Source organism: Trifolium pratense, linkage group LG7, assembly GCF_020283565.1.
Source record: "Trifolium pratense cultivar HEN17-A07 linkage group LG7, ARS_RC_1.1, whole genome shotgun sequence".
NCBI classification, from domain to species: domain Eukaryota; kingdom Viridiplantae; phylum Streptophyta; class Magnoliopsida; order Fabales; family Fabaceae; genus Trifolium; species Trifolium pratense.
Window position 1 is genome coordinate 37,838,168 of NC_060065.1, and position 144,179 is coordinate 37,982,346.

Genomic DNA, 144,179 nt, shown 5'->3' on the forward strand with positions numbered 1-144,179 from the left:
TTGTTAATATATTTCATTGACACTTAAAAAAAAATTAAAAGCAATGACAGAGATGATTAATTGATGATGGTTCTCATGATAATAGTGTAATTCACTAATTCATAATCGTTTTTTATTATTATATATTTGTCAAAAAAATATTATTATTATATAGTAACTTACTAATTCATAATGTTTTTTATTTTATTTTTTCTCTTAGAATTTTTTTTTAATTTTTAAGACATATTTATTGAAATAGAAAAAAAAAACTAATGACATGTATAATGTTTTGGCCAAGTGTATAATGTCACATCATTAACTACCTTGACATGTCATCAAAGTTGACCATATAATTTAGTGGGGGACCAAAACTCAAGAAAAATTAAAATAGGGGGACCAAAAAATTGATTTTTAAAATAGGGGTATCAAAACTTCAAGAAATTGAAAATAGGGGGACCAAAACTGCATTAAAGCCTAAAAGAAATATAGTATGGTGTTTTTGGGGATATCCGTTACCTATAGACTAACGGATATGAGTATTCTGATAAATTCGTAGGGCGCGAGAAAATGAGTAAGGTAAAAAAAATTCTCCTAAAATTAAGGCTATAGTGGGGTTACTGTTTTTTTTTCTTCCTCCTTTTATTTGGAAACAAAGCATAGTGATATGTAAAAGAATATAATGAAACTGTTCGGCGGTTGAGGTGAAAAAGTTAAAAATTAAAATAATAAAAGTAATTTTGGATTCGATTTTCATTCAAATTAACATTTTAATAAATTAACATTCAAATTCTTAGAATTTAAATTCAATCCTACAAATGAAGATTTTGAAGAGATAATGCATAAATATAAACAGTAGGTGGCCGGATAGCAAAAACCTGATAACAGATGGTCCAACAAATTTTGAATGATACTCTGATATCAACTTAGAATATGGTTTGGCCTAGCTCAACTTATAAACTTTTTTTTTTTTTTTAAAACGTGGTATGTGGCCTTAGGACCGACTAATCCAAGGGGACCAATCCCACCACCCACTCGCGGATGCTTCATTTAAAGCCAAAGTTTTTTGCTCTGTATAGACTTAACCCACCGAAATTGACACAAATGTGAATTGAACCTGAGACCTTGAGAGGAACATACTCCAAGAACTCAAACCAACACCACTAGACCAACCCCAAGTGAGTTACTCAACTTATAAACTTATGTGCAGGTCATCTCACGTCTTATGTAAATTTCTTAAGACAAAATAGAACAGTGACAACTGGAACCGAATAAAAAAACTTGTCACATTCATCATTTAAGTATTTTATGGTGGTGTTAGAAGAATTAATAAATTAAAGGGTAAATAGCTTCTTTTTTATTCTTCTTTAAAATGATCAATGAAGTTATTATTATTAACTTCTTTGATTTTTTATTTAAAAACAAAAAACAAAAACTTCTTCGATTTTTAGAATTTTTTAAAATTTTGTTTTACACCTATTAACGGACATGACATAAATAACTAAAAAATAAATAAATTCCATGTATGCATGCCATGTCAAGATTTTGTCCATGTCATATGTCTTGTTGTGCAATCAGGGGATCGCAAAAAATAATATTACAGTGCCTAAACATCAAAACTCACCTACTGTGGTAAAAAGCTATTTACCCAAAATTAAATGAAATTGAGTTAATAAATCTTTCGAATGGATGCTACCCATCTCCAATACATTCCAGCATCACTTTATAAAAAATCTAAATTGTATATATGATAATCATATTCTATTTCATTTTCTCTATTCTATTGCATACCACTAATCCAAACATGTCATTAGAACCTCAGGCAAATGGAAATCAGACAACCAAAGGCAATTTAAGGAATATTGTCCAAAAAACACCATCCACCCAAAATTGAAGTATCAAAGTTAATCATTACAGTATCATCTAGTAGAAATTGAGGTTCATTTAGGTAGTACTAGCTACTAGGTATTGCTATGTAATGTAAGTATAGATCAGCTAATCAGAATTCAGAACACAACTCAGACCAAAATATATATATTTGAAGGCTCTTCCACGTTACACAGTACAGCAACACTCAAATGATATAGAACAGATCATTAGAACTGTACTTAGACCCAACCCAACAGCGTATTTTAAGGCCCTTCCATGTTACACATCAACACTTAAATGGTACAATCACTCGACAATCTCATCCCCTAACTACAGCCATGGTGGCAAGAAATAATAAACCGCGAATGAAATGTTTCAGTGGAAAAAAATCCACTTCAGCAATACAGACATGACATAAATGAGAGCTGAATTCTACAATGATTTTATTCACTAAGAGAGGAATTTGGTTTAAGAGAAACCAAGGACCATCATACAGAGAGTGGATGAGGGGGAAAAGAAATGCATGATATTTGTGCATTCCATCAATTTATTGTATTTTTTGGCTATAACACTAAAACTAGCTAGTTGGAGTTCCCCAAAAAAGAAGGGAAAAACAGAAGAAGAAGAATCGTCGGTGTAGATTTACACTTGATAAGACGATCAATGATGATACAACTTCAATATTCTTTTAGTACACTATATACCTGCAGTAGAATATCAGAACAGATAATATTAGTTCACACGCAAAAGAAGGCTTTTCTCAAAATAGAGTATATGTTACTAATAAAAGTGACAGTAGTGGAGTTGCTCATTATTCCACAAGGCATTGGTGTGATGACTTCAGCAGCAAATATAAAATAGCCATAGTTGCTAAACCAAATAAATTGTTATATATATAATATAACACAACGACACATACTAATATGCATATTCTGTTATGATATCTACTAGAACCGGTTGTGGTCTACTCCCCTTCTCCAACCCAATTTGTTTTTAACAAAAAGCCAAAAAGGTTCAATGGTTTGTTTCACCAAACAATGAAGCAGAAAATTTACAATCATTTCTAACATTGCGGGTGTTAAGTTTTGGCGATTTTGTACCATGCAACAATTATTGAGCAATCTAACATTTTTGCTTGAATAAAATGCATATGATCCACTACAAAATGATGATAACAAGGAGTTTTGACATGTATAATAAATATGCAAGCTATGATAACTGATAAGTCATAACACTACAAATATATTCAAGAAAAACTAGTCAGCCACACATGCTTCAATCAATATTTTCCATTTCTCCTCAACTTTGTTTCCTATGAAATTCACTCTTAAGCCACAAACCCAAAGATACTACTTAGTTCACTGAGTACTAGAAAGAGAACTTTCCATAACAGTCCATTTGGTTCAAACAAGTGGGAGGGATTTATTGCAGTTTAATTTGAAATGTCTTTTTTCTCCCTCCCTGTATCAACTTTCAACACAAAGTAAATTTTTCTTGGACTATAAAAAATTATTGGAATCCAAAATGGTGGCATGACATAGAGGCACAAAGGGGTAGCTGATTCCTTTTATTAAAGGTAAAAGTAGAGAAATTAAAATACACCACACATATATAATGGAGAATCAATACAAGTTCAAAGCTACACATAAGAGTAGAGAATCCATTTCAAAACCAAGAGTCAAATATCCTTCTAACTCGGGCAAATAGTTTTGACCACTCTCACTATCATTTTATTTTTACTAATGTGTAACCAAGCACGTACTAAGTATATAAACATCTTCTATCCCTCAATCTAAAATTAACTAAAGAGGGATTTGCTTCCCTCCCCTCCTCATCAAAATATTGAACTAAACAAAACAGACCCTATATTTAAAGGGGTTGTCCTGTATTCAAGAGAAAGTGGAAGCAAGAAATTCAAAAATTACACTCAAATCTCAAGTTCAAAGAGAAGCACAGAATAACCTCACATTAAAACTTCACCAGCCAGCCATTCATGAATCTACCCTGCCTAAACATCAACATAAAATTTCACCAGACATTCATGAATCTACCCTGCCTAAACATCAACAACATGAACTAACAAAACAAATAAACATCAAAATCTACTATCTTATAGTTACAAAGTATCCATCGCCGTTGACGATTGACTATTTTCTGTCTGAAAATCCATATTTTCTGTCTGAAAATCCATTGTCACACGAAGTGAGTTCTCTCCTGCCAAACAAATTTTCTTCATACAAAAAAATAAGGCATCAAACTCTTGACCACTTCTTAAGAGTGCTCGCGTCTTAGTTCACCTGCGGATTTTTTCCTATGAAATTCATTCTGAAGCCAATGCAAGGAAAATACTAGATATAAAGAAATTTCATCAACTATCGATCTAAGAAATAGTTAACGAATCAATCTTCTCAAATTAATATATAAGATAACTCCATCACACACATATACAAACATAAATGCAATTAACAGTCTTCAAAAATTGAAAATTGTAGATCAGAAATCACCGTTGAAAATAATGTTGTATGATTCCACAAACTCAACTTGCACATGAAAATCAGTAACATAAACATACCGCAAAGAATTTCAGCATCAAGATTCACCATCTACACCACCAGCACTAAGTTCACTATCTGCATCCAGATTCTGAGCAGCACCAGAAGCATTAGAATGAAGCAGAGCATGCCTCGAAGCAATGTGATCAAGAGTAATTCTCAATCCATAAAAATCATCCTCAGACAACTCCGACAACCGCAAAACCATCTGCCTCATCATGACATCATCATCTTCATCATTCTCATCCACTTCGTGCTCCGTGATTCGGAACCGACAGAGAGGACAAGAAGATCGAAGAAGAAGCCACGGAGTAATACAATCGTTATGATAAAGATGATCACAAGGAAGCTGTTTCGCTTCTTCATCGACATAAATCGCTTCTTTACAAACTGCACATAAAACGACACCGTTTGGATCGAGAAGAGTAAGAAGAGTTTGCGTGACGGTTATTATAGGGATTAGTATTTCATTGCGTTGTTTGGTTGAAGGAGGTGTGAGTAGTAAAAGTGCGTCTTGGAAATCGAATAAGGAAGTAGTTGATTCGGCGTCGTTTTGGGAGAAAGGTGAGTCCATGAGTTCGAGGAAGTGAGTGTGACAATGAGGACAGAGGAGAGGTGAAGGAGTTGAGGAAGAAGTTAGAGAGACGCTCATGTCGCATTCGTGGCACCAGTATGTTTTTAGGTCGGGTTCCGCCGCCGTGATAGCCGTCGTCGTCATGGTGGTGGAGTTAGTTGGACGACTTGAATTGAATTGATTGTATGTATGTGTGTTTGTTAGGCGTCGGTGAATGACGAGAGGAAAGTGGGGGGGTCGTTAAGAGAGGGAGATAAAATAGGGCCCACGCGCACCGAACTGGGTTGGTTGTTTTTGTGTCGTTTTTTTTGTTTCGATTCGTTTGGTACTTTCCTGCAACACTGCAACTGCAACGAGAGAGAGAGATAGAGAGAGATTAATTAACTTCTTAATTTAACTTCTTAATGATAGTACCATTTCTTTTGTAGTTTATAATTACTATTGAATGTGAAAGAAGAACATCAACGTCGCTTTGGCCGAGTGGTTAAGGCGTGTGCCTGCTAAGTACATGGGGTTTCCCCGCGAGAGTTCGAATCTCTCAGGCGACGTAACTTACGTTTTTTTCATTTCTTTTGTATTTTAGTTTCTGACGCCTTAATGATTAGTTTATGGATTTAATTTGAATTAATGAAGACAAAAAAAGAACAAAACGAATATACTGTAAAAAAAGAATATATTCCAAGAGAACGGATTTGTTTCTTTTTCCTGTGTTATTTTTCTTTTAAAATTTAAAACTGGTGATTTTTTTTTAATTAAGGTATTTTTATGGACTACAAAAGCTTTTTTTTTTTTTGTAAGCATGGACTACAAAAGCTTGTCAATGCTTTTCTTAATGTTCAAACCTTATTTAAATATTATATGACTTATGCAGAAAAGTCAGGCATATAATACATTAAGGGGGGTGTATTGGATTGGGATTTCATGAGACAATTTTGGCAAAAAAAGTCTTGATGATTTTATGAGATTTTGTTGGACTATATTGATTTTGTGAGATTTTAAAGACTTTTTTACAGAGACTTTTTTACAATCAAGATTTTTAACACATGATTTGAATGGATTTTGAGAGATTTTTTTCAAAAAACATTTTACAATCAAGATTTCATAATACTTTATATATTAAGAAACTTTTGTATATTAGGCAAATTTTAAAAGAATCAATAAATTTTAATAAAAGAAATTATATTTTTTTGGGAATCCAAATTTTTAAACAAAAAAAAAGCCTTACATTTTTTTCACGTATATGTTTCTAATCACAAATAAAAACCATTATCACCATTGATGGGAAAAGAAGCAGATGAAGGTAACAAAAAAAAATTTGCCGTAAAAGGTTGTATTGAATCAAAAGTTTGTAAAAAAGATGTAGAATTTGTTAAAATATTTGTTTACAAAAAAACATATTTGATAGAAGAAGAAGAAGAAGAAGAAGAAGAAGAACTGATATAATGATGATGAAAGTAAAAAATCTTGGAGAGTTTGAAAAAGTCTCAAGTCTTTTGGTGAGATTCTTGAACAAGTGAACAAAGAAAAGAAGAAGGAGTGCAGTGATGATGAACTATGAAAAAATAAAGAAAAAAAAATTTGATACAGTGATGATGAAAATAAAAAGTCTTGGAGATTTCAAAAAAGTCTCAAGGCTTTTGGTGAGATTGTTGAAAAAGTCTATCAAGTGTATTTTCAACTAAAAAGTCTTTCAAAATCCATTCCATAGAAGAATCCATCAAAATCGGTAGACTTTTGAATACCAGTAGACATTTTAAAAGTAGTACCAAATCTCAATTGAATACCAACGGATTTAATTGCCCTGAAAAAAAAATCATGTTTGTCTTAATTGAATACCACAAGATTTATTTAACTTTTGTAAAAGTCTTGATTGAATACCTCAAGATTTTTTTGTCATAAAAAAGTCTTTTAAAATCCCATGAAATCTCAATCCAATACACCCTCCTAAATCAAATGAACAAAAATTAATAGGTTCATTGCACGCATTAGAGTGTTTATTTTCAGGCTTGACAAATTTGTCTTCATAGAATATATGTATTATTTTATTTTAGTTAATTATTAAATGTTTTTTGAAGCAATAAAAAGTTACTTTGGTTTATGTATTATTTTAGCTTAATGTTTTTTGAAGCAATATAAAGTTACTTTTTTTTGAAGCAATAAAATAAACTCGTTGAAGTTTGAGTTTGAATGTTACTTTGGTTAAATTAGAAGAGTTTATGGTAGTTTAAAAAAAAAAGAGTTTGTGTTTTTTTTTTTTTGATAAGCAAAGAGTTTGTGTAATGTGCTTCAAGTGTGTGTAAAATTTGAGAGAAATATGGATAATAAATAGGATCATGATTCTTTGTCAAAATAAAAAAAAAAAATCATGATTCAAGTCATATACCCATTTATGAATCTAATCACAAAGCAAAGAACCACAAGTGAATCAATTCAACAGAAAATTATGTCTTAGACGAGGACAACATAAAAGCCGTTAGCCCTAGAGGCGAGAATGAAGTTCATCAGGCCCATTCCAAATGGTGACTTTAATAAAGAACAGTTGGACGACAATCAGGTTGAATCAACGTGTGAACTATACGCCAAAAGCAATTGGATAGAGGAGCTACACCACGTACGTTGGGCGTACAAGACAACCCCACACTCCACGACATGAGAAACCCTGTTTAGACTCACCTACGGCTCCAAAGCAGCGATTCCCGTTGATCTAAACGAACTTGGCGGGAGAACGGAGTACTCCCTCCACGAGGCCGAAAACTCTCAGGCTATACGTGAGGAACTCAAGTTTTTAAACGAGAAAATAAGCTTCGCGCACTCGCAGATGGCAACCACAGGACATATGACAATGCTGTTCTCGAACGCATAAACGACACATTAGCATCCATAGTGAAAGAAGGGAGAAGGGGGTGCCGCCCTCCAATTTATTTGATCTTAATTAAATTCACATTCTGAGCTCTCTTGTATACAATAGATGAGCCAAATAGCTCAAAGATCAAACCATGACAATTGTTGCCGATTTTTTTATGACACAATGTTGCAATATTTTATGACACGATAATAAAAAATAAAAACATTTTTCTAAGACTGAGTTATCTTCTTATTTTTGAAGACTAAGTTATCTGATGTGTTAATTAAACAAATCTTGTTGATAGCAAAAGAGGATGATGGCATAACAACATCCAACAAAAAGACACACAATCAACCCAACTTCCCAACATTCCATTAGAAAATAAAACCAAACCAACCACTTTCTTATCATGTACCCATCACTGGTCACTATGCCACTTTCCCCTTGTCTGGATCTTACTTCCCACTACTACCGTCCAACCACACACCACAACTTGGTGCCAATCATTTCACTGTTGAACTCTCATGTTTATTGCAAGCAAAATCAGAAAATGATTGATTTCATGTCACTAGTAAATTTTGTTACTTTGTGTTGGGATAACAGCAAACTTGAAAATTAAGATTTATACTAGTAATTTTTTACTCGGTCCAATATGTGCATGATCACCTACAATACTTTCATTCAAAAGAGACAAAAAAAAATTATAAGAACTTTTCTACTCACAACCCAAAAAAATCTAGTTACACCCAAATTTCATCAAAATTTAATCATAATACTGAAATTGCCCTTCTTTATCTAAATTTTTTAAAAGCAGTTTCTCATCTTTTATTCTAATTGAAAGGTACAATTTTTCTTTTACAAGTTATTACCTATCAATTTTCAATTCATTGTTCACCCATTTTTGTTAGTAAATACAATGATATAGGTGAAATTAATCAAGCTGACATCAATTGGGAGGACTTCGATTTAATCTAACTCCAACAAATTACATGCATAATCAAGTTAACTTGAACAGAAGAAAAATTGAATAATTTGAACGGTGTGTAAGCTTAATTCACCTATTGTTTACATCGATTTTTGGTAATGTAAACAACCGCTATCCATAAATATTTTGGGACCGGATAGAAGTCCTTTTATAGTATTCGTTCAAGTCTCGCGGTTTATGATATCACTTCATGCGTCTTTAAGAACAAAATCATTGTTCTTTTTAGTGTTAGAATCACATCCAACAACTTTTAATAACAAGTTGTCTCACGACAACATAATAGAAAAAATACTCAAGTGAGTATTGAAAAGGAAGAAAAATAAAGAAGATGAAAAGGAATGCATAATTGCAAAAGAAAAAGGAAAATAAAGCAAGAACAAAGCAATATATTAAATTGCATGAAATGTAAATGGTGGTTGGAATCCATCTATGTCCGCCCCTGAACCCGTTTGCCTCCGCGGCGTGGGTGTTGCAAGACTTTCATAAAATGGGATTCCACCCTTAATACATAGAAGTTACAAATATTTATAGAGAATAAAAAATAACTTCCTACATCTAAGATTTTGACAAGTGTCTTTTGAATAACTTCTAGTATCATAGCCTTACACTTGGCATAGTTACAAGACAAATAAAAATAACTTCCACTTGCTTGATGTGTTGTTCCACGTGTTGCTTCCTGCTTGTTGCCATATTGATAAATGCTATATATTTTGATCTTTTCAACCAAAGCCAATCAAAATAATTAACCAAACTTAATCAACATGATTCGACCAACATACATAAAAGTTGAGACTTGCATCTTCGACTAAAATATAGTTGGCATCTTCGACCAGTTTCTTCATTTTCCAATTAAATTGGTAGAATCTACTCTAATTAATATTCGAATAAACTGTCGAAATGAGTTTTTTCCTCTATTCAAATTATAACACCAAGTCGAAATGAAAATTACCAATATTATAATTTTGGTGTCAACACCTATATACTTAAAGCAAAATCAGTCTACATAGGTACACAAACAAACTCAGTTTATGTCTATACGTGAAATGAATTCACGTTAACCAACGAATCAAAACACAAATCAAAACTGAGAGATGGAACTAAAATCAACACTGTCAAACTCAAATAAATAGCAGAATCATGAATTGGTAACTGGAAAACTTACCTTTCAAATTTAGCTTCAGAAGCGTGGATGGAGATGAACACGCCGGTAACCGCGGTTTTTGCTGTGAATTAACGAGAAAGGAGATGGAAACAGAACGCGCAAGGTTTTTGGATTTCATTGGGAATTTAATTTATTTTAAGGGTATTTTGGTCATTTCAGAGTGTAACAAGGTTTTTTTGGGGTGTGAGTAGAAAAATTCAAATTATAACGTTCATATCTCACATATCAAATGACCAACGAGGCCTTATTTTATTCCTATGACATAGTAGTTGAAGTGATATCATCGACTATAATTTTAAAATGCAGTCTGCATGTGCAATTGAGGCTGTAATATTATTGATGTAGTAAGCACCGTAATTGTAGTGTGACTTTTAGAAACTACATTAGACAATTTCTATTATGTTCGTTCAAATCTTTTCATCAAAAATTAAAATTTATAAACTTCAAATTTGAATTTGCGCCAAATCAAATAAAAAATCAACTATAATTAAACGTGATTGCGCAAGAATGAGGTTTGTTTTACTATTAACAAGTTTTTTCTTTTTTGTTACAACTTCTCAAGTCTCTTTATTTTTTATTTTTTCGACTAAAATAAAATATTCATTCATTTAAATTGATAGATACATCGGATACAAGCACAAATTCAATGTCGCAAAAAACATAAAGGATGAATCTGCGAACAAACTCACAACATCTAAGTTAATAGCATAAAACAGCATGCTTAAGCCTACAAATAATGTGACAAAATAAAAGTAACTGAAATACTCATGTCTTCGGATCTTCATCGTTGATGACCTTGTCATTGATTGAATCGGTAGATGATCAAAGTTGATCTGTCAATCTGAACCAAACAAACGCCACAAAAAACAGGAAAGCAAACAAGCACTGCACGAAGACAAAGATCAAACAAACACCGCACGAAGACGGGACGCACTAAGGCAAATAAATCACAAAATAAAAACAGGAACACTATAATCTATGTGAAATTTCACTTATTTAAACAGGAACACTCTTTATTATTAATTGGCTTAAATGCAGTTTTACTCTCCTATTTTGAATAAATCAAAATTTTACCTCCCTTATTTTAAAATTCGGAATTTTACCCCCTATTGTATAATTCTTTGGATAAGGAGTGAAATTGCTCTTTTTTGACTCGGCACAAGTTCATGTTCATCAATTCATCGGGTTGCATGTTCGATTTTTAAAGTTTAAAGATAAGCTTTTCAAATTGGATGATTTAGATAAATGCCCAATAATGTTTGGGTGGATCAAGGAACAAAAGTTACAAAACCACCTCACTCTATGATGATATTACTTTTGTAGACTTGGGTTTGATGTGTTTTTGGTATAGTATGTGGTAAGATTACATGTAAGAGTTGATGTTCTAAATTTCGGACACTCTACATATTTACATGTGAAGTTCTAGACACTAAAGAAAAAAAAGATAGTTTTGTGATAAAAAAAATAAAATGAGTGGATCATGCATTGAAGAATAATTAGTTGCAATGTACCATACGGAGCACACAAAACTAGATGAATCAAACAATGCACTAATATGCTTTACATAAAAATAATACTACTAGTCTTGTAACAAAAAAAATATATTAAGCCTAAAACACTAAACCCACAACTTATAACATAGCTACATTGAATTTCCCTCTAAAAATACAAATCATCTTCCAGAGTCAGATTTGGTCAATGATCTCAACCTTACAAAAAATTTAACCTTCTTATCTAGATTACTTGTTCCATGTTGTTGCTCTTTCCTCTTCTTTCCACTCAAAGAGTCCCAATTTTCCGGCGACCCCATTAAAAGAACACTCTCTGGTGACCTCACCGCGACCACCCCCACCTCCTCATTATCCGTATGATCGGCAGCAGTAACAACATCCATCTTACCTTGCATAACAGACAACACCTCCCTCATTGCTACATCAGGATTCTTCCTATTCCTCAATAATATCTCTCCAACATGCGCCGGTGTAAGAGACCCACCCGAACGAATACACCCTTCAACTGCCTCAAACATGACGTGTGACTCTACCCCAAGGTAGTTCTTTGCCAACTCCCTAAACGCATGGACCCCGCACGTGCTTAAACTCACGTGCACGTCCATGCGTCCACACCGAACTAAAGCAGGATCAACACTATCTCTATAGTTAGTTGTAAAAACAACCAACCTCTCTTCTCCACAACATGACCATAACCCGTCCGTGAAATTCAAGAGCCCCGAAAGCGTGACCCGAGTATTCTCATCACAACCTGAACCCGAAAACGATGTCGTTTTATGTTTCTTAGATTTAGACGATAATTTTGCACCATTTTTCTTCATAGTTCTATCTGCTGTTAAATCCACGGAGCAATCAATGTCTTCAATAACAATAATAGAACGATTCGTCGTTTGGATCAAAAGCGAACGAAGCTCAGAATTATCAGAAACTTTTGTAAGCTCCAAATCATAAACATCATAACATAAAAAATTCGCCATTGCTGCAATGAGACTTGACTTACCAGACCCGGGTGGACCATGAAGCAAGTATCCACGCTTCCAAGCCCGCCCGACCCGGTGATAAAACTCTTTACCCGAAGCAAAAGCGGTTAAATCATCTTTAATTTGTTTCTTCAACTCGGGTTCCAATGCTAGCGTTTCAAATGTTGAAGGGTGACGAAACGGAACCGAAACCCAACCCGATTCAAACGAACCGGTTCCGTTATTATTAGTGAAGAGTCTCCGTTCACGTGAAACACGCTCGAACTCCTCGGCGCGTGAAGTAACATGACCGAGATAAGCAGAGAGAAGCGCGTGACGATGACGCTTCGGGAAACGGAGAGTGAAACTACGTTTCTCCTCGAGTGAATCCTGTACGGCGTCGACGTGGTGTGTCCATGAGAGACGGTGGTTGTTGAAGGTGTCGTGGACGGTGTGATTCGGCGCCACGGCGAATGAAATTCGGTTGGAGGAAGGGGAGCGTGAGAGTGTGAGACGACGGCATGCGGCGGCGGGGGAGTGATTGACGGCGTTGAGGTAAAGATGAACGTGACGGTAGAGATCGTTGAGTTCAACTCCACAGTAACCGTTAAATTCAGGAATTTCAAAATATGAATATGGAGAAAGCAAATCTTGAAGAGATTCATATAGTGAATGAAGAACAGAGAGAAGCTGTGATGGAAGAACATTTTGTAACACTGTGAGTAACCCTAACAATGACCACATTTGTGATAATATCTCCATTTTTTGTATGAGATTTTCTTTGTGTTGTTTTAGTTCTGAATAATTGAATAGAATGTAATTGCATTGTTTTGTGTTGGGTTGTGAATGAAAAAGAAGGATTAAATAATTATGAAATTGCATTGAGGAGGGTAAAGTTAAAGGTAAAGATGATTAAACCGACCACTTTACTTTTTTTGCTTTTACTTTGTTGGTTTGTAGATATGGTTGATTTTCTTTGTTCATGGATGGACTTAGTATAGAATTATTTGCATGGTTACTCTATAGAATCGTGTGTTACACTTAAGACATGCTTTGTCTTAGTGTATAGAATCTTTGAAAATGAAAATTTATGTTTGCCAAAGGTTCTTTCTTCCATTTTGTTGCTCTTTTTTATTTTTTCACCAAAAATATCAATTGCATCAATGGTACATTACTACATTTCTATCTTTGTTGCCTAGAAACCAAAACCAAGAAAAATGCTTGTTTTTGCCAATGGTTCAGTTGCAACCTTCATCCATTGTAGTTTTTTTTTTTTTTTTTTTTTAAATAAATAACCATTTTGGTTGCTAGATGTGTGAGGCGTTGTCACTATAGGGTCATTTTGATTCGTAAAAAGTAAATACGGGATATAACAATACAAGACAAATATTTAAGTTATTGAACAAATTTTTATTTAAGTGTTTTAAATACCATGTGCAAAGGACAAAAAGTTGTCCTCTGGTTTAGTGAGGGAAAAATTTCAGTTTTTTCCGGTCTCTTGTCCCCCAATTTGTCTAGTCTTAGAAATGGTTTTAAAATCAAAACAGTACAACTAAAGTTGTTGTTCAATCCCTTATATTTTAGTAGATCAAACGCAAATCTTTTTTTTTTTGTGGATAAACAACCATTTTGGTGGTCTTTGAATGTGAGACGTCACTATAGTATCTGAGTGTATTGAAATTACAAATAAATCTCTAAGTGTCTCTTTTGTTAGTAATTTTATTTATGAACTAAATTGACCAACAAAAATACATTCGAGTACTAAACTAACTGACTAAAGACACATTTAAGGACCAAAATGAGTAACAAAAGACTCGTTTATGTATTTTTGTTTTTAATTTTGATACATTCAAATACCATTGTGACAACACATCACAAATTTAAGAATCAAAATCATTGTTTACTCTTTTCTTTCTTTCCCCTGTTTTCTTGGATTGTTTTCTGCATATTGTATGTTGTTTGGTGTATTTATTTGTTCTGGTTAGGATTAATTTTATGGTTATTCATAACGTGTTAGCAACACACCTTCTAACACATTCTTCCAAACGCACACACTCTGATTGGTCGAAATTCAAACAAGTCTCACTAAATTGTGTAGGTCCGACATAAGTTTTGATCTATATGAATTTAGACAACCAACAACCAAGCCTTATTCCACTAAATCTGGTATTCTAACTACTTCGGCCATGTCCTTTGTTCTATATGAATTTAGACCCTTAATATTAAACGGTGTATATTGCTAACATTTCGCTTTCTCAAATTCAATCTAGTTTTACAAGCATCTTTGGTCTTGTGTGAGTTGTAAATAATACCCATTAGGCCATATAATTTCACAATGCACACGTAGTAACTTGCTTTAGTAAAAGGTTTTCAAGGGATAATAGCAGCATCAATGCCAACACATGGTGTAAGTAAGAGTATGGTATGGTGGGCATGCAGGGGATCTGCTTTTACACTTTCTTGACAAATCACACTTTATTCTTTACCTTATTTGTTCTTGTAATTTGCGCATTCATATGTCAGAGAATGTTCTTTTGTATTATTATAACTCATCAGTCACTCATCATGAGTACTAAGTGGGAGATGATAATGAGGGGATGATTATTATGATGATTATGTACTATTGATTACTTTCATGTTTTACTGAGCCATGTTGGTTCAAATTGGTACATATGAATGAACCCATTTGATACTTTTATATTCTTTGTATATCTATTCATGTTATTTGTTTCCTTTTATCTTTGTACTTTAGGGGCTATTGCTGCATCTTCTAATTATAAGGTTAGATTTCAATGCACAAGTATGTAATAATTGATTGCAATTTGTTAAAAAAAAAATGCCTATATACAAACATTGTGCTGATTTGGTTTGGCAATTTCATATATGCATCAAACTTTTTCAATTCATTATTTTAGGCTTTTACTTATTGGTAAGCAAAGTGGTGGGAAATGGCCTATGAGATTTTGGTACATAGATATATTAAAGTTATGCATAAGCATATGCATGGTGGTATTCTTTCTTGTGCATTACATTTCTTTGATATCTTTACATGCTTATGCTTTTGAAGCAAAGTTTAATTTATGCTTCTTTACAGAAATTTGTCTAAATCTCCTTTTAATAAAGCAATGCTATTTGCACCATCAGATTATAATCCTGTGGTGTTGAGATATCATTCTTATCTAATCTTTCTTGCCTCTTCAATGGTTTTAGGTATCCACTCATAAAAAGGGTTGATATTTTGAGAAAGGGAACATGTAAAAGAGAAAATAAAAGGGGGGATAAAAAGAAAAAGAGGCATGTGTATAAGCATTAAAAGCCACGAATATGTTGGATGGGCAAAAAATTCAGTGTAGGTCAGCCTTGAGAGAAAGCTAAGGTTAAATGAAGGGTATCAAGAATAAAGCCATAAAAAGTGTTCTCATATGGAATGTCAATGATCAAAGGGATCATATTCCATCTAAGAAATATGTTAATATTGCAAGATTGATTCATCAAGAGAACAGAAGAGCCTTAAGCAGAGGAGTGTTATTTGTAGCAGAAGTTCTAAATCAAGCTGCAGTTAATATGTACTAGAATGAAAGATTTCACTTCAACTATCTATATACTATAAGTCAATTAGTTAATTAGATCTTGACTAACTATTAGATTGTAATGTAATTATGTATAATATTAAAGTGTAGGGTTAGACTTCTGCTTTAATTGAGGCATCATGCATCACGCACTATTTGACTTTTTTAATAATTGTTTGAGCTGCCTCGGTGTGCATGCATAGAGTGAATGAGTTGCGTTGTCGTATTTTTGTCAGCAAAATTTGATGTTTGAATAACATACCTCTAAACATATATGGTGTCAGATATAATGTTTGTATAAATAATAAAATTATACCATTGTGTAAATTTTTTCTCTTAGCAACATTATTGCGAAGGAGCATGGTACGAGCCGTTTCTTAAATTTATAATTTCTTATGTAATGATATATTCAAACACTTCAGTTAAATAAGTAGTTTTTAGTGTACTTTTAGTGTACATATCCAAACGTAAAAAACTTATCGAGTATAAGAACTTTTGTGTTATAAGCTCTAATGCTACAAGGATTTGTATATAAGTTGTTTATCCATAAGCGATTTATTTCGGTTAACTAAATCCGAAACACAAGAAGGATAAAATCCCACCAAAGAAATGAAAAAGGCAAAGGAAAGCTATTGCTTGGAGAGGGATCATCCTTACGAAATTGTTCTCCAATAATTGAACTTACTTTCATGAAAGCATCATCATTTAGAGAAACTCAACAAAATGTTGGGAGAAAAGAGAGTTCAACTTCAAAATCAAAAGGGAGATGAGGTAACATTTAGAAAATAAAATTGATCCCAAGAGTTTTCACCTTGATCATTATTGGTCATACTAGTTTCCTGAGAGTCTCTGACATTAACATCTTGTTCCTACACATATTCAAATAAACAAATGATATCTACATATTTGGAAATTGTAATATTTGTATGATAAACTCCGAGTCTGAATTCATTATAGAAAGAATAAAAATAGAAAACAAAAGAATCAACGTTAGAAAGCAAAAGAACTGTGTTTGAAAGCTTAGTTACATGATAAAAACTCATACCTGTGATGAGTCGGCGATGTTATTGTCTTGGCATTAGTAAATTTAGCGCCACCTTCAACACCCTGCATAAGATTAAAATGACGTTTTAGTTGGAAATGAGAGGAATAATGCATTTTGTTTAGGACCAACTAATTTGTACATGTGGCTCATTCATTGTTTCTGAAATGGAAGACAAATTTGCTGCTACATTTTTTCTGATGTAGTTGAATCCTCCAACTTATTGCATAACATGAAAACGTAAATAAATTGTAGTACATCTGTAAGAACTTGAAATAAAACTTGTTTAATTTCATATTTCTTTGTAAGGTGGGGATTCTTAACAGGATCAATCTCTCAATATTTACCAAAATATATTTAAGATAGTCGATCCTGACTTCTCACTATAGAAATAATATGAATTGAAAATTAGATTATTTTAAATTCAATTTCATGGTCATGGAAATTAATGAATAAAAAACATTAAAATATGAAGGAAATGTTTTAAAGTTTGGTTCCATAAGGAATAAACTCACCTGTGAATATGTTTTATGATAAAAAGTAACGAATGGCCCTGATGGTGAAGTATTTGGTTCAGAATGAGTTGGTGATGTTATTGTCTTGGTATTAGGCATTAATGTAGTTATATCTTCAACACTTAACTTGATTCCCTGCACAAAATGAAAAAGATATTTAAGTGGGTAATATAATTCAGAAACAAAGAGTTTTCACCTGAGATGGTTATGTGGTACCTGAGATGGGTAATATAAAAAACATTAAAACATTGTTGACTCCTTGATTGTTCATTCAACAATTTCTGTAATAAGAAGAACATAAGCATTAGTTATATTGAGCTATTAATTATATCGATTACTAATACTAAGGTCGTCATGGAAATTACTTCTGAATTTTCTAAACCAGAAACATTTTCAACAAATTCAACAAAAGACAATGTTAATTTGAAGTCTTGACGTTGTTACATATAATAAACTCACACGTGAAGATGTTATTGTCTTGGCATTACTAGTTGATGTAGTTCCTTCTTCAACACTTTTTTTTTGAAGAAGCTAAATTAGCCCACCCAAATTGGCGCCAGAGATAATCGAACCTCAGACCTCAAGAGGAGCACACTCCCAGGTCCAAAGTCAATACCAATGCACCAACCCAAGTGGGTTTCCTTCTTCAACACTTATCTCGATACCCTGCTTAAAATTAGAAGGATGTTTAAGATGGTGATATAATTCACCTCCAGCATTTGGAAAAAAGTAAAAACAAAATACAAGCAAGAATAGATAGAATGGTATTGACCTGTGAAGAAGTCAACATGTGTCTTTATGTTGTTTGAACTTCAATTTCAGCTCCAAAATCTTCAGCTGTTTCTAAACTTGGATTTTCACTACCGATATTGTGGTGTTTGGGTTCTTCTTGTAATTGTTTGAATAGACACCGTAAATTCCAGTGCAAGTCAAAATCTATATCAAAATATTATATAGATCACTAAATAGCAACTCATAAGCATACAAATAAAATTGAAATGTCTACTTTCAATTAGATAGGTCAATCCATGAGCTCTAGCATTTAGAAATACTTACGCATGAATTCTTCAAATATTACAACATTCAGATTTGGAATCTCAACTTTCTGATCACCTTCAGTTCCAAATACTTCTTGTAGCTCATTTGCTTCATTTATCCATAGAACATTTAGCTTAGGAGGAAGCTCTTTGCATGTGGAGACCTGAAAGATACATTTCAACATTTTGCACTTTTTTACAACCAAGTATTTCTAGCTTTGTAAAGAGTGGTTTTGAAGATATAAAGTTTGACATTTCTTTATTCTCTGAATCATCTTCAATCATATGCTTCAACTCTTTACATTCTTCAATTCTTATACGACGCAACTGTGGTAAACACCTTATTTCAGAAGTGGAGAAAACAATTTCCAATTTTTCACATCGCATGATTTTTAATCTTTGTAAGGTTTTGGAGGGCAAAAGATTTTTTGGGACCAACAAAAGGGCTGGTAATCATAGGCATATCATTCAACTGAATGGCTTTCAAACCTAAATTCATTTGCTGTTCATTTACTTCATTGAGACAAACATGGCCCATGTTCCCACTTAATTCCTACAATAAATGAATGATAAATAAGAACATGCATAAAATAAGAATAAATTAACATTTAATTTAACATCTAAAATTAGATATGAAAAAAGAGGAATTGCGACAAGCAGCTCTCAAATACTTGGGTACCCTCCTTTAAATGCTAGCTAGTTTTTTTTTTTTAACATCTAAAATTAGACATTGTCATTGCCCCCACCACTGACATCTCCAATGTCTACTACTATGTGCTTCAATTCATGACAATTTTCAATAGTCAAGCTTTCTAACAACATTTTTGGTGCAATAGACAACACAAACACTGATTTTATCTTTGAAAGTTTCACCAGTTTTATCACTTTAATATTGCATAGCAGGATATGTGATAATGTTGATCTTGAAAGACATTTAGCACGTTCCCATAAGTGAAGATGACTTGAATTCGATGCCTATATTGTAATCACAAATAATAACAAACTTAAATCAAACCAAACAATCCCTTACAATTAAAAATGATCTTAGAGTTTTTTTTTTTTTTTTGAGTCTGCAATGAGCTTAAAGTTTTATAATTGTCATATCTATGAGGAAATTTGAACTCAAATCCCTTTAAATAGTTACAATGTCAAATTTACTACACCTTATTAACAAACATATAATATTAAACACAAGCTACCTTGCCATAAACACATAATTGATTTCATGCAATCAAAACTTTTTTTTTACTCATTAAAAACTGTATTTTAATCTAAGCCATTTATTTAGATCTAAGGGTCAATAATTATTCTTTTCATTATTCTCACATAAGAAACATATATATTCTCACTAGATATGACCTATATATAAATTAAAAAGAGAAATTATCAATAGTTAACATGAAAATATGAGAGGGTTACCATGGAGATTGAGCAGTCTTGCGGTTGATCTTTAGTACTTGTTGTGCTGCCCTTCAATTTGTATTCATAACAACAAATATGACTCCAAGAAAATATATTGGATTTGATAGGCTCCAATTGTGTTTGTGGCTTGGAAATAGAATCAGATGACCCTGCCTTTAGTGTAATGATAAGATTCTGGAAATATGTCAATGAAATTTGGCAAATCATTTAGATGCAATTCTTTTAGTGAAGCGAGTTCCACATCTTGGTATTGGCCAAATATGTGTTTCAGATTATAACAACATGCTATTCTGATAATTTCCAATAACAAAAGGTCTTTACCAGAAAGAAGTGGAAATATAAGTTGTAATTGGGGACAATCCTCAATATTGACAACTTTCAGCTTCGGAAACAATGAGCTGCAGCTCTTGTTATTATCATTATCACCATCAACTAATATTTCTTCAATCGCGTCATCCACTCTCCATTCATATGTAAATTTTCAATTCTTCCAACAGCGGCAAGTTTCCAGAAGTTGACAGATGAAAAACAGAAACCAATGTTGCGCATGATCTTAGTTTCACGGTCTTTAGATTGCAAACATTTAGGCTGCATTTAAACAAGCTTCTCAAATTTCCACAGTACTTGATAGTTAGCTTCTCTAAATTGCTCGTAAAGTCAATGGAGATGGGACCATTGCATAATTCTTCAAAAGAATTCATTTTCTTGAGCTTTAGTACAACCAAGGTGGAGAAGATATTTGGTACTTGAGAATCAATATGTTTAGTGTCTACGAGGCACTGTAGTTGTGAATAACCTTTCAAACGAAGCTCAATTAGATTATTCATACCTTTATTTATAGGAACAATTTCAGGCATCATATTTCTCCATCCCTTCTCAATTATTTCCAACTTAAGAAGCTCTGCTGTTTGCATCACATGCTTAAATGTTGCTTCTGACAAATAATCATGTAGAAGAAACACACATTTTGATAGTGAAAGGTTCTTTTTACCGAAATCATCATTGAGATGATACCTTTGCAATGTAGGTAAGGATATTTCCTGACAAATATCATTGAAACTACACCAGAAGTACAACTCCTCAAGTGATGGGCATATTTGGATAACTTCAAATGGATTACTACTTCTAATGTTACATTTGTCCAAGTTCAACAATCTAAGTTTCTTCAATTTTGCAATTTCTTGAGGAAGTTCGTCAATTGTACAACGAGTCAAATCAAGAGTCTCAAGACTTTGCAGCCTTCCCAAAACAGAGATGTCACCTAAATCGGCACTTTCAACTAATAGAGAACGAATATTCGTCAATGACCGAATTGATTGTGGTAATGATATATTTTGTTGACATATTAAATTCAAAACACGAAGCCCTGCAATATTTTCAAAAAATGAAACAGGAACATCCACAAAACAACCCATGTCCACGATCAAAATCAGAATCTTAAGTTCAGAACCATCAAACCTAGAGGAAAATAAATCCATTGGATTGCCATCAAATAACAAATATTTGATATTATTATCCCTTCCCACCAATGACTTTTGATTTTGGTTAGAAAAATTTACTACCAGAATCTCATTGTTTGCTATCCAATGGGCTACTTCACGAACCAAGTCATGCATTTTTACATCTCCACCATATATCTTTAACAGTAAACATGAATCGAGGAGTTTATATTTGGCTACAACTACTAGATTTCGAGCATCGTTGTATTTGTCATAACCTTCCCCAAAGAGGCCGAGTCTGGTTAGAATTTCAGTAGAGATTTCTTCATCTTCTTGGAATACAGAACATAAGAGGAACAATTCCTTGGCTTTTTTGTCCTTGAGATAATCTGTTGGAACAAAGTTCACATTGGTGTTCACATTGGTGTGTAAATTGAAAATAAATTTGAGTCCCATATTGGGTACCAGAACATACTAGTGTGTTGTAGCATACTAGTGTGTAATTTGAGAAAATAAATAAAATTAAATCTCACATTTATTTATTTAATTGTGATTTATTTTCCTTCATTTTGTAACTGATAATTTAAGGGAGAATAACTCTAATTGATAGCTACACTAAGATAAGAAAATATATGCATATACATCGCAGCGTTTAATATATAGTGACGGCAAGCTTCTCAAAGAAGATGATGCATGCATATCATATTTCAATGAAAAAGAAATTCATTGTTCGTTATGCTGTTAGCATTTCAAGTTATTGAGAATATCATCACAAAATTGAGAATTTGCACTATGTATTGGAAGTTTTGTCTTCATCCTTTGTATGAAAAAAATTCATTTCGTATTGTTGGTATGCACAAAGGTCCTTGAATAGATTTTTCCAACTAGTTTTGGTAAGGCTTACATATTGTATAGTTGGAATTCTCTAGCACCTTAGTTTTCATATACCTGCCCTACTGCAATTCATCGCAGGATCATTTTGAGGTTAATTAATATCTTTTATGTGCCTCTTGTTATGTTGAGATGCTATCTCATGAAATTATAGATAAAAGCTGTTCTTTTGAATTCGATGAAATCATCATGGTTTAGGTTTTTTATACTATGTTAGAACCATTTTTTCTTGAGAAAGATTACTTAAGGTGATTAGAAAGTTATTTTTCGAAAGATGATTTAGAAAGTTATTTTTCGGTAAAGATGATTAAAAAAGGTTATTTGATTATAAATTATGTTTTGATTATAAACATGAATTTTCTTTGGAGATTTTAAGTTTGATATGTCTATATTGAACCTATTCTATTGTGTTGTTAGACTTTTAATTCTAACAAAATTACTTTATGCATATTAGAGTATTTCATAAGTTGAAGCTTTGAATAAAAGAATAAACCTTATTACTCTTAATTTGGTTTATATTATGAGTGATCAAAGTATCACTAGTTCCTTCAAATAAAGAATGGTCTTATTACCATTATCCCTTTGATTTGAGAATGGTCTTAGTACCATATTGGAATGGCCTCAGTGTCATTATATTAATTGATATTGTAGTATCATCAATACATGTGGTATTGTAGTATCACATGTGGTATCGTAGTACCGTTGATTCATAGATTGAGGTTGTAGCATCAATCTGAGTGATATTGTAGTATCACTGAATCACCGATGAAACATAGAATGATGTCGTAGCATCAATTCAAGTGGTATTGTAGTACCATTCAAGAGTGTGTATTCTTTGACCGATTTCTATCGTGCAGTAGCATATCGGTATACAGTTGAAATTGGGCTGTTTTATCTTGGGGACGGCGTGGTTGATAGTCTGCTTGCACAATTTTGGGCAGTGCCACGAAACGTCTTAAAGAGAGCGACCTAGTCCGCGACTCAACCCAGTAATCTCTGGCTAAAAATTATTTTTAAAAGGTTTTTTAAAATCCGAAAACAACATAATCATAGCTAAACTTCAAACATTTATAAATGCCAACCAAATCATCATCAACACCGCCCATGGACATATGTTTCTGCAGGGAATTTAAGGCCACGTCCCACTCTTCCTGATGTTCTTCTCCCTTCAAACTACTGGCGATAGCAGCAATTGCAATCGGTAACCTTTTGCATTCATCTGCAATTTTACGACCCTTGTTGAGCAAATTTTTAGTTGAATTTTCGCCTAGACCAGCATACCTTTTGAACATGATCCACGCATCTTCTTTCGATAAATGTTCCAGTTGGATTTTCTTACCGCATCCTAATCTGTTGCACACCAACATATTGCGTGTGGTCACAAGAATTCTACAGCCTTTGTAATTGTCACTGTATATGGAATCCCTATTTCATCAAAATCGATATCTCCCCACGTATCATCCAATATTAGGAGAATCTTCTCACCATTGGTTAATCGCTCCATAGTTTTTTGGGTCTATCTGATTCATTACAGTCATCAAATTTCAATCCCAAGGGGCCAGCAATATCATCTTGAATCTTTTTAATATCAGGAGAAAATGACACTGTAGTATCGATGATTTGAGAAAATTGTTGAGACGGCTTAAATGACACACATTATGGTGGATCTTGCAAATGAGCTTGATTTTCTTTTAGCTTGGCCAAAAGGGAAGGAGGTAAATGTGTGTTCATGGAGCTCTTTGATTGATAGAAATGATTGGCTGACAACTATTTTGGGTGAGACATTGGCGCAATTTTGGAACACATTGATGGGGAGTTTAGAAGAAATGAAGACCGGGTTTTCTTTTGACATGTTGTCATTGCGTGCATTCCAACAATGGGACCTAGGAGAACTAAATTTTCCTATGGCAACTGGAACTTGTGATTGCTGCTGGAATTATTTGATTATCTTTTATGGATGGTTCAACTTTGTATTTGATAGAGACAAGTTTGATGGATGTAAAATAAGTTCAACCTTGAGGACAAAGTTGTTTGAAGGGGTGGGTATTGATAAAGACTTGAATCATGAAGTGAGCCTTGACTTTGGCCCAAACCTAAGGTGTGGAAAGGAAGAGGGAAAGGAATGAAAGAATGATGAGGTGGCAAAGAATGCATGAGGAGTGCATGTGCTGCATCAGGAATTGGTTATATATATAGTGCTTAGTAGAAAGAGAATATTCATTCACGTATTTGGTTTGTGTCGATCACTTTCATAGTGATTTGGGGAGCACTATGTGCTTTTGGGATTAGTAGTTCCACTACCAATTTGTTACTTGTTTTCGTTACTTCATTCTACTGTAATTTGAACCCATTTCAATACAATTGCAAGTTTCCTTTATAATTTTTGTTATCATTATCACCGTTTCATTCATAAATTCATTAAGATACCTATCATGGGTCATGGTCCACCAATCCACATATGCCTATACAATGTAACGAGCTCAAATTAATCAAAGCTCGATGAATCAAATTATCTTTAGTTGTTAACCTGTTTAGGAACAACCTCTAAGCAAAGATAAAGACTTTCAAAGGAAAAAATTTAGTCCATATAAATCTCTATGCTCTGCAGGCCATCTCCTAGTGTCATTGATGTGTGCCTGCAAAATTGATTATCGAAAAGTAACGGTGTATGTGGGCCGGTTTGAGTTGGGTTTAACCAAAACCCGGACGACATAGGGTACTCCGGATTGGATCTAGTAAAATAACCACTCGTTACAACATTTGGTTGGGTTGGGTAAATCTACTATGTTTTGGGTTGGGTCGTGGGTTACCCAAATTATTTTTTTATTTTTTTAATATTAGATATCTCAATGAAGAATCATCATATTTTTTCATAAAAATAACCACCCATTGTATTTTCTTGAAAAATAGCGTAAATTTAGTTCACTATTAAAAATAGTTCAATTAATTATCATTTTTATTTATAAAAATTATTCAATCTTTTTATTTTTTTAAAAATAGTGCGATGAATTATCATATTTGCTTATAAAAATTATTCAATCTTTTTATTTTCTTAAAAAATAGTATAACTTATTTCACTATAAAAATATTTAACGATCAAATGACAAAACCTTTAGTATTTTTGTTAAAAATATTTAAAAAAACCATAACACTAGTGGGTCAGTGGATTTTTTGGGTTGGGTCCGATTTTACCCGAAATCCGATTTTTTTTTTTAGTTTTTCACTTTTGAATCCAACCAATTGTCCGACCCATCCCAATTTTTTGGGTTGGATTAGGTGGGTTTGACCGAGTTGACCGGATTTACTCGATCCATGTACACCTCTATCGAAAAGCATAAAACACTCCACAACCTACTCCTCCTCCAAGCAAACAACCTTTGTCGCCACCTCCTTCAGCACCCCACCTCATCTTAAACATCTCTACTATCTAAATGTTTGTATTACGAGATTCTCCTTCGAAGAGCTGCCTAGCTTCATGGACATTTTAGAAAGTCTTTATAAGTATATTTTTTATGATTACAATTAAAAAAAGGCATAAATGGTCTTTTGGCCCCTGTAAGTTAGCGTGTTTTTGTTTTTAGACCACGTATCTTTGTTTTTTAGCAATTCATCCATGTATGTTAAAATATTTTGGTTTTAGTCCCTAAAGCTAAAATTCGTAGGAAAATCCACAGGAAAACTTGCGGATTTTCCTTCGGATTTAAAATCTACATGTTTCATGCAAATTTTAGCTTTAGGGACTAAAAGCAAAAACACGTCAACTTACAAGGATGAATTCCTAAAAAAAAAATACAAAGACTAAAAGCAAAAAACGCCAACTTACAGGGCCAAAATATTATTTAAACCATTAAAAAAAACAACTTTCACATTTTAGGTGTGTCTAAATTAGCAAATCCAATATATATATATATATATAGAGAGAGAGAGAGAGATCAAATTACACCGGTGTAACATTTGAGTAATGTTACACCGCTTAACGCTTTGACGAATACAAATTTTACAAAATCCAACGTTGAATTGAAAGTTTATATCGTAAAGATCATCCATGTTAACGCTTTGAGTAATGATTTATGCGTTTTTATTGAATGTCGTTAATCTTAATCTATCATAATACAAAGTACTGTATCTACTTAGATTCATCAAGTCCTTATAAATACACCTTAGATGGAAAAACAAAAAATACAAAGCCTTAAAAAATTACAAAAAACTAAGAAACATAAAAACATTAATTAAAACAAGTCAAATCTCATTTCACAAAAAAACCAAGAGAACTCACTTGCTTATATAGTAACTATAATTACAAAGTTTCATATCACTTCTTAATTATTTCACCTGCTGAGGAGAGGAAACCAACGTTCTTGAAAGGAAGATTGATAAGAAATCATGAAAAGAAGAACAACAAGAAACAAACCAACACCCCAAGGAGTTCCACCAGCTCTATGAAGAGACTCTTTTTCAGGCAAAGGAATCATAGAAGAGAAAATTCCATCACCATAGTTTGAAAGAAAGTGAACAACAAAAAGAAGCAAAAGTGGTGAAATCATTAGAAACATCTTCACTTGATCCATTATGCTCTCTATGATTGATTCATAGTTTGAGTACCATGAGAAACCAAGGAAGATTAGAAGGGTAAGTAAGAAGAAACAAAGGTGTAAAGGGAGAGTTGATTGAGAGTTTTGAGTTGTGGCCATTTTTTGTTTTGGTTTGGATCCTTAAAACAATTATGGGATGAAAAGGTTATTGTTTGTGGGAAATGATGCATAATAGGAGGTTTTATATAGTGGTCATAGTGTCGTGTAATGTGCTAACTTTTTTTGTTTAATGAAAGGTAACCAATTGCTCATAGAACAAGTGTTTATTGTATGTAAATGTACTATAAAATATTGAGCTTAATTGACTTATTGTTATGTGATGATCCACTTTAATATTTTATAAAGAATTGTAACATATTTGTAAATATAAAAAATTGGAGATAAAAGCTTTTCTACGTATAAAAGCTTGTACATTAAGTTAAAAGAGTTGAAATCGAACAACATATAAGTGAGATGATTTGTAAACCTAAAATCACATGTTTAGTATAAAAAAATCACTTGTTTAGTACTCGCTCAAGACTCAATGTGTCGGTCCAATCCAATGAGACTCCCTACTTTATTCCCAACAAAGCTCAATACACACGCCACTAAAAAATTTGGGAAAACACACCACTTAAAACTCATAATTTTGAGATTTCGAGTTTAAGTTTAAATAATAGTGTTCAACATAACTAGCGACATTATCGGTTGAATGGACCTTACAAACTAATTTATTGAGTACGTTTTTATATAGACTTCCAAACAAAATTTCATAAATCATAGTTCAACTGACAAAAATGTTAAAATTAGGTTAGATATGTTGTGATTAGAGTTCGAACTTCAACTTCCCCTCTATAAGTGTGAGCTTTTAATAACTATATTATCATTTCATCTATTTTTTAAAAAAATAAATACTTACCTTTTATATGTGTAATTTAACTCATCTTTATAAAATTAACTTGTAATGTAAAGTGAGAAGTACTGCTCGAACTTATCTCATCCTATCCTAACTCTTAACATATCTGTTTTATGTTCTATGAAAATTTGGAAGGTGAGCCATATCAATGTCATTATAAGGTATGATCAATTAGATTTTGAATAGACATATATTCATGCCAACTTAAACATCAATATTCAAGATGAAGAATGTCTTAATTCATAAACATATATATTTTCAGGTCTATGTCATTTAATAACAAGACTAAAGGTAGCTCCAAAAGTAATGAAATTTATTTCGTGACTTTTTTAGCTTTGTTCATGGCCAAAGGTTTCACCTTTCTCAAAACCCAACACATGCTTTTGCATATAAATAATGTAAAAGTCGGTGTGGTTTAGTTTATGGTAGAGATTTATTGTAACGAATTAACAAATAATATATTGCCACGTACTACCGACCAGATTCCACTAACGTATGAGAGGGCTGGCTAGCTTTCTTTTCTTAGTAAACAAGATTCTTTTTTCTATATAATGAGAAAAGGAAAAATGAAAAAACAACAAAAATCTGACTCAGACAAGATTTCACTACATAAGCAAACCTTCTTTGATAGTAATGGATGCCTAACAATGAAAATCAATATCCCTATCAATCTCAATAATAGTATGTGTCTTAAATGTCTTGGCATGCAAAAGTTTGATTCTGAAACACTTTTGTGTACGGAGAAAATTCAGTTAAAAAGTATTAAATATATTTAGATCTTAACTTTAAAAGTTAGTTTATAAATTCAAGTTACTTTTACATATGGAAAATGCTAAATAGTGCCCCCGGGGCACTGTTTAAGGAAGCAAATATAGTAATATGACATTGAACTTTGTGTAGTCAACACCTCGAAAGTCTAAAAAATATTATTTTCAATTTAAAAATTTCCTTTTTTGGTTTCCTTAACCAGTGCCCCGGGGGCACCGGTTAGCATAACCCTTTACATATTTATCATTTAACAACCGAAAAACTTAACTAATGTATAACTTCAAACAAATACCAACAACGCAACTACATGTTTAACAAAAAGGTGTGTTTGAACTTTTTTGTTGGAGAATAGTTATCACTTAATTAATAGTGAAAATTTCGTATCAAATATAATGATAAAAAAATTGAAAAAACAAAACTTCCCCTAGTGTATCATTTATGTCTAATTACATTTAATATTAACTTTTTATATTTCAATGTAAATTGGTAATAATAATATGACATATATTTGGAAAATGAGCAAATGCATATAGAAATTTGTAGAGAGTCTTATATTTATTTAGAGAAAAACAAATCATCTACGGAAAAACTGAATACTATTTAAATATAGGAAAATACTAATGATTGTCTTAAAAAAATGAAGACTTCTTATGAATTTTAAATAGTAAATTCTTATAAAAATATGTGGAGTCGAAAATTAAAATACTCACCTTTTTTAATAAATAATTTCATTAAAGAGTGTTTCAGAGACATTTGTTAATAAGAACTTGAAATATGTGTTTTTTATTTAAAAAATGGAGATGAGATTGAACCCATAACTTCTAACAAAGTATTCAAATCTTTCATCACTTGAGTAAACTTAGTGGTGTAATAGTTGTGTTTTCTACCTAACCTATATATATATATATATATATGTCAAAGGTTTTTTTTACAGGTGAGAACATAATTGTTTGTTTATCAGGGAGAAGTTGAAAGGGTCGTTAAAAATCGACCCTTGCTTTGGCTTTATATAACCTCTCAATTCAGCAAGCTTGGTGAGGGAAGATATTCTTGTTTCTCACATGAAATAAAAAGCTTGCCTCTTTTAACTACATTTGCAAAAGACAAACGGGTTTCTTCAAAAAAAGTGAGCTCCCACTAAAATATACACATGTGACAATGTCAATGATCTTTTGGGCTACAGCGCAGCCCACAGATGACTTTCTGTTTTTAAATTACAGTTTGGTCCCTATTTTCATCATTTTGCACACGTTTGGTCTCTCTATTTAAAAATGTGACAATTTTGGTCCGTTATTATAATTTTTAACTATAAATTGACGATGTGATATGTTTTAAATGACGTGGCATATGGTCTGATGATCGGAAAATATCAACGTCGATGGAACTATAAGAAAAATCCTTCATAAAAACATGTTGTATCACCATATTTTAGACAAAATATTTGTTAGGGGGACTAATACTATCGAATTTTAAAATAGGGGATCACTTTTGCAAAATAGTAAAAATAGAATGACCAAAACTGCAATTAAACTTTTTTTATATAGTAACAAAATTTAACTTATTTTATTCATTAAAATATTTTTTATATAATATGAAATATAGGATAAGTTTGAATTGACTTATTTTTTTAGTTTATTCAAAATAATCTAGACAAATAAATAAGCTTTTATGTATGAGTGCAATGGAGATGCACGGTCGTAGTAAAGCGTGGTTTACACAAATATCCAATTATATTTCACTTAACTGTCATGTCAAATTTTATTATTTTTAAAAATGTGTAAAAGAAAATTATAAAAATTGTTCTGCTTCCACATTCTCTGATATACAACTCCCACCACTCCAACCTTTTCCTCTTTACACATGTCTCATCCTCTTCCATTGCAATTAAGCACAACCTTTTTTCTTTCCACCATCATTGAAGTCATGCTTAAAAAAATCATCTTTTGTCAAACAAAAAAAAAAGGGATAGATGCACACTAGGTTAACAAATTTGGATAGAGGAACCAACCACCATTAATGGGGTGGGATATTGAAAATAGTGGGAGGGAATTAAGATGAAAGAAGAAGGTTGAAGAAGTAGAAGAAGAAGAAGAAGAAGATGTGTAAAAATTAAGGGATATGATATTTAATAGAAAAATGGACACTAATAGAGACAATTGCTTGAGTAGCAATTAAGGCAACAACTAGTTTTCACATTTAGGGACTAGGGTCAATAAGTTCATTCAACATTTTACTCTATGGTCATTGAGGCATCTATGATCCATCCGTCAAAAAAAAAAATTAAGACAAAGTATATTCATCGATTCCAACTTTCACATTTCCTTACAAAACTTATGAAACATTAGGGACATTAAGTTCATAATGCAAAATCACTTCTAATTGCATTTGCATAATTGAATACAAGGTCCAGGGTCATCAAAGCACAATAGAAAACATTTGTGCCTTATATTATGAATAAAATTTTATATTAAAATTGCATTTAAGGTAACAACTAGCTTTCGCATTAAGGCATCATCCAACATTTTTGGGTTAGCAACACAATCCCTTACAAAAATCATGGAAAAAAGTAAAACCATCTTATTATCGAATTTGGAGTTAGTTGGTTCATGTATACCATGCCACCCTTTATAGATAATGAAAAGAAAAAGAAAAATCATCTCAGTGACATTTTCACAATTAGGGTCATACACATTTTGAATAAAAGTTCATATTCAAATTTCTTCCATCCAACTTTTCCTTTATGAATAAAGAGTTCGTAATGCATTTTACTCTAAGATCATTGAAGCATTCATCCCTTACAAAACTTATGAAACATTAGGATTTAGGAACTAGGGTGATTAAGTTCATAATGCAAAATCGCTTTTAAATGCAGTTGTAGAATTGAATTTCGGAACTAAAGGTCATCAAAGCAAAATATATACCCATTGATGCATTATTATGAATAAAAATTCATAATTTTTTTAATAGATAAGCGGACACCAATAAGAACAATTACTTGAGTAGCAATTAAGACAACAACTAGCTTTCACATTCAAGGACTAGGGTTATTAAGTTCATCCAACATTTTACTCTATAGTCATTGAGGCATCTATGATCCATGTGTTACAAAATTTATAAAACATAGTATATTCATCGATTCCAATGGTCAAATTTAGGGTTACTATGGCAATATACTCCACCCCTTTTTCAGATAATGAAAAAAGATTCCGGCACACAATGAATGTTCATTGTTTCAATTTATTAGATAAATCAAACACAATTTTTTCAAGAATTATCGAGTGATGCAGATATGACTTCTCCTTCTGCCATGTTTCCGGGTGGTATGAAAACAATTTTCTTTTTGCATCCAAGATATACCGAATTGGCTGAAAGCCAATCCATACCTAATATGACATCCATACTCTTCAAATGTACACAAATCAAGTCCACTAAAAAGGTTCGATCGGAAACTGTAATGGGACAATTTTCATATACCCATCCAGTCTATATTCTACCGTCAGTTGCAGCTGTTACTACCATTGGAGTAGGTAAAGGGTCTAATTCTAAATTAAGCCTTTTAACCCATTTTGAGGAAATGAAGTAATGTGATGTACTATAAACAACAGAAAAAGAAGTTCTCGATTTAAATATATAACACATACCGGTAATGTGATCATTGTTCCCCTTCGACTTCTTAGCATCCAAAGCGTACTCTTTTGCTGACATTGTGGTTTCTGCTTCATTTGTTCCTTTATTTCTAAATAAGGGCTACACCTTCATGTAGCTTGGCTATTTACTTTCACAATTAGGGTAAAAAAAATAGACACCACCCACATTTTGAATAAACTTTCATATTAAATTTCTTTCCTTTGAAAGTCACAATCCAACTTTTCCATTATGAATAAAGAATTCATAAGGCACTTTTCTCAAAGGTCATTGAGGCATCCATCCCTTACAAAACTTATGAAACATTTGGGACAAGGGCCATTATGTTCATAATGCAAAATCACTTCTAATTGCAGTTGTAGAATTGAATTTAGGGACTAAGGGTCATCAAAGCAGACTATATACCCATTCATGCATAATTATGAATAAAAATTCATATTTTTTTAATAGAAAAGCGGACACTCGATAGAGACAATTGTTTGAGTAGCAATTAAGGCAACAACTAGCTTTTGCATTCAGGGACTAAGGTCATTAAGTAATTTATCCAGCATGTTTTGGGCATCAAGAATCCAATCACTTTTTATCGAAGCAGAAGATTAAAAGTTTTTATCGAAGTCCGTCATCATTCCCAACACGAATTGAATATAAACCAGATAGGGCAAATATGTTGGAATGAAAATTCCAAAAACTGTTGTTTTAAAATATTGGTACCAAACATGATCTTGCGACAGAACACTTTAATTAAGGTTCTTTTTGTTCTTCAATGATCCAGAACGAAAAAAATGGGTAAAGTTGTACCTCTTTTTCAAGCAGAAGATTGAATGTTCTTGACAAAATAAAAAATGAAAAAAATGGGTTTTGTAATGTTCTTGAGGCCAGAAAAACAGTTCATTACCTTCCAGGAGGCATCATGAAGGACATTGTAATGTTCGGCAACCTTCTTCTGAAACTCAAGCTTTTCATATCTTTCATCATCATACCCTCCTCTTTCTGCAGCTTTCTGATGTGAATGTGCAAAGAATATAAATTAGCAAAACAGGGAAACATGCATGAACCAAGCTCAAACAAGTAACCCATCAATAGTGAAAAAAAGTCAGAAGTTCAAGGTGGATGAACTTTAGAAGCAAGAAAGCTGAAATCATTTAGGTATTAGGACTTGAACCACCCTCCTGAAAAAAAGTAACACATCTAACTATTTAATTCAAAATTTTATATCCCAACCCAACAACATGGAACAGAGAAAAGGGAGCAGATAAACATTATAGAAAATAAGCATGGTTTTGCAGAATAAAAACCTTTTCCGGCATGAAAATAAGCAACAATGAAATCATGTCGCAACCTAACCCAACAAACCACTATTTATTGGCCACATAGCAAGTGTTGCTTACATCTGGTGAGATGTCAAGGTATGCTACAAGATCTGGAGAAAGCACTCCAATTTCTGGGGCCTGCAAAATTTAAAATTCACCATTTACTAACAGAGAGAGAACATAAGCAATTATGTGAATTCTAGACTGAGCTAAAATAGAAGACCTCCTCGAAATTTTGTCCCTTAGCAGATGAGAAGGCCACCCCAGCATAAGAATAACTGTCAACAATGAGTATTATTCCACTTTTCAATTTTGTTTCCATCAATGACCTCCACCAACAATACAACTTAATCAAAGAAATCTTGGAATTTCACTTGTCATGAGCAAGTACCAGCAAAAATATCCAAATGGTTCTATTGCTATAAAACTTGCACGCAACATTAGCAAATAAGAACAACATTCTAGGATATAACCATATTAACATAGTATCAAGAGCCATGTATCAAGCTTATTGAATTATACTTCCCTCAGAGTCAGATACCATGCCAGCTATACAACACGGTCATCACAACTTGCTTCTGCAAATTACATCAAGGCTAAGGAAACTAGAGGTTTTAAATGCCTAAGCTGTCTATGGTTACCATTTCTTCCTTTATATCCCCACTCTTTGAATACTTTATCCCCTTTCTAGCTAGACAATGGTCCATGGCCATATATTAAACTTGCAAGTGATGAATAAAAAAAATTGTTGTTCTTTCCATGCTATTTTTTACAAACAAACCTCCCAAGCCCCCAACAAGACCGTCCTCCTAGAAGCTACAAGCTTTCAGAAAACTACAAGTGAAATTAAGACATAATCACTGTTCACATGACAAAAACTTCACAAACTAAACCCAAAAAGCTGCTCATGACAAATAATAACATAACTGATAGGAAAATCAAAACAAAAGCATAGAAACCGTTTTTGCCAGTGATTAGCACTGAGGAGAAGATGAATAGTATGATCATCTAACTGTGATGCATTATTTGTAAGATAAGCAGATACCTCCAAATTGTTCTTGAATTGTTTTTCTGGGATAAAAAATGAAAGTTCCAAAATTTACCTTACAAAGGAAAAAGTATATAAACAAAGTATATTCATCGATTCCAACGGTCAAATTTAGGGTTACTAGGGCAATATACTCCCCACCCCTTTTTCAGATAATGAAAAAAGATTCCGTCACACAATCATTCAGTCTTATATAGGGTTTTTATACCCTTTAAAATTGGAAAGCCAACATCATTCCCAACATGTATCGATTATAAACCAGATGGTGCAAATATCTTCGAGTGAAAATTCCAAAAACGAGTGAAACTCCCTTATCGCGACAAACAAAAAACTGTCTTTTAAGGTTTTGTTGGGACAGAACAGAAGACCTTTTGCACAATTAAAGTTCTTTTGTTTTTCTCAAGCAGAAGATTGAATGTTCTTGAATGATCAAGAAAGAGAAAAATGTGTAAAGTTGTACCTTTGCACAATTAAGGTTTTTTCTTCCCTTAAGCAGAAATTGTACCTTTTTTCAAGCAGATGATTGAATTTGGGGACTACGGATCATCAAAGCATAACATATATCCATTCATGCATTATTATGAATAAAATTCATAACTTTTTTTAATAGAAAAGCGGACACCGATAGAGACAATTGCTTGAGTAGCAATTAAGGCAACAACAAGCTTTCACATTTAGGGACTAGGGTCATTATGTTCATCCAACATTTTACATTATGTTCATCCAACATTTTACTCCATTATGAATAAAGAATTCATAATGCATTTTTCTCAAAGATTATTGAGGCATCCATCCCTTACAAAACTTATGAAACATTTGGGACAAGGGTCATTATGTTCATAATGCAAAATCACTTCTAATTGCAGTTGCATAATTGAATTTAGGGACTAAGGGTCATCAAAGCAGACTATATACTCATTCATGCATTATTATGAATAAAAATTCATAATTTTTTTAATAGAAAAACGGACACCGATAGAGAAAATTGCTTGAGTAGCAATTAAGGCAACAACTAGCTTTCGCATCCAGGGACTAGGGTCATTAAGTAATTTATCCAAAAAAAAATTAGGCATCAAGACATCCAATTACTTTTTATCGAAGCCCACCATCATTCCCAACAAGTATTGATTGCAAAGCAGATGGGCCAAGTATGTTGGAATGAAAATTCCAAAAACATGTGAAACTACGTAACAAACAAAAAACTGTTTTTTTTTTTAAAATATTGGTACCAAACATGATCTTAGGACAGAACACTTTTTGCACAATTAAGGTTCTTTTTGTTTTTCTCATCAGAAGATTGGATTTTCTTCAATGATCAAGAACCAGAAAAATGGGTAAAGTTGTACCTCTTTTTCAAGCAGAAGATTGAATGTTCTTGACAAAATAAAAAATGAAAAAATGGGTATCTCAACATATATGATTTATGAATGCAAATATATTGAAATGAAAGTTCCAAAATTTACCGTACCAAAAGAAAAGGTTAATCTTTCAAAAATTGGTGACAAACAAAGAAAAGGGTCATGGGACAAAAAGAACACTTTTGCTCAATTAAGGTTCTTTTGTTTTATTTTTATGAAGCAGAAGATTGAATGTTGTTCATAATGCAATCACTTCTAATTGCAGTTGCAGAATCAAATTTAGGGACTAAAGGGTCGTCAAAGCTGAATATACACCCATTCATGCATTATGAATAAAAATTCATAATTTTTTTTAATAGAAAAGCGGACAACGATAGAGACAATTGCATGAGTAGCAATTAAGGCAACAATTAGATTCACATTGAGGGACTAGGGTCATTGAGGCATCTTGATCCATCCGTTACAAAATTTATATAACAAAGTGTGTATGTATATATATATATATATATATATATATATATATATATATATATATATATATATATATATATATATATATATATATATATCATCGATTCAAACGATCAAATAGGCAACAACTAGATTTCACATTCAGGGACTAGGGTCATTGAGGCCTCTATGATGCATCCGTTACAAAATTTATATAACAAAGTATATATATTCATCGATTCCAAAGGTCAAATAGGCAACAACTAGATTTCGCACTCAGAGACTAGGGTCATTGAGGCATCTATGATCCATCTGTTACAAAATTTATATAACAAAGTATGTATATTCATCGATTCTGACGGTCAAATTTAGGGTTACTTGGGCAATATACTCCACCCCTTTTTCAGATAATGAAAACTGATTCCTTCGCACAATGAAAATTTAGGGTTACAGGAAACCCACCATTGTTCCCAACAAGTATCGATTATAAACCAAATGGGGAAAATATGTTAGAATGAAAATTCCAAACACGAGTAAAACGAAACTCCAAAAAAAAACTGTCTTTTAAGGTTTTTTTGGGACATAACAGAACAACTTTTGCACAATTAAGGTTCTTTTGTTTTTCTCAAGCAGAAGATTGAATTTTCTTGAATGATCAAGAATGAGAAAGAAAATGGGTAAAGTTGTACCTTTTTTCAAGCAGAAAATTGAATGTTGTTTGTTGATGTTGCAAATAATAAAGATGATTGAGCGAACCACCGAACATCCACACACAGAGGATTTTGTTTCATTCGATTCTTGAAGAACAAAGATTAGATGTGTCGCTCGCACTCCACAATGTGTGCGCTTTTGTTTCATTCGTTTCTTGAATTTTGAAGAAGAAAGAAAGAATGAGTTTTTATATTATTTTCATTTTCACATCACAAATTAGCATAAAATTGAAAAGCACACACATATTTAATCCCTTTCCTGTTTCATTTTGATTTTTTTTAATAGTAATTAATTTTTATACTGTATTGTTTTTTTTTTCTCACCAATATTGTATTGTTTTTTTAAAAATTTCTTATGGTTAAATATATTTTGTTGTCCTTATAATGAATAAAATATTCATGTTTAGTGTATTTTTTTAAGTCTCTTTTCACATGCTAAGTGAACTCATAATCTTATCATCATTTTGTTTCAGGCTTTCAGCAATATGATAACTTTATTCGAGCACAATGATAGTGATTTTTTTTTGGTAATATTTTGGTATGAAGATTAAATCTTTGTTTAACATATATATTGGTTTTCGCTAACCATCGTTTTAATAATGTTGTGACTTTAATTTGAAATATACTTAACCCTATAAAATACTATTTACAAAGGAATGACAAAGATGTTTCGAAAACTCTTTGAATATTTAATCTAATCTAATATATTTAATTCTAATATAAAAAGTCTCTTTGAAGTATAAAAAATTTATTCCTTTTAAAAGAATTTAGAATTAATTAAATTAAATTGTCATCTTATCTTATTCTTATAAAGGTCAAGACAAGTATTTACCGTTTTTTCATATAATAAAACAATAACAAGAAGATTGGAGTATATTTAAGATAAAGATAAAGAAAAAATTGAGAGATAAGAATGATAGATATGTAAAGAATATATTAAAATAATTTACATTTTTGTTCATAAAAACTAAAAATATACATTAAAACAAAAATTACACTAATTTAAAGAAATATAAATCAAACCCGAAAAAAATATTAATAAAACAATTTTTTAATTAATATAATACACTAATCAGCTGCACTTCTACTGATATCTATATATACCTGAATGATACATTGTCCATGTTAAAAGCAAGTTTTATCTATCTATCTATCTACATTATAGATTCACTTGACGAGAAAAAAATTAAAAAATATTTTAAAAGTCATTTTTATAATAAAAAATAATTCAACACATCTACCAAAAATTATTATTTTCAATACAACTTATTACAAAACACAATTTTTTTAAAACATTCTAATGTTGAACGGGTTGAATACCTAATTCATCTTAAATGAAGTGGTAATCCACTAAAATTTAACTCACATATAATTGTGAGATCCCGGATTCGAACCCAGGTCACGACGTCCGGCCTAACAATTTCGACATTTTTGTCAGTTGAGTTAGTACTTATGGGACCTAGTTCATCTTGAAACAGAGATTCTGTTTAGTGTAGTTATAAATGCAATAGTTGTTCACATTTATTCATTAAGGATAATATTTTATTTGTCTTTTTTTTCCCGCATAATAGCTTTTTTCATGAAACAACCATGTTATCTTTTATATTATAAGTTTGTATACACAAGCAAACTCTAAACCCTAATTTGTTTTCCCTGTTTTCCCTCCATTTTATCTTGCAATTTTTATTAAAAAATAATACAATTTTGTCTTTACTATGATTCGAACTCGCAATCCTTCAATGCAAGGCAATATTTCCAACCACTATGGCAAGTATATAAATTGTGATTAAAATTATGTGCAATAATTGATAAGCACCATCAATTTTAAAAGTATATCATATCAAAATTATTGTTGACTATATTATTCATCACGAAATATTTTTATGTCTTTCCTGATCAATGATTTTTTTTCTACCGGATCATAAATTTAGAGAACAATTATCATGTGAAATTTGGAAAGTTATTATCACGTGTAATTTGGAAAGTTATTATCAAACTCAATTCTGCTAAATCAATTTTTTTTTGCAATACAATCAAACACAACTATAGTCATCTCATTAATCACATTCATTATTTTGATTTTAACATTGCATATTTAATATTAACCGATGATCAATTGATACAATATGCACTAGCAGACCAATTGTGATTTAAATTATGTCCACAAAGTGTTAAGCTTCATCAACTTTCATAGGAAAGATTTCATACGACAATTAAGCACCATCAATTTTTATTGCACAATTTAAACAATTAAAAACCGATAATCTCTTATATTATAAGCTTGCTAACATAAGCTAACCCTAAACCAAATTTTTCCCCTCTCATTTTCTCTTTCTTTTTATTGCAGCTTTATATTAAAAAAATACAGATTTGTCATCGAACCTGCATCCCTTACTTACAATAAAAACCTTTCAACCGCTAAAACATATGCTTCAATTATGAAAGAATTTAGGAATCCTAATATGTTAACCCTGTCTTCAATAAATTTGAACGGCGGAATTAATCACAATTTTTATTTATTTATGGATGTCTACTTAAGTTTATATTCTTAATTATGTCTTTAATTTTTTTTAACCTTTAATTATCATCAATTTTTTAACCTTTAGTTATCAGCAATTTTTTTTTAATAAGTAAACAAAACAATGGGGTTCCAAAATTATTTAAAAAAATATATAAAATATAAAATAAACACATAAACAAATATAGAATAATTAGTCCATGAAATTCCCTATACTACTCTTATTGAAAATGCTCTTAGAATTTTTGTATTTTATTTTTTATTGTTACATATTACACCTAATTAGACTCATGCACCGCATGAGTCAAAGTTCTAGTTCAAAGTAAAGTTAGTACACATTCATATTTATAATCAGTGTATATATAAAGGATAATTTGATAAATAATATTTTAAAAGTCACTTTTATAATAAAAAATAATTCAACACATCTACCAAAAATTATTATTTTCAATACAACTTATTACAAAACACAATTTTTTTAAAACATTCTAATGTTGAACGGGTTGAATACCTAGTTCATCTTAAATGAAGTGGTAATCTACTAAAATTAAACTCATTATAATTGTGAAATCTCAGGTTCGAACTTCGGTCACGACGTCCGGCCTAACAATTTCGACATTTTTGTCAGTTGAGTTAGTACTTATGTTTAGTGTAGATATAAATGCAATAGTTGTTCACATTTATTCATTAAGGATAATATTTTATTTGTCTTTTTTTTCCCACATAATAGCTTTTCATTAAACAACCATGTTATTCAAATTAAAGTTAGTACACATTCATATTTATAATCAGTGTATATATAAATGATAATTTGATAAATAACATATACCATACATCATGTGGGGAAGAAAACTTTACTCAATTACCAATATTAGTATGATAGTATCAAATTTCAATGGTAATATCCCCATCATATAACTTTTATAATGGTGCCATTCAAAATCATTCAGCAAGGCAAGATACAAAATTTGCCTACGGAAAAGTATTTTTCATGCATTTAATCTAAGCTACAAAGCCTCAGACTCCAATAAAGAATAAGTTGATCTAAGCCATGAGTAATAAAGCTAACAAAGTCAATGCTGTTATGTATACTCCTATGACTTCATGGAGATAGCAGTTGCTGCAGTAAATAGTGCCTCTTTTCCGATCGACAGTATCTCCATATCACTACATTATGAGAGAATAAATTTGAAAATTGTCAATAAACTAAACAAAATAAGAATTCACATTTCAGTTCAATTCTTTTTTTTTTCTTTCTTTTCTTTCACGTGTTAATATATATGGTTGTTTCGTCCTTTAATGATTTTAGTGATGTACTCTCCCAAAAGTTATATATGAAAATTCCGGATTTTCAGAAACTGTTCAAACTTCTAAGTCTTGACACACATTGTTTAAGTATCAATTTTAATCATTCTTTGTAAGTAGATATCATCAGTAGCCATAATATCCAAAGTATAGTAAAGATACATGCAAAACCATGCAAGCAATGCAAAAGTTAAAATGCTGAGAAATGGGTTTCTTGCCTATCTGTGCTTCTCAAACTATCGAAAGCAGATATAAACGTCTGGCACAAATCTACAAGAGCACCGGCCCCTTCTTCGCTGTCTCCACCAATGTTATTTGCATTTCTTTCTGACAATATTGACAATTGAGCCTGAAAACCAGTAAAAATCCATTCTAGTTTCTAAAAAAAGAACTAATTTTAGAAGCTCCCTATACACTTTATGATGACCAGTAATAACATAAAAATAACAAAGGATAGAAATGGAAATTCACTGTAATAATGTAGATCGCGCAGACCTATGTCAAGGTGATTACTGATTACAGTGTCTGAATGTAGAAAAAGTGGAAATAAAGGAATACGGAGCAAGAGAAAGTATCCTCGGCAGTTATTGAGTTTCTTGTCGCTCCCATAAGTTTATGTATGTCATTCAAATCAATATATATTGTGCATTGATTTGTTGAATACAGACAGTTACCTGAAAACCATGAGCCAAAAGCAACTGGACTACATCTGCACCAATTTTTTTTATTATGCTCTTAGTGCCGGTGTTAGTTGAAAAGCATTTCAAAGCCCCTTCAAATGTTGTATCTTCGGTAAAACCATTTGATCGACGAGTGCGAGTAGAAGGCTGCAATTTTGCATTAAAAAAAGGTCAAGAGGTTATTAAAAGCTACTTGCCTAGTACAAAGAGAGTGTCCCTTTTCACAAGGAAGAAAATAGTAGTATATTGTTGAAGAAAGTATGACAAATTTCAAACAGTCAAGTTGTCGATTACCTTAGTTATGTATTTCCAAAGATACTGCACAACTATTTCCAGCTTCCATTTAGGCTCACTGAAGATCTACATCAGTTCTCATAAAATGCAGAAGAAACTGTTAGCAAAAATATTGCAATTTGGAAAGTTGACTAGTAACAACATAGGTAAAATGTATGAAATCATCCAACATTATACGCCATGCAGATATTGGTAAAACATCATATCATTAAAGGGAGATTGGTTTGTTTCACATTTTGATCAGAAAGAAAGGGTTTTTAAAGAAAGGGTGGAGAGACAGTTTTCAGGAGCCACCTTAAGAAAATGAGGGACATTATCTTTGCTGTAAGCCAGATCATCCAGAATTATGTCCACCAAAGGTGTTCTGTACCAAATGCACCAAAATACAAGATTTCCTACTTCAATCAGAAAACATTGCATATAAAGATGCAAGAAAATTAAACTGAAAAGGAACAACAATGTAGATTAAATTTTTAAAAAACAAACTACCTTGGACCATCTGCTCTTGATGTATGGCCTTCGATATCTGCTTTCTTCCTAGACATATCAAGGGTCATGATCTAAAATCATCCGTATAATGTAAGCAAACAGAGAAGAGTTTATTGAAGTTTCCTTAAATATAACAAATACAATTTTTCAGGAACTTACCATCACCAAAAGTTTCTCCACGGATACACGCGTGTTCTTTAATACTTCAAGTAAAGCAAAAGATAGTGCGGTATGGCAATTTTTGGATAACTGAGATTCAGAATTCTTTTCAACCTCTAGATTTTTGCTAAGATCATTTTCAAGAAGTTGGCATAATAGACAGATAACTTCCATACAATCTTTCATCAAACTTTTGTAGTTTATTTTCCTAGAACCCTGTAAAAACTAGATCAGATATGTATTTCTGAAACAACAAAAGGTGGAATCAAGATGCAGAAGATCTCAACATAACATGTGGAAAGAAGAGTATTAGCATTCACATAAAACTGATCAACATGGTTAATTGTTGATTAGTTATTCACACAAAATCGTATACGGAGTAGTGAGCCAATTACCAGTAACATGTTGAGCAAAGACTCCCTCTGCAAGCTCCAGTTCATAGTGGCTGCAACAGAACAGTTACTTAGAATTCACAAGTGGTTTAAGGAATGGCAATGGCAGAAATTTCATTCAACTTTATACACACCATTACGAGGTAGAAAATCGCTTCCAAGCACAATGACGAGATATTGAAAGAGTAACAAGTTCTGCAGAGGCTGCAAAAAATTACACAGAAATCAGCCATATAGAAGACTGTTAAAAAACTGCACTTATTTTGTAACTTTATGAACCAAAGCTTAACATAAATACATAGCCACATGGGAAAGCTTGAAGCTTGGAATCTAAAACATGTAATTGGAGAATATAGCTAAAAGTATGCGGCATTAATATACTATGGACTTCAGTCAGAATTTTATTCCTTATCCTTTGTGAAATCACTAGTGTATCAATTCTCAGACTCGTGTGAAACAAGTATCCACAAATAGTAACAAAAAAAAATCCACAAAATGCAAGAAAATAATGTACAAAATGTTCATTGGCGGACTAACCTTCATGCTTGTAGCTTGAATGTTGGACTCAGATAAAGTTTCAGCAAGCTCTTCAACCAGGAGATGAAAGCTCTAAGGTAGATGGAGAAAATAAAGAGTGAAAATGAGTTCAAAAACTCAATATCAAAATGCAATTTGAGAGAAAGACAGTTAAAAGAATCTTGCAAAAGTGAAAATATTATAAGAATTTTTCTAGTCACACCCCAAAAATATCCAGTTAAACCCAAATTTAATTATAATACCGAAATTACCCTTGTTCATATAATTGTTCCAAAAACTCTTTTCATCTCTCACTCTAAATATTCACATCCTCCTCATTTCTCTTTCACAAATATCCATGGATATGTGACCAAGCACACAATGAAAGATTAAAAATTGTCACAAGGTCACATTACAACTCTTTTCATAGGAAAATGAATTTCTGAATTTTTAGGGATTATCTCCTTGATTTTCCATTTTTTTTGTTTCTGCGTCTATGCGTCTGCGAATCTATGTGAACTCAGTTCACATAAGAATATGTAAATTAAGGTTACTTATGTTAAGGAAATCAAGGTTACGGAACCAAGATTAAATTAAATCAATGTTAAGTTAACGCATTCCTTATTTTACAAAATATATACATAAACTAAAATGATATCCTACCTATGCAAAGTAAGTTGACATGCACTAAAGTTAACTTAGATAGGGACAAGTTTTTATGAATTGATTTCTTGTTGAGTTGTTTTATGTTATCTTGTGACAACTTTTTTGGCTTAATGATGCTAAGGATTAATGATGTACTCTTCATTCCATGTTCCCATTCATCTTGTTAAATAGTTTGTGTGTATGCAGGAATGTGCTCAAATGATAATCCGATATGTCTAGAATTCCAATATCTTGCTTGCTCATAGAGAAAGGAGAAATCTTATTGTGAAATGTGCAAGAGGAACAATTTTTGAAGAGGAGAGAATAAAGAGAATGGGTTTCTGGGTGAGAGAGAGGGGGGGGGGGGAGGGGGGGGGGGGGGGGGGGGTGGGTGAAATTCGAAATTAAATTTCATTTAAAGTGTATTTTACTCATTCTGAGGTCTAACCAGATTTAAATGGGTGCTTTATTTAGTCATGAACAATCCTAACAGGATTACAGGAACCGACTAAGGCCAGTACCGTGGAAGAATTAGATAACTTTATTTGCTTGCCTAGTGCCAATACACTATTCAAAACTAGTGTGAAATAAAACATGTGAAACAAAGGGCATATGCAATTTTCTGTATCGGTAGTAGATGAATTTCACCATCTGCGATATCATAGAACTGATATTTTGAAAAATAATTTGGAATTTTATAAGCAAAGAAACAAATTGTTTGTCGTAAGCTAATGAAAGCTATGTTGTTCATTTAAAGTAACTATATGAGCACATTCAGAAGATTTTCATTGATTTAGTGGTAAAAAGGAACGTGAAGGTAGTACGATCAGGCCAAAAACAGAGAGAGAGAGAGAGAGAGAGAGAGAGAGAGGGAGAGAGAGAGAGAGAGAGAGAGAGAGAGAGAGAGAGAGAATGTTAAGGAAAAAGAACCAGTAGTTTTGAATTGAATTTTGAAATTGATAAGAGCAACTAATTTGCCAAAAAATACTTCAGAATGACACATTCTTTTGGCTCAGCTAAGAATAGGTAAAAAGTGAACATAACAGCAAATGGCGTTTAATATAAATTAAAACTAAAAATGGTATAGGCTAACAAAGTTGAGTGGTGAAGAAACTCACAGAAGGGTCTAGAGGTCCACCGCACTGTTTGTCGCCAGCTTCACTGACAGCAGTGGCATTATCCAAGCCAACAATAAGGGGAGACCATGCCTATACGAAGTTCAATCAGCAATCTCATATTTACCAATTGATATACCGAATGCAGAACAGGACGAAAAAGAAAGAAAAAAAAAAACAGGTTGAGATGAGTGATTCATTCATACCTCTTCAGCCACAACCAATTTTGGTGGAGAGTTAGACGACAATAGGCAATCATCTACACCGGATAGATATGCACGAGGGAAATGCTAAACCCAAAAGGAATTCACACATTTAGAACCTAGGAATATGAAGAGTGAAAGTAAAGCCTTGAACATCACAATCACTGTCACATACCTTTTCTAAATCAACCAGAAGCATATAACTTGCCACAATCAACTGTATAGAATTCCCAGTCCTCAGCATATGGAATATTGCCCCAAATATTTCTCTACAGAATTTAAAATATATATGTATACTCAACTCAGAACACAAAAATGTGAACAAAATTCAATTTTTCTAACAAATACTATACAACCTGCTTTTATAGTTTAAATTAACCGGATAATTCTAATATGAATCACCTCTACAAGTGGTCATCGTGGACGGCTACTTAGAAATACTTTAAAAAAACAAAACAAAAAAATAAAAAATTAACCCTCTGGTTCCCAGGGAAAGGGGTCCCGGTAATCGAATCGAACTCAGATTCTCCTGACGATTCAGCTTATTAACCATTTAAGCCCAATCTCTTGGTTAAAATACTTGAAATTTTAACACAACATAAGATGTGGTTTGGAAGTATAAGTTAATGGTTATTTTACCATTGAAATACTAACTTAATTGATACCAGTTTGATTAAAACAACAAAAAATAAAGATATAACTCGTATTAAACTAATATCAATCATGTCATTATTTTAACTGCAACGATGAGGAGTAGTGATTTTTTACTTATTGTCGTCGATAGTTAGAATTTGAGGTAATTTTAAGCACTGGTCGACGGTAAACAACTTATGAAGGTAGCACTCAGTCGGTTAAATTAAGCACATAAATTAAAAAATGAAATGGGGGCATAATCAAATCAGAGTTGAAAGTGAGACTTACGAAGTTGGTGGTTTTCCATTTTGAAGCCCAATTGAAGAAGCACGAACAGCATCCAGAAAAGCAATACCTGCATAGATATGAATTCATAAATAAAGTTTGAATTTTTCAAATTATTACGCACACAAGTCAAAAAAAAATGAATTCATAAGATGTGTACGTTCGTCGAGGGCATCTTGATTAGAATCAGAAGAAGAATCAAGCATGGTGAGAAGCATGTTGTCTTCGATCGCTGCTTTGTTGCTGCTGCTGCTGCTAGGGTTTTCCATTTTGGTTCACACTTTTTCTGTCTTATTTCTGCTGCTGAGAAATATAATAAATAAATAAATAAATAAATAAATAAAATTAACCGAAATAAATGAGGAGTTTACATATTCTTCCCGCCAAAAGTTGGGAAACATAAAAGGTCAAATTATGGGAATTTAGGTGTATCTTTATCTTGGATCTTGGACAAGTTGATTTGTCAATAAGTGTTTAAGTTAAACGTTCTTGAGAGGATATAACGCTTAAACTTTTTTTTTTAAAAAAGCAAAAATAATTTTATTAATATCTTGTGTAGCATAAGAAGTGTCAAACATAAGAACGTCAAGTGTTTACAATAGCAAAAACACTATGCTCAGACACACAAATGGGCTCGACCACCACCCAAATGTTACACACCTACAATAGTTGCAAAAAAGAACGGCGACCACGGGGGCCTCCTACAAAGTGCGCGTAAACTGAACAAAATTGTTTTATATGAGGAGTGGATCAGTCAATGAGATACCCTCAAGTTCTAATCAAGCTCCACATGGGAGCAAAAATACTGGACAAGAGAAGAACAAATGTTGCGCAGTTTCTACTCCCTCGCAGTCAGTCATGCAAAACTGGGTGTCATGTGTGATGATGATGTGTCGTCGTACCAAGTTGTCTTTAGTCGGCAACCTGTTTCGAAGTAACCGTCAAGTCACCACAGACACCATTGTGATTGTTTGAGTAGATTTAGAAAAGAGAGAAATATCAGAGAGAAAAATAACATAGAAATAGATCATTTCTATAATTTGGGAGAGACGATAGAAATAAATTTTGTGACATGGATGCCACAAAAAAAAAAAAAAGTTCTCTCCTCAACTGGCGAGATTTTGGTTTTGAGGGATCCGTATTTTGGTTTTGCCAATTATACTCATGTATCAACTGCTATCTCTTAGAATTTTTTTTTCTTTGACGTCTTGTTGACATGTTGTTGTTATGCGTCCGCACGGGAGTCACGGCGTTGCCGCTCCTCACTTGATAACATAAAATAGTAATTTATTGGGTAGTTGATTAAAAAATTAAAAACTATCACAAAAAAACCTTTATGTCTCTGTATTAATATTTGAATATAATATATGAGTAAAAACATAGGCTACCTTATTAATATATTAGTAAAAACATAGGCATTGTAAAAACCACCAAAAAATTATGTCCTTGTATTAAATATATGAGTATAAATATATCCTTTTAAAATTATTAAAAAATAGGTAACCTTGTTAATATGTTAGTGAAAATATAGGTCTCACAAAAATAATCAAAATAATTAGGTCACCGTATTAAATAAGAGTATAATCCGTAAAATTGTAAAACAAAATAGACAACTTAATTAATATATAAATAAAAGTATAAGTCCCGTATAAATCACAAAAAAAAAGTTTTCATATTAATATATGAGTATTTTATAGGTTCCGTAGATGTTATAAAAGAACGGACAAACGTATTAATATGAGTAAAAAACATAGGTCCCGCATAAACTACACAAAAGATCAGGTTATCGTATATTAATATATGAGTATAAATATAAATTCACAAAAAATAGTTAAAAACTGGAAATTTTATTAATAAGAGTAAAAACATAGGCCCCGGCCCTGCGTACGTGTATGATATAAACTGTTGTTGTTTTGTTTGGCACACCTTGTGCCAATCAGGACTCATTATTAATAATAAAATTCATTTTAGTTTGTTTTATATATTTTTTTATTTAAATAAGTGATTTTCACACATTCTTATGTTTCATTTGAGTTTTCTTTTGTTGTTCTTGTCTGATGTTGTTTTAATCCCGTCTTAGTGCAGAGTTTTTTGTTTGAGTTCGCGTCTTGGTACGGTGTTCGGTTTAATTCCGTTGTAGTACGATGTTTGTTTTGTTCAGATTTGCAGATTTGCTCCGATTCAGATTCAGTGTAGATTGACACGTACTCTACTTACTTGAATAAATGAATATTGTTTGTTGTTAGTCTAAAAAAAAGAGGAAAAACATAGATCCCGTAGAATTCACAAGAAATATTATGTCCTATATTAATATATGACTATAACTCGTAAAATTGTAAAAAAAAAATAAACAACTTTACTAATATATAAGTAAAAATATAAGACCCGTGGATATATCCAAAAAAAAAAATAGGTTGAACTACAAATTGAAAATATAAACAACTTTATAAATATATGAGTAAAAATATAAGACCCGTGGATATATCTCACCGTATTCTTGTATTAAATTAATTAAATTTATTGAGTTGAACTACAAATTGAAAATTAACTTAATTAAATATTGGGTTGAAGTCCATAAATCAAGTTGAGTGAATCTAAAATAACAAAACATAAACAATAAATGATAAAATTACACTGAAGAAAGGGTTGAACTCAAATAAAATATCATAAATAAATGGAAACAACACCATATACCTCTATATTGTAAAAAAAAAAAAACCATACATTTGTTGTCTTATTTGGTATAATGCACTTATGACATTGAAATAAATAATTCCATTGAATCTCTCATTTTATTTGTACATGAATTTTACTGTCTTATTATAAAAAAGAAAAAAAAATAAACACTTCTCCTTTGGTTCCAAAAATATAACAAATTAATTCATATGGCTTAATGATAAATGTAATAAAAAGTGTAACTAAAAGATTAAGGGTTTGAATCCTACTAAGAAATTTTTTAACATTTTTCTACTAATTTTTTTTTTAATAAAGACACAAAATAACCCTGAATTGATTATGTGTCAAAAAATGAAAAAAGGGCAAATTGGGAATTTCACATGTATTTTCTTTTCTTATATAGTAGATATTATAGTTATCAATTTTTATTCCCTTTAAAAAAATTCTAATAAAGCAAACATACAACTGGATAATTAATTATTATAAAAAAATTGGATAATAAGTTTTCAACAAAAAAAGTTGATTGATTAATTTATTTCAAATTTAATTTTTCTAATTTAATAATTTTATACAATTAATATTTTTTTAAATTATAAATAAAAACAAAAATAGTATTTATACCATTTAATCAGTAATATTTTGAAATATAAAACATAAAAGGATAAATTTGTCATTTGCTATTTTTGTTTTTTAAACTTATTAAAAAAGTAAAAATTAATTTTGGCACTTTTGTATTTCTATTCATCCAAACAACCTGTAATTTCTACTCTATTTCTTTGTTATTTCTCTCTTTTATATTTCTATCTTTTAAGGAAACCTGTTTGTGCCAGATTAAATCTATCGTGGCATCCACATCACGGTCTTCCCTAAAAGTGAGCAAGTCATACACGCTTTGCACAAAATAGCCACCACCTGGGTTGGGCCGCCACAAGCCCACAACCACTTATCTACAACGTTAAGGCTGCAAGACTAAGTTTTTCTTTCTTTTTTTCTTTTTTGTTGAGAAGTTTTTCTGTCTTTGCCTTTTTAGGCATGATTTTCTTTTCTATTTATGACCCATATCTTTTTTTTTGTTGGTATATTGACCCATATCTTTCTTTTTCTTAACCATTCTTTATTTCATAAAAAAAATAAAAAATTATTTCATAGAGCGTAAATTGAATTTTTATTTTTTGTTTTTGTGAATTTACTAAAATTCACATTTTATATAGTATTTGTTATAGATTTATTTCACGGGAAAAGTCATTTTGGTGATTTCATTAAAAAAAAATCATCATGTTTTTAATTAAAAAAAAAGAAGTTGTTACGTGTATTTGATATTTATGTATCTTTACGTTAACAATTATTATAACTTTAAATGAATTATTTATAAAAAATTAACATTAAATATATTATTTATTGTCTTATTTATTTAGTATCTGGTTTCAACCGGTTCATTAATTTTTACATTTTCGGTCATATTTTTTAAACATTGAAATATACTATATTAGGAATCTACAAATAAATTGATTTATTTTTTACAAGGCAAATAAAATTTGACTACAAATTTGTCAAAAAAGAATAAAAAAAAATTGACTACAAATTATTTCTATAAAAAAATCTCAGATTCTTTTATTGATAATAATTCAAACGAGAAAAATAAAAAAGTGAAAGAATTTACAAATCAAGTCCAAAATATAAAAATTAATGAATGCATTGACAATTAGCTCACGGAATCCAGGCACATGTCATGATAATCACAACGTGTCTATTTGAATGACACACGACGAATGAAGGAAAATCATGCCAATATATAGGGGACATTTTTGTCATTCCTTAAATTTAGGAATCCCACCAAAACGAAATTGGTCACAGTCAAACAAACACATATACATACATACATACATACATACATTGCACCCTTCGACTGCACACAACCGCTTGCAATAGCCTACGGAAATTGTGATGATCATGTGAATCTATCTAACTGTAATATTATTTTATATTATTACTTTTTTTTTTCTAAAGTTATAAGGTATGGAATAAGGATATGGTGTGGTTGTTTTTGGATTGTAGATGTAGTATCTTAGAATATTATATTTTTATTTTTATTTTATCTTCTTTTTGAATATTGTGTCCATTGATTTTCAAAAGTAATATTCTATGTTCCTTTCTTTTGCTGGTTGGACCCTTTTTGATGCGTTTCATTTTCAACATGTAATGAAATGATGTCTTTGATGAGATATTTTCTTTGAGTAACATTCACGCATTGTATGTGATCAAAATACCCATTTTATGAACTTTCCTGTTTTGTAGTTTTTTAGTTTTTTATTTTTTGCTTTTTTTGGTTTGCATGTGTTGAATTCTGAGTGTCTAAGGATGTTTGTGATTCTGGGTGTTGAAAAAGTTTGGATTTTTATGTTTTTTTGGCTGCTGTTTGTTGGTAGTGATTACAACTTCAGTTTTTTATGCTGGAATCATGGTTCTGTGATTGGATTTTATAGTGTTTTTCAATGCTTATGCAATGTGTTTGTGTAGTGTAGTTGCACTCTTTTCTCTCCTATTTTTTAGGTTTTTATTTTCTTCTCAGTATAGGTTGTTGATTGTAGGGTTCTAAATTATGGTTGCATTTGCTGTTATGATCTTTGATATTGCAATTGCATGGCCCCCAATTGCAGTTGCAGAGGCCTTAAACCTAGAAATTTCGGATACGACCTCAATTTAGAACTATGTTTGTGTAATTTAGTCAACTTTCTATGTATATAAAATGTTGCTTTAATGTGATATAATTCTTTATGTGATCTGTGATAGCCTTATTATGTATGGCAACAATAATTTTATTGATGGAGTCAATTTAGGGGAAAGTGTGGTATGCTAGATTATGATTTGTTTTAGTCAAAAAAAATAAATAAATTATGATTTGATTCTGTTCCTTTATAATTTTACTTTTTTCCTATTTGTTTGACCAATTGGCTTCATGATTGTTTCCCGTATTAAACCCCTGATTCCTAGAGGGTCAAGGGAAGGGAACCCTGGTAATCTAGAGTTCGGCTAAGCAAAGTCTACCAAGAATTGTTCCCATCAGGAATCGAACTCGGGTTCTCCCAAACGATTCGTCCTAGGGAAGCTCATTAACCATTTGAGCCTAATGACTTGGTTTGTCTTCAAAGTTAGTTAAAAACTACAAAGTTAATTGATACAGTTTGGCATTAATATCAGTGTTGGTACCCTTAACACTTGCTAATCCCAACCATTCCTTGTTTTCTTTCTTTGTTTGAGTCAGAGAGCCCTATCCAATTTTGATATATCTTGGTGAAATTTATACTGTATTGCTTGCCACAAAATCAGTGTACATTGTTGATATGTTTGAAGCTCTTCGATTGATTTCTTGTAGGTTTGTTTTTGCTTTCAACTAAAGGGTACTGATGAGTACTATCGTTGAAGAAGATGTCGCATTCACCAAAGCCTTAGGAAGAGGGCCTATCTTTTATTATGGCATGGGACATATGCTCAATGACATAACTGCTGCTTGTTGGTTCACATATCTACTATTGTTCTTGATGGATATCGGTTTTTCACCAAGGTATACTTTGTAATCAACTTTTTCTATTTATCATTTTACATTTGTTGCAAACTAGTGTTGTTAACTTTTGTGCAATTGCTTGTTAATTGATGTACAAAATATTGAAACGGAAGATTTGAGAAAAAGTTTCCTGCTGTTTGTTGCTTCGAAATAGAAATTTTACATTTCTTTATTTGTTTTCCCCGTTTCACAGGAATGCAGCTATTGTGATGCTTTCAGGTCAAGTGGCTGATGGATTCGCAACCGTATTTGTCGGGGAACTGGTATTTAAACAATTTTTCCCCCTTTTCACACTAGAGAAAAATAATACTTCATATACTTCTGTCACTAAGAACCCTCATCTGTCTGTTCCTAATATTTTCGTCGTGGTTGCCATGTATGACTAATAATGCCATGTGTATATATAAATACCCTTGTGAATTTCCACATTTAGTTTGGATGTAACACGATCGGAAAATCCTTTAATTGACCTCATGCTAATCTAGTTGCTTGTTTTTTATGATATTATGAAACTGTAATCTTTCGTTACCTTATCTATTTTTATGGTGCCGCTCTTTTCCTTTGTATTATTTTGTGTTTTTCAGACTTTATTTGGATAGAAATGCTTATTTCTGTTATCTCGCTTGATAGATAGACCGATTTGGACATTTCAAGATATGGCATGGTGCTGGATCTATATTGGTGGCTATTTCATTTTCTTCTGTTTTTGGTGGTTGTCTACCATGCACAATTTTTACTTCTGATTCAGTTACTTTCGAAACCGTGAGTTACAGCGTGTTTGCAGCAATTTTCAACCTGGGCTGGGCTGCTACTCAGGTCTCACACATGTAATAACTTTGTCGAATTTATCTTTATCTTTCGGAAGTTCAATATGAATTAAAGAAATACTCGTTCTTAGGGATGTCTGATTTGAAAGTGATTAAATGAAAAGCATAGTTCATTAGCGTCTTCTTTGAATTGTTTCATGAAGGTCCATGGTGAGTTGCATCACGCTGAACTCAACAAGCAGAGTTGCATTGGCTAGCTGTCGCAATGCGTTTACGATGGTACACTTTTTTCTAGTTAAACTTCTTTACAGAAAAATCATATAGCGTAATCATATAATAAATTACTAATGCATATATTTATATTTTCAAAGGTTGCCAACCTGAGTTTATATGGAATTGCTTTGTTAGTATTCAGCGTTGTCAATGGAAAAACATTTGCTAATGTTGAGAATCAGGTACGTATATTGTGGTAATTTTATGGATCTATCAAATGACCGGACATTTTTTAGCATACTAACTTTGCTCCGCTTTCAAATGAGCAGTACCGCTGGATTGCATGTGTGTCAATTTTTATAGGATGTTGCTTTGTCGGCATATTTCATCTTGCAACTAAAGAGCCCAGGTGTGTTTTTAGGCTTACTGCTATAAAAAAAATTATGCCGTCCTAGCGCATAAAGTTTTGAAAGCAAATCTAATCTTGGTTTGAGTTAGAGGTTATATTGTAAAACTTTAACTAAACGAAGCTGTAGTAATCATTGTTATTATGTATAAAGTTGGTTGCTTTGGCACTTTTAGCTATTGTTGTTGAAACTGATAACGTTTTTTTTGTTTTCTTAGATTGCAGATGGACGTACACGGAAGGGCCCGTGGAAGAATTTCATGGGCTTACTGGTTCAAGAGAGTTTTATATTACCAAGTTGCTCTTATTTATCTTCTCACAAGATTAATTGTAAACGTTTCACAGGTTAGCATATTTCTTCTTTTCTTTCTTATTTGTGTTTAATCAACTTGGAAGATGAGAGAGGCTTAATAGTTAATACGTTTCACAAGTTGGATATCATGTTTGAGGAAGACACTTGTAGGAGCATAATTTATTTTATTTTTTTACATTCAATTCAAGATAATTTACACATGAATGAAAGGCCAGCAGACAACAAGCTGCGACGCTAACCCTTTATGGATGGCAAAACCTATGAGATACAACATTTATATGCATGACCCTTTGAACTTTTTTCAGAAGATCCACAGTCTCTGGTGCTAAGAAGCCAAAAGTGTCAAACGCAAATGGTATAAAGCTTTGGAAACCGAAACTAAATTTTCAACCAAATTAGGAAACTGAACATGCCTGCATTAAATTTCGAATCAAATTTAACAATAGTATACTTTGTCATGTATGGACACTTGATGCCAAAATGGGTTATTTTTCAGGCGTACCTTGCTTTCTATGTGATCAATGATCTACAAATGGATCAATCAGCCAAAGCTTTGGTACACAGACAAATTTTGTCCATTAATTTCATTTCAATTTTTTAATCAATATATATAGTCTGAAGTTTGAACTATGATGAAGCTGATAACACTGTTTGATGATTGAATAGGTTCCTGCTATCATATATATCAGCTGTTTCATTGTATCTATTGCATTACAGGTTTGCGTGTTAAATATATATCCTTAATGGATTAATAGATGCTTTTCTCCACTTTTAAATTTGTTTATAATCTTTGTAGGAGATTGCATGGAATAGCAAACTTCTTAAGGCTTACTTTTCTACTGGATGCGTTCTTTGGATTTTTTGTGGTGCAGTGATCATGCTTTTAACTAAGCATATGAGTTATGCCATGTACATAGTTTCCGTATTTATCGGCATAGCAAATGCCCTCATGATGGTATGATGTGATTCTTAAGAAGAAGAAAAAAATCTACTATCTTTTTTATTTTAAGGTTGTTTTGAAGTTCATTTATCGATATACAGTTGTAACAATTACTTTGCTTGGTCGTCAAAGATGAGAACGTTAGTCAATAAAAGGATACTTTGCGTGCTCAAACTTTGATGCTGAATTCGTCTTTTAAGTTTGAATGTATCCTGTTTTTTAATTGTATTGGTTTTTATAATAGGTAACTGGAGTAAGCATGCAAAATTTCCTCATCGGAGAGAATCTTAATGGATGCGCTTTTGTTGTTGGATCATTGAGCTTTCTAGACAAAATGTCGTGCGGGATTGCTTTATATATTCTTCAGTCGTATCAAAGTAAGTTTCTTAAATTCCTTTTATTTGATGCTAATGTTGAATTGCCTAGAGTTTTCATGCAGACAATATGTCTTTCTTTGTAGTATTGGTTACATGCATCAAAATGATTTCTTAATGTCCTATTATGAATTTTAGGATTGTGAAGTAATATCAACCATTGATGAATAAACCAATGGTTAATATATAATACATTCATTCATATGCATAACAAATCACGAATGTGTTGAAATGCATAACAAAATCAGGAATGTGTTGAAATATGAACCCTTGATTTTCTCATTAATGGTTGAGATGGTTTTACAGTTTACTCATTTTAGAGGAGCATTATCACATGAATTTAGTTTTCTGTGTAATGGCTTCTTATCTTTAGCTTTGCTTAGAAAGGCTTTCATTGACTAGTTTGTGAGTTGTGACTATTGTAAGAATGTGAAATAATTTTGTCGAAAATTGTATCCAATGTGCCTAATATATCCTAGTCAATAGTTGTCGTAGAAATTGCTATAGCCGTGTTGCATAGCAGCGTCTGCTCTAGCAAAGCTCCATATATGAAACACTGACGCTCTTGAGTTTAGGCATGTCTACACATCCAACATTTGTTGGATATCAACACTAGACCATCAGATTTCAAATCGGCAGCCTAGATTGTTTTATTGTGTGAAACCATCAACCATGTTTCGAATCTGAAACGTCTGATCTCAATGTTGTCATATATGAGAAACACTGACACTCTTGAGTTTAGGCATGTCTACGCGTCCAACATTTGTTGTATACCAACACTAGACCATCCGTTTTCATATCGGCGGCCAAGATTGTTTTAATGTGTGAAACCATGTTTGTAATCTGAACTGTCTGATCTCAAATAAACGGCTGGGATTTCCTACAGCAAGAAACTGTGTCAAATTTCTACGGCAGGGAATATGGATCCTTCTAGTTTGCATTATTTGATTGTTCTGCAAGTAATGACATTGTAAAATTATAATTATCTTTTAAATCATCTCATACAATTTCAAATTATGAATGCAGATCTTTCTCCACAGCTCCTGGTAAATCATCATCAGTTCCCTCCTTCAATTACAAGGGTAGGGTTGGGTCTAGTTCCTGCAATATGTGCATTACTTGGTGTGATAGTAACTTTGACAATGGATTTCCACCATCCTTCAAACTCTTTGACAGCACCACTATTGGTATAGTTCTTTAGATGATGATCAACAAAATCATTATTCCAACATAGAAATTTTTCAGATGTTTTCACCCATCCAACATAGTAATGAAAAGTATTCAACGTTTTATTGCCAATTTGTGTGTATTAATTATTCAATGTCGTTGATTATTACTAGTTACTAGTATATAACATGTAGTCAAATGTATATAAAGTCCTAACTCTATATTTTGATTGAAATCAAATGTATAGCATCATCAAAAAATAAACATATAACAATATGTATCAGTTCAATTCTTAATTGAAGTTCTGAATCACTCACTGATCACATACTACATTCGAGGAAGTAAGACATAAAGATATAGAAAGAAAAGAAAATATGAAGTGAAAAAAATTCGATATAGAAAGAAAAGATATAGAAAGTAAGACATAAAGATATAGAAAGAAAAGAAAATATGAAGTGAAAAAAATTCGATTGGGAGAGGAAAATTTACTTTGTGTGTCTTGTAGGATTTTTGACGAAAATTAATTATCGTTAACAGCGGTGGAAACTTCCTATTAATATCATGGTAAAAAAAAGATATTGGCATGAAGTTGCTTTAAAACGACATATTCATGTAACCCCTTTAGTGAAATTATATGATCCATTAGACTAACAAAATTTAAGGTATGATTTAGTGTCAAATTAAAATTTGTCATCGGTGCCAATTGATCATATGCATATATATATATATATATATATATATATATATATATATATATATATATATATATATATATATTATTTTTTTCTTTTTTTTCCAACGTCAGTATATGGCGCATTGTCTAATCTGTTTTGGGGGTCACTTCTAGGACCAAGTGGTTCCAACTCCCTTCCGTTCGCAGTTGCTGGGATTGAACCGTGATTCTTCCTATCAAATTCAGTGTTAATTATCGCTGAACCAATTAACGATTAATTTTTTTTTTTTACGAAGAAAGTAGCAACATAGACTATTCACAATTAAGCACATACACTAATGAACCGAGATTTGTTAAGACCACTTACCTACATAGCTACAGTATCAAATCCATCCTTTGTGGGGAAACTAACGTCACTTTCGCTGCGTGACTTACTCATGCATTATTAAACTTTCTCTAGGCTATAAGTAAATGGTAGCTCAAATGGCCATTTAATCCCTTATTGGTGGTTGAAACTACTAATCAAAATTTCTTAGTTTCTAATTTTTAAGTTAAACAAAAATACTAAGTAAACCATTGAATTGATCTCTGTTTTTATTTTTGTAAGTCATTCTTAAATAAGTTTCTGATTTGTACCCAAAAAAAAAAATCATGACTTTAATATTTTAAATTAGTTTTTGTCTCTATCAAAAGTTTTTCAATTTGGTCCTTCTTATTGTCAAATAAGTTTTTGTCTTCATCCACTTTCTATTAAAATAGTCCTTGATATTTTTAACTTATCGTCAAATTAGTCTATGTTTTTATCATTCTTTTTATCAAATAGTCATTGTTTTAAATTGACCGTTGACTACGTGCCACTTAAAACGGGGGGGACCAAATTGAGAAGCAAGAGTTGGTGGCCTATTTGAGAGTATACAGACACCAATTTAATAGTTTATCCCAAAAATACCTCATTGTGACTATTTATTCTAGTCATCATATCATCCTAATAACCATTTTTTGCTACTATATGTGCAGTGTTTCCACCGTCATTAATGATGAATAATTTTCGTTGGAAAGTTTGTTGAGAACACATGATGAGTTCTTCACTATTAACCAATTTTTTTTATACATAAGAGTGGGATATCGAATCTCTTACTACTTATTTAAGAACCCTAAATCTCTTACCACCTAAACCAATTTATTATTGGTATCATCCAATAACCATTAAGCTTACAAATCTTGAAATTGAAACAAAAAATTCAATCCAATTAGATAAACAAATTGAAATCTCTAGAAAAATTGGCACCTCAAGAACTTGTAAGCAAAATTCTATGAAAAAAACAAACATCTCTAAAAAAACAATTTTGTATAACTTTGAAAATGTTTTTCTCTGCCTTGAAAAACATATCCAAAAAGAAGATTAATCACAAACAAACTAAATGAAGAGGAATAAAATTGTTAATATGAAGGTATTAGCATTAGAAGAAGCTATCACATTAAGAACATATTTGAGTGATACAATTACAAATGCATAAACATAATGTCACATATATGCATAATGCATGAATAAGTAGTATTCACAAATGATACAAAGTTAAGGCATTTTTGCTGACCAAAATATAACCTTAGTACATAGATAAACATAGAAAATTATAGATCAACCAAATCATAAGCTGGAAAAATAATCAAAATTATTTATTTTTCCTAAGCTGATAACTTGAAAACAGGTTTTTTTCCAGCATCACCTAAATGAGGATCACGTTTAGCCTTCATTAAATGCCCCAAAACTTTAGCATAACGACGGACCAATTTCTTAAACTTCAAACCTTGAAGATTGTCTTTTTGTTGCATAGTAACAAGTTGAAGTTGTTTCTCTTCTTCACTAAAATGTTCACCAAGTGAGTTTCTTCCTTTGCTTTCACCTTCATCATTATTACACTTCTTTGTTGTTTCTTTTGCTTCTCCTCCAATCAATTGCTTCAAGCTTTTGTGATCATCATTACCTTCTTTCAACTCTTGAAGAGTAGTTTCAAGAGACACAACATCTTTTGTTGTTGAGACATCCTTTGTGGTTGGTTTTTCATTTTGTTTCCTTGTTCTTCTTGACATGGTTATGTCATAGCCGCGTTTCACCGCGGAAGATTGAACCTCCATTTGTTATGTGTCAATGAAATTTGTTCTTTTTTTGCTTTGTTTTGTGTAAATATCAAATAGAAGTCATGGTTGTAACTATTAGAGAGCAAGAAAAATGATCACTTTCTTAAAGAGCAAACCAAAGGAAGTTAGTTTAGAGGGTTTTCAAAAAGGTGAAATGTCTGTTTTGTGATTGTGAAAATTATGATAATTGAAAGATTAACCCTCCAATTGTAATGAAGTTGAAGGAAATGAATTGGAGGGAAGTGGCACCAAACTCTAGGCAATTTCATAATAATGGGCTTGTGGTAGACTCATGCAGGAATAGACTATGTATGGTCCATTTTGGGCCCAAGGCCAACCTCTATGTTTGATTACCCTCTTTTACCTATAGTTGATTTATTTGCCTTGTTTCTAGATTTGGATATTTCTTGCTATAAGAATTTTCTTTTGTTAGAGCAATTAGTCTATTTGAAACAATGTTTTTGGAAAAAATTAGACCGAACCAGATGACTCGATTAGTCTAGTTGGCTAGTTGATTTGATTTCGATTACTTTGCATTCTAGTTGAACTAGTTCATCTGCGGTTGATTCAATTGGTTCATTAGTTTAAATCAATTGAACAACGATCCTTGATTTAGAGGTCACACCAGTTCAATTTCTATTCAAATTTTTAAAACATTGATATTAAACTATTGGATATAAATTAAACGGTTCACATCATAAATTTGACAAATCCCTAGTTTGAAATTTCAATAGTTCGATCATGATCAACAAATAAGATAATTGAATTAATGTAGTAACTTAGAAAATCCATTTTCAACAACCCTTCATTGAAAAATTAGAGGGGACTAAGATCTAAACTCGTGCTGAGTAGGTGGTTGTATTGCTTTTAGAAGAAGTGGGAGCTAAGGACCATTCAATCTGCATCTATTTATCATTTTTTCACCCAATTTTTTCTATTTCCCCAAGCATATGGTAAGTGTGACAGGGAGTAGAAAAACTAAAATTGGGATTATGGTCCAATAATAATGCACAATGTATTAAATTAAATGAACATTTCTTTATGTATGCCTATGGTTATGATTTTGGGGATTATAATTTTTGTGGTAGGTTAGTAAGAAGTCAACATTTTTCTAATTTTGGGTAGGTTTGTTATCTTTTAGCTTAGATTGGTGACACACCTCTTTATATGAAAAAAATAGTTATGTTTCTTTCATTCCCATGTGTCATTGAAAGAAAGTGTACTTTTTTTTTTAATTTTTTTATAAGGGAGGTAATTCCCAATTTGAAATTCTTGATAATCTCCTCTCTCCATAATATTATGGTAATGGTAATATCTTGTTGTCATCAGTAGGGGTGTACGTGGGCCGGATTGGGTTGGGTTTGGCCAAAACCAAAACCCAAACCACATATGGTACTCCGGGTTGAGTTTAGTAAAATAACCACCCGTTATAACATTGGGCCGGGTTGGGTAAATCTACTAATTTCCGGGTTGGATTTGGTTGGGTTGTGGGTTACCCAAATTGTTTTTCTATTTTTTTATATTAAATATCTAAATGTTGAATCATAATATTTTTTCATAAAAAATAACTCAATCAATATATTTTCTTGAAAAATAGGGTAACTTTTTTTCAATATAAAAAATAATCATCAATTTTTGTGTGTAAATCTACTAATTTACGGGTTGGATAGCGTGTTATCCAAATGATTTTTTTGTTTTTTTTAATATCAAATGACTAAACCATGAATCACTATATTTGTTTATGAAAATTATTCAATTTTTTAAAATTTTAAAAAAATAATGCGAAAAATTATTATATTTGTTCATAAAAATTATTCAATCTTTTTATATTTTCGTAAAAAATAGTATAACTTATTTTCAATATAAAAATATTTAATAATCAAATGAAAAAATCTTTAGTATTTTCATAAAAAAATTTCAAAAAACATAGCACTAGTGGGTTAGTGCGTTTTTTGGGTTGGGTCCGGTTTTACCCGAAACCCGATTTTTTTAATGGGTTTTTCATTTTTGAAATCCATATTCACCCACTTGCCCGACCCAACCCACTTTTTTGGGTTGGATTAGGTGGGTTTGACCGGGTCGACCGGGTTTGCCAAACCCATGTACACCTCTAGTCATGAGAAGAGGAAGAAATTATGAATTTACAAAAAAAATAAAATTACTAGTCTTGCACAAGAGTAATTTTGAGTGTTCTACCTCAAAATATTTATCACCATCTTTCCTTTTTTTTTTTGTCGAAGATGAAATACATTATCATCATCTTTTCTATAAACAAAGGAAATCATTTTTATCTATGATAGGTTAGAATATGTACACACAGGTTCAAATGTCTAAGGTCCACTTAGAGGAAAGAGAGATAGTTACACGAGAGAAAGTGGAGCCTATTATATAATGAAAATCATTCTTTAGAATTATCACAATTTTCACAATCACAAAACAGATATTTCACCTTTTTGAAAACCCTCTAAACTAACTTCCTTTGGTTTGCTGTTTAAGAAAGTGATCATTTTTCTTGCTCTCTAATAGCTAATAGCTACAACCATGCCTTCTCTTTGATATTTACACAAAACAAAGCAAAAAAAGAACAGATTTTATTCACACATAACAAATGGAGGTTCAATCTTCCACAGCGAAACGCACGCGGTCATGACATAACCATGTCAACATAACCCCATAAGATACACCATCATATAGATTTCAAACATCAAAAGTTTGAGTTCTTGACTTCTAAACCTTATTCTAACTTAATCCATTGATTTTCATCGAACCGATGTTAGATGTATCATTTTTTCTTAACCCCAACAAATTGGTGCTAACTTCATCTGAAGATGTATTACCGTTTCTTTGATACCAAATGAGTGTAGAAAGTCTTTAGAAATGAATGAATGAATGAATGAATGAATGGTGATTTGAGACTCAAATTTCGTCAAAAAGTTTGAACTTTGGAGAGAATAGAGGTTGGGTGTTGAAGAAGTGATAGTACAACAGCTACAATCTGACATATTAGAACGGATCAAAACATATCTTCCAAAGTTCCAAAAGATACCAAACAAAAGATAATTTTAAAATTTATTGGAACGTAACTTACGATATATACATAAAGGGAAATTTTGAAAATTTGGGGGGGCCTGTGACCATTTTTAGTGACCGACTTAGCAACAAATTTATAGACCAATTTAGCCACCGAATAGAGACCGTTTCGGTGAATGTCAATTTTTATAGACCAACTATTTTGACAGGTTTTGCTTCTTAAATTAACCCAGTTAGTAAAATTGCTGTTTGGATAAACATATTTACATATATTTGTATTGTTCTATGGATAATTACACAATCAAGAACAAATAATTTATGCTTTAATCAACTAAGGATGTGAATGCAACACTTCACGGTCTTAATAATAAGAACATGACTTGGCATACAAGTTACAACCCCTTTGCTGGTGTGGATTCACATGAGTATATGTATATGGACTAACCGAATTTGGCATCAAACCTGCAAATTAAATTGTAACAACCAGATCCTGCAGCTTCACCCACCCAAAGGCACAACGGCCCCTGATCTTTTGTACTGTTGATGCAGCAAGATTAACTATTGGCCTAATTTTGATCAACTCCTTCTCTATCGGTATCCTAGACTTTGCCTCCATCTGGAGTAATAAAAACATGAACCATAATCACTTTATCATTATTCATTTATTTGACTTAGAAATCATGATTAACAGATTCTCTTTAAAAAGTGTTTTCTTAAAAATCTGTCCTCACATCTAGTGACATACCTTTTCTATACAACAAACAGTATCAAACACATGACAAAAATATGAGAGCTGCTTGTACAAGTCGGCTTCAGTGTACTGAAAAATAAAAGAAATATTATGTTAATTCAAAAATCCAAAGCATTAAAACTTAGTTATTATAAATCACATATATGAAAAAGCTGTTCAAATTCAACAGGTGCATGGAGTGAAACCTTTCTATTAAGATGCCCGTTGCAGCGAGGATAATTTGGACAAACAGTTCCTCGCTCAGAATCACCAACCAAACGAAAGCTGACACTTCGCGTTGTATGCTTACACATTTCATCATCACACTGGATACAAAACCAGATGAGCAGAGACATCTAATTTTACAGGCTATTAATATTCAAAATATGCTTTAGAGTGGTGACTTACCATTAGTAAACCTCTATAATACATTAAAACAAACTTCTCTGCTTGTCGTTTGACCTAACATGAAGCAATAAGCAGATGCTCAGGAAAAATATTATATGCCAAATCAAAACAATCATGTTATTAAGTATCATTGTGATATCCATGATCTGAAATCAACATAAAAACCCTCCTAGCTGAAATGGCAGCTGAATAATACATTTTTAGAAAAGAATTAATCTTGTACTAATGATACCTGATTAGCTAGCATTGCAGGAGAAATTCTACCACCACCATTTTCAAAGCATTTGGGACAGCACAGCTTGCGCCAGAAATTGTAGTCAGATTCCTCCGTACCTAAGCTGGCTGGCTTTTCATTTCCCAGCACACAAATAGATTTGAACACAGGTTGGCAGTCAAATGTACCAGAGCAGCTGGGGCATGACAAGACCAATGACTCACATCCCCGATACCTGCATTTAATTTTATCACATCCAATCCATTAATAACTACTGTAACTTGTATGTCTGAAAAAACATGCTAAACAGAAACGGTTAAGTGTTGACAAAAAGAAAGCTGTCCCGTCTCAAATTAACATCACAACAATTAACTTATACTTTAGAAACAAGTTATACCTCTCCTCATCATCACCAGCAAATAAGAGTGAGCTTGTAGGATCGTCACTTACAGCTTCACTTGATTTATGTTGAAACTGTAAACGTCAATGCAAAAGAACAGTTGATATCAAAAATAATTAAAATAAATCACCTGCCTCCGAATGCTGAGACAAACCAAAAAGTTTTACCTTTGATGTGTCAAGCCCTAAACAGTCAGCCAGCCTTTCAGGGCTTGTGCCCTGAATTGATGCACAAAGGCGTGATACCACGGGATGAATCTGCACGGAGAAAGAAAATACTTAATCAGATCAGTTCAGAACTCAGTAACCATTGCTATTTATGAAATTAGGTACTAAACTGCAAGGCACCTGTTGTGACAAATAGTAATCAATATCAATTAGCCATGTCCCCTGTTCTTGTTTTAGCTCATCAGGATGTCTGGCACGTTGAGCAATTCCCGTCGCACTGCCTGAACTACCACCCTACTCAAAAAAGAAAATAATATTAATAAAATACAAAGAAGTAAACCTGTGCATGACAAAACTTCAAATACCCAATGTAAACATATTTCAAGGTTATTTCAGTGGGCCTTTGATTGAGAGCATTAAAATAACAAACCTGTTCACAGCAAATTATATAAGGGATTGTATCACCAACAGAGCAACCAGAGGTGTAACCTTGTTGCTTCAATCTTTGTGCCACCTGTATGTTGATCAAGAAAGTTATCCTCGGAATTGAGTAGATCAAACATAGACTGGATCATTTTAAGTAAAGGAAATTAAAAAATAGTTTGTACTCACAAGAACATGTGGCTGGTTTTTGGCATCAGGATATGCTTCGGGTGGTTTAGTCAATGTCTTTGTAATGACATATTTTTCCAGTGCTACTTGTCCGTTCCTCATTTCTTCTTGTGCCTGTATAAATACCAACATTCAATGGTTGGCTGGAAAAATAAACCTCATACTTCAATTTTATCAAAAGTTCAAAGGTAGGGAATAATCCAATAAAAAGAAGTGTCATCCAATAAACTCTGTAGAAAATAATAAGTGAATACTGTTATGTGTTATTCCTCAGCTCAAGGCTGGTTTAAATAGGAAGAGTACAAACATAAAAGGAAATAATAGATAGGCTTAGAATCTCCTAGAAATAACAAACTAGGAAACTAAATATTTTCCAACACCCCACCTCAAGTTGGTGCATAGATATCTATCATGCCCAACTTGCCGATCAAATGCTCAAAGGTGGGTCTTGCTAAGCTTTTGGTCAAGATATTTGCAGTTTGCTGACTCGAAGTTACAAAAGGTAGACATATGATTCCGGCATCTAACTTCTCTTTTATGAAATGCTGATCGATCTCAATATGCTTGGTTCTGTCATGTTGAACTGGGTTATGAGCTATGCTAATAGCGGCTTTACTGTCAGAGTATAATTTCAATGGAAGCTCAATTTTCATTTTCATCTTAAGCTCTTCTAGGACTTTGTGGATCCATAATCCTTCACAAATACCTTGAGCCATAGCTCTAAACGCAGCTTCTGCACTACTTCTTGCTACAACTCCTTGTTTCTTGCTCCTCCATGTCACAAGATTACCCCAAACATAGGTACAATATCCGGAGGTTGATCTTCTGTCAGTGACTGAACCTGCCCAATCAGCATCGGTAAAGATAGACACATTTCTTTCATTAGTCTTCTTAAAAAATAATCTCTTTCCAGGATTTGCTTTCAAATATCGCAGTATCCTATAGACTGCCTCAAGATGTTCCTCAAAAGGAGAATGCATAAACTGACTTACTACACTAACCGAGAAAGCAATGTCAGGTCTAGTGTGTGCCAAATAAATCAGTTTCCCAACCAATCTCTGGTACCTTTCAGTATCAACAGGAACACTACCTTCTTCCCAAAGTTTTGCATTAGGATCCATGGGAGTATCTGCTGGTCGACATCCACTCATTCATGTTTCTTTCAATAAATCTAGAATGTATTTTTGCTGGGAAACTACAATACCATCTTTTGATCGAGCAACCTCCATACCAAGAAAATATCTCATGGATCCCAAGTCCTTGATTTCAAAGTCTAATGCTAATTTCTCTTTTACTCTTGTCATTTCAACTATATCATCTCCAGTAAGGACGATATCATCAACATAAACAATTAGGACAGCAATTTTTCCATCTTGGGAGAACTTTGTGAACAAGGTGTGGTCAGCTTGTCCTTGAATGTACCCTTGTTTCTTCATGGAATAAGTGAACTTTTCAAACCAAGCTCTAGGAGACTGCTTTAATCCATACAAAGACTTATTTAGTTTGCATACATTTGATCCAAACTTGTCTTCAAAGCCAGGAGGAATGTCCATATATACTTCTTCTTCTAAATCACCATTGAGAAAAGCATTCTTAACATCCAACTGATGTAGGGGTCAATCTAAGTTAGCAGCAAGAGACAAGAGAATTCTGACAGTGTTCAATTTTGCAACAGGAGCAAAAGTCTCTGAGTAGTCTATACCATAGGTTTGGGTAAAACCCTTAGCCACCAATCGAGCCTTGTACCTTTTGATTGACCCATCTGAATTATACTTCACAGTAAACACCCATTTGCATCCAACCGTCTTCTTGCCATCCGGTAGTGTCATAACACTCCAGGTTTTGTTCTTTTCAAGAGCTTTCATCTCCTCAAGTACAGCTTCCCTCCACTTTGGAACTTCTAGAGCAACCTGTACATTTTTTGAAATCTCTACACTAGATAATTTTGAGGTAAAGGCAGAAAAAGACAAAGACAAATTTGAATATGATATAAAATTGGACAATGGGTATTTAGTGCAAGATCTAACAGGTTTTCTAATAGCCACAGGATCATCGATATCGGGATACAAAATACGACTCTCAGAAACAGAGATAGACTTACCTTTTCTTTTTTTAGGAAGTTGATCATCCCCCGGTTCAGATTCATGACAGTGTTGAGATGTGGACTCATCACTTTCTTTGTGATTCTTTCTCAAAAAAACCTTTCCTTTCCAAGTCTTGTTTCCTGCTTCAAACCTATTATCTTTATATGACTCATTATTTTGTGGCATTTCAATTAGATCATCATTATCATTGTTTTCAAGATTCTCATTGTTTTCTTCATGAGAAAATGTAGGCTCGGATTCACCAAGCTCACTACTCATAACAGGAGTAGGATTAGATAAAGAATCATGGCCATTTTTCGTTGGTGCAGAAGTATAAGTCTTAGAACTTTGTGATACCGGCAAAGATAAATTATTAAAAAAACTCATGTCCTCAGTTTGAAACGAGTTAAAAAAACTCATGTCCTCAGTTTGAGACGAATCTTCATTTAAATTTCCCCCCTGAAGATGCGGTTCAAGTTTGCTAATATTCTTATGTTCATGAACAAATGCAGTGCAACCAAAGATTTTTAAGGTCAAATCGTTTGAAACACGATCATTAGGAAAACATTCTTTGAAAATATGAATTGGAGTTTTAAAATTAAGAACTTTGGAGGGCACTCTGTTAATTAAGTATGCAGCAGTTAAAACTGCTTCACCCCACAAATAATTTGGTACTTTACTTGCGAAAAGTAAAGCTCTAGCCACCTCCAACAAGTGCCTATTTTTTCTTTCTGCAACTCCATTTTGTTGGGAAGTGTTAGGGCATGAACTTTGATGCACAATTCCATTTTCACGAAAAAAATCACTCAACATTGTGTTAAAATATTCTTTGCCGTTATCACTTCTAAATACTTGAATATTTGTTTGAAATTGATTTTGCACCATTTTAACAAAATCTTTTACGGCCTGACAAACGTCAGATTTCCCCTTTAACAAGTACACCCAACAAACTCTTGAGTGATCATCTATAAATGTGATAAACCATTTTTTATGAGAAAGTGTACTCGTTCGGTTAGGGCCCCAAACATCACTGTGAATAACAGAAAAAAGTTTTGATGGTTTGTAGGGCTGTAATGAAAAATGAGAACGATCATGTTTTGCAAATTCACATGCTTCACATTTAAACAAAGATAAATCCTTATTACGAAATAACTCAGGAAATAAGTGTTTTAAATAAGGAAAACTAGGATGACCTAATCGTGAATGCCATAACATAACATCATCATTATTATTATTCAGAACTAAAAAAGATTCAAAGCATGAACTTATTGGTTTGGAAGGTAGTTGTGATTCAGGTTCAATGTCGAAGTAGTAGAGTCCTCCACTCTCCTTAGCACTACCAATCATCTTCCCCGAGTTCAAATCCTGAAAAACACAATGAGTACGAAAAAAATTAGTTTGACAATTTCTATCTTGGGCTAATTTACTGACAGACATGAGACTACAAGATAGATTTGGGACATGAAGAACATCTTTAAGGGTTAGACTTGGAGACAACACAACCGAACCTTTACCCGCAATGGCTGAAAAGGATCCATCCGCAATTTTTATTTTATGGTTACCTGCACATGGACTATAAGAAGAAAACAGAGTAGAATCACCTGTCATGTGATCACTTGCACCCGAATCTACTATCCAAGCACGACTGGGACTGACACTAAAAAGGGCAGAAGTACCTTTGGGGGCAACAGAGCCAGAAAGAGTGTTAGATTCAAGAATTTTGTACAGTCTGTCTAGTTGTTCCATCGTGAATGAAAGCTAAATTGAAGAAGACTGATGCTCTTGATCAGAATTACTGGCTTTGAATGTATGACTCTCACCTCCACCTTTGTTCTTCTGATTTGAAGGTCGCGGAAGACCATGTAATTTCCAACATTGAAAAATAGTATGTCCCAAACGATGACAATATTTGCATTCACGACGGTATTTGAAAGTGGAATATCGTCGTCGAGAATAAAAAAACGTCATAATTAATAATCTTAGCCAAGTAGTACCGGAAGCAGCAAAGAAAAATTAACACCGGTGAACAGTACTCGTGAACAGCAACCACGTGAACAGTACGCGTGAACAGTACCAGCAAATGAACAGTGTATATGAACAGTATCACGGGTGAACAGTGCCGCACACAAAATCAGTTGTCGTGGTCAGATTGTAAACACGACGGCGGCTAGGGTTTTGCGGAAGCGAGACCCCCAAAATCGGGAGCTCTCGATACCATGTAGAAAATAATAAGTGAATAATGTTATGTGTTATTCATCAACTCAAGGCTGGTTTAAATAGGAAGAGTACAAACATAAAAGGAAATAATAGATAGGCTTAGAATCTCCTAGAAATAACAAACTAGGAAACTAAATATTTTCCAACAAACTCCAATGCCTTCTCCTATGATTAAAAATTAATTAGACCAATAAAAACAAGTGTCATCCACTAATGATAAATCCAATCAAATTTGGATGTGTATCATGGCATCTGGGCGACAAACCACCATGCAATAGCATTTGACTCTTCGGCAAGGTGTAGACTGTAAAGACCCCAATGACCCAAGAAGCGTCTTCCTTTTAAATTCTCCAATCACATGATTGGTTATTAAAAGCAAATGTTTGATACTACAAGACATCACAGTTTACCTTCATGAGAGAGTTGTGAATTAATTCGACGACATCTTCGCATGACCTGTAAGCATGGAAGCCATAATATTAAGTTGCCAGATAAATGAGTAAATATTGCATCTGGGATAGCCGGATTGTGCAATAGTAACATACCCTCCCGACAAAATTTGAGTCAGGCAAAAATCTCCTAAATCTTTCGCTAATAAGCTCCAGTCACGGCGGACAATATCAAGACCTTTGCGTTCAATAACCTGCACCATACATTAATCCCACTGGCATGGCATGTTCTTCTAAGATGTTAGATAATGCAAAATAATAAGATAAGCATACCTCATATGGGGTGCCATCTTTAAACTGCACCTTAACAGCTGCATATTTCTTTTTCTTGAGAAGTAGCATCCTCTTATACAAACCATCAAGATCAATTTCTAAGCACCTATATTTCTTATTTACCTAATGACAAATTAAAGGAGAAATCACCGCTCAGAGGATCATTAGATCAAAATCGAAAAATATGAAGGAAAAACACCATATATTCTTCAAACATGCAAACATGCCAAAATCATCTGTAATAGCAAATAGTGCAAAATAATAAGGTAAGACCTCATTGCAGCAGTTCAAAGTTTACATAGCAAACTCGCCGATGGCAAGAAACAAGAAATACAAACATTTTAAACTTTAAATGCGCTTTAAAATTTCAAGTCTAGAAAAAATCACTAAATATATTCCATTTCCATTTCACGGGGGAATAAAAGGCTATAAAACTTTGCCTCTAACATACCATGCGGCAGAAGTTAAGCAGAAAGGTGAGGTAAAAATCAACCCAATTACCACAAGTTCATCATATACGTTCAAAGGAACTTCACAAAGCAAATAGTCGAATCTTACCTCTTGAATGACTTTCTTTGATATTGAAGTTGCTTTTGCAATATCATCTAGCCCACTGTAAACCATTATTGAATCAGTATCACCATAGATCACCTATAAGACAGTACAATAATTAAGAGCTAATACCACAACCAATCAAATCAAATATTTCATATGCATAATAAAATCAAACAATACTTCAAGAAGCAGTGCAGTAGAAATAACCTCTAAATTCAAGTTATTTTGAACAAGATCAACAGTACTTTGTAGAATCTCCCTTCCCTGTATGACATCAAACATGTAAATGAAAATGCACATGTCTGGGACTATATTTGAGTGTATGGTAATCACTGGTTTTGCAGAACAAGCCAACATATTCTTCTTACTTGTAGGGTTATGAGCTCAGCCAGCGGCTTTGCATAAAATCTTGAATTGGAAAATCCCAGGCATCCATACATACTGCGTAAAAAAAAAAAAATATTGTTGCAGAAGGAAGAACAAAACATCAATTTTGGGCACTCGGAACTAGATGCTAGGAAAAACCAAGTTAAAAACCTGTTTGCAGTAAGCTTCAGTGCTTGCTGCTGAATGTCCAGTTGCTGACGTTTAAGACCAGATGCAGTTTTCATCCATGTCTTTACATCTCGCCTCCACTTAACAAGCTTTTTCAGCAACTAGCACAACAAATAAAAAAAAAATAAACACATGCATCTAATGCGGTCTCCAGGAGAGAAGGGGGGGGGGGTTAAATTGCATTGATAAAACAAGTGAAAAACAGACATGCTAATTTGACCAATGTAAATCCTTGCCAATAAATATTCAAACACTACAGAAGTGCATTCTGACAGAATTGTAAATCAGCATTTTCTAGAGAATTTAAATTGTTTATCATAAATAGCTCTGTTTGAGAAGTGAAAAGAACAATTTTTAAACCTGTCACTCATTTCTCCAACTCTAACTAACCAGGACGGCCATGGCATTACCTTACTTATATGCTATACCCAGAAGTGACTTTATTTCCATCTGGCTCAATCACATTCCCCATTTGGAATAGTGAGGTAATAATCATATAAAAGATGGTCACATACTATTTTGATGCTAAAAAAATCCACCATGGTACTAGAAAATAGTAAAATAGAGATGTCATTGTAAATATTGTTTTTCTCTGGGGAATTTTTCACCACCTTCAACGGAATATTTCATCATAACAATCATGACAACTAGATTGTGAATCCTTTCCAAATTTTATGGTATTTCAAACACTGAAAATTCTGCAAATCCTCGCTAAAAAGCTGGAAACAAACAAGATGGGGACAACTCAATAAAATCTAATTTCACATAAAAATATCCAAACAACAAAATTGTAAATCTCAAAATATCATCTCCATTTTCCAAACAAGAAACAGAAGATATTTTAGCATAAATGCAACATTAACTCAAATGAAATTGGACCTCGTTAACAAATACAACTTCCATGCACCCAAAAAAAGACAACTGAGTTGTGAAAGCTGCAATATAGTAAACTACGATAGCATTGTAGACACATCAAACCTGAAGTTCAAAAGAATCTAACAAGTCCTATAATCCTGGAAAAATTATTTTAAAGATAATCTGTTTGTATCCGTGCAGTTTTACCTCTGGCAAGACTCCAGTTGTTTTACTGGATGGCAGACAAGGAAAAGATCCATCGGTGGATCTTTCAACAGTTGTGAAGCAGATATTATATTCCTGCAATGCAGTTCAGTAAGTTGCAAACAGAAGAAACTGCCATAAATTATACCATTAGAGACAAAGCAGACAAGTAAATAAAATAGACAAAAATGCCAATGGAGAGTGAAAGTGTTGTCAAAACCAGAAGCATATTTTGAAGAGAATATTATCAACCTGAATGATAGAAGGGTATAGACTGTTGAAATCCAGAAGTAATATATATTTGTCGTATAGAGTATAGACCCTTCTTAGGCTCTAAAACCAGTCCTCCAGCATATGAAGCAGCCTTTTTGTTTTTCTTGTAATCACTTTCAGAAGCCTCATTATGATAGTTTGCATCGTTAATATCTGCATCATCAAGGTTGCCACCGTCGACGCCATGAGTTACTCTGCGTTTTGTCAACTTTGTTTCTTTTGCGTTATTAGAAAACTTGTCTGGAACAATATATTTCTTTTTATGGAACTCATGCAACAAAAGATACTCCACCCTCTGTGCCCGGGCACCCTGAAATAGAAAACAATAGACGTGGGTTCTGACTGCTACATCATGTACAATACCAAATTAAGCCAGCAAATAAATGCGACAGGGGCTCACCTGAAGAGTTTTCCCCCACAGATTGCCACTTATATTAGTCAACTGGCGTGTGAGCGGAAGGACACTCAAATAAAACATGAGTTCCATGGACAACCATGCATCCGTTTCACCATATTCAATCTGACCAAATCAAGAATACTATGACAACCAGGATAGAAGTATGTAATATAATTATCATGTTTGATTGATCAATATGCCAGATGGAAGTCGTAAGTTGCTAGACCCACACCAATTTCTCAAAATAATTAGTTAAGATGCCTTAACTTAATCAACATAGATTCTGCATTATTCATTATGGTCATTAGATACTCTGCAGTACGACTACAAACTACTTCCAGCACTTATCATTTTGACGTGTCAACAACTCAAATAGTAGGCCAGAAGCATTATCAAGTTCAAGCTAGTGCTAATATCAATAATAGTACAATGCAAAGCAAGAGAAAATAAAGGTCTAACATCAACAACCATGACAACTACCATATGTCATTATCTATGAGTGCAGCCAATCGCATAATGTATCTAGATTTTTTGTGATGCAGAAAATCAGAAATAAAAAAAGATCCATAGCTATGAAATGCTAATCATTGGAAAAATTAACTCATGTTTAACCCGCACAATGAGTGCCTCAAGTAGCTCATCACCAATTTTTTTTATAAAAAAAGGAAGAAAGAACTGTTCAGGGACAGTGGCACCTACTAGCTCCATCAGGGATTTTGCAGTTTGAAACATTTTTGGAACGTCATGTGGAGCAACTTCCTTCCGAGACTGGCTCAGCTGTGTTTTTGCAAGATGGGTTAAAGAATAACTAACCTGGAAGAACCAATGAAAGTAGTTAGTAAGAAATAAAAAGAAAAACCAAAATTCCTGCTTGGTAAGATTTCTCGACAAATACTTTACCTCCTTTAATAGATCACGGGAACACAAATATGTATCACAAAGAAGCCGACCGGCAACACAAGACATGATAGCAGGATCAGCTCCAAAACCAAATGTTTTGCCTCTTCTATCAAGCTTAGGCATCGTAGAACGGTTAAGACGACCCAGTTTAGACCACATGCTGCTTGGTACTCTGCAAGCCTGCAAAAGTTTTTCTTTGTATTTAAGGTGCCGCATCTTCTTTGTAGTGTAAAATGCAAGTTGATGTATGATGAAAAGAAAATGAGCAATTGTATTGGGAATAGGAAATTCAAAAGAAAGCTTGAAGTTGCAGTGCTTAGAAAGTCAGACACAAATTCAGTCCTCGATATGAAATGCAATACTTCATTTAATTTAATAATTATCCAAAGTTGCATCATAATCAACTCTGAAAACAAAACTTTGGTCTTACATGATTCTCATACTACTTTCCGCCAAGTCCAAACAATTTGAACCAACTCTTTATCATCAAAGATATCATACATTTGAAAACAAAGAATAATGAAAAAGGATATAAACTGAAAGAAACAATTCAGTTAATTTCTATTCAATGTGAAAACATTTCAGAGAAGCAGCCAAATTCACACCTGAGATCTGTGGAGAAGAACATCTAGATCGAATCCAGAAATATTATGTCCAACAAGAACGTCGCTATCCATTTTGTGTAATTGCAACATTAGACGATTTAACAAAGCTCTTTCACTGAAAACAAATTAATTAAATGTCAGACCTGGAAGGATTCATATGATATTCAAGCAAAATCTTGCTATTTCCCATTACATTAGCATAATATTTGAACTCTAAGGACGACATTTGGTTGTGCATAGAAGTAAAATGCTCAAACTATTAACAAGTCTTTTAAAGTTTCCACCTGCTTTCAACACAAAGAACATGTGACCCCGCTTTTAGGTTTCTGTCTGTGACCTCTTTATTGAATCCCATTGGAAATATATTCCCATCAAGTTTGCGAATAACAGTAAAATGGGTCAGCATTCCAGGTCTTTTCCACTCTGAAGCCAGCATGGGAGTGTCAATCTAAAAAGCCAAACACAAAAGGTTGCTGTTGATCATATTTCTACCTTAACAACAACTTATATAGTATAGAAAAACTAGTAGATATTCGTAAAGCTGATAATAATATTCAAGCTGTCAATGAGGATATGCACAGATATATTCACACACAAAACCTTTACAAGTATTAAGTTCAAGCTTCAATTTGCTTTAAGCTTCATGAAATACAAAGAAAATTCAGCCTAATGCCTATTGTAACAGCTCAGATGATTATCCACAAGCACAGTCAAACCAATTATCGGATTTTGTAAGCAGAAGTGTGCTAGATTATTAAGAATTTAGTATATATGCAATCATCATAAGTTCCAACATATTGTGAAAGGTTCAAAAGAAATAATTAAATTTGTATTCTTCTGGTTTGTTGAATATTGAACATTACCTTACAACAAACAATATTACATTGGTCTAAATATTTAAACACGTGAAACTGAGTATAATTGCCTGAAGCTTAAAGCTCTGTATTGGCACAAGTCCATGTTACAACAAGAGAACATGAGATCAAATTGAGTCGTAGTTACCCATTCTGAACACCCATATAAATCAATACCCACATTAACTGAATAAAAGATTGTGGGTTTTAATAAATTAAATCCATTTGTAAAAAGTTGTCAGTGACCACAGGTTTAGTAGTTCATTCACCACGTATGCATCATTACCATTCAAAATATACAAAATCTATTAAAACCTGAGTTTGAAATGTATGTAGCTATCAGTATTCTTATCAGGTGAAAAGAAATATCTAACATATATAACTGACAAAGCAATGATAACTATCCCAACCATAATAAACTCAACAAGCATATTGACAGAAATCAAGCCTTCCTGGAAAATAATAAATTGGCATATGAAATTATGCATTCACAGGTGCTGGTAGGCATGCACATATCATTGCACTTTGACCTCATGAGAAAAGATAACCTGTGTTATATGTAACAAAATCAAAGTGATGGCAATAAATCTAAACACTGTTGAAAGAACTGAAAACAACCTTAACCATATTGCAACTAACAACAGATGCAGATACAATTTCATTTGTGTTCTGTTTTTCATTTATCGTGGTTTTCAAGTTTATCGCCGTGACAACCACAGGCGGAATCACGAGAGTGATTTTTGAGGAAGATGAAGAAGAAACCCTGATGTCTTTAGGAGAGTCAACGGTCACTTCAAATTTGCACCAGCTAACCTGTAAGCACAAACAAGCTGCTAAGATTTAAAAAAGAAAAGGAGGCCTGTGTATAGAGGGGGAAAACATATCATATATGTTACTTATTAGAGTTCATAACAAAATCTCACCCTTTGGGAAGCTGAGCAGGTAGTGAAGTTTGAAACTTGCAGCCATGAAGGCCCCTTAATCTTTCTTTTAATCAGAAATAGCTCAAGTGCACTGCAGGTGGGGTACAGTCAGTTCATCTGTTTTACTGACAGAATTTGTTGTTTAATTTAAGGACACTTTTTGACACAGGTTCGGGAATTTTAGCACTGACAAATCATTTTGGAAAGCTTGGAATTACTGAACATAAATGTTTCAGTGGAACAGATTTTTTAAGTACCATGACAGACAAAATAAACACATCCAAAAATAATGTGTTCCCAAATTTCAGAAAGGCTAATTCAATAATATCCCTTCGAGAGTGCATACTTCAATTATAAGCAAAACATCACAGCATGACAATACCTGCTTCGAGCTCCAAGAAGAGCACAGAAACTTTCTCCTTTGAGGTCTACTGGAAGTGCTTTATCCTGCAATGGTTACAATATTTGTAGTAAACATTGAAACGAATTACACGCATACAAACTCGTGAGGAAATAATGAAGAAGTACTTTGAAATTTTCAAATTTAAATTGAGAATGTAAATACTATGTACCTTGAAGGGATAATTTATTTTCACCACATAATTTTCACCTGCAGGAATGTCAGATCGTTCAAATGCATATTTCCTCTGCAAAAATGAGCATGGAGTTAAAATAGAAAGACAAGCAAAAATATTATATACAAAGGCATCACATAACTCATTTAAGCATTTGAGGCATCCAAAATTTATTAATCAGCAAACCTTAACAGGTGCCATGCTAAAGGTAGAAACGCCCAGATCCACCAGATGTTTTGCTACCTCGTTCTTTGTATCAGATACTGCATCCTGCAACAGAAATTAGGTAAGAAATTCAAACTTACATAAAATAAGAACAAAAATTATATAAATTTATGCAAGATGTCGACAAAGTAAACACTTACTTGAAGCTTTTTACGGAAATCTGCAGGAGAAATTCGAGACTCTTGGACATCTTTCTCAAGCTTTATCATCTCATCAATGGAATGCAAAGGGTGACTTGGAATTGCATAGACACATCTTTGCATGTTCTTCACAACAACACAGCAACTCTGATACAAATTCCCTGCTTTGACCTAATTATCAACAAGAATATTAATAGTCAAAATCATTTTCCTTATTCAAGTTAGAGTAATTGGCAAAAATGAGTAACTGACTGTTTCCTGCAACCCAGCTTTCTGTTGGCCAAGTCCCAAAAACAAAGCTAAAAAAATCAACTTCACAATGACTCGACAACTAGCCATGTTGGTAGACATTGGCACCAGAAAACTAACATCTTACATGTGAATAAAAACATGTGCGGTGGCATGCATCATTTAAATTTTTTATGACTCAGTAACTGCCCAAGGATCGACTAATTTGAGAGACACCAAAAAGGTACTTCAGAAAGATTTGTTCTCATCTCACATGAGTAATTCAAAGGATAAAAATTTATATTTGATAGGATTAAGGATGAGTATTAGGGTACCATGATAGTTGAAAACATATGAATGGGAAAAAAAATATCTTGTACACTTTAGAGCGAACAACTAAGAACTATCAATCAATGGCTTCGGCAACCTATTTACAGTAGTCAAGGCACAAGAACATGAAATAGTAAGGGAATTCACAAATAGTAAGGGAATTCATAAAATGTCACAATCTTCTCAAAGGAATCAACAAAAATTATAATGATATGAGAACTTAAAAAGCAAAATTGCTAGTTAAAAACAGAAAACTTAAATAGTAACAAGGGAAATACATCAATTCAATTCAAAACCACTAAATTACCTTCCCAAACAAATAAAGAGTACCCATATTGGCTCCATAATACTCCTCATAAGCATCAAGTATGTAGAAAGGCAGTGATCCCTCCATCTCCAAATTGAACTCCGAATGTTGTTGATTATTCGAATCAGCAACATTTATCTCCCCACCTCCACCAGCACCACTCCTCGCTGCCTGCCAACCAACAGTAGCACACAACTTTGGGTCCACCGCTTCTTGATTAACTTTCGCATTCAAAGTGAAACCCTCCTTTTTAATAACAGGTTTTGCTTCCATCTCATCCTTTTTCGCCTTCACCGGTTTCTCTTCAACTAAATTCCCATTACTTGAAGGGCAATCATTAGGTTGTTCCACCACCATTTTCTCCTCATCATCATTTTCCGAACATCGATTCACTTGTACTTCACATTTTTGCTCTAACCCTAACCTAGATCCATTATCCTTATCCTTATTAACATTAACAGATTCAGTGTCAACATTAGCAATTACAAAATTATTTCGTTGCGAAGAAGAAACTCTTACAGCTTCACTAGAGGGATTAATCCGAGTAGCATCATTGACAATAGAAGACGAATTCGATTGAAGTTTTCTCCGGCTAAGTTTATCCGTCTCGTCCGGCGCAAACTCCTTGAGAACCTCGTCAACGAGGCTCTCACAAGCCTTATCATCTCTGCTCTTCTTGAAAACAGCAGAAGTGAACATAGACGACACTCTCTGTCCACCCATCATGGCAGCAGCGGCAGAGAGTTTAGCAGCAACAGAAGAAGAAGAAGTGCGTTTAGTTTGAGAAGCTTCTTTCTTCCGTTTAGGTTTCTCCGATTCACCTTCGGATTCATCATCGGTGAGGGAGAAACCGGCTTTAGACCAATCCTCTTCTTCGCCTTCATCGCCGTAACCGATTCCTTGATCGTCGACGATGAAGGAGCGAGCTTGATCGCGGCGGCTAGCGACTAGTGCATTGTATTCATCTTCGGGGATTGTGTCGTAAATAGGGTTTTCTAACCTGATTTGAGGGAGGGCGGCGTCGGATCGGGGACCGCCAGATCGGCGGGATCTGAGAAGCTCTAATGCTTGGCTCCGGGCGGTGGCGTCAGGTCCTCTTGTTGGCCTTCGTTTCCTGCTTGATGAGCCATCTTCGTCCGCCATCTCTCTCTCTCTCTCTAAACTCGGTGAACTGTGGTGGTTTCAGAAATGAATGAGAATTTTACTGTTTAAGAACAACGCGGGAAATCGTATCGCTTTTGGCGCGCTTAAAAAACAAAAATATTTGTGATTTTCACCTTAAAATGCTGAATTGCATTTTTGACTCATAATAAATATTGCAATAGTACCATTTTGGCTCTCTTTGTTTTTTCGTGACTTTTGGATTTTTAATGGTTGCCCGTTTGTTTGTGATATCATTATATGGTCTTCTCTTTCATTCAAATGTTACGTGAGTTTATTTATTGATTTAGCATCTAATACTTGTAACTAACTAGCGTGATATACAATTGAGAGTGAATGAAATTTATAAATAAAGTTTCAATTTTCTAGTGTAGTATTATGAAATTTTCTACATTTTTTTTTAAGTAGTTTAATAACCAAAATTTTACCTCTTAAAATAAATATATGGGGAATCTTTTACAGGCGAAAGGTGGAACCCAACCAAGTAGGGGTGCAAGATGAATATTCAGATGTAGGACTAACAAGTTCAAACAGGGCAGCTATATGCTTAGAGCATAATTATTTGTCGTCTCTTATCTGACTATGAACGTTACTTGTCAGGACCATATGAATAATTGGCAATGAAAGTCATTCTCAAACTTGAAACCGTTTCTTACTGCATGAACGACCATTACCTTGCTTTTGCTCCATTAAAAACAATATAATATTAAAACATTAAAACTACATACTTTTAACCATATGAATGTTATTTATGTGGGGTCTAATGAGATCCATTTTAGAATTTTTGATGGGTTATATGGATATTTGAAAAAATGGAGTTGGGTTTTAAATATTTGGAAAGTGTGAAATAATATAAAAAAATATGTGGGACTCATTTAAAGAATGCAAATAGGTTGTATGGATAATGATGCTCGTACAAACCCAATTCATAAATTCTAAATCCTTGAAGGTGGGGAATTTATTTTGGTGCTCCCCACCCTTCTCCTATGTACGCCCTACTCCTCTTTCGTTATCTAAATAAATAATAAATATTATAAAAATGAGAAATTTCAAAAATCATCATCTGTTACTTAACTAGCAGACTAGTCGATAGTCAATTTTGTGGCCATAATTAAAGACCTGTCAAGTGGCCAATTTTGATTGGCCACTTTTGCTGCCATAATATTGTGTTGGCCAATCAAAAGCCTTAAAACAACTCTTCTCCACTTCTCTCCTGTCGTTCACACATCTCCACTTCTCATCTCGTATATTTTATTCTTCTATTTATTTTTTCATTTTTAGTTTGTTTAATTTTTGTTAGTTTTTGTGATTTCTTGTGTAAACAATCGCATGGTCGTCATTGGTTAGTCATAACAGTCTCATCGATGTTCTATAAAGATGATGATGGGGATCGTTATGTGATGTGGACGGAGTTGCTTCCACCTACAATAAAGGATCTCACCAAGTGATTCTTGAATCGAAGTGACAAATAAAATGAGAAAAGATAGAAACAAAGATGGATTTGGGAAAGGAGATGGTAGAAGAAGGCGTCACAATCATGAAGGTTGATAAGCCATTAGGATTCGCTATTTTATAGAGGTCAAAAACATATGTAATCCATATTATATATACTGAAAATGAAAGACAAAAAAAATAAATCAAAACTTGTTGATTTTCATTGTAAATGTATTGCATTAACAATATGATTTTTTATCTTAAGTATAATTTAATTCACAGCTTATTTTATATTTGGCCACACCAGTATACAATGTTTGAACCCGTCCATGATGGCCGGATCGGTATACCCTTTGTAGTGACTTGTTATTTTGTTTTGAGAGATAGCTACCATAGATAACTGTTGAGGAACCCTCCCCCGCCAAAACGTGAATACTACGGACCAGCAGGATGTTGTAAGAGCATCAAATCCAATCTTGAATACTACCATAACAAAAAACGTGGTTTCCAATTTGAACCCCCCAACTACGATTGGGAAGGAGCTGAAATTAGGCATGACAATGGGTCGGAGACAGGTTTTGCCCTCCCCAAACCCAAACCCATAAAGTTCGGGTTTCCCCAAACCCATCCCAAATTCGAGCGGGGATAAAAATGATAACCCCAAACCCATACCCAACGGGGATCGGGTATCCCCATCGGATTTCGGGTATCCCCATTGCGCCTCTTTCCACATGAATTTAGATTATATTTGTTGGTGTTTTGATTGGCTACATTTTTGCAAAAGCCAACCAGCCAGATGCTGGACTGAGGTGCTGTAGCATCATAGTACAGCATACTGATGCTCTGTTTTCGTGCAGAATTTTTATTTCAAATCTCAGTCAAGATTTGCTTCAATTATATATTCAAGCACGTGCGCTTGGGCAAAACGAGCCTTGCTCAGCAAGTTTTATTGAAGTCGGCCGAAGGAATGTTATTTAAAACAAAAATATAATATTTTTGGCGTTTTTTTTTGTTTGGTACAACATGAAACAAACAAATTATATTTTTGAAATTAATTTAGGGTTGGGCCGCAATTCCTACAGCTGTACATGTCTGAAGACCTAACTTGGACATCAAGACAATTGAAGACTATAAATATGTGAAGCCTCAAGCCTTTACAACTCATGTATTCTAAACCGTGTTTTTTACAAAGTGTGAGTTTTTAAGGTTTAGAGTTTGTGTCTTTTGTCAGCCTTTCTTGTGTCACTTTGATGCAAGTTTAGGACTGTGTTTTTATTGTTAATTGTAAGCTACTCCTAAGCTTTGAAGCACGGAGTTAGTGTGTGTGATTCACTCATAAGCTTTTAAGCAAGAGTGTGGTCTAGTTTCTAGGAGAGTGTCTCCATCCTGATTATTATTATTGACAGCAACATAGTATGTGTTGTTAGAAGGAATTTGGGACGGGGTCTCATTATCTAAGAGGTTCTTAGGTAGGATTGCACGGGTAGTGTCTAGGTGATAAGTCAAGTACCGGGTGTTGGTCGAGGGCTTTGAACTAGAGCTATTATAGTGGATTCATTCCTGGATTGGTATCCCCAGAGTAGGTGACGTTGCACTGAACTGGGTTAACAACTATCTGTCTTATTTATTATTCTGCAATTTATTTATTTATTTCCTGTGTTCTGCGACTGTCTTGCTGCAACGTATGCTATAGCATCTTGTGCAGCATTGTGTTCACTGCGTGCCAGATTTCAATATTTTATTGAAAAAAAAGTTAAATGTCCAAAATTATTTTCTCTCAACAATATTTTTTTATATAAAGAAAAAAATTTAGAGAAAATGGTTTGTTTAATACTCAAATTAAAATAAAAAATAAATATATGAACGTAATTTAAAAGATTGTTTAAGCGTTTCTAATTTAAAAGAGGTGAAATCTAATTTTTACTATAAGCGGGGCGGGTTCGGGATGAGTATCAATGTACCAATTACCCGCCCCAAACCCATCTTTTGAAATCGGGGAAAACCCAAACCCGAACCAAAACCCAGTCAACTCGGATTTTCCCCATCAAAGCAGATATGATTTGGGTGGGTACCCGCATGTATGAGTTTTATTGTCATGCCTAGCTGAAATTACTTTATATCAAAACTGACCAAAAATCAGATTAAACTTGTGGCGAAAAAAAAGAAAAAAGAAGAAGGTGGTTTCGTGTGATTTGTGACCTCACGCATTCACACCAGAACAGTGGTTGAGTTGAGCTAAGCTTGGGTTGTGGGGACCCGTAAAAGTTAAGCCAAACAAAACCCTTGTGCACATTGAATTCTCTTCTTGTTCACGCAACAAACACACAAAAACATTAAATATTTTATGATCTTGGTAGCATGGGTAGATCTTGTCGTTATTAGCTTTGTGAGGATTAATCTAGGAACCTGAGCTCTCCCTAAACCCTCTGCTGGTCCACACCGGACCGGACCACTATTGTATATTCCTAACCTAACTAATCTTTTTTATATGTACACAATCACCATATTCTTTGAAAAATGAAAATGACATCTCTGTTTGCCATCTGTATTCTTCACGCCATGCCCGCAGCTTCCCCTATGTCACTTTGAGATTCGATTCGGCTGACACCTTTCCTCCCATTTTGAGATTTTAAACATTTATAAGAGTAGTATAATCATATTGGTTATAATATTATTCGTGACTTGTAAACTATATACTACATGAGTAGCTTGTGCATGTTAGACTTGACCGTAGTATAGTAATAGTACTTTGATTACTTAAGATAAGAAGCTTAATTCTTTCATTGTCCTTTTTTTATAACACTCGTTTTAATTTTTTAAAGGCATTAATTTTTTTTATCAACATGTTTTAAGTAAATAGGTTATTTTTCCTTCTAAAATCTCTAATAAACAATAGTATTAGCTATCTCATTATCTCTTTTGAAAGATAAAATTATAAAAATAATACTCTCTAATTTTTATTATAAGAAAAGTTTACTTTTTAGGTACATAGAATGTACATCAAACATTCTACTTTGCATTGAAATACGTAAAGTTAACTAAAAATACATCTTTTCATAAAAGGACAATATAATAATTGTAATAGGTAAAAAATACATATTTATTATACTACAAACTTTTTTTAATAAGGCGTGAAAATTTACTAAGAGAGCTCATATCAAGGGACGGAGTGAGCATGTGCCAAGAAATATAAAATTACTCAATTCAAATAATACTAGTACAACATTACTTTTGAGTTAATAGTCAAGTCATCAAATGAAATGTGATATGAGATATACTTTTTCCAGTTGCTCTTATAACCTAATAATGTTTACATTTTAAGTTTATTAGAAAATTGATTAATTTACTCTATATTACAGATTAGAAAATTTATTAATTTACTCTATAATACATACACCTATTTTTCTATAAGTCTAAAAAATAATTGTTTACTTATAATAATAACCGGATAAATATTAATCTAATAGTCAGACTTGTTAAATCAACATAACTTATTAATCCAATATTAAAAACTTCATAATAAAAAGTTCTAACTTCAAACTACTATTATTATAAGAAAAAATTATCTATTTTAAACTAATTAATACTACTTTCCTAATATACTCTTATTTAATTCTATTTTATTTTAGACATTTATTTGATTTTTACACTTTTCAAAATAGATAATCTAGTAAACTTAACATATATTTTACATTAAATCAAGAAACACCGTGTAAACAATTTTTTTTGTTGTTTTTTTTTACTTATATTTGTGTGCGGAGGAGGGAGCATCAAATTTTGAAACATTGATGTGAAAAAATAAAAAATGTAAGGAAACAAGACAAATTGTGTCTGGATATTAACAATAATAACAAAAAAAGCAGAGCTACTGTATTTTTCTAGTTCGAAGTTTGAAGCAGAAACAGAACGCTACATTACATTACTATTCCTTCTGATTTCACACACACACGACTATCAAGAATCAACCATGGCATCTCTAACTCCCGGCGTACTCGCAAAGCTTCTACAAAACGCCGGAAACAGAGTAACAAACGAACACCGTCAACCACTTCTTCAAGTAACAGAAATCATTCCTCGTCTCCTTTCCGAAGACACGTGGCAACCCAACACTGGCTACTTTCTCAAACTCTCTGACTCTCTCCATTCCGCTTACGTCTCCGTCTCCGATTCCGACTCCGAGTTAATCCGTTCAAACAAACTTCAACTCGGTCAGTTCGTTTACGTAACTCGCTTTGACTCCGACGATTCTTCTTCTGTTCCACTTGTTTCTGGTTTGAACCCTCTTCCTAAAAGAAGAGCATGTGTTGTTGGTAACCCTATTGATTTGGTTTCTACTGATTGTTTACATGTTCATACTCCTTCAAAACCAAACAACAATGTTAAGATTAACAAGAACAAGAACAAGAAGAAAGAGAATAATGGGTCACATTCTAATGTGAACAAGAACAATGACAAGGACAAGAACAAGAACATGAATGTGAACAACAACAATGTTGTTGTTGAAATGAGGAGGTTCAGTTTGGATTCTGCTACAAGAAGGGTTTGGGATCATCGTTCTGTTGTTTCTAAAACTAAACCTTCTTCACCATCTTCAACTTCTAGATTCAACTTCAATAAATCTACCCCTACTTCACCCAATGTATTTTTCTCCTCTTTTTTATTTTTCAATTTTTTTTCAATTGGGTGGTGTTTTTATAGATTAAAAATGAAATATTTGTTTTGGATAATGCTATTTCATGTTAATGATGTTGAATTATGAGGGCCCTATCACTTTTTAAAATGCTCTTTTATGTCTGTTCAATTGGACCCATCCACCAGTGTTGTTTTTTTCTTCAAGCTTATAAAAACCCTTTCAATTGGTAAATATTTTGGTTAGTGTAGGATTCTGCATAATTTACAATCTGCAGTATATAGATTTTTTTTTTTTTTTTTAAATATTTTTTTGATGATATTTATATTTTTGCTGGTAAAAAATATTAACTTTTTAGTATTTATTTTTAATTTATTTTCTTTAATTATTTAATGTGGTACATTGATGATGAACCTTTGTTGGTGTAGGTCATAGACAGGAAGGTTTCTTTGAAAACTAATTCTCCTTCTCCATTGAAGTCTCCAACAACTTCAATTATCTCACCATTGAAGAACAAAGATGAGAACTTGTGTCCCAAAATGACAGGCACACCTCCTAGGAAAAGTACTATTATTACTCCTAAGTCACCATGTGTTGGCAATGACACTGTTCCAAGCAAACTTGTTAAGGTACCAATACCATTGAATTTCAAAACATGGTATGACAAGTCTGGATCTTGGGATAATCTTCCACCACCCATTTGTAATCTGGGGAAGGTGTGTATATTACTAACTTCATTCTTTTATGTTAGCTTTGGAAATTTGATTGAGTCATTTTATTCTAAATTTTTGTAACCCTTTTTTTCAGCAAGTTGTAACTCATAGGAATGTTGCTTTTTTGGCTGCTGTGAGATCTCTTGAAGAAGCATCTGCTGCAGATACTGTGCTTCAATGCATGTGGTACTTATTTTGTCTCAATTTTATTGCCCTTCCTTTCTTACATACCGTATTATAAAGATTCCTTATGGTACTTCATATCCTTGGCTACAAATTTTTATGCCATTTTAACCTAGGAAGCACGGACACTAACACGTCGATACCGATAATAATTTGAGGAAATGACACTGATGCGTGTCTGTCACTGGAATACACCTAATCCGAGGAGTGTCTGTGCTTCATGGATTTTAACCCTTAGGTTTCTTTCACATTAGATAATACATGCTTCTTGACCCAAAAGAATATTTTGTATACTTACCTTTGGCCCTTCTAATTTAACCTCTCTAAGCGTGTGTTTGGTTCTGCGGCGGAGAGAATTAATTTTGGCAGAATTGATTCTGTAAAATTGATTCTGGCCAAAATTGATTTTAAGCTGAAGTGGTTTATGTTTGGATATATTCATGAAAAAGTGAGTTGAACAAAAAAATTGAGTGTAAAAATCAATTCTAGAATCAGAAGCTACGATTTCTAGCTTCAAGTAGAATCAATTCTGGAGGCAGAATCAATTCTACTTTTAAGAAACCAAACAAGTCAGAATCAATTCTACACGTTCAGAATCAATTCTGGATACTCCAGAATTGAAACCAAACATACACTAAATTGAGGAACCAAGGCATCTCTTTAACAAGATATCATATACTTACCTAGGTTATATCGGCGCTGTAAAGTAGCAGAATTTGAACAAATTGTTATTGTTCGATAAGCTTATGAGCTATGTAATACAAAGTGCCATCAAATGGTGGCTATAACACTGTAGCTGCTTTTAGCATAGTAGAATTTGAACACCGTTATTTTCTGCGATTGACAACAATAATGATTTATCTTCTTATTTCTAGTCTCCCAAAGGATAGATATGCCAATCAAAGCTGAGAAAACACAAATAAAATAGAAATAGTTTTGGAATGCTGTGTGCTGTTTATTTATCTAGTTTGTGGCTGTGATTCCTATTTTGGACTGCTTAAGTTTGTTGCTTTTTCTTTAATTTATGCGTAGTTAGATTATAGCATATTTCCCCTTAAATAATGATGTAATGAATTCTTACAATCAGAATTATTTAATGTATTGTTCTCTCAACATCTGAATTTTGATTAGTTTGTTAGTGTGCTACAATACAAGAAACTAGAAAGTTGCAACATTTTAGTGACTATAGGGCATAGGCTATAGCAGTACTACTTGAACAAATATAGCAGTACTACTTTGTTTAATAGTGACTATAGCAGCGGCACTATAACACTGCAGTATAACAGAATTTGAACAAACCACTATTTTTCATGATCCACAATTGACAACACTGATTTCAACTGTAATTTTTTTTTCAAGCTAGTAAAGTTGAAGTCATCGATCAGTTGATCACATTACACCATTGTCAATTGTAGATATTGGAACTAGAATTTGAAGGAAATTTCTCCGTTTGCTACTAATGTTATCATTTATTTTCTCTCGTACAAATGTGAAGTTGTTTCTGTGACCCATAATTGCATTGACTAAGATAATAACAAAATATCCTCTTTTCAGCTTGTTTTCCGAACTCTGCGAGTCTCGCCAGACACTTCCAGCTGGATTACTTGTGAAGCAGTTTCTGGAACTTCATCTGAGTTTGCAGAGAGTAACAATGGTATTTGATTCCTTACTTTCCGCACTTCCTGAAACAAAGCCAAGCAGCCACACTACTATACAGTCTCTAGTGGAAGACACATGCAAAGTTCCAACTCGCAAGAATGCTACATTTTGGGTTCAAGCTGCCTTAGATACCGATCTTTCTAAATTCAATCTATACAAAACACAAGAAAAAAGCGAGGCTTTGAATGGTGAGAGGTGTCATTATGTTGTCATCGAGAATTCTCACAAGGAAATGAATACCGAAGAATCCACTGTTCCAAACAAACAAAGTCGCGTAACACAAGCACATCCCTTACAAAATTCAACTGGTAAAAAAATTTCTTCTTCGAAGCGGAATCTCTTGGTAGCCAAGAGTAAGGATGCAGAGAAGCAGGATCAATCAAAAGAAAGTGAACAAAAAGCGGCTGCAAATCTGGCAGAAAAACTGCTCGTGGCTTCACGTGAATGGTTCCTGAAATACTTGGAGGAATCTATAAGTAACGAATTTGGTTTGAAAAATGAAGAGAACAGTGAAGTTGCATGTCTTCTTGGTCAGCTCAGAAAGGTGAATCATTGGTTAGATAATTTGGTTGATGTAGGTAAAGTTGATCATAGGGTAGAGAAGTTGAGGAAAAGTTTGTACCGGTTTCTACTTGAGCATGTTAATTCTGCAGTTGCGTCTAGTTAGTGAATATAGTGCTACAAGAACTAACAGTATGGAAAAAAATGGAGCATACTATTCTGAACTGACTCTGCTTTGGATAGCTAACAATATCTGAATTTTGAACAGCTCCTGTTGGTTTTGTTTGGTATAACCGACCACTTAGGAGTAAATATCACACCTTTTGTCAATAATCTAACTTTGTCAATCAATGAAGTTATGCTCAATATTAGGCAATTTTAACCTGTATTCTGTCTGTCAACTCTATATATTGTTATTTATTGCCTTGTTGGTATATAATCTGTCGGTGTTTTCTGAACCTTGAGGTGTCTGCCTGACCCTAATGAGTCTCGGAACCAAACTCACCTAAACTTTTGTTTATAAAAAAAATTTGGATTAGTGTTCTGGTCATTTGCTTCCAAACAATGTCTGGCATCCATTAGAACAAATTCACTTTCTTTACATCATATGGCTATCTATATTGCCTAGGTACGAGTACCCCGATATGAGATATTTTAAAAATCTAAGGTACAGGTAAAGAATATCAAAATAATTAGTATTTTGTAGTGAATTTTTTCATTGTCTTCACTATTTTCATGAAAAGTGAGAAATAATTAAAATATAATTAAAAATTAAAACATTTCATGCTATTTTTTCATTACCTGCACATTTTGGTCGTATCCACCACCGATCCAACCCGAATCAACTAAATAAAAATATATACATATTACCCAACAAGGACGGTAAGCGTATCCGGTACTAGTGTGTATCCAGATCCGGAACAAGTACTTCATCATTTTAGGAGTAATCATAATTCGTCGGCAGTAAATTATTTTTTCACATCAAAGACTTAAAAAAGAAACAAAGTGAGACAAACTGAATATTTATAAAGTTCAAGAAACAAAGTGAGAAGCTACATCAAGACTTAAAAACAAAATGCTTCTTCTAATGCGAAATCAAAAGGAATCATCATCCACATTTATTAATTTTGCAAAAGGTAATCTTTACATGATGAAGTTGATCTTTGAAGCTTTGTTGATTCCTCAGCAATAGTTGAAGTTCCCATGCTTTTCATTCCTTTACAAGATTTCATGTGTTTGTGCATTTTCTCTGGCTTGAATGATTTCCCACATTGCCTGCATGCATCATCAACTTCTATTTATGGTCTTATCTTTCATAATCACAATTAATTACACAAAATTTAATGTGTAATTATAAATATGGGCCTATAAAGTTGCAAGATATATTTAGCTATTAAGTAATATTAATATACTAGCCCATGCAGCCAATAGTTGGTAAACATCATAATCTAGCAATCAATGTCAACTTATAGTTTATATTTCTTTTAGAGAAAAAACATTATTTTAATTTTTGACAATATATAATAGTCACGCTAGTAGAATCTTGACCCTATTGGCTTTTCTAGTTGAAACTTTGCCAGTTGTAGACTTGTAGTTTTAGGACATAAGTCATATATTTTTAATTTTGTGTTACTTACCAAACCTACTTACCAAACATACTAGTCAACACCTATGTAGCTTCAATGTTTTAGATTAAGGAGTGTTCGATAAGTGTCTCTGTCCGATATATGTTTATGTCTGAAATAGACATAGACACGATACGTCTATTTACATGTTTTGGATTATGTGCAGTCACCGACTGCATGCAGTCGTGTAGTCACGACTCTCTGATTGTCCGACCGAGTTAAATCTTGATTGGACAGTCTAAAATTTTATCACTGAAACTTTACATTTTATAAAATCTAAATATTCTTTATTATGGACTGTCTGATCAAGGTCAGAAATCCATGACCGCACGATTGCACGCAGTCAGTGATTGCACATAATCCAAATACCTATTTTATTTACATTAAATTACTTTCATTTTCTCAAATTAATATTGGTGTCTGCATGTCATAGTGTCGTGTATCATGTATGATGTCTATATCAATGTTTGGTAGATCAACATTATTGATATTCAACTTGTGTGCTATAAAATATATTTCATGTTGTTTTCTCATTAGATATTGTTGAAATGCTAACAATTGATATTATAGTACTAAAGTTTCATGTTCAATGACTTACGAGCAAAATGGTCCACCAAATGGTTTATAAGAAGTTTGACTCATTAACTCACTTAGCTTTTTCCTCCCCCTGTGTATTTCCTCTCCATCACAGCTTTTTCTGTAAAAAGAAACAGGAAATTAAATCAACAAAAGCACCAACCAAATAATGTTTTCATTTAAATTGGTCATGGTTATGTCATTGCATTTAATTTTGCTAATAATCATAGTAATATATGGCTAATGTAACCAAAATCATGGTAGCATTGGATTCTCAAAGACCCTTTTAGGCATGCTTAGGGTCTGTGACTGCTATTATGGCCACAATATCATAGTCACACGTTGCTAATGCAACCAAATCACGGTAGCATTGGATTGACAAAGACGTCAATATTGTGGCCGTAATCGCAGTCACAAACCCTTTTTAAAAATGCTTAAAAGGGTCTTGATTATGAGTATTCTAAGCTTAATTTATGATACAATTTCTCACCTGGCTCCAAAATGTTCATTTTGATCATGATAATTCCAAGGAGTCCCAAAACACCTAGCTGACCCTCCCAATTTATCCCCCTTACAAATCTCACCCCTTTTTTCTGTCACATTGTTAGTCTCCTTAGACAGAGTTTTTTGAGCAAGATTCATAGAGAGAAAAGCAGCATCATTTGTTGCAACATTTCCACAACCAATCCAATTTCTGAACACACTAGTAACTCTTGTAGAATTGCTTCTTATTTTAGTAAAAGAAGATTGAGATTGTGATGAAGTTGATGATGTCGGAGTAGAAAACCTCGAATCAGGAGGCGTAGTATCGGTTTTGTTATTATGTCCAACTTTTTTACCTTTCTTGCTCATCAAGTTATGATACAAAGAAGGAAGTGAGAAAGCTTCAAACTTCTCATGATTCTTTTCAATCAAACCTTCTTTTCCATTACCTAAAAGCTTCTCTTCTTCAACTTTAGAACAAGAATCATCATCGGTCACCGATGATCTATCCGAGCTGAAAACCAATGAATCTTGACTTACTTCTGATGACCCTTGATTTAGATTATTCTTTTTTGTATCAGTTTCTTTCTGAATTTCAGTTTTTTCGTCTGATAAAGACGGTTTGTTTTGCCGCTTTTGTTCGTCCTCTTCAACTTTTACTTTCTCAGCAAGTATATCAGTATCATTTTTCTTTTCATTAACTGAATTAATTGAATGAGTTTCTGCAATAGCCAAAAAAAAGTGTACAACTTAATGATTCTTGATTAACATTCTAAGCAAAAATTACATAATAAGGTAAAAATGTACATAGGCATAGAAATTAGTGATGGATTATATAATCATATATTTAATGTATGATTATGTTAAAGTACATACCAAAAGGGGTAGTGTGGATTTGTGATCCTTTGAGGACATATTCATTATCAGAAATGGGGGTTATAAGGTCATCATCCATTAAATCTTGCCACACATATCCACTCTTGTACCTCCTACACTTCAATAATAATTGTTAGTTACAAAAATTGATTATGGATATACATATATAGTTAAAGGTTAAAAAAATGAGGTGGAGAAAAATGTACTAAAGTAAGAAAGTAAAGATTAAGAAGGGTATGTATGATTCAACAACCTTTTGTAGGACCAAGCATAGGATTCAGGCAAGTCTTTTCCTCTCAATTCACCTAGCCATCTCTTAATATCTTTTCAAGAAAGAAAAAAAAAAGTGTCATTTTAGACTCATAAGTAATTGACAGAATGTAATAACATTACACGTTTGTGTACTACCACGGTGCAACTATAGGCCTCTAGCGCGCACTACCTATAGCTGCTATTTGACGACTCTGTACTAAATTGCGTATCACAGAACAATAACAGTTTGTTAAAATTCAACTACACTATACTGTCTCTGGTCTCGTCTCGTGTATAAGCAAACATTATTTTTTCAGGTTCATTAATTAACTGATACATCAGTTAATCAATGAACCTGAAAAAAGAATATTTGCTTATATATGAGACTGGAGGGAGTATCTACTATTTGACAACTCTTTATACTAACTTGTATATCGCAAAACAATAACAGTGTGTTAAAATTCCACTACGCTATATCGGCTATTTGATAACACTATGAATGACATTATGAGAGAAGATGTGAAAACAAGATGTACTAAAGTCAGAGCCAGAACAGAAAGAACAGAAAAAACAAGTAATTGCGACATCATAGTTCTAAATTGCAGCTGCTGTCGCATTTGCAGTTACAACTTTGAACCTTGATATAAAGGCAAAATGCAGGCAAATGCGGCCATAATTATGATAATGATATCGTTGCAGATACCTCTAAAACCTTTTTATTGCGGCTGTGGACCGCAGTTCAGAACTATGTGTAACAGACTAATAATCATAACACATTAATAAATAACATTATGACTTATGAGTAACAGAAAAAAACCAGCTGTACTAAAAATCAGAGCCAGAACATAACAACAAATTGAATGAATTTTGCACCTCTAAGATAAACACCATTTCGAGTAAGATGAAGAACACGAATAAGATGAGGATGTTCTGCATGACCACCTAAGTGACTAAGAAAGTAGATTATATGAAGCCTTCTAACTTCTCCACCTTTTGCTTCCATACTTGTTTCTGATCTTGTTCTGTTGTTGTTCTTATCTTTGCTGCAAAAAACACCAACAAAACAAACTCAACACAAAGACACCAAAAACTCCAAACAATTGACTCTTCTTTTGTAGCACAAAATTAACAATCAAATTACTATGATTCAAATTACTATATAATAATACTACTACTAAGAAAAAACAACTAACATGGGAAAACTCAAAAGAGATCTTTGTCTCTCTGCCGGCATGCTGCAAAAAGAACTGTTACCAAAACATATAAACTTTTACAACATTATAACATAACATATAAAATATTAATTTATCAATCATATCATATAATATAATGTAATTATGTAAAGCAGGCCTAGAGCTACATAACATAACAACTAACAAGAACTTTATTGTAAAAAAAAAACGTACATATAAAATTAAAGAATGAGAATCATTGAGAGTAGAGAAATGTAAGAAAGTGATTGGTTTGTGTAGTAAGTAGTTACCTATTTTGTAGCAAAGAATGATGCAGAGAGAGAAAGAAAAATGTGATTGAGAAAATTGACCTGGTTTGCAGCTATATTATATAAACACTTGGTTACAAGCTTCAAAGGATTATCTAATTTCTCGTGATTTAACAAATATATACAATTAATGTGTAGTAACCACCTTTTGACTCATAATTATTTTTTTTATTTTTTTTATTTTGGTACATTGACTAAATATTATTATTCCTAAAAAGTTCATTTCTGTTTTCTTCTTTTTGTGTTTTTTCTTTTATAAGCTTCCTTGTGTTATTTTTATTGAAAGGAACCTTAGTATTGTTTTTATTATTATTATTATTACTATTTTTTTTTATTATTAACTCTCCGGTTTTCGAGTTAAGAAAATTTCGTATACAAAGTAAGAAAAATCTGACCAAAAATTATTTTCAAGTAGAAAAGGAAGAACAACCGTTTGACTTTGACACTCAAGGTGACGGGTTTGGCCGGGTAACATAATGGAAATGTATTGTTGGACTTGTATTCATTTTTCGTTTTGCTTAATACTACTCAGCTTTTGACTCAAATATTATTATTTCCAAAAAGTTCGTTATTGTTTTCCTCTTTTTGTATTTTTCCTTTTATAAGATTTCTTTTCTGTTATTATTTCCTTATAATTTTTTTTTTCAAAGGAATTTATAATGTTTTTTTGAAAGGAATTTATAATGTTTTTTTTTTGGGTAGAAATCACACATTTTTAATATGTTCAAATTATTTTTTAATTTATTATTATCTTTTGAGAAATTAATAATTGTTTTATTTTATCCTCCAAAACAATATTGTACTGCTGCTGCATATTGTTTTTTTTTATCCTTTTATCAAATAAACATACGAGTTTTTTTTTTTGGTTTTCGTAGCAAGTGGGTTGGCCCATTGAACCGTCTTACTATCAAGTATTTAGTATTTGGTTCACTGAACCGTCTAATTTGTTCAAGAATGCATCATTGATTAAAAAAAATCACCCACCTTAATTTAGATCTAAAAATTCATGATACATACAAGTGTTAGATGAAATTACCAGTTACATATATAAAATGAAAAGAAATGGATATAAAACCCACATATTCATATATTCTGCTAACACAAAGATGCACCAAACATGCAAACCAAAGTAAAAGAAAAATATTGAACAAAAACAAATTTGACTTTTTTCAGGATAATTATTATACAAAACAATGATAGAAAATTCTTGAAAGAAAAACTTCAAACATAATAATCCAGAAAAGCAAAACATATTGACCTTTTCATGATGTCGAGATCCTCCTCCTTTGTATGGTGTGTGTGGCTTTGTTGTAATTCCATTGCAATTGGATCGTTAACAAACAAGGCTTGTCTTAACCCTTTTGTCCTTCTCATTCAACATGATAGTGCAATTTTCATTGGAAAAGATGGGACTTATAAATTAGTAGTTGAAGGAAGTGTACACACTAGGAAGGTCATAATTCTCCAAAAACAAATCAATTTGAGATTTGATACCATCAAAATAAAAAATAACTTTTTTGTTTATCATGTAAAAGTAGAAGTGCTGTGATACAAGTGATAGATAGTTTTGAGTCCTTAAATATTTGTTTTAGGGTTCGATCTTTGACAGATGTTATGAAAAATTATTTGTTTAAATGTTCAGTTGTGATTGACGCTGAACTTGGTAGGAAAGAACTATGGTTTGATCCCAACAACTGCGATCGGAGGAGCTGAAACCACTTGATGCCAGAACTAACCCCGAACCAGATTAAACTGGTGGGAAAAACCAAAAATTAGGTTAACTCTTTAAATAAATATCAATTATTTGTAAAATTTAGTCTTTACACTTATATATGTGATGATATTTTTTTGGATTACTGCATGAAGATCTTACGAGAAAAAATATATAGATAGAAATTTCTATAGCGGTTTAATATGATGACTACTGATCACCATTAAAATATGTCACAAAATGTCTTCACGATCTTTACCAAACAAATAAAAAATCTTCATGATTATGCATTAAATGGAAGTTAATTTCTTAATTACATGTTTTTTCTAATCAAACTCTTAACTGCACGTTAAGTCAAATAAATTGAATAATAATTACTTATTTATACTCAAAACAGTAAAATTAGAAAAATGATCTACGTATGTGTTTGGTTCTGCGGTAGACAGAATTGATTTTAACGGAATTGAGTTTGACAGAATTGATTTTGATAAAATTGAGTTTGATATAATTGATTTATGTTTGGATATATTCATACAAAAGTGAGTTAAACAAATAATTTGAGTGTAAAAATCAATTCTAGAATGAGAAGCTACAATTTATAGCTTCAAGCAGAATCCATTCTGAAGGCAGAATCAATTATACTTTTGAGGAACCAAATAAGTCAGAATCCATTCTACATGTCCAGAATCAATTCTGGCCGCTCCAGAATTGAAACCAAACATATACTACTTGACCAAAAAATAAAATAAAATAAAATAAAATGAAGTAATGAGTAGTAAAAAACAATGAATTTGTCCAAAAAAAAAAGTTTATTTATTATTCAACATTTAGCATTACTGTAAAAAAAATCTTTTATAAAACATAAAAGATTTATTGCCACAGTGGTTGCTATTTAGCAACTGTTGTTTTAAAAAACTTTTAGCAACTGCGTGCGTTACCCTATTTTTTAAGAAAATACATAGTTGAGTTATTTTTATGAAAAAAATATAATGATTTGTCATTTAGTTATTTAATTTTAACAAATAAAAAAATAACTTGGACAACCCACAATCTAACCAAAATCAGCCCGAAAATTTGTAGGTTTACCCAACCCGATCTAATATTATAACATGTGATTATTTTATTGGACCCAATCTAAAATATCATATGTGGTTCGAGTTTTGATTTGGGTCAAACTCAATCCAATACGTCCACCCCTAAACTTAATAGCTCGTGATTAGGTAACAGACCATATTACTATTAGGTAATCGCTTCTATCAATTTTGGATTAGCAACTTATGAAAATACGTGGATGAATATTTATTGTAGCATTGTGGCTCATAGCAATTGGAATTAAGAATGATGATAATAGGGTCAGCAGAAATGGAAATTTCGCCGCTTAAATATAAGTCATAATCAGGTGGTGTTGACAATTCAACAACCTTCTCAATAAAAACACACTCTTCCCTACCAACGGAAGTCTAGCGAATTAGACTTCTGATTAAAGAGGTACACATTCACATTTGTTTTTCGGCTGGTTATCTTTTGCGCAAAACTACAGAGATTAATTTTGTGAAATTTAAATGAGTGACAAATTTTCACTAAGAGTTTTAATACTGTTGCTTGCCCAAGCTAAAAATCAAATCCAAAACCTTAATTAAGTTAGAGAATATTCGCGTCATCTCATCTAAGTGTAATTGGGTTACACACATTTAGTATTTGACATATTATTAATAAGATTACATTTTGTAAAGGAAAACTAACAAAAAAAATTAATATCCTCCATAACAAAATATAAATAAAAAAAAACTAGAAGGGCTCTAGAGTCTAGACATTGATCCAACAGCTTTGTAGTTGCTTCATGTGTCACTAATTTAGTAATTTTGTATCTAAATTCGTCATTACTTTAGTTGTTAAGTACTTCTGTCTATTAGACTTATTAATTATTAATTAGTTATAACTACTTTAACTACTTCTGTTATGGGTTAGTTTATTTTGTTACGTCTTACTGCATCTACGATGAAAGTTCTTTCCTCTAATAAGTACACGTTAAATAGAAATATCCATTGTGGCATAAGAAAATTGGGTGCTTATATAGAGAGAAGTGTACGTTGAATATATAGTTGTGTTGTTGAAGTTTATTTGAAGTCCCATATTACTTAGATTTTTGGGCTGTTAAGTATATAAATAAATATTTGAGGACAATAAAGAGGGCAACACTAGGGTAGAGCGTTGGTGGTTAAAATTTGCTCTCTCCTTGCATTGGATTCTGAAGTTGTGGTGCGACCCTTGTTTTGTGAAGGGCTATCAATGACCCTCCTTTTTTTAGTTTCATTTTACAGGGTAGAGTATTATAGTATGGGTAGAGTATTAGTATCTATTTATGTGATTCTATGAAGATTAGGGATGACAATATGTAGGGTATGTGTAGAGTATTATAGTATCTGTCTTTGTACCTACAGTTCGAAGAAATACTCATACTTAAACTTATACTCGTATGGATACCAATCTTAGTACGCGTACCCGTACTCTCTGGGTACTTAAGTACCCATACATGAACCCCTATACATTGTCATCTAACTATAAGTTAAAAGCACTGTGAAAAATATGAGATAAATTGATAAATTAAAAATAGATTAAAAACACACTGAATTGATATCATACCCATACCCTACAAACTTATACTCGCATTGATATCATACCCAAACAAACTTATAACATTTCATTCATAATTATAGTATCAATACAATTAAAAATAGATTAAAAACATTGTGAAAATAATGGGATAAAGCTGCTCATGCAAGAATATCCTATTAATACTTTAATAATAAACAAAGTTTCAATAAATCAACAATAAATAAATAAATAGATGAGTCACCGTTCATCACCTTTCCAAAAATCCTTCTGTTTTGGACCTTTAGGCCCTTCATTTGGACCCCAATTCATCTCATAGTTAAGCCAAGGTGGCTCACTAATCACTGACCCTAAATATTCAGCAGCAACTATTTCAAACCCTTTTGCCATATCCATAACCAGATCACTTTTACCTGCATCATTCCTTATACCAAACCCTCTAACACCTTGCATAACACATCCTGGCCTAGGAAACAAAGCATGACCATGCAATGAAGAATAAACCAAAGGCCTATTACCATTTTGAAACTCAAGTTCACATGAATCAACCCATTGACCCTTACTATGTTGTGATAAATAAACTTTCCATAACTCTCCATTAAAATTACTTACCCTTAATGTCACATGCTCCCAATCCCCCACATGTTCACCTTTAGTCCTTAATGGAATGTTTAAAAATGCCACTTTTGCTCTTGCACCCCCATTAAATGGATAGAAAATCCACATGACTAAATCAGTGAAAGTTCCTCCTAACATTGGTTTCACATGAATATAAGCTTTTGAACTTTGTAAATCTCCTTTTTTAACTCTTTCTCTCTCAGCTTCGTCCATAGGCAGGTCCAACCAATAACTGGATCTGTCTATGGATGAACATCCCTGAGGGAGGTTCGATCCCGTTGATTCTATTGGACTTTCACTAATGACACCCTTTCTTTTCTCATTGAGTAATCCTCCATTATTAAAAAACCATTCCACAGATGAAGGAAGGTACTTTTCCATAGGATGTAAGTACATATATGGAGAGTAAGTTTTGATCAATGTCTCAATTTGGTGTAAACTAGGCATTGAAGAAAATCTATTAGCATTGGTATTTTTCAAACAAACAATAGGCAAAGTTTTAGATTTTGTCCTTCCATTTTGAGCTAGGAAGGTTCCTACATAAACACCTTTAGCTTCAATGTCTCTCTTGATTGGTCTAACTTCATAAACATTGAACCTCTTTTTTTCTGTTCTCCAAAGCTTCATTGACTTGTATTTGACACATTCATCTGTTAAGTCTGATCTAACACACATGATTCTGTCTAATGAAGGCTTGTCTTGTGAGGTAGTGACAACATGGCCAACAACATTATAGTTACTAGGTGCTATTGGCAACCAAATATGGCATTGTTCATCTTGTTTGTTTTGTAGAGATTTTATGTTACATACCAATTTGTAATCGAGTGGTTTCTTCAAAGCTTCATTCGTGGTTGAACTTGAAGAGTTATCTTTAGCTACAAGAATCCAACCATGAAGAGGCTTGTTGTTAGGTTGGCAGTAACATCCTAGCATGAAGAAGCCTTCAGATAGAGATGTTGGTTCAAAAAATGTAACTCCAAGATCATCTGGTCCACCTTCATAGGTTGTCCAAATTTTGTTGAATGTTGATATTTGTGATACTAGTAATCCACCACCAAGGTCAATGATGCCAGTAGCAAATCCATCACCTACAAAACACAACAAAAATGATCAAAAACTGCAATATAAAGGTTTTGTAACGGCAATTGCGACCTCATCAGTCGTATTTGCCCACATTTTGTCACAATATTAAGGTTTGTAGCATAACCTCGACTGCAACAAACGCCACAATTTAGAACCATGGAGTTAGTTAGTCACCATGCTTATCGTGTTAGCGTGGTTTTAAATTCCGGTTGCAGTTGTGATTAGACTGCAAACCTTTATATTGTGGCAAAATGCAGCTGACGGTCATAATTGAGGTTGCGATTCCTTTGCAAAGACCTCAAAATCCTTTATATTTAGGCCGGAATTGTAGTTGCAAACCGCAATTTAAAACCATGTTTATTAGTTATCAGAGTGTATATATTGAAAAAACGGAATAGGTGCATAAATCATGTGATTCATACCTGGTGGCCAAACGGGTATTTCAGCAGGAAGCTTAAATGTGGTTTCAATGAGTGAAATTTTCTTCTTCTTGGAGTTGTTAAAAGAACTCGCCATTGCTTAGTGTTGTATAGGTGCAGGTTGAATGTTATCAGTTATCCAATATATATTGACTATTGTTACATAAAATTTAGAAGAGGTGCACTTTGCAAAAAGCATATTCTTTTCTTGAAACTTTGCTGGAAAAAAATGTTTCTTAAGATGAATATAGTAGCAATATAACAAAATAAAAATCCTTGAAATATGAAAAAGTGATATGCCATAATTATCCCCTACTTTATATAAATGATCAAGCACATTCCTTGCTTGGTCTTTGAGAGATACTTTCTAAGAAGAATAATTTTTTCATTAAGAAAATATTATTTTCATTACTATCCTAGATGCTAGATGGCATAACTAAACCGTATCGAATTACAGAAGAAATCAATAGACCGAGGAAGGAAAATATATTTATGAACCAAAGAAGGTTTAATTAGGTGAAAGGAGACCTTGTAATCATGCATAATCAATAGACTGAGGAAGGAAAATATATTTATGGACAAATGCTAGAATGTAGTGGAATTGAAAGTGCAACGAGCGTAGCAAGAGCACTTGCCCTTCGGGCTTGGCTCATTCGTATGCTGGGTTACGCCTAGGATGGTTGGGGCCTGGGGGATGCAGAGGCGAAGCATCCACAGTAGGGAGAGCGCCTGCCCTTCGGGCTTCCCTGATTCAAATTCTTCAAAGATTAGTAGTTAGCTTCTTTTCGACTATAAATAGATTCATATACAAACAAGTCAAACATGTGCTAGTATATTAATAGATGATTTTATTCAATTTGTAATGTCTCAAAGCAGGAAAAAGTTTGCAATAATGGACTATCAAATTATCAAATTAAGACTATCAAATTAAAAGTTAGCAAATCTTGTTGAATTTCTTTCAATATGCATAAATTCTACTTTTAAAGGCTTTGTATAACAGTATATTCTACTAAAATTTATATCTCTCAATCTTCGAGGCAATGATTGCACAACGATTTGGTTTCACAAGATGACGCGTATAGACTGTGCTAGTGCTAGATCATTCGGTGTGTCTACTGAAGACAAAGCACTTATACCAGGAAGTAGCCATCTTTCTCTATAGAAGGTAAAAACAGTTTGAGGCCAAGGATCGAAAAATATGAAATACTGAAGAAAAGCAATTGATCTAAAAGTGGAACTTCGTCAAAATTACAATGTCTAATTAGCATAACACAAGCAACTGATCTTACTTTGTTTGAAACAAAGTTCATAACAAATCATGATAGTTTCATTATTCAATTCTTTACTACCTTAGGTGTTAAATGATAATCTTCAATTTTTCATTTTATTGATGTTTACTCTATGATTTGAAGTTGTTCAAAAGATCATTCATTGTTTACAAATTTCTTGATTATATGTGTATCAAGGAATGCAAAGGTCAAGTATTAAATTAATTTGGAGCTATATATATTATTACTGTTTTCATTTAATCTAATTTTTACAAATTAAACAAAAACACTAGCCCCTTACACAATTACACCATTAACATTATTCTCAATCAATTTGAACCTTATAAGAATCAATCTAACTAAAAATCTCTACACAAATTCAAACTTCATCACCATTCCAACTACCTTTTTCCTTTGGACCATTTGGTCCTTCCTCACCCAACATTTCTTTTGGTAAACCTCTAACAATGTTTTCAAAAACATCTTTTAGCTTCCCAGGCAAAAACTTCTCCACAGCCTTCAATTCATCATCTAGCTTATAATCAATATGTGGACCCCACTCCCTAAAAAAGTTCAACCATGCTGGCTCAATAACTTGAGACCCTAAATAATCTGCAGAAACCAATACAAATTTTCCCATATCCATAACATTGTTACCTTTATCAGTATCATCTCTCGCACCGACTCCACTTTTTCCTAGTAGATTAAGACCGGCGTGTGGATAATGTGCATGACCATGCAATGAAGCATAAACAACAGGTCTTCTTGTTGGAAAATTGAAATCATTGCTACCACCATTTTGAAACTCAAGTTGAGATGAATCAAGCCATTGACCTTTATTATGTTGTGAGAAATAAATTTGATATAATTGACCATCTAAGTTACATACTCTTAATGTTACATGCTCCCAATCACCAACATGTTGACCTATTTTTCCTAACTTAATATTTATAAACTTTACTTTTGCTCTTGCAGGTCCATTGTAAGGGTAGAAAACCCACATGGCGAAATCAGTGAATGTTCCTCCAAACACTGGTTTCACATGTACATAAGTTTCAGCACTTTCAAGATTACCTTGTTTGACTCTATCTTTGTTTGCATCATCAACAGGTAGGTCTATCCAATAGGCACCATCGTTGTTAGGATCTTGAGGAAGGTTAGTTCCATTTTGTGCAATTGGAACAGGATTTGATACGTCGTCTTTCTTGTATAGCAAGGCACCATTGGAGAAAAACCAATTGACTGAAGAAGGTAAGTATTGTTCATCAGGATGTAAGTATAGAATTGGAGAGTAAACTTGAAGTACTGCCTCAATTTGTTTTTCATTAGGCATGATTTGTGTTAAAGATTTGAGATTCTTCAAACATGAAATTGATGGAGGGTTAGTATTCTCGCCTCTTTGTGCAACAAAGGAGCCTATGCGAACACCGGGAGCTTGAGGTCCTCTATTGCTTGGTCTAATATCATAGAAATTGAGGTCATTTGATCCCCAAATCCACGAAGCAGTCTCGCATTGTTCTGTGAGGTTTGCTAGGACACACATGACTTTTTCAGTGGACGGCTTGTCTGGTGTTTTGGTGACAACTTGGCCTACAGCTTTGTAGCCATCAGGCGGTGTTGGTAGCCAAATATACAAAGTAGAATCTTGATTACCGGAGATGGATGAGGTGTCCGCTACTAGTGTGTAATCAACTGGTGGTTTTAAAGTCGGTGTTTTAGTGGTACCTAATGTAATATCTTTTGCTGCAAGAAAATATCCGAAAAGAGGTTTGTTGTTGGGTTGGCTGTAGCTACCTAAAACAGAAAATCCGTAGCTCATTCCTGTTGGTTCATAGACTGAGGCGCCTTGATCATCCGGTCCACCATCGTACACGCCCCAAACTTTGCTGAATGATGTTACTAGTTCCAAATGCAGGTCACCTAGATCGATGATAGATCGATCTCCAAAACCGTTACCTACATGTTACAATTCGATCAACACTTGCTATAGTTAGCTTGCATTCACTAGAATATATTACAAGATGACAGAAAATTGACATCACATAAAGGATATATACCTTCTGGCCAAGAAGTTGGTTCAATAGGAATCTTGAATTTGTAGTCAATTGGGCGAGAACGGGATCGAGTTTGATTGGATCGGGTTCGATTTTTCTTGATGATCTTATTATTCTCTGCAAGAAAAAACATATGGTAAGACAATAACACGGTGTGATAGGCTTGGAGAATAAAAACTTTGGCATGATCAAGTGCATATAACAGTAAAATAGAGAGAAAATATCATGCAACTACATTTATTTTGCATAAAAATATGTTAAGTTTCATAAAATAAAAAACTCTAAAAGTTCACACCAATAATAAATACTGCAGGTTCCTCTAAGTTGGAACTTACACTTCAAGTTACTTGTACCGTTAATCACGTGCACTAAATTGAGAACCACTTTGTTTGCATTTTTTTTAGGTTACTGTATATGAAGTTTCTACTATCGTAAGTGATGATGACTAATCTTCATTGGGGAACCTGTGGGACATATAAAGTGGGTTCTCCCACCCCAATCAAATTTTTTCCATACGCATGAGCTAGGAATCGAACCACCGACCACATGGTTAAGGAGAACAAGACAAGCCTTACCACTTGAACCAATGCATATTTTATTTTATGCTAAAAATATTATATATAATAAATAATACATTAACCATGCATTGGCTAAAAAATACTTAGGAAAAAAAGTTATAAACTTGACAAAAAAAAAAGATATTTTATAAGAAATTTAAAATAAAATATTTTATATTTTTTTTTCAAATGTCTTTCAACGACTTATAAATTAGCTAGAAAAAGATTAAGGAAATTAATTTTTTTTATTATAAAACATTTTATAAATTAACATTATGACACAACTTAATATATACTAGTAGTCAACATTTTCTCAAAACAATAAAATGTAATTTTTGTTTTTCTAAATAATAAAATGTAATTATTAAGAGATAGTAAAACTTTATTTTTGTTAACAACTTAACAATAACAAATAACAATAGTAAAACTTTGTTACCAAAAAAATAATAACAATAGTAAAACTTTGTGTATTATATATATTTTTTGGTACATAACTTTGTGAATTATATTAAATTTGTATAAATATGATCTTTAAATGTGGAGAATTATTGAATTCCGATCTTGAATTTTAGACCACTTCTTATGAGAGTCCCTATGGCACCAATTCAGTTGTCCTTACGAAATCATTAGAGTTTTAAATATGTAATATTAAGATGTTTCCATGAAAAAAAATGTAATGATTTGCGAAAAGGTACATGTGAGGGCCGATGGGAATCAGAGCAGATTCTCTCCAGTTTGATTTTCACTGGAGGGAGTAAATTTTGTATGCTGGCCATTGATTCATTTTATAATTAAATAATAATCTTGGAATAGTAAAACACATGTGGTGGAGATTAAACATGAGGAAATTTACACTGAAGAGAATCTGCTCGATGGGAATGGATTCCCTCCGATGATTTTTTTCTCCATTTTTATCAATGGTTATATCTTAATTAACCTTCAAATCCATCGTTATCTTTTGTAAAAAAAAAAATCAATTGTCGTCTTTTTTTTGATTGATCCATCCTCATCTTTTATTTATAATTTTTTTTTTTAAAATCTCCATATCCGACCCTAAGATCGACTGATCCATCATCATCTTTTATTTATAAATTTATATCTTATTTTCTCTCATAATTGATGCAACAATTAAAAAAAACTCGAGAAACACAATGGAGAGAATCCATTTCCACATTGTACACAAAATATACACAATAATTAACTTGTTAACACATTGATCATATTTTGTAAAAAAAAAAAAAACACATTGATCATGTATATCACCAATTTATGTATCTAAATGTGAACAGAACAAACAAGCCAATATCCAAGAAATTAAAGTATAATAAAAAAGATAACGTAACAATAGCATATAGATCAGAAAAGTACCTGAAATTTGACCCATTGGTGCAGCAGCTCTAGGAACCCCCATTGCTTCAATTGCCATGAAAAGCACAATACATACCCAAAAAATCCCCACATTCACCCCCATTTTTTTATATTCCCTTTCTTTCCACAATCTTATCAACTAGCTTGAAAGTTCTAACACTTTTGCTTATTGAAATTACAAGAAAAGGATAAAGTTGTTAGTCGTAAATGGAGCAAAGCTGCACTCTCCAGATCGGATATTGATACTCCTCAAAATATTTTTTTTTGAAGGAATACTCCTCAATACTTGATTGTGTCCTATAAATATAAATGTTTGTATTGGATTTTGGATAGAATATTCCACCTCACTATCTCTCCCTTATTAAATTGGGTATTTTTTAAAACGTATAGCATTATTATATGTTTGCTCAAATCTCATTTCCCACTTTTTGTAATCTTGATTCCTAATATGTTTTATTTTTTTTCTATGTTCTCTTCTATTTTTTTGAATTGAATAGTACTTTTAGTTTTTTCTAGTGTATATACATCCTTTGTTCCTTTCATTAATAATAGAGTGAAAGAAAATAAAATAGAGTAATAATAATAATGTAACGGAAGACATTACACAATTGGAGTGCATTGTAGTAGTATTGTTCAGTACGAGGATGTGTTGAGTCAACAACAAAAAATAGTTACTACTACCAGCTAGGATCATGCGTGATGTCGGTTATTATTTATGACGTAGTAAGTTTCCTTATTACTAGGAATGGTAAGTTACTTAAACACAATTAAATATCATGTGCTAAATACGGATGTTATGGCTGGACTCTGATATCCTTAGTGTAATATTTAATGATATAAAAAAATATATATTTATTTTTTATTATTGTAACGATATGAGAGAAATTAAAACAACCCCTGAGCATATTTTTGTCAGTTGAGATGTCACATTTTATATGTAGTAAAGAATTATGCTATTCATTACGAATGTCAAGCACCACGAAACACAAGAATACTTACGTGGCTACTAACAATTGGTTTATAATAAAATATAAAATATTTAAAAATGGAAATATATCAATTCGGGCTGGACAGAAATCACCACGTTTGGGGTCGTGTTTTTCGTTTTCGTATGATTCATCATTTCTCGAGTATAAATTTCAAATGCTCCATGTACCAAAAAAAAAAATTCAAATGCTCAAGCTATTCATTTTAAAAAGTGAAATTCTTTGTTATGGGGAGAATGAGTTTTCCAACCCTTTGGAGGAAGTGGATTAAAGAATGTGTGTGTACGGCAACTGCTTCGGTTTTGGTTAACGGTAGTCCGACTGACGAGTTTCCTCTCGAGAGGGGTTTAAGGCAGGGTGATCTGTTATCTCCTTTCATTTTTTTGCTGGCGGCAGAGGGCTTACATGTGTTGATGGAAGCCATGGTGGAGCGCAATATGTTTATGGGGTATAGTGTGGGTGAGCTTGCGCAAGTGTCGGTGTCGCATCTTCAGTTTGCTGATGATACGTTGCTGATGGGGACTAAGAGTTGGGCGAACGTCCGGGCTCTGCGGGCTGTCCTTGTATTGTTCGAGTCTTTGTCTGGTTTGCGAGTGAATTTTCATAAAAGCATGCTGGTTGGGGTTAACATCCCTGACTCTTGGTTAGGGGAGGCGGCGTCAGCTCTGTGCTGTAGAGTAGGAAAGATCCCTTTCCTTTACTTGGGTCTTCCTATTGGGGGTGATCCGAGGCGTTTATGTTTTTGGGAACCGGTTTTGGATCGTCTAAAGAATCGTTTATCGGGTTGGAGGAGCCGATTTCTCTCTATTGGTGGTCGCTTAGTTTTGCTTAAATCTGTGTTGACTTCTTTGCCTGTCTATGCTCTTTCTTTCTTTAAAGCCCCCTCAGGTACTATCTCTTCTATTGAATCTATCTTGATTAAATTTTTTTGGGGGGGAAGTGAAGATCTTAGGAAAGTGTCTTGGATTTAATTGGAATACTATTTGCTTGCGTAAGGAGTATGGGGGTTTGGGGGTTAGGCAGTTGAGGGAGTTCAATCTGGCCCTGTTGGGCAAGTGGTGTTGGAGGTTGTTACGGGGTGGAGAGAGGTAGGTTGTGCGAGGGTGGCGCGCGTGGGTCGACTTGGTGGAGGGAGTTAGCGCGCATTCGGGATGGTGGAGGTGAGGCAGGGAGAGGGTGGTTTAGAGAGTATGTTCTGAGACAGGTGGGGGATGGTTCAGATACTTTTTTCTGGACTGACCCCTGGGTGGATGGTACTTCGTTGCGGGACCGATACGGGCGGCTGTTTGACCTGGCAGAAAACAAATCGGCTACAGTGGCTGAGATGTTTATGCGTGGGTGGGGGGCAGGAGGGGAGGCGTGGGAGTGGCGGCGTCAGTTGAGGGCGTGGGAGGAGGAGATGTTGGGGGAGTGTCAGGCTTTTCTACTTACCATCTCCTTGCAGGATCATGTTTCAGATAGGTGGCAGTGGCGGGCTGACCTGGATGATGGTTACACGGTTCGTAGTGCTTATCAGCTTCTGACGACTCAGGATGCCGTTACTTTGGATGCTGCGTCAGGTCTTATATGGCATCGTCAGGTTCCTTTGAAGGTTTCCATTTGTGCCTGGCGACTATTACGGGACAGGTTACCTACCAAAGCAAACCTGGTTACTCGAGGGATTTTATCTACGGAGGCTCACCTTTGTACTTCTGGTTGCGGAGAGGTTGAGTCGGCTCAGCACTTGTTCCTCTCTTGCAGCTTCTTTGGCCCCCTTTGGTCTCTTGTCAGCTCCTGGATTGGCTCTTCTATGGTGACTGTTCAGACTCTTTCAGATCACTTTGTTCGGTTTACAGACTCAGCAGGTGGTTCTCGAGCACGCCGTTCTTTTATGCAGCTCATATGGCTTGCTTGTGTTTGGGTTGTGTGGACTGAAAGAAATCATCGCTTGTTCAAGGGCTCAGCAAACACGATACATCATATGTTGGACAAGATCAAGACGTTTTCTTATAGGTGGTTGAAAGTGACGAGTTGTACTTTAGCTTTGAACTGCCATAGGTGATGGTCTAGTCCTTTGCTCTGCTTGGGCCTTGTTTAGTTTCTTTTGGTTCCTGTTTTTTGGACTTCAGTTGTAACCTTGTTTAGTCTTTTTGGCACGTCTTGTGCTAATAGACTATTTATATATATATATATATATATATATATATCTCATTTTGGCTTGTTCAAAAAAAAAAAGTGAAATTCTTGCCACTAAATTATTAGACAAATAAAAACAGCCATCAACACAACCACTATGTTCCTTCAAAAAAAAAAAAATACAACCACTATGTTTGACTATGATTATAAAATTTATTTAAACTAGTGGGCCAGGCAAGCGCGTTCCGCGCCTGCCTGTGTCTAACTTATGTAAAAAAAATGCTTGATGTTATAATGAGTTTTTTAATAAAAGACTTTTGCTACTAAAAAAAAGTGTCTTATGTTATGGTTAGTTTGTTAATAAAAGATTTTTGTTGCTACTAAAAAAAATCAAGGGTATTATTGGTATTATTGTTAAGTGTTATTTCAAATGATAGTGAAGGGCAAAATGGACCAAGGAAAAATCCAGCCCAAACTCCCCTATCCCCTTTATATATTGTTATAGATAAAAGAGAAAAGGGAATAAATAGAAACTGTAGTAGTATTTTAATAGAAATTGGTGAAACAAATTAATAGAAATTGAGAAAAAGAAAATATTTTAAAAAATTGAGTCAACAATAATTAAAATTCATTTTGACTTTTTCTTAATAAGTAGAATTTTTTTTAAAAGGAAATGGACAAAAAAGTTAAAAGAAATAAAAATATTAATTATTAAGCAATAAAATATGTATAAAAAGTTACTTTATAATCAGTAAAGTATTTGTCAAAAAATATGTATAAAAAGTTACTTTATAAGCAATAAAATTCGATTTCCTTACATATTTTTTGGATGGTTAAAATGGAATTACCTTGATTAAATCATTATTAAATTTCTTTATGATTTGACCAAAGAAACGTAATCGAATCGCAATTAACCTCGAATCGCAATTAACCTGATAATATTTAAAAAACAAAAACAAAAAATCTCGACTGCAACATATACATAGTAAATAAAATATAAAATAAAATATTTATCCTTTAGTTAAAAATATAAAATAAACAATTTAGTGATTTACCCAAGAATACATGGTCAATCTTATAGACCTATACAAAAATGGTTTAAAAGTGAACCCTTAACATTTTTAGTGAAAAAGTTGAATTTTACAATAATAAAAAATGAAAAGAATTACTTTCTTAAAAAATATTAAAAATGGGAAGAACTACTTTTAGACAGAGTCCAACACCACTAAAAAATCAAGGGCATAATAAAAAAAACAATTAAATAATACATATTTTTTCCATGATAAATTAAAATATAAACAAATTCATATTTTAGGTTCATTATATAATAAATATAATCTAAATATAAACAGATTCATTAATTATGCAATAAACCATAAAAATTATTTTGTTTATATTTTATCATTGAAGAATACTCCTGTAAACTTTTAACATACAAAAATTATTTTTTAAATACATTGAATAATCAACGTATTTAATAATTTATTTTATTTTTATATTAAAATGGATGTAATGCAGCGAAACCTTTCTTCACGAATACAGTTTCAAAAAGTGAGTAAACTACACTTTTTTTTAAGGAGTAAACTACATTTTCACTCATTTCTTATTCTTTCCATTTATTCAATTATAAAAGTTTTTAAATGTTTTTGGGTGTATAAAAGATATTTGGACTCACTTAATGTCACACTTTTTAATTTATATTCCCAAAACTATATAGTAATGGAGGAAATAGAAAGAATTGGAAATAGAGAGGATCCTAACTCCACTTTTATTATCTTAAAAAATCAATATAAATAAAAAACTTGTCTTGTCGCTTTGTTCCGATCTCATCTTTAACCCACCATTACCTCTGTTTCTTCATGTGTGAAAGTGTGATGATAACCTATGAAGTCCGGATACGTGACACGATACCGATACGATATGACACCGTTACGAGAAAATTTTCCGATACGATATGGCTGGGATACCTTATTTAAAAATTAGATTTAAAATTAAATATATAAATGCACAATATATAAACACAACTAAAATCGATAATGATAAAAAACTAACATTCAAATTATTCAAAATGAGCAAACAAGTGACAATTACATATCTTAAGTTAAGTACTACCCAAAAAGGGAGTGAGATGAGTAACTTAATTGGTTAACTTAGTTGAGCTAAGAGTTAATGAGTTTGAGGTCCAGAGTTTAAGTCTAACAATTTGCTTATAAAAAAAGTACTACCCAAAAATGACAACACGAATTTTATCGGTCTCATCTCTTACGTTTTCATTATAAGAGAACATTAATTGTCCGATACTTCTCTGATACGATACTTCTCCGATACGTGTATCGGAAAGTATCAGACGAGTATCGGTATCGAGTACGTATCAGACACGATACTTCGTCATTTTTGGAATATCGAGGCTTCACAGCTGATAACATTATCTGGAGAGATGAATAAAGGTTGCGCACTTTGCTTTGCAGTGGTTTGGTTGCCGCTTTGGTCAAAATTAATTTCAAATCTTTAAAGTCTGGCCAGTCCCACTTAATATTAGGGATGACAATTTGACCCATACCTAGCGGGTACCCGCAAAAAATACCCATAACGGGTAGGGTAAAAACCCGCAATTTTGGGTACGGACATGAATATGGGTAATTACCCGCAAAAAATAACGGGTATGGGTGCGGGTACGGGTACCTTAGTACCCACCCCGCCCCATACCCACGTAATATATATTTGTTTATTTTATATATATTATTATATAATAACATATGTATATGAATTTAAAAAAATACAACACTATTAAACTATTACATATTTTTAATAAAAATGTTTATTTATAATATAATATAAATATAATGTGAATATGTCAACAAAGATATGAACTTTAACATGAGGTTAGTAAAAATTTTGTTTATAATTTTCATGAGTCAATATTAAATTTTTTAAAAAAGTTTAATTATATTAAAATGAAATGATATTTCATAATTGATCGATTTATTTTTAGCAAAAATGCGGGTAACAGGTACGGATATGAGTACTTAAGTACTCATAGGATATGAGGATGGGTACAAAGGTTGTTACCCACGCGGGTATGAGGATAAGTACGGATATTTTTTTAAACTGCGGTTATGGAGATGGGTACTATACCACCTTACCCATACCCTACCCATTGTCATCCCTACTTAATATATAAGCGTCAAGTTTTTTTTTTTGACAGAATAAGGCAAGCATCAAGCTAAATTATAATTATTTTTAGTCAAAAAAAAAGCTAAATTATAATTATGCTGATAAATTTAATTAATTGCTATAAACGGAAATAGATTAGCATTTCTCTTTCTAAGTTTATTATGCTAAGTTAATTAGAGATCTATCTGCTTATAAAAAAAATAAAAAATAGAGATCTATCCTAGTTAGTTAGAAACTCTTTTTGCAAACTAATTGTTATTGTTAGTTAGTTCAGTGGTGATTGACACAAATTTAATATAGAGAGAATTACAGTTCGATTCTCACAACTACGAATGAGAAAGGACTGAAATCACTTGATGCCAAAACTAATCTCAAACCAAATTAAAGTTTTGGTTAAAGGAAAAAAAAACTCTTATTGCTATGTGGTGGAAATAGTTGTAATTGAATTTGCATTCATTTTCATCAATACATATAACATTGATCCCACTGATGTCAAAATTGAGTGTTAATTCGTAAACTCGTAAATGTAAACTCGATTTTTTGTAAAATCGTGAAAAAAAAGAGTTTATCTGAGTAAACTCGGGCGAGTTTACTTTTTTTTTTTCAAACCTTTTTCCCTTTATGACCCAGTTTCATGTTTTTCGGCCTATTAGACAAACTTCCTACACTTTTTGGAAAAAAAACCGCTATGTTATTGTTTGGAAACTCGAACGTCAAAGTTTCACTATCTTTTTTTCTCAAATAACTATTTGTTATAAACTAATGTAAATAGGAGCAATAGTATAGATTAAGAAGAGAGAAAAGAGAGAAAGAATAGTTCATGTTATTCACCACTAGGATTAGCGTTACAATATAGTGATACATAGTATCTATATATAGGTAAACATATTGGGCCAATTACATGGGCCAGGACATCCACTAATAATATTCATAACACTCCCCCTTGGATGTCCATCGAGGATATGCCTCATTAAAACCTTTACTAGAAAAAACCCGGTGGGAAAAAAATTCTAGTGAAGGAAAAAGAGTACAACATCCTTTGTGTTTGAACTGCCTCATTAAAAACCTTACCAGGAAAACCCAATGGGACAAAACCATGGTTAAGGGAAAAAGAGTGCAGAACACAATTATATATCCCCCTCATGAAGACAATTATATCTGAGACGAATAAGAGCAATTAATCTTCAATATAGTTGATCAGAAGCTTTACTTGATGATGACTTTGTAGAAAGATTTGATTCTTCTTCTTTAATATAATCTTCTCTGAATTAGCTGTTGATGCAGTATTATCTTCTTCAAATTTCTTGTATGTGTAGAATCACAAACTTCAACAAAACCACACTCTGAACTTTCTGAATGTAGTGTTAAAACTTCCACATAATCGGATGATATTGTTGTATCTCTAAGATACAAATTATATACTTGACTTTGCTCCAATATCTTTGAGTTTATTGATACCATCACATACATAATTAGCAAAATGCAATAGTGTTCTCAATTGAACTAAAATATGGTCCTTCAAGACCAATTCAAGTAAGTGATCATTTTCTTGAGACATGAAATTGTTCACATCAAGTGACAATAAATTATATTTGTTAATATCAAATATATTTCATTTCAAACTTTTCTTTAATCAATAGATTTCAAGAACTCTTCGAGAGTTTATGTCATCATATAACAAATTCATTTCCAAAGTGACTTATTCATTTCATTAAGTCATCTCTTCGATAGTTTGAAATGTATCTCTCGTGGAAATTAAATTCTTCATGGAGTTTTATATAATTCACACTAACAAGTGAGCCATACAAATATATCGTGACACATTTTTCAAATAAATTGAATTTTCCATGTGTTAATAAACTTAATCAAGTAAGAGAAGGATTTTGATTTCACTTCAGGTGAATATTTCTTTTCACATTCAATGGCAAACTTTTACCAATATGCTTGAATAAAAAGTCAAGCTTTTAATATTTTTATTTCAAAATTTTTTATTCACACGAAAATTAATTCGTATCTCATCACTTTTACATCTTCAGATGTATGGACTGCTGGTCCTAAAATCATCACTTTGCAAAGTAACTTTAATTACATAGCAATTGTGTTTTCATTTAGACAATCATTGTCTATAATTCTCAATAGAATTTAGTTCATGATCCTCATTAACTCCTTTCACAAATAGCGCTATATTATATATAAAATATCGTCAACGTTGACTTTCTTTCGGTTCCATCATATTCCATTTGTGACATAATTTTCATTCATGACATAATTCGTCGAGATCTCTTTATTATCATAAATTTTAGGTACCTGAGAAGTTCTTCTGGAACTTAAAACTCAATTATGTCAAATACTCTTTTGACAGTTTCATATCCTCACTTGGGTCATCTTTCTTTTTAGCTCATTTTCTTATTTGAGGATTTTTTTTCATTGGAACCGATTGATCTACCACGCTTCAGGGTGGTTAAAATTCATTTGCAATATAAGACTGTCCATCAGGGACATCCATTTTGATCGGAGCATTAACAGCTGATAGTTGATTTCATAAACTTTGCAAATGATTTATCTTTTGAACTTCTTGTTCAAACTATTTTATATGAGGATCAATGTGAGATAATAACATTAATTTATTTCAAGTGATTCATTTGAACTTCTGGTTCATATTTTTCAGCTGCTTATTCTCCCCCCTAATATTGGGAAAATTAATTCATCACTTGAAAATCAGCCTACATGGCTGTAAATAATTCTCCAATTTTTTGGCTCAAGGTGATTTATAATAGATGGAGATTCATATCAAATACATTTTCCCAATATTCTTTAAGAACCGTTTAAATGCATTTTATTGGAGCAATTGCACATACACAACACATCCAAAAATGCTTATATGGGAATCATGTTTATAAACAAAGTTCAAATTGTAAATTAGGGGAGAACTTTATAATAACTAGTTGGCTTGATGCGAATTAGTATCTCAATATACATGTTTGAATGTTCCCAAAATATAAATTAGAAGTTATGATCTCATAAGTATCAGTCATGTGCTTACTTTAGACGTCTAAAGAATGGATCTTCTAGTCCATTTCTGTATGATCATATTCTATTCGATATCGATTTCAATTGACATACGATACTTATCAAATATTTTCTAAGAATTTAGAAAATAAGATCTTAGCAAAACTATTTGAGAAAACAAACTCACAAACTTCTGGTTGTGAGTAAACATGCATGTGACCAATTTAGTTGATGCATCAATTCAAGTCACAAAATATCTAAATGGTCCAAAATCTCAAATTATCAATTTCTTTTGGGAATTAGTAACCGATAAAAATTATTAGAATGAAGGAACTTCGGGCCCTTCAATATATATTTATAGTTTTTTTTTTCGCATCATAAATCCGGGATGACCCAACCGGTATTGCCAACAATAAATTTAATATGATTTGTAAACTTCTGGTTTACAATAATTTGTGCTTCAATTGCATTATTATATATAAAAGTGTAGTATAAACTTCTGGTTTATAACTTTTTCATTACACTTAATTTATCCAAAATATGTGTAGTAATATAGAGATATCCAACATCTCTTCATTTCTTGTTTCCATATTGATATTCATATATGAATGATAAGGAGATTATACTTATGCAATCAATTGTTCTGCAAATCAACATCTCCCTTATTATTGGGCTGAATTGTTACTATTGTCATTTATGTCCGTTTAAAAACGTTTCATCATATTAGCGAGTAAATGCCCTTACCAATCATTTGTACATTTATATAAATGAGCTCCAAGCAAACTTCAGGTTGCCACTCGAATTCTTCCTTGCAAATGGAGCCAATAAACTTTGATGACTTTACAAGTCATCTCAAATAGCCACAAATCAACGGCAAACCAATATATAATAATAATAAAACTCTAATAATAAATCAATGCAAGGATAATTTAATACTCAATTGTCTTAATAATTCCTCAAAATAATAATTTCAATAACAGTTTGCAAGTGAGCATTCAAATAACAACAAGACAATATAAAATTTACAAAATATTCATATAAATAACATTTTGTGTAATAATTATCGTAAAAAAAAACATTTGGTGTAATAATTAACAAAATTGAGCCTAAAATAAATTTCCAAATAGAACACTTTAACAAAATAATTAACATTAGTGTTACAACTTTTAAAGTAAAAGAGAGTTTCTCATATAATATTTTAGGCTCAAATCGTGAGATTATATAGTTTAAAATTATATATGATTCCCAGTTCTCACATTCAATCAACACCAAATATTTAAAAATTTCACAAAATAAATTCAAATCCCATAAACCAAGGATATGATATTAATATCAAACAAATATTCTTGAATTGAATATATAAAAAAATATTCTGGGTATAAATTATAATTAAATTTATTTCCTAAAGAAAAAAAGATATGATTAAGGTATGAATTATAATTTTATTTCCAAAAGAAAAAAAATATCAATTAAATTGATTTATTATGGAAGAAAAATATTTTCTTAATAAGACACAATTCATACCTTAAGCATTGTAGTAGCAGAATAATAACACATAGTACAAAGTTATCGTATAAAATAAAATGAATAAAGTATTAAGTCATGCACACCTTTTATTTTAGTAACATTCAAACTTAGTATATGAAAGTAACAGGAAACATCACAATTGTCAAAAATAATGTAAATAAATAATACCTTAATTCATGATTTAAAAGGTCAAGTTGATTTCATCTTGCAAAAATCCCAAAAGTAATAGGTAGTATCACAATTACAAAAATTTGGCTAATAGAAATCACAAAAGAAATTAAACGATATGATATTTCAATTGATATTTGAAAATTTGTCAAATCAACTAATTTTATTTTCAAAACAAATCATTTAATTTCAAATGAATCAATCATAATACTTCCTTAACAGATAATGTAATAAATTGAAAATAATAAAAGAAAGAAATAAAAGGCATTAAATTGTTTTCAATGAGATTGATTGACCAAATTAACATATGAATGACATATGAAAAATCAATATGAAGATTTGTCTTAATTTATAATTTAGAAATAAAAGGCATTCAATGTTATATTTGGAAATAGTATTAAATATGAAGATTTGTCTTAATTTAGAATTTTTAACGGAAAAATCAATACGACCATTGACCTTGTTTTTAAGGTTATATTACTGCAGGCCGTAAAAACAAACGGTGCGATTCATGCTCCATGCTTTCTGTGAAATTTACTTAGCAATTGAATTTTACAATTTTATCCATTGAGTTCTTCAGGAACTATATAATAAATCACTATCAATTTACAATCCTTCAAGGATGTAGGAATATTGAATTCATCTAGAATTCATTGAAGAGAAAAAAAAAAATTGTTTTATTAGTTCTTCAGGAACTATATAACACATAAAAGTATTTTGATGTGCAATCCATTAGGGATGCATGGTGATAAATGGTGATATTTCGTAAGTTCTTCAAGAACAAAATTAATTGTTTTCTAAGTTCTTCGGGAACTAAGATTATGAATTCTTCGGGAATTCATGTATTAAATGTCTAAGTTCTTCAGGAACTAAGAATAGGCCTAGGTTCTTTAGGAACCAAGATTATGAATTCTTCGGGAATTCATGTATTAACTTTCTATGTTCTTCAGGAACCAAGATTATGAATTCTTAAATATGTTTATGTTCTTTTGGATGATCAAAGTGTCGATGTTTCACCATACAGGTGTCGGTCACGAAGCATAATGATGCTTCACCAGACTATTGTCGGTCACGAAACTCAAACAATATCAAACATCCAAGATACATATTATAAATAAATAAATAATTGATCAACATTTTATGTAATATTAATGATCAAAGTGTTATGCTTCACCATACAAATGTCGGATATCACGAAGCGTAAACAACATTGAATCAATTAAATACATAAAGGAATGATGCTTATTTATTTATTTATTTATTTTATTTTTATTATTATTATTTGATCTTTATAAGTATACAAGGTTCAAACGATTCATAATCATATAATAATCAAAAATAAAAACTACTTGTGATTTCATAAAAATAGAATAAGAATTGCGTACCTCAGTTGGTAAGCTCGTGCTGATAACGTGTTATAAACTAATGTAAATAGGAGCAATAGTATAGATTAAGAAGAGAGAAAAGAGAGAAAGAATAGTTCATGTTATTCACCACTAGGATTAGCGTTACAATATAGTGATACATAGTATCTATATATAGGTAAACATATTGGGCCAATTACATGGGCCAGGACATCCACTAATAATATTCATAACACTATTCTTTTTCTTCACTATGATTTTTTTACTTTCATTTTCATCTAAACTTTGAAACTTCAAGCTAGCAATAAAGCTCAATCCTTCAAAGCAAGTTTGATGCAAGTTTATGTATTTTGATGAAAGGTTATGGACATGGTGCTATATTTATATGGTAATTTGGTATATATTGCCTTTATAACTAAGTTAATATTTTGAAATATTGACATTTTTGTAGTATTATATTAGTATATATATATATTATATACATTTTAGGTAAACTCGTACGAGTTTACATGTCGAGTTTACCTAGGCAAAACGAGTTAAGGTAAAAACTCAATTCTGACTACCTTAATTGATCCAATACAAAAAGTTATGTTAATAATTATTCTAAAGGCATTACTTAAGTTTTGTAAAAAAAAAGCATTACTTAAGGACACTATATTTAAAATTTTCTTGTTTTGATGTATACACAACACAAAAACAAGAAGTGACTATCAAATCCTCTCACTACTAGACTAAATCTTGTGGCTTTATTCTCGGTCCACAAGAATCAATATAACTAAAAAAGTCTACCAAATTCAAACTTCATCACCACTCCAATTATTCATTACCTTTGAACCTGCACACTTAATGTTTCCATGTTTTGCCTAAGTGTGGGTTGTTAGAGGGCCAAAGGCTAAGGTCATTTGATGTTTCATTGTTTATAAATCTCTACGCATATCCTTATTTTGTGTACTAAGAAATGCTAATAAGGTACAAGAATTTGGAGTTATAATTATTGGTTCCATACTTCATCACTAAGAATAAATATAACTAAAAAAAAGTGTACAAAATTCAAAATTCATCACCACTCCAATTAATCTTTGCCTTTGGACCTGTTGGCCCTTCCTCTCCAAACACTTCTTTTGGTAAACCCCTAATAATTTTTTCAAAACCATCTTTTAGCTTCCCAATCAAAAGCTTCTCAGCATTCTTCAATTCATCATCTACATTATAGTCCACATGTGGACCCCATCCCCTAAAAAAATTCAACCATGCTGGCTCTTTAACTTGAGACCCCAAATAATCTGCAGAAACCAATACAAATTTTCCCATATCCATAACATTGTTACCTTTATCAGTATCATCTCTTACACCTACACCATTTTTCCCTAGTAGAACAAGACCAGCATGTGGATATGCTGCATGACCATGATATGAAGCATAAACAACAGGTCTTTTATCATTTTGAAACTCGAGTTGCGATGAATCAATCCATTGACCACTACCATGTTGCGAGAAAAAAACTTGCCATAATTGACCATCTAAGTTACTTACTCTTAATGTCACATGCTCCCAATCACCAACATGTTCGCCTAATCTTCCAAATTTGACGGTTACGAACTCTACTTTTGCTCTTCCAGGTCCATTAAAAGGGTAGAAAATCCACATTGCAATATCAGTGAATGTTCCTCCATACATTGGTTTCACATGTACATAAGATTCTGCACTTTGTAGATTACCTTTCTTGACTCTCTCTTTGTTTGCGACATTGGCAGGTAGGTCTAGCCAATAGGCACCATCAGTGTTAGGATCTTGAGGAAGGTTAGTTCCATTTTGTGCTATTGGAACAGGATTTGACTCGTCGCCTTTCTTGTATAGTAAGGCACCATTGGAGAAAAACCAATTAACCGAGGAAGGTAAGTATTCTTCAGCAGAATTTAAGTATAGAAATGGAGAGTAAGATTGGAGTATTGCCTCGATTTGCTTTTTATTCGGCATGATTTTTGATATAGCATTGAGATTCTTCAAACATGAAATTGATGGAGGGTTAGTGTTTCCACCGTTTTGTGCAATGAAGGTACCAACACGAACACCGGGAGCTTGAGTTCCTCTATTGATTGGTCTAACATCATAGAAATTTAAGTTGTTTGATCCCCATATCCACGAAGAAGACTCGCATTGGTCTGTGAGGTCGGATCTTACACACATGATTTTGTTAAGTGAAGGTTTATCTTGTGTTGTGGTGACAACATGGCCTAAAGCTTTGTAGCCATTTGGTGGTATTGGTAACCAAATATACAAAGTGGAATCTTTTGTAGCCGTGTTCGACACAAGTGTGTAATCAACCGGCGGTTTTAATGTTTTATTTGTGGTACTTGAAGAAACATCCTTTGCTACAAGAACATATCCAAAAAGAGGTTTGTTGTTTGGTTGGCTGTAGCTACCTAACATAGAGAATCCTTGAGGTATTCCTGTTGGTTCGTACACGGAGACGCCTTGGTTTTCCGGGCCACCGTCGTATGCACCCCATACTTTGCTGAAATTTGATGCTTGAGACACTTGCAGCCCACCTAGATTGAGGACTCCGCCTGCAAATCCGTTACCTGCGTGTCGCAATTCAACACTAGGTATAATTAATCTGCATTCACTAGAATAGAATGTACCTTATTTAAGAGGACAGAAAATGAAAATCACATAATGGTTACCTTCTGGCCAAGAAGTTGGTGTAATTGGAAGCTTGAATGTGTAGTCAATGGGGCGAGAGCGGGACGGGGGTCGCTTTTTCCTGAAGATGCTCTTTTTGCCGAAGATGCTCTTATTCTCTGCATACAAAAACATGGTAAGACAATTACATGCTCTTATTCTCTGCATACAAAAACATGGTAAGACAATTACATGACGTGTCTAACTCATCTTACAAAATCCGACTTGTAAGGTGATGAGTGTCTTACCTATAAATTCTTTTTTAGACCTTATCTATTTTCAATGTATGATTTGGAGATGAACTACTAGTTTGGCTACATAAATAATCTTCTAAATATTGTTGAACTTCCATTATACACCAAGCTGCTCAATCAATTAAGGACTAGTTTCTGTGTGTGAATCTGATTTCCGTTAAGAATCTATGAGACATCAAAATTAATCTTGCATGAAACATCTTGTGGTTGTGAAATTATCATTATCATCATTGTATATTTATTTTTGAAAAAATAAAATAAAATACATCTATCATGATATGATATAGAATTGGATAAATATAATGGTACACATTTATGTTATCATGTGTGTGATGCCGATGCGCATAAACAGGATAACATTATTACTCTATTGTAATATAATATTTTTGATACACATGCACCTCATAATACATGATATGATATATATCATATTTAAAAGACCAAATTATTCTATGAAACAATTATATATTAGCTTTCCAAAATTTATTTGTAATACTTTTAATTTCATAAATTAACAAAAAATACTAAAATTATTAAATAATTATTATAATAAACAATTTCATTTTTATTTTAAAATAATGAGGAATTAAATAAATCTATAGTATATTTTAATTTAAAATTGACGATTTTACTCACTCAAGTTTATGGTATAAATTTTTAATTAGTTTATGGGATATGAAGTATAGGAATATAAACAAGGATAGGGGGTGTACATCATTATTTGTAGGGAGGCCCGGATAACATAGTTAAGCCCATTTTGTCAAAGGTTTTTTGAGAATTTCTTTTCACACCCCGTACTACTTCTCACACGCCTCCCATTTTGAGGAAAAACTTTTAAAATGGTGTAGTTTTTTTTTTTTTTTTTGTGTAAACATCAGGATTAAAATCTGATCCGTGAGGAGAATATTTTTTGCTATACATGGTTCATAATCATTGATTATTGTTAAACTATATGCATAAAAGATCTTGCGTGCACGTTATTAACGATAAACCTAACTTGAAGTGTAAGTTCCAACTAGAGGAACCCGTGTGTAGGTTATTATCGTACGAGTTGTCTTAAAGTGAGGCATTGTTATTTCAACAATCGTTGTTAATTTACCTAACACAAATAAAAATTAACCACATGTAATAATATACATACATATAAGAATCTCGGACGTGCGATGATTTATAAGTAGAAATGTTCTCAAGTCCTGATCCTACATGTCGGTTTTAAAGGATTTTGTTAGGTCAAAAACCCAATTCTAACATTCACAGACAAAGAAGATAATTTTTAGGTGGAACCTACGCTACTCCTTGATAATATTTAAAAATACAAATCACATAAGTAAATTTACATGTGTATCCGTGAGTTTAGCTCAATTGACAGAAGCATTATAGAAACTGACGTTCGAATCCCGAACACCTCCCTTTATCTACATTAACTTATCCAAGGTGAAATTTTTAGCCACTTAACTACTTGTTTAAAAAAATAAAAATTTACATGTTGTATCCGGAATTGATTTTTAATCGACTTTTATTTTACTTGCATATAGTTGTAGCTTGTATTGAGATGAATACACAAGTGTAGTAAAAACCTAATTTTTACTCTCAAGATAATTTTTAAAGATGAACCTATAAAAAAAAGTTAAGCATACACCATCGTTTCGTTTGGTTCAAGTATATATCATATCCAACTATTTATGTATCGAAGTGTCGTATTCTCGTAGTTTCTTCACCAAACACCTCAAAAGGTATATACCTGTTTTTAATATTATTTTTTACGGTTTCCCCAATGTTAATTGTTCTTATTATCTCTGTATCTATAATAATCTATAATGTGAACAAAACAGAACAAACACGGCAATCTCAAAAGCAAACAATGAATAAAACTGAAAACAAAAAATAAATAAATAAAAAAAGAAGATAAAGTAACAATGGCATATAGATCAGAAAAGTACCTGAAATAGGATCCATTGGTGCAGCAGCTATAGAAACTCCCATTGCTTGAATTGCCACGAAAAGCACAACAAAAACACAAAAAATCCCCACATTCACATTCACACCCATTTTAATATTTCCTTCCACAAACTCAGATCTCTAAAACACAACACAACTCAACTCAACTAGATCTATTTTGTTCTCACCCTTGAAAGTTGTAACACTTTTACTTATTGAATTGAAGTTAGCACAAAAAGCATAAAGTTGTTAGTGGTGGTTAGGTTGATATTCAACTCTGTCTGTCCTATAAATATATAAATGGTTTGTGTTGGATTTGGGTTAGATCCACTCACTCACTGTCTCTCATTATTTTTTTTATTGGTTTTTCTTTTGATAATTGAATACTTTTTGGCTTTTTCTTGTGTATGCTACTATTGTCCCTTTCATGAATCACGGATAAAAGTTAAAGGTTATGTATATCATGGGAAGAACAGTAGTGAAAGAAAAGCATGAATTAATGGACAAATAAAAAATGAAATAAATATGTAATGGAAGACACTACATAAATAAATGGAGTAATTGTCAGTTATTTATTGTCAAAAAAAAAAAAGGAATTGTCAGTTATTATGACGTAAATTATTTGCTTATTGCTAGGAAGGGTAAGTTACTACTTAAACGGAATTAATTATCATGTGTTAATTACAATGTTACAAATTCAACAACTTGACTGTGATATGAGTAAAAAAATGAGGATTAGTGTAACTAATTTGAAAAAAAGGAAACTACTAATTGAATTGTAACCTGATTTTTTTTATTTTTTTTTTAAATATGGATTGGAACATAGTAGAAGAAAATACAACAAAGAAGAAACAATTTACCCAAAATGAAATTAAAGCTTTTAACATAAATTTCTGGAGTGGCTGACCTATTGAACAGTTTTTGGGGTGATCCCACCTCATATTATTCTTCACCCTTCTTTCTTTTTATGCTTTTCTAAGCTATAGAAAATTCTTTACTTACCTCTCTTATCTAAATCGAATAAACTAACAGGACCAGCAATGCAAGCAGATTCTGAAGTTCTCATACTCAAAAAATGGTAAAGTCTCGTGTCTGATGTGTACTCGATACCGATACTCATCCAATACACGTATCGGAGAAGTATCGTATTAGAGAAGTATCGATAATTAATATTATTTTTTAAAATAAAATATAACCAATACTTGTCAGATACTTCTCTGATACTCGTATCGGTCGAAAAAGTATCGGCATATCGGGCAATTAATTCTCTTTGATGATGAAAACGTGAGAGAGAAGACTGATACAATTCATATTTTCTCTTAATTATTATTGAATGTTAGAATATGATGTTACCAACTATGTCTTTATTAGTTTTTCTCTTTGTCATGACTTGAACTCTGGACCTCTAACTTCTTAACCCTTAGCTCAACTAGCTTAACCAATTGAGCTACCTATCCCACCACTTTTTGGGTAGTACTTAACTTAATATATGTAGTTGTCACTTATTTTCTTATTTTGAGTAATTTGCATGTTAATTTTTATCATTATCGATTTTAGTTATGCTTATATATTGTGCATTTATATATTTAGCTTTAACTTTAATTTTTAAATAACGTATCCCGACGTATCGTATCGGGAATTTTGAAAATTTTCCCGTATCGGTATCGTATCGGTATCATGTCACGTATCAGGACTTCATATCCCTTTGAGAGGGGATAATAAATTGTAGGTGAGTTCTACTCTACCGCGAAGATATTTACTCATCAACCAATAAGAATAAACCACATAAGAGAATTTGCGTGTGGTACTCACAACTAATTTGTACAAAACTTTTGGATTTTTATATGTGTATTTTCACATGATTTGTTCTTAGGGAGCTTCTACGTTATATTGAAATAATTCGAATGTCCTCGTACATTAAGTCGTTAAATCAATAACCTCCATCCATGTATTCCACAATCTCCATCTATTTTGTTAAATGGAGAATTTTCATTGGTCTACTATATTTCGTGATGCATTCGCAATTAGTTTCTTCGCTGTACATATCAATGCTCTAATTTCACATATGTTATTTGGGCACTTGTTGACTTGTTTAGCAACTAATCTTATAAAAGAAAAAATTCAATTTATTGTAAATACTATTAGATAACATGTTTTTGAGTACTATCATAGCTACTTTGACCTATTTTCATTGTATTTTATAGATTCAACGATCAAAGGATACTTGAGCAATCCAAGCTACTTCCTCCGACTTTATTTATAAGCAAAAGTTACTTTTTAGATTCATTGAACAACCGATGTATCTAGCTTAGATATAGGCTAAATACACCAGTTGTTCAATGAATCTAAAAAGTAATTTTTGCTTATAAATAAGGCCGGATGGAGTAAATTAGAATGTATGGAAATTCGAGACAAGTCAATTCGCTAGGTGAGCTGAAAACGAAGCAAATCAGAAGGTTGAAGAGAATTTTAAAAGCAAATTCACTAAGCAAGCATCAATTGGCTTAGCGAATAAAAACATCTTAGTGATCTCGAGATGAGCTGATATTTTCTCTCTCAAAGAAATATCTTTTTACTAAGGGAACCACCTATTTGCTTATAGCAATAGTGATCTCGAGATGAGCTTATTGATGAAAAGTTACGATATAAAAATTGCCTGGAAAAAAATCAAAAATTTAAAATAAAAGGATAACTATAAAAATAATTTGTATATGTGCTACATACAAAAATATTTGATTTTTGTAGTTTAAGAAAAAAACGTGGGAGAAGTAACAAATAAAATTGGGCAATTTGAATTTGCGTTACATAAAAAAATATTTTATTTTGTAGATAAAAAAAGAAGTGGGAGAAGTAACAAATAAAGTTTGTAATTTGAATTTGGGTTACATACAAAAAGTTGGATTTGTAGTTAAAAAAAAGAACGTGCGAGAACTAACAAATAAAGTGAGTTTATTTGAATTTGGGTTACATAAAAAAGGGAGTGGTTATGGTGCATAAGTTTTTTCCTTATGCATCATGCATAAATAATGAAAATTGCTTAACGCACCCCTAAATTGCTTAGCGCCCCCCCATATACTTAGTGCACCTCCCAAATTTTCTCGCGCGCCCCCAATTTTTTCTCTCGCACCCCCTCAAATTTTCTCGCGCGCCCCCCAAAACCATTTTTGTTGTGGAATGGTTTGACATTAGATGTACTTATAATGCCAAAACCATTTTTACTGTCGAATGGTTTTAGAGGGTTGTAATCCAAAACCATTCTACTTGTGGAATGGTTTTATGTGTTATTTACGTTGGGGGTGGGGGGCGCACATTGCAATTTGGGGGGCGCGCAAAGCAATTTGGGGGGCGCACTAGCAATTTGGGGGGCACTAAGTAAACTAGGGGGCAATAAGCAATCTAGGGGGTGTGCTAAGCAAATTGGGGGCGCATTAAGCAAACTGGGGGGCACGCTAAGCAATCTGGGGTATTTATGCGTGGTGTGCATAAGCAAGGCTTATGCACCATAACTTATGCCGACGAAATAAGACAATTTTTTTTTTTTTGACTTATAAGAAAATTGATTTTTATTTAATAAAAAATTGAATTTGTATAAAGTGAAGAAATTTGAATTTGGGTTACATACAAAAAATTGGATTTGTAGATAAAAAGAAGAAATAAACGTGGGAATTTGTGGATAAAAAGAAGAAAACAAAGTGGGAGAAGTAACAAATAAAATGATGTTTTGTGTTTGTAATTGGACATTTAACTCATATTGATTATGTGGTGTTTACAAAATATATCAAATGAATTGATATGACTTAGTGGTAAAAGTAATGAGAATTGTAATTGAAATGTCATGGGTTCGAATCTTGTTGAGATTTTTTTTTTAAAACATATAAGACACCGATACCGCTACATATTTATAAAGCATATAAATTGAGAATCAAAATATATACATGTAAATTTAATTTGAGCAAGTTATTTTTTTAAAAAATTTTAAAACAAGATACGATAGTATTTTACCTTTATTTATCCATCTACGATCGAAAAAACTAAAAATATCGTAATCAAAATGTAATGTCTTCAATCCCTCATTGATCAATATTGTTGTTTCTACACATATTTTTGGGACACTTGTCCGACACGTGTCATACAAGTGTCTTACATGTGTCAGACACCTATCAAAGTAGTGTCAAACTAAAGGAAAAATTAAATTTTTTCCGACACAGATATGAGCTATCCAACACGTGTCGGACGAGTGTCGGACACCGAAAAGTATCGGACACTGCGACACGCCTAATCATAGAGGTGTCGGTGCTTCCTAGTTAGATTTAGCCGGAGACATTTCAACTTATATATATATATATATATATATATATATATATATATATATATATAAAGATATAAAGATAAAGATTAATTCTATACAAATTCATATAAATGTCAAATTCATACGTCCAGTTCAATTGGCAGAATATTAAATTATATATGCAGGGAATTGAGGTTCGAATTCCGGTCATCCCATTTATTCACCTTAAGGGTGAAATTTCTATCTACTAAACTACTTAATAGAATAAAAAAAGTCAAATTCATGCAATTCACATGTACAACACACATATTTTAATAATAATAAAAAAGAGCTTCTACGGTACATATGAAAAATTTCAATGTATCGGTACATTAGATCGATTAATTAATAAATTAACAAATATTTTATAAATAAAAAACTATTTGTCGATCATTGTATTTTAGAGATGATAATTTCATAAGAAAAAACACAAGTTTAATGTTTTATAAGCATTATACTAACTTTTTTTACATTTTTTCATTAAAAAATTCAATAATAACTATTATGAGTGTTAATAAGTTCAAAAAAATATAAAATTTTATTTTTTCTCAATTTTGATAAATAGTAGTTAGCTATTATAATATTTTAAATGATAGAAAAATGATTTTTTTCGAAAAAATATTAATTTACTTAGTAATTTAATGATCTAATGTACCAGTATATTGTAATTGTTCATATGTACCATAGAATTTGCCAAAAAAATATATGTATGTGTGTATACTTGTTGTTAACCAATTCCATTAGATAAACATGACAAGTAAGTCCTTTAACAAACAACTTAGTGTGTAAGTGAAGTTAAACAATGGTTAGAAGCTTTATCTATGTAGCCAAATTTGTTTCCTTGTACGACACATCATTGAAGTATCCCATGTTTTTAATTTTTAATTTTATATGAAGAGAGTTTCCTATCTTCACACTTTTGTCCTCAAAGGAATACATTTCTTGCAAATATCGCTATTTCCTACATAAATATTGCCAAATACCATCATGTACATTTACACATTAATTCTTCTCTTGAAATCTCAGACAACATGGATAATTGTTTTTCCACATTTTGTGTAAAGAATCTCTTCAAGAAAAAGCAATCCCTCTCTCGCCCCATTGATATCATATTCAAGCTTCTAAACACTCCCACAGCTTGGCCACCAGGTATTCATTATATTTTTCTCCTGCAAATATGCCACTTTTTATTCTCATTTTGTTTTCTTCGATTCGTTAGGTAGTTTAGTGCCTAGAATTTTACATTTTAAAGGGGAATAAATCGAGTGTCTAGGATTCGAATCCTAGCTTCTGCATATAAAATGTGACGTCCCTACTGACTGAACTAACTAAGACAACAACTTTTTTACTTTTAGTCCAAAAAAATACTTTTTGGTTTTAATTTTTACAAATATACATTTTTGTTTTTGGTCCAAGTAGTTTCTTTTAGATTTAAAAAAAACAAAGAATTATATTGAAAATATTTGATTTCAGTCATTCAAATCCTGATTTCATAAAAATAAAAGGCTTAAATGTAGTTTTGCCCCCTGTTTTGATTAAATCGGAATTTTACCTCCCCTATTTTAAAACGCGGACTTTTACCCCTCTGTTTTATAATTTTTTGGATTTTGCCCCACCTAAAATTCTGCTTTCGAGTCACAACTTTAAAGCTTTGCACACAACTCAATTTGGATCAATAATTCACCAAACGAATATCGAAATGACCGTAATCGAGTTATCTTTCCACAGAATCAAACCCCACTAAATTTGGAGTTACAAAAATAGATTAATTACCGTTTTGGTGAAAGTATGTCCCCCAAAATTCTGCACAAAATCTGCTTTCGAGTCACAACTTAAAAGCTTCTCACACAACTCAATTTGGATCAATAATTTACCAAACGGATACCGAAATGACCATAATCGAGTTAGCTTTCCACAGAATCAAACCTCACTAAATTTGGAGTTACAAAGAGAGATTAATTACCGTTTTAGTGAAGATTTGTCCAGTTACTAATTTTGCAGAAATCTACTTATGACCTTCAAATTGAACATCGTCTACCAAACACATCGTAACTCCAAATTTTACGAAATTTAAATGACAACAAGGGTAATTTCGTTAGCTTTCCGGACATGTAAATACTATTGAAAAATGAGCTACAGGGTGAGAGACATGACAAAAATACCAGTAGTAGTTCCATATAATAATTGATTTGGACAGACCTTCACTAAAATGATAATTAATCTCTCTCTGGAACTCCAAATTTAGTGGTGTTTGATTATGTGGAAAACTAACTCGATTGCGGTCATTTCGGTATCAGTTTGGTGAATTATGGATCCAAATGGAATTCTGTGTGAAGTTTTGAAGTTGTGACTCGAAAGCAGATTTTGTGCAGAATTTTGGGGGACATACCTTCACTAAAATGGTAATTAATCTCTCTTTGTAACTCCAAATTTATTGAGGTTTGATTCTATGGAAAGATAACTCGATTACGGTCATTTTGGTATATGTTTGGTGAATTATTAATTCAAATTGAGTTGTGTGCGACGCTTTGAAGTTGTGACTCGAATGCAGAATTTTAGGGGGGGGAATCCAAAAAATTATAAAACAGGGGAGTAAAAATCCGATTTAATCAAAACAGGGGGTATTTAAGCCAAAATAAAATGAATATTACACAAATATATGTATACATTAGATTTTTTTTTTTATATATTAGAAAGATTAATTCCTACATGAACAAATTTTGTCAGAACTAAAGAAATTTCAAGACTAAAAACAAAAAGTTGTATATTTACAAGAATTATAAAGAAAAAAAAATCTTTATAGAGATTAAAAGAAAAAAGTGATATATTTAAATATTACAAAAACATAATTGAACCTATTATATATTCTAGTAAATGCATGCTGATTATAGCTAGTGTTGGATTGCCAAATACAGGTAATGGTTTTGCTAGTGGAGTCATTGATCTAGGTGGGTTACAAGTGTCACAAGTATCAACATTTAACAAAATTTGGGCTACCTATGATGGTGGCCCAGATAATCAAGGTTCAACAATCTTTGAACCAACAGAAATACCTCAAGGATTCTCTATGTTGGGTAGCTACTCCCAATCCAACAACAAACCTCTTTTTGGATATGTTCTTGTAGCAAAGGATGTTTCTTCAAGTACCACCAATAGCACTTTAAAGAAACCAATTGATTACACACTTGTATTAGACACTTCATCTATTAAGATTAATCAAGACACCACATGTTATATTTGGTTACCAATAGCACCTAATGGATACAAGGCTTTAGGCCATGTTGTCACCACAACACAAGACAAACCTTCACTCGACAAAATCAAGTGCGTCAGATCGGACCTCACAGATCAATGCGAGTCTTCTTTGTGGATATGGGGATTCAACGATTTCAATTTTTACGATGTTAGACCAATCAATAGAGGAACTCAAGCTCCCGGTGTTCACGTTGGCACATTCGTTGCACAAAATGTTGGAAATACTAACCCTCCATCAATTTCATGTTTGAAAAATCTCAATTCTTTAACACAAATCATGCCGAATCTACTACAAATTAATTCGATACTTGAAAATTACTCTCCAATAATGTACCTTCATCCTGATGAAGAATACTTACCTTCCTCAGTCAATTGGTTTTTCTTCAATGGTGCCTTACTATACAAGAAAGGTAAAGAATCAAATCCTATTCCAATTGCACCAAATGGTATTAACCTCCCTCAAGATCCTAACAATGATGGTACCTATTGGCTAGACCTACCTGCTGATGATACAAACAAAGAAAGGGTCAAAAAAGGAAATTTACAAAGTGCTGAATCTTATGTACATGTAAAACCAATGCTTGGAGGAACCTTCACTGATTTTGCCATGTGGGTTTTCTACCCTTTCAATGGACCAGGAAGAGCAAAAGTAAAGTTCATAAATGTTAAATTAGGAAAAATAGGTGAACATGTTGGTGATTGGGAACATGTGACATTACGAGTAAGTAACTTGGATGGTAAGTTATGGAAAATTTACTTTTCACAACATAGTAAAGGTCAATGGATTGATTGTTCTCAACTTGAGTTTCAAAATGATGATAACAATAAAAGACCAATTGTTTATTCTTCACTGCATGGTCATGCATCATATCCATATGAAGGATTAGTTTTGCAAGGGAAAAATGGAATAGGTATTAGAAATGATAGTGCTAAGAGTGAAATGGTTATGGATTTGAAGAAATTAGTATTGGTTTCTGCTGAGTATTTGGGACCTTTTGTTATTGAGCCATCTTGGTTGAATTATTTTAGGGAATGGGGTCCAAAGATTGATTATAATTTAGATGAGGAATTGAGGAAAGTTGAGAAGTTATTGCCTTGGAAGCTAAAAGATGCATTTGAAAAGATTATTAGGAGTTTACCAGATGAAGTATTGGGAGAGGAAGGACCTACAGGTCCAAAGGTGAAGTATAATTGGACTGGAGATGAAGTTTAAATATATTATGCTTACAATGATTCTTATATATATATATGTATTAATGTATATACTTCAAAATTTGATACAGATTAATGTTATTGGTGAAATTAAATTGTGTATTACATAGAATTATAAGTGGTCGGTTTTATAAGAATAGAATAGATTAGATATAACAATCTATTATGATATCAGAATTTATCAATATTAATGTCACATCAAATTAAATAGAAATAAACTTAATAGTGCTGTGACAAGAGAATGTGTGTTGAGAAAAACTCAAGTTGCAAATTGAAAAGAGGGTTTGAAAAAAATTCATACAGAAATATAAAGATTCATGATCTACAAAATTTCAAGTAGCAGCAAATTGAGAATAGATATCATCAAACTCATTTTTCCTAAAGTGCGCCGGCATAACAGCAGTGGTGGAGCCAGGACCTTGGTTCAGAGGATGCAGACTACTAAAATTTACAACTATAATATTTGAACACTTTTCATTCTTTCAGTACATTCAATGCCACATTTTATTTCTATATATATCTCTCTTCCTAACACATTGCTCTTTTCCTTATATATTTCTCACTAAAGAAGTATACACTCATCTTGGTGTACACCAAATATATATTTTTTTATAATTAATTTATAGGATGTAATAAGTCGGTTTAGTTCGACTTTTTGAAAGTAAAAAATATTCAGTTTGATTTTTGTAAAATTTTCATACGAAATTTGGACCAAACCAATAAAAAAAAATAGTTTTAGTTTAATTTAATCGAGTTGAGATTTGTCAAAATAGAGTATTATTTAAATTTATGTAAAAAAAAAGAAGAGTATTATTTAAATTTTAAAGCAAACGCACCAAATAAGCCACCGAGCAGGAGTACAACATAATATGAATTTTAGCAACACTCGACTGCACACTAGCTCCAAGAGATAACATACTACAATTTGATGACATTATATCATTCATGAAACACTCACAATTAAAACAAAGGTTCAAAATAGCATAACTTCAAATAACAAAAATAAAAATAAAACTTCAATGACTAAGAACTATATTAAAAGAAGTCGTGGATGTGAAGGTTGAAGAGGAAACTTGCTACTTAGTTTCTAGCCCTTAACTGGCGGTTGTTGTTGTTGTGGTGCTGGTGCATGGAAGGCCCCGAAGTGACGACTTAGATGTAAACTCCTAGGTAGGTTAGAGTGCGGCACGGGTCCAGGGACAACGCCGCCTGGGTAATTCGGAACACCAGACCCATAATCATCCAAGTTAGGCTCTTGATCTTGAGCAAATATTGTTAAGGAGCACACCAAAATTAGGATTAATACTAGGGCTTTTGCCATTGTTGAATAGAGAGACTTGATGATTTCACAAGGTTGGAAGGGTTAGGTTATTTATAGTGGAAAAGGTGAGACATTAATTTAATTTGAAGATCTGAAAACGTATGGGCCCGTTTGGTGCACAGGATAAGAGACAGAATAGGATAACTGTATCATATCCTGCCGCAATCCAGTGTTTGATGATACAGCAGGATATGATAAGTTAATCCTGAAGCTTATCCTATCCTGTTTCTCTAGTTATAATTCTTATCCTGAATTTGAGCTGGGTTACCAGCAGGATAGGATAAGAAGAAACAAAAATTACTGATTTATTTTATAAAATATATTTTAAAATACATAAAATAAAATTAATAAAATATAAATAATAAAATAATTAATTTTTAAATATATATGTGATTTTCTCACAGGGATAATTTTGTAATTTATATATTCTAAAAAATCAAAATTTTACTAAAATTACAATATTTTAAATTAAAATGATTATTAAAAAATTGACAAATAGGGATATTAATTTAAATTTTATAAAAAATTAAATATAACTCTTTTGCAATAGTAGTTTTATTATTTACGTATGAGATATATCATATATTTATTTGGCTTATCTAACATGTATATATTATTGAGTTATTTATTTGATCATGATTCATATAAAAAATTAAACTTGATTATTTTCTCATGATTTTTATTTTAAATTATATAAAGTTATTTGATTACTTATTTATATTTTTTATTTATAAAATTCAAAGTATTACAAAATAATTTTTTAAAAATAATAATTGTTTTACAAGAGTAATTTTGTCAATTAAATATGTTATATATCTTATCATATTATTATGAGCAAGTATGTATTAAAAACAAAATATAATAGTTATCATGTTTGTTATCCTGTGTGCACCAAACATAGGATATGATAACTGAGTATAACTGTTATCCTGCTGTTATCCTATCCTTATCCTGTTTTATATCCTATCCTGTTACTATGCTATCCTGCGCACCAAACGGGCCCATATTGTCATCAAATTTGAACTTTAGTAAACAAAAAAAAAAATTGCACTTTAAAATTTGAAATATCTATTTTTAGAAATTATTTGACATTAATTTTATAAAAAATATATATAATAATATTTGATATGATATGACATTTTTTTTTTTTACTCATGCTAATAGATATGACTTTGATGATATGATTTTTTATTTTTGTTAAATTTGGTGTGATAAACAAATTTTTACATCGAATCTTTTAAACTAGTAAACTAATCTTAAATATTCTAAACACATCTTTAAAATTTTAAACAGAAATATAAATATAAACTATATTTAAATCTAAAATCTTAAAAAAAAAAATAGGCATTATTCTCAATATTTAATTCTTCATTTTGAATGCATTTAAATAAGAACAGCTCATACTACCAAAAAAAAAAGCACAGCTCAAAATATTTGCATGATATTTGATTCTTGTCACTCCCTCACACACACATATAGTGTACAGTTAAAAAAAAAAATCTATAATATGTAAAAAACCAAGGTTATTTGCCTTTCTATCTTCTCTCCTCATTCAACCTCATGCATATGACATTTAATGTGGTTATTACAATTAATGACTCTACTAATTCTAATTATATATATAAAAAACGTAATATTATTGTTCAAATATTTTTTTTAACTTTATGTAGATTCTTTATGTTTTAATTTATTTATTTTGATATTAATAAAATAATAGTAAATTATTGACAAAATAAATTGTTATTATTATTATTTTATAATAAAATGGAATATGCCTTATATTCTTTTTTTTAAAACAGTAATATTCTAATATGCCTTATTTCAAAAAGGAATGAAATATGCCTTATATTAAATTGCCTACTTTTGTACCAAAAAAAAAAAAAAATTGCCTACTTAAAAAGGAAATAATTCATAATGAAATAATTCTAATTAATTAAAATATTCGATTTAAAAATAATTTTTCAAAAGAAATAATTTTTCTATCATTTAAAATATTATAATAGCTAACTACTATTTATCAAAATTGAGAAAAAATAAAATTTTATATTTTTTTGAACTTTTTAACACTCATTATTATTGAATTTTTAATGAAAAAATGTAAAAAAGTTAGTATAATGCTTATAAAACATTAAACTTGTGTTTTTTCTTATGGAATTATCATCTCTAAAATACAATGATCGACAATTAGTTTTTTATTTATAAAATAATTGTTAATTTATTAATTAATCGATCTAATGTACCGGTACATTGAAATTTTCATATGTACCGTAGAAGCTCCTTTTTTTTATTATTAAAATATGTGTGTTGTACCTGTGAATTGCATGAATTTGACATTTTTTATTCTATTAAGTAGTTTAGTAGATAGAAATTTCACCCTTAAGGTGAATAAATGGGATGACCGGAATTCGAACCTCAATTCCCTGCATATATAATTCAATATTCTACCAACTGAACTGGACGTAGGTGTGTCGCGGTGTCCGATACTTGTCGGTGTCCGACACTCGTATGACACTCGTCCGACACGTGTCGGATAGCTCATATCTGTGTCGGAAAAAATTTAATTTTTCCTTTAGTTTGACACTACTTTGATAGGTGTCCGACACATGTAAGACACTTGAATGACACGTGTCGGACAAATGTCCCAAAAATATGTGTAGAAACAACAATATTGATCAATGAGGGATTGAAGACATTACATTTTGATTACGATATTTTTAGTTTTTTCGATCGTAGATGGATAAATTAAGGTAAAATACTATCGTATCTTGTTTTAATTTTTTTTTAAAAAATAACTTGCTCAAATTAAATTTACATGTATATATTTTGATTCTCAATTTATATGTTTTATAAATATGTAGCGGTATCGGTGTCTTATATGTTTTATAAAAAAAGTCTCAACAGGATTCAAACCCATGACATTTCAGTTACAGTTCTCATTACTTTTACCACTAAGCCATATCAATTCATTTGATATATTTTGTAAACACCACATAATTAATATGAGTTAAATGTCCAATTACAAACACAAAACATCACTTTATTTGTTACTTCTCCCACTTTGTTTTCTTCTTTTGATCCACAAATTCCCAAGTTTATTTCTTCTTTTTATCTACAACTACAAATCCAATTTTTTGTATGTAACCCAAATTCAAATTTCTTCACTTTATACAAATTCAATTTTTTATTAAATAAAAATCAATTGTCTTAAAAGTAAAAAAAAAAATTGTCTTATTTCGTCTACCACTTTTTTTTTATTTCTTTTTATCTACAAATCCCACATTTTTTTAATTTACAAATTCAATTTTTTTTTATGTAACCCAAATTCAAATAAACTCACTTTATTTGTTAGTTCTCGCACGTTCTTTTTTTTTTAACTACAAATCCAACTTTTTGTATGTAACCCAAATTCAAATTACAAACTTTATTTGTTACTTCTCCCACTTCTTTTTTTATCTACAAAATAAAATATTTTTTTATGTAACGCAAATTCAAATTGCCCAATTTTATTTGTTACTTCTCCCACGTTTTTTTTCTTAATCTACAAAAATCAAATATTTTTGTATGTAGCACATATACAAATTATTTTTATAGTTATCCTTTTATTTTAAATTTTTGATATTTTTCCAGGCAATTTTTATATAGTAACTTTTCATCAATAAGCTCATCTCGAGATCACTATTGCTATAAGCAAACAGGTGGTTCCCTTAGTAAAAAGATATTTCTTTAAGAGAGAAAATATCAGCTCATCTCGAGATCACTAAGATGTTTTTATTCGCTAAGCCAATTGATGCTTGCTTAGTGAATTTGCTTTTAAAAGTCTCTTCAACCTTCTGATTTGCTTCGTTTTCAGCTCACCTAGCGAATTGACTTGTCTTGAATTTCCAAACATTCTAATTTACTTCATCCGGTCTTATTTATAAGCAAAAATTACTTTTTAGATTCATTGAACAACTGATGTATTTAGCCTATATCTAAGCTAGATACATCGGTTGTTCAATGAATCTAAAAAGTAACCTTTACTTATAAATAAAGTCAGAGGAAGTAGCTTGTATTGCTCAAGTATCCTTTGATCGTTAAATCTATAAAATACAATGAAAATAGGTCAAAGTAGCTATGATAGTACTCAAAAACATGTTATCTAATAGTATTTACAATAAATTGAATTTTTCTTTTATAAGATTAGTTGCTAAACAAGTCAACATCAATATCTCCTCTCTTAATTATTATTGAATGTTAGAATATGATGTTACCAACTATGTCTTTATTAGTTTTTCTCTTTGTCATGATTTGAACTCTGGACCTCTAACTCCTTAACCCTTAGCTCAACTAGCTTAACCAATTGAGCTACTTATCCCACCACTTTTTAGGTAGTACTTAACTTAATATATGTAATTGTCACTTGTTTTCTTATTTTGAGTAATTTGCATGTTAATTTTTATCATTATCGATTTTAGTTATGCTTATATATTGTGCATTTATATATTTAACTTTAACTTTAATTTTTAAATAACGTATCCCGACGTATCGTATCGGGAATTTTGAAAAATTTTCCGTATCGATATCGTATCAGTATCATGTCACGTATCAGGACTTCATACGTGACATGATACCGATACGATATCGATACGGAAAAATTTTCAAAATTCCCGATACGATACGTCGGGATACGTTATTTAAAAATTAAAGTTAAAGTTAAATATATAAATGCACAATATATAAGCATAACTAAAATCGATAATGATAAAAATTAACATGCAAATTACTCAAAATAAGAAAACAAGTGACAATTACATATATTAAGTTAAGTACTACCTAAAAAGTGGTGGGATAAGTAGCTCAATTGGTTAAGCTAGTTGAGCTAAGGGTTAAGGAGTTAGAGGTCCAGAGTTCAAGTCATGACAAAGAGAAAAACTAATAAAGACATAGTTGGTAACATCATATTCTAACATTCAATAATAATTAAGAGAGGAGACTGATGTTGACTTGTTTAGCAACTAATCTTATAAAAGAAAAATTCAATTTATTGTAAATACTATTAGATAACATGTTTTTGAGTACTATCATAGCTACTTTGACCTATTTTCATTGTATTTTATAGATTTAACGATCAAAGGATACTTGAACAATACAAGCTACTTCCTCCGACTTTATTTATAAGCAAAAATTACTTTTTAGATTCATTGAACAACCGATGTATCTGGCTTAGATATAGGCTAAATACATCAGTTGTTCAATGAATCTAAAAAGTAATTTTTGCTTATAAATAAGGCCGAATGAAGTAAATTAGAATGTTTGGAAATTCGAGACAAGTCAATTCGCTAGATGAGCTGAAAACGAAGCAAATCAGAAGGTTGAAGAGAATTTTAAAAGCAAATTCACTAAACAAGCATCAATTGGCTTAGCGAATAAAAACATCTTAGTGATCTCGAGATGAGCTGATATTTTCTCTCTTAAAGAAATATCTTTTTACTAAGGGAACCACCTGTTTGCTTATAGCAATAGTGATCTCGAGATGAGGTTATTGATGAAAAGTTACGATATAAAAATTGCCTGGAAAAATATCAAAAATTTAAAATAAAAGGATAACTATAAAAATAATTTGTATATGTGCTACATACAAAAATATTTGATTTTTGTAGATTAAGAAAAAAACGTGGGAGAAGTAACAAATAAAATTGGGCAATTTGAATTTGCGTTACATAAAAAAATATTTTATTTTGTAGATAAAAAAAGAAGTGGGAGAAGTAACAAATAAAGTTTGTAATTTGAATTTGGGTTACATATAAAAAGTTGGATTTGTAGTTAAAAAAAAGAACGTGCGAGAACTAACAAATAAAGTTAGTTTATTTGAATTTGGGTTACATAAAAAAAATTGAATTTGTAAATTAAAAAAATGGGGGATTTGTAGATAAAAAGAAATAAAAAAAAAAGTGGTAGACGAAATAAGACAATTTTTTTTTTACTTATAAGACAATTGATTTTTATTTAATAAAAAATTGAATTTGTATAAAGTGAAGAAATTTGAATTTGGGTTACATACAAAAAATTGGATTTGTAGATAAAAAGAAGAAATAAACGTGGGAATTTGTGGATCAAAAGAAGAAAACAAAGTGGGAGAAGTAACAAATAAAGTGATGTTTTGTGTTTGTAATTGGACATTTAACTCATTGATTATGTGGTGTTTACAAAATATATCAAATGAATTGATATGGCTTAGTGGTAAAAGTAATGAGAACTGTAACTGAAATGTCATGGGTTTGAATCCTGTTGAGACTTTTTTTATAAAACATATAAGACACCGATACCGCTACATATTTATAAAACATATAAATTGAGAATCAAAATATATACATGTAAATTTAATTTGAGCAAGTTATTTTTTTAAAAAAATTTAAAACAAGATACGATAGTATTTTACCTTTATTTATCCATCTACGATCGAAAAAACTAAAAATATCGTAATCAAAATGTAATGTCTTCAATCCCTCATTGATCAATATTGTTGTTTCTACACATATTTTTTCCGACACGTATTTCTACACATATTTCTACACTTGTCCGACACGTATCATACAAGTGTCTTACATGTGTCGGACACCTATCAAAGTAGTGTCAAACTAAAGGAAAAATTAAATTTTTTCCGACACAGATATGAGCTATCCGACACGTGTCGGACGAGTGTCATACGAGTGTCGGACACCGACAAGTATCGGACACCGCGACACACCTAATCATAGAGGTGTCGGTGCTTCCTAGTTAGATTTACCTGGAGACATTACAACTTATATATATATATATATATATATAAAGATATAAAGATAAAGATTAATTCTATACAAATTCCATATAAATGTCAAATTCATACGTCTAGTTCAGTTGGTAGAATATTGAATTATATATGCAGGGAATTGAGGTTCGAATTCCGATCATCCCATTTATTCACCTTAAGGGTGAAATTTCTATCTACTAAACTACTTAATAGAATAAAAAATGTCAAATTCATGCAATTCACATGTACAACACACATATTTTAATAATAATAAAAAAGGAGCTTCTACGGTACATATGAAAAATTTCAATATACCGGTTCATTAGATCGATTAATTAATAAATTAACAATTATTTTATAAATAAAAAACTAATTGTTGATCATTGTATTTTAGAGATGATAATTCCATAAGAAAAAACACAAGTTTAATGTTTTATAAGCATTATACTAACTTTTTTACATTTTTCCATTAAAAAATTCAATAATAATGAGTGTTAAAAAGTTCAAAAAAATATAAAATTTTATTTTTTCTAAATTTTGATAAATAGTAGTTAGCTATTATAATATTTTAAATGATAGAAAACTGATTTCTTTTTGAAATTTTTTTCAATGTCACATTATTCATATCTCCATTTCTCTCTCTCTCTCTCTCTCTCTCTCTATATATATATATATATATATATATATATATATATATATATATATATATATGATCTTTGTGTGAATACTACAACTCACAATTTTTCAAATCTTTTCTTTTAGTTATTTCTCTTAGTTATTTTCATTGTTATTTATTTACTTGAATTACTTGAATTTTTAATTTATTCTCTCTTTTATCAATCATGTTTGTTGTCTTTATAATTTTCTTCAACTTTTTCTTCTTTATTCTATTATTTTGTTGATCATTCTCTCTTCTTCTATTTTTCAGGAATGTGATCATAAAGAAAGATATGAAAAGAAGATAAGCGTCTTTTTAATCTCAAGATCACTTTGAGATGTCACAAAGTCGAAAACAACAATCGTTGATGAATGATTTCATAAGGGCATTCTTTTTATCTAAACTTTTTTAGAGAGATGAACTATAAAATATATGCATGTTAGTTAAAAAATGGTTTTGAGAAAATGAACTATAGATAGTAAACTAGTAGTGTTATATAGTCTTAACTAGACAATATTTGCAGGGGAAGGACATTTGCATTTTCTTAATTTTAGAAACCTGTTAAAAGCTGTAAAGTTTTTTTTTAACAGGTGATGACAAATCGTCACACTCTCTATTCCATGCCTATTTTAGCAACATTAGATACATTTTAGTAGGTTTTTAGCAATAAATATGAGAGAAATCTAACCATTAGCTTGATTACTTGATTTGCAAGGAAACAGGAAAAACTGCAGGAAATGAAGGATTTTCACTACGCTGGGGGCGTAGCCCATCACGCGCCGCGTGATGGAGCTCACAGGGAGCCAGGATTTTTACTCTGATCACGCGCGGCGTGATACTTGACTACGCGCGGCGTGATGCTTGGTTCAGGAACTGGGTTGCTCTCTGACTTGACTACGCGCGGCGTGATACCTGACCACGCGCGGCGTGAAGTCTTGATTGAAGATGAAGATTGCCTCTGACTTGATCACGCGCCGCGTGATTCTGTTACCACGCGCGGCGCAGTTGATGAAATTGCAACCACGCGCGGCGTGGTGAATCTGGCGCGCGGCGTGGTTGCGTTCTGTATATATATTTTCTGCATAATTCTGTTTTCGGGTTGGAAAATTCTGCGAAATTGGACTACATTCTGGTCTTGGAACTTGAAGATCGTGATTCACACTCCAGTGGAGAGCTCTAAGCGCATCAGATCATGGATTCACAAGCCGTGGCGATGAAGCGAGGAAGCGAACGAAGATCGATGAGGAGCTAAACTCCTTGGAGGTAGGATCTAGGATAGTCTAGAATGTAGGGAGATCATATGTAATCTGCTATTTGTGTAAGAATCTACTCAGTTCATAGTGATTAATTTGATGCAATTCAATGTTTAATGCTTTACAATCCTTCATTAGTGTTGTAATGATTTTGAGTTAAGTCACGTGCGAGAGTATTGATTTAATGTCTGAACTGAATTGTATTGAGCGCTCGAGTGTCTCCGGTCGAGAGATTGAGGCATAGAGTGTAGCGAACGATTGACGCGCGTTAAGATCATTCGTTGTAGGTAGCTTCCGCCCGAGAGATCGGGGGAGTATCGACAACGAATAGAGTGGATTTTGACAAGAGATTGCGATTCACTAATTTGTCGACCTAGTTGTTAACACTTGAGTAGATTCCTATGATATAGTAGATTGCATGTGGTTGAACTATAGACTAGGCGATTCCGATGATTCTACCTCGCTTTTCCATTATATCAAGCATATTTTCTAGCAATTCATTACTCAACATACCCCCAATTTATGTGTATTTTCTGTATAATGTCTATGAACACCATTCGATTAGTTTGATCACGCAATCCCTGTGGATCGATATTTTTATTACTACGTGATTTTCGTGCACTTGCGAAATTTATCATCAAGTTTTTGGCGCCGTTGCCGGGGATTGTGATTGATTCAACTAGGCAATAGTGTTCATATTTTCTGTGTTTGTTTGATTATTTTCTGTTTTATATTTTTCTCCCGGAGCGTTCTACTTGTGTGTTTCATTGTGCATGCGGAGAACAGGTCCTCAAGAGCTGCAATTTGATCCGGAGATTGAAAAGACAGCTCGCGCAATTCGAAAGGCAACAAGGGAAGCTCAAGCTTCAAGGGGAACAGCTTTGCTAAGGGATACACCGGACTGTCAAGGAAGGACTGCAGAAACGATGGAAGAAGAACAGGTTCCACCGGTTCCTCAACCGCCAAGGCGTACCCTTGGTGATTATGGAAGGAGAGACAACGATGCGTTGGCAAATCAAGGCTTTCAGCCGGCGAATCCTGTCTCATTCGACATCAAGAACACGGTCCTTTCCGCCTTAAAAGAGAATCCGTATTCAGGTTCGGAAGCTCAATGTCCGAATTTACACTTGTCTCACTTCTATGAAGCATGCGACTATACTGATCCACCGGGGGTGAGCGAATCGGACAAAAGACTGAGGTTATTCAAGCATTCTCTCACCGGCCGTGCTAAAGATTGGTTAGACACGATACCAGCCGGAACAATTGAGACTTGGAGACAGCTGGAGCGGAAGTTCTTAGATCGTTACTTCCCTATTCATAAGTTTCTAGAAAGGAGGGCTGAAATTAGCAACTTCGAACAAGCGGATGGTGAGACATTGTATGATGCTTGGGAGAGGTTCAAAGTTTGTCTTAAAAGGTGCCCGAATCACGGTTTCGATGGCCACAATCAGATGCAAATGTTTACACAAGGTTTGAGGGCTCAAACGCGAATGATACTTGACGCATCAGCCGGTGGTTCGTTGAAAAACCGTGACGAAACTGAAGCAAGAGAATTGGTTGAAAGCATGGCTCAAAACGAGTATAGAGCTACTAATGATAGAGGAGCCAAAAAGAAAGGCGGGGTGTTGGAATTGGATACTCAAACTGCATTATTGGCACAGCAAAAGCTCATAACTAGCCAAATGGAAGCAATGATGAAGTTGCTGTCCAATCCACAAATTCAATCTTCTCCAATAGGTAAAATTGACAATGTGCGCTGTGATTTTTGTTTGCAGGACCACCCTAATGGCGGATGCTTCCCGGAGGGTTCAGAGGAGGCTCGCTACTTGGCCAATTTTCGGAAGCCGTACAACAATAACAACAACGGTTCCGGGTGGGGGAATGGTATGCAAAGTCAAGGTGCACAGCCACAGCAGCAAAGGCCTCCATCAAGGATGGAAGAGACTCTAAATCAGTTCATGCTCATGACCCAAAGCAACTTTGAAGCGATGAAATCGAGTCAAGCAACCTCTAATAAGAATCATGAAGCTTCTATAAAGAATCTTGAGGTGCAAATGGGGCAGCTGTCAAGACAGTTTTCGATGTTGCAAAACCAAGGAGGTTTCGGTGGAAACACTCATGATAATCCGAAAAATGAAACTTGCAATGGAATCACTTTGAGGAGTAGAGAGATACCGGAAAGGCCAGCTGTAGAGAAGCCCTTGAAAAAGAAGGTCATTGAGGGAGAAGTTGAAAATAAGCAAGAGGTCGTAGTCGAAAATGAGAGATATGAGGGAGAAGTAGAAAAAGAAACTATGACCAAGGAAGTTGAGATTAGTGAGGATGAAATAGAAGAAGTTGAAAAACAGAGGGAAAGAAAAGAAAAAGAGAGTAAGAAGGTTGAGAAAGGTAAAGGAGTTGACGAATCGCCATATGCTAGGATGCCTTTTCCTAGGAGAAAGAAAGTGAAGAGTCTTGAGCGGGAGAAGGAGTTCAAGAAGTTCATGAAGGTGTTGAACAAGCTTGAGATGGCTATACCGTTAGTTGAGGCTTTGGAGCAAATGCCGAGTTATGCTAAGTTTTTGAAGGAGCTGCTCACAAAGAAGAGAAAACCATTGGATGATGAAATGGTAAGTATGACGGAGGAGTGCAGCGCCCTCATTCAACGGAAGTTACCGCAGAAAAAGAAAGATCCGGGGAGCTTTACAATTCCATGTTCCATTGGAACACTCACCATTGGAAAAGCTTTGTGTGATTTGGGTGCTAGCATTAATTTGATGCCGTTATCGATGATGAAGAAGATAC

At 32.4% G+C, this 144,179-nt stretch overlaps 10 protein-coding genes, 1 long non-coding RNA gene, 1 other non-coding gene and 3 pseudogenes across 16 annotated transcripts; 4 read left to right on the plus strand and 11 right to left on the minus strand.

Annotated features, from left to right (window-relative positions):
- Positions 1 to 1,981: 1,981 nt before the first annotated feature.
- Positions 1,982 to 5,426, minus strand: LOC123898384 (E3 ubiquitin-protein ligase RNF181). Its single transcript, XM_045949320.1, has 2 exons — positions 4,418 to 5,426; positions 1,982 to 2,549 (listed from the first exon to the last, which is right to left on the minus strand). Exon 1 carries the CDS (start codon positions 5,113 to 5,115, stop codon positions 4,435 to 4,437), a length of 681 nt encoding a protein of 226 aa, XP_045805276.1. The 5' UTR covers positions 5,116 to 5,426; the 3' UTR covers positions 1,982 to 2,549; positions 4,418 to 4,434.
- An 11-nt stretch (positions 5,427 to 5,437) lies between these two features.
- TRNAS-GCU lies at positions 5,438 to 5,519 on the plus strand. Its single transcript has one exon. It is a non-coding gene; the product is annotated as a tRNA-Ser (tRNA).
- A 5,925-nt stretch (positions 5,520 to 11,444) lies between these two features.
- Positions 11,445 to 15,121, minus strand: LOC123898795 (AAA-ATPase At4g25835-like). Its single transcript, XM_045949811.1, has one exon. The coding sequence runs from the start codon at positions 13,313 to 13,315 to the stop codon at positions 11,636 to 11,638; it is 1,680 nt and encodes a 559-aa protein (XP_045805767.1). The 5' UTR covers positions 13,316 to 15,121; the 3' UTR covers positions 11,445 to 11,635.
- A 3,234-nt stretch (positions 15,122 to 18,355) lies between these two features.
- On the minus strand, positions 18,356 to 26,916 carry LOC123896386 (annotated as a pseudogene).
- A 4,735-nt stretch (positions 26,917 to 31,651) lies between these two features.
- LOC123898240 lies at positions 31,652 to 37,286 on the minus strand. Its single transcript, XR_006805285.1, has 3 exons — positions 37,104 to 37,286; positions 33,637 to 33,696; positions 31,652 to 33,248 (listed from the first exon to the last, which is right to left on the minus strand). It is a non-coding gene; the product is annotated as an uncharacterized LOC123898240 (long non-coding RNA).
- Positions 37,287 to 40,423: 3,137 nt separating this feature from the next.
- On the minus strand, positions 40,424 to 46,870 carry LOC123897592 (negative regulator of systemic acquired resistance SNI1-like). 2 transcript variants are annotated; one of them, XM_045948296.1, is made up of 15 exons: positions 46,519 to 46,870; positions 46,362 to 46,428; positions 45,616 to 45,709; positions 45,444 to 45,527; positions 45,241 to 45,330; positions 43,499 to 43,570; positions 43,096 to 43,165; positions 42,965 to 43,014; positions 42,570 to 42,785; positions 42,411 to 42,481; positions 42,216 to 42,285; positions 41,922 to 41,987; positions 41,622 to 41,774; positions 41,166 to 41,296; positions 40,424 to 40,809 (listed from the first exon to the last, which is right to left on the minus strand). In XM_045948296.1, the coding sequence occupies exons 1-15, from the start codon at positions 46,625 to 46,627 to the stop codon at positions 40,737 to 40,739; spliced, it is 1,416 nt and encodes a 471-aa protein (XP_045804252.1). In that variant the 5' UTR covers positions 46,628 to 46,870; the 3' UTR covers positions 40,424 to 40,736. The 2 variants fall into 2 exon arrangements, 1 of the variants encoding a protein (XP_045804252.1); XR_006805092.1 differs by having other exon boundaries at positions 40,471 to 40,809; positions 41,166 to 41,274.
- Positions 46,871 to 50,869: 3,999 nt separating this feature from the next.
- Positions 50,870 to 57,106, plus strand: LOC123897562 (major facilitator superfamily domain-containing protein 12-like). 4 transcript variants are annotated; one of them, XM_045948255.1, is made up of 13 exons: positions 50,870 to 51,048; positions 52,408 to 52,596; positions 52,790 to 52,859; positions 53,227 to 53,423; positions 53,567 to 53,642; positions 53,735 to 53,818; positions 53,906 to 53,985; positions 54,201 to 54,327; positions 54,792 to 54,851; positions 54,962 to 55,012; positions 55,092 to 55,250; positions 55,480 to 55,612; positions 56,636 to 57,106. In XM_045948255.1, exons 2-13 carry the CDS (start codon positions 52,439 to 52,441, stop codon positions 56,800 to 56,802), a joined length of 1,362 nt encoding a protein of 453 aa, XP_045804211.1. In that variant the 5' UTR covers positions 50,870 to 51,048; positions 52,408 to 52,438; the 3' UTR covers positions 56,803 to 57,106. The 4 variants fall into 4 exon arrangements, with proteins under 4 accessions (XP_045804211.1, XP_045804210.1, XP_045804208.1 ...); XM_045948254.1 differs by lacking the exon at positions 50,870 to 51,048 and adding an exon at positions 51,051 to 52,169; XM_045948252.1 differs by lacking the exon at positions 50,870 to 51,048 and adding an exon at positions 51,163 to 51,284.
- Positions 57,107 to 58,959: 1,853 nt separating this feature from the next.
- On the minus strand, positions 58,960 to 59,838 carry LOC123898333. The gene has a single exon (XM_045949263.1). It carries the CDS (start codon positions 59,583 to 59,585, stop codon positions 59,136 to 59,138), a length of 450 nt encoding a protein of 149 aa, XP_045805219.1. The 5' UTR covers positions 59,586 to 59,838; the 3' UTR covers positions 58,960 to 59,135.
- Positions 59,839 to 62,789: 2,951 nt separating this feature from the next.
- On the minus strand, positions 62,790 to 79,352 carry LOC123897503 (annotated as a pseudogene).
- Positions 79,353 to 84,527: 5,175 nt separating this feature from the next.
- On the plus strand, positions 84,528 to 88,773 carry LOC123893733. The gene is made up of 4 exons (XM_045943532.1): positions 84,528 to 85,332; positions 85,752 to 86,039; positions 86,131 to 86,222; positions 87,774 to 88,773. Exons 1-4 carry the CDS (start codon positions 84,661 to 84,663, stop codon positions 88,543 to 88,545), a joined length of 1,824 nt encoding a protein of 607 aa, XP_045799488.1. The 5' UTR covers positions 84,528 to 84,660; the 3' UTR covers positions 88,546 to 88,773.
- Positions 88,774 to 89,371: 598 nt separating this feature from the next.
- Positions 89,372 to 93,248, minus strand: LOC123898770 (protein SOSEKI 1). Its single transcript, XM_045949784.1, has 6 exons — positions 93,065 to 93,248; positions 92,193 to 92,262; positions 91,940 to 92,052; positions 91,071 to 91,785; positions 90,603 to 90,701; positions 89,372 to 89,654 (listed from the first exon to the last, which is right to left on the minus strand). The coding sequence occupies exons 1-6, from the start codon at positions 93,192 to 93,194 to the stop codon at positions 89,501 to 89,503; spliced, it is 1,281 nt and encodes a 426-aa protein (XP_045805740.1). The 5' UTR covers positions 93,195 to 93,248; the 3' UTR covers positions 89,372 to 89,500.
- Positions 93,249 to 98,078: 4,830 nt separating this feature from the next.
- Positions 98,079 to 100,378, minus strand: LOC123898002. The gene is made up of 2 exons (XM_045948844.1): positions 100,140 to 100,378; positions 98,079 to 99,722 (listed from the first exon to the last, which is right to left on the minus strand). Exons 1-2 carry the CDS (start codon positions 100,231 to 100,233, stop codon positions 98,257 to 98,259), a joined length of 1,560 nt encoding a protein of 519 aa, XP_045804800.1. The 5' UTR covers positions 100,234 to 100,378; the 3' UTR covers positions 98,079 to 98,256.
- Positions 100,379 to 101,702: 1,324 nt separating this feature from the next.
- On the minus strand, positions 101,703 to 105,486 carry LOC123899095 (annotated as a pseudogene).
- A 13,248-nt stretch (positions 105,487 to 118,734) lies between these two features.
- On the minus strand, positions 118,735 to 123,572 carry LOC123899122. Its single transcript, XM_045950190.1, has 3 exons — positions 122,603 to 123,572; positions 120,411 to 120,527; positions 118,735 to 120,308 (listed from the first exon to the last, which is right to left on the minus strand). The coding sequence occupies exons 1-3, from the start codon at positions 122,709 to 122,711 to the stop codon at positions 118,777 to 118,779; spliced, it is 1,758 nt and encodes a 585-aa protein (XP_045806146.1). The 5' UTR covers positions 122,712 to 123,572; the 3' UTR covers positions 118,735 to 118,776.
- A 4,274-nt stretch (positions 123,573 to 127,846) lies between these two features.
- Positions 127,847 to 131,647, plus strand: LOC123899925. The gene is made up of 2 exons (XM_045951190.1): positions 127,847 to 128,076; positions 129,843 to 131,647. The coding sequence occupies exons 1-2, from the start codon at positions 127,959 to 127,961 to the stop codon at positions 131,393 to 131,395; spliced, it is 1,671 nt and encodes a 556-aa protein (XP_045807146.1). The 5' UTR covers positions 127,847 to 127,958; the 3' UTR covers positions 131,396 to 131,647.
- Positions 131,648 to 144,179: the final 12,532 nt, after the last annotated feature.

Excerpts from the sequence above, each read along its gene's own strand:
- LOC123893733 (XM_045943532.1), top strand. The coding sequence starts at position 84,661 with ATGGCATCTCTAACTCCCGGCGTACTCGCAAAGCTTCTACAAAACGCC. Across the intron at positions 85,333-85,751 it reads CTACCCCTACTTCACCCAAT|GTCATAGACAGGAAGGTTTC; the intron begins GTATTTTTCTCC and ends TTGTTGGTGTAG. Across the intron at positions 86,223-87,773 it reads ACTGTGCTTCAATGCATGTG|CTTGTTTTCCGAACTCTGCG; the intron begins GTACTTATTTTG and ends TCCTCTTTTCAG.
- LOC123898770 (XM_045949784.1), bottom strand. The coding sequence starts at position 93,194 with ATGGAAGCAAAAGGTGGAGAAGTTAGAAGGCTTCATATAATCTACTTT. Across the intron at positions 92,053-92,192 it reads TATGCTTGGTCCTACAAAAG|GAGGTACAAGAGTGGATATG; the intron begins GTTGTTGAATCA and ends ATTGAAGTGTAG. Across the intron at positions 89,655-90,602 it reads TTTGGTGGACCATTTTGCTC|GCAATGTGGGAAATCATTCA; the intron begins GTAAGTCATTGA and ends TGATGCATGCAG.
- LOC123898384 (XM_045949320.1), bottom strand. The coding sequence starts at position 5,115 with ATGACGACGACGGCTATCACGGCGGCGGAACCCGACCTAAAAACATAC.
- LOC123897562 (XM_045948255.1), top strand. The coding sequence starts at position 52,439 with ATGAGTACTATCGTTGAAGAAGATGTCGCATTCACCAAAGCCTTAGGA. Across the intron at positions 52,597-52,789 it reads GATATCGGTTTTTCACCAAG|GAATGCAGCTATTGTGATGC; the intron begins GTATACTTTGTA and ends CCCGTTTCACAG. Across the intron at positions 54,328-54,791 it reads TAATTGTAAACGTTTCACAG|GCGTACCTTGCTTTCTATGT; the intron begins GTTAGCATATTT and ends GTTATTTTTCAG.
- LOC123899925 (XM_045951190.1), top strand. The coding sequence starts at position 127,959 with ATGGATAATTGTTTTTCCACATTTTGTGTAAAGAATCTCTTCAAGAAA. Across the intron at positions 128,077-129,842 it reads TCCCACAGCTTGGCCACCAG|GTAATGGTTTTGCTAGTGGA; the intron begins GTATTCATTATA and ends TGCCAAATACAG.
- LOC123898333 (XM_045949263.1), bottom strand. The coding sequence starts at position 59,585 with ATGGAGGTTCAATCTTCCGCGGTGAAACGCGGCTATGACATAACCATG.
- LOC123898795 (XM_045949811.1), bottom strand. The coding sequence starts at position 13,315 with ATGCAATTTCATAATTATTTAATCCTTCTTTTTCATTCACAACCCAAC.
- LOC123897592 (XM_045948296.1), bottom strand. The coding sequence starts at position 46,627 with ATGGAAAACCCTAGCAGCAGCAGCAGCAACAAAGCAGCGATCGAAGAC. Across the intron at positions 43,571-45,240 it reads GTGGACCTCTAGACCCTTCT|AGCTTTCATCTCCTGGTTGA; the intron begins GTGAGTTTCTTC and ends CATCTACCTTAG. Across the intron at positions 43,166-43,498 it reads TTCAAGCTACAAGCATGAAG|CCTCTGCAGAACTTGTTACT; the intron begins GTTAGTCCGCCA and ends AATTTTTTGCAG.
- LOC123899122 (XM_045950190.1), bottom strand. The coding sequence starts at position 122,711 with ATGGGTGTGAATGTGAATGTGGGGATTTTTTGTGTTTTTGTTGTGCTT. Across the intron at positions 120,528-122,602 it reads ACCAATGGATCCTATTTCAG|AGAATAAGAGCATCTTCGGC; the intron begins GTACTTTTCTGA and ends TTTTGTATGCAG. Across the intron at positions 120,309-120,410 it reads ACCAACTTCTTGGCCAGAAG|GTAACGGATTTGCAGGCGGA; the intron begins GTAACCATTATG and ends TGCGACACGCAG.
- LOC123898002 (XM_045948844.1), bottom strand. The coding sequence starts at position 100,233 with ATGGCGAGTTCTTTTAACAACTCCAAGAAGAAGAAAATTTCACTCATT. Across the intron at positions 99,723-100,139 it reads AATACCCGTTTGGCCACCAG|GTGATGGATTTGCTACTGGC; the intron begins GTATGAATCACA and ends TGTGTTTTGTAG.